At 38.1% G+C, this 119408-nt stretch overlaps 1 protein-coding gene across 6 annotated transcripts; it reads left to right on the top strand.

Moving 5' to 3' along the window:
• The first annotated feature begins 16550 nt into the window (after nucleotides 1-16550).
• Nucleotides 16551-107008, top strand: HACE1 (HECT domain and ankyrin repeat containing E3 ubiquitin protein ligase 1). 6 transcript variants are annotated; one of them, XM_054721821.1, is made up of 24 exons: nucleotides 16551-17054; nucleotides 19000-19054; nucleotides 20077-20166; nucleotides 20812-20916; nucleotides 28289-28364; nucleotides 36709-36840; nucleotides 48538-48620; nucleotides 53482-53578; nucleotides 54413-54514; nucleotides 55240-55346; nucleotides 60932-61082; nucleotides 66063-66397; nucleotides 67497-67565; nucleotides 67803-67890; nucleotides 73159-73270; nucleotides 73365-73462; nucleotides 73644-73731; nucleotides 79987-80136; nucleotides 80707-80903; nucleotides 89831-89962; nucleotides 95385-95483; nucleotides 95760-95830; nucleotides 105605-105732; nucleotides 106274-107008. In XM_054721821.1, exons 1-24 carry the CDS (start codon nucleotides 16979-16981, stop codon nucleotides 106429-106431), a joined length of 2799 nt encoding a protein of 932 aa, XP_054577796.1. In that variant the 5' UTR covers nucleotides 16551-16978; the 3' UTR covers nucleotides 106432-107008. The 6 variants fall into 6 exon arrangements, with proteins under 6 accessions (XP_054577796.1, XP_054577794.1, XP_054577797.1 ...); XM_054721819.1 differs by having other exon boundaries at nucleotides 60932-61178; XM_054721822.1 differs by having other exon boundaries at nucleotides 105619-105732; nucleotides 106274-106448.
• The last annotated feature ends 12400 nt before the right edge of the window (nucleotides 107009-119408 follow it).

Genomic DNA, 119408 nt, shown 5'->3' with positions numbered 1-119408 from the left:
GGAACTATGGGAAAGATTGAAAAACACAAAAGAAATTATTGGAGAGAGGAAGAAAAACTTCACATAGGAGTGATCTCTAAACCAGGTTTTGAAGATTATTTATGAATTATCCAGGTGACCAAAGAAAGACACTCTAGACAGTCATTTATTTATTAACCATTTAGTAAATATTTATTGGATATCTGTCATATGCCTAGTGCAGTACAGCATGAGCAAAGCCTAGAGATATGGATGATATTTTAGATATGTTATTGCTAAAGCAAAAACGAGTAGAAATTGGGGGAGCAGTATGAAAGCATGGTGTATAGCAGGGAAAGACAAATCTGAATTCGAATCCCATATCCACCACACATACTTTGTATGTAAACTTAAGCAAGCAACATAAACTCACTAAATATCATTTATCCCATCTGTACAATGCAAATAAGGCTGTTTCACAGATTATTGTGAAAGTTAAATGAGCTAAGAGATATGAAAGTTCCTGGCAGGAACAAGGGCTAACGGTTATTGTATCCATCAGCTTTTGTTGCACTGTAAAGAACCACAGAAATCCTTGTGGCCGACAACAATTAGCATTTATTTTCATGCTCATTGGTCTGCAGGTAAACAGTAGATGGGCTGATCTAGGCTGGGATTGCCTAGGGAACTCTGCTTCAGGCTATGGGTTGAGCCCACATAGCTCATTCTGAACTCAGGCTGCAAGGACAAAGGCTACCAGGGTATGTTCTTCTTCTTCTATTTTTTGTTAATCCTCATCTGAGAATACTTTTCCATTGATTTTTAGAGATAGTGGAAAGGAGGAAAAGAGACAGCGAGAGAAATATTGATGTGAGAGATGCATTGAATGGTTGCCTCCTGCACGTGCCACAACTGGGGCCATGGATGGAGCTTGCAACCAGGGTATGTGCCCTTGACCAGAATCAAACCCGGGACCCTTTCAGTCCGCAGGCCAATGCTCTGGTCAAAGCAACTACATGGTCAATTTGGAAATCAAAGGACTGTAAAGCATCCTGTGCCTCCTTGAGCAACGACGTGGGTGTGGACATACCATTCTCCAGAGGGGAATGAAATTGTGGGAGTAATTTATTGTGTTATATTTCTTTTATTGCAAAGGCCTTATATATCATCCTAAGAAGCTTAGACTTTATCCTGCAAATAATGGAAACACCTGATCAAATCTGTGGTTTTAGAAAGATGGTCCTCCTGATGCATGGAGGGTACACTTGAAAAGGAACAAGACTGAAAGCAGACATACCAGTTATAGTAATGTCTTGGTCTAGAGTGATGACAAAGGCCTAAACTTGAAATGTGCCTTGGTACGCATAGAAGTAGGAGACTATTAAATAAAGAGGAGAGAATAGTATGATAGGTTAAATTCTGAGTCTAAATCTTGAAGGATTTATTTTATTTTATTTGCTTCATATTTTTAAATTATTGAATAAATCAGAGCAGTTTTTTCTAAAGCCATGGAATTAGACTTGATAAACTGGAAGTAATCTTAAATTGCCTTGAACAGTCTCTGTCTGATGGATGTAGAAAATGAAGCTCAAGCAGAGGTGTGCTAGAGGTAGCATTATTGGCTTGTGTGAACCAATTGTTAAATTTTCAGGAATTTTGTGAGTCAGTTGATTTACACAGCCATCATTAAAAATTTGATTGTGTAAACTTATGATGAAATAAATTATGCTCAAAGTAGAAGTAATTACTTCTGCTTCCTGCCAAGATGAAGTAACAGGGACTGGATTTATTTTTCCATCTTAAGAAGAACTTTTAAACTCAGATAAAATATACTAAACAGCAGTTTTCTGGACACTGTGCATCTATATATATAAAACCTAAGCACCGGTCGACCAGTCAACCAGTTGCTATGATCGCACTGACCACCAGGGGCAGTCTTAATGCAGGAACTGCCCCCTGGTGGTCAGTGCGCTCCCACAGCGGGAGCACCGCTCAGCTGACCAGGATGAGCAGTGCCGGGATGAGTGGGAGTGGCTCCTCCACAGCCACCTGCCGCTTCATGCACTACTACATCCCTCGGGGGATGTTGGATGCTGGTTTCAGCCCGATCCCTGAGGGACCCCATCAGTGCACGAATCCGTGCACTGGGCCTCTAGTTTGGTAATAAAAGAGTGATCCCTGGGAGATGAGAAATAAATGAGGGGAACTCTACAGCTGACCCCAGCTTACTGCCTTGAGGAAGATTCTTGGCCTTTGAGCAGAGGGGGAGAATGTAGACAGAACTAAGGACTCCCTGAGATGTGGAGACAGTGCTGAGAGTCTAGAGTCTGGGTGGGAAGCATCTAGCCCGCAGGCCATGTAAGGCCTGAGAAATCATTTGGCCCTGCTAAGGCATTGGTGGTGAGTTAATTAAATGTTTGATCAAATATTGCAGACTACGTTTTAAGTTTATAATTTTATATGGCCCATGAATGATGTTATAAATATCCAAATTGCCCTTGGTAGAAAAAAAGGTTCCCTAGCTCTGGTCAGGACAGAGTACCAGAGAGGTGAGGGCTGTAGAGAAGAAGCATCTTGAAGCTCTGTATAGAGTCTCTCTGGAGTATTTTGCAGATGATGCTTAGCACGTGTATATAAGGAAATCACTTGAGACCAGCAAAAGAACTCTCTGAACGGATTAGAGGAAATAGTACTCTGTGCTCACACGTGATTTGAAATAGTGCCTGTTTCCACTATCTGGAAAAACTTACAACTTGGGTAAAATACTGAAAAGGGTCTTGGCTCAATGGTGGGGAAGAATTACCCTTGGACTAAATATTGCTCTGGTCCCTCCTTTAAAAAAATCTTAAAATTGAGATCTAAAAGGAACAAACTATTTTCAAGTAACTTTACTACATCTCAGAAAAGGCTCAAGAAATTTTATAGGAGTACAAAAATATGCAGCATTCAACTAAGTGAAATTCACAATATCTAATCCAAGATAACAGGAATGCAAAAAAGCAGGAAAATGGGAACTAAAAGAAGAAAAAAATCAATAAATTCAAACCAATTTAGAACAGATACAGAGATTATAATTAGCAGAAAAGGACAGTAAAAAATAGGTTAATTATATTACATGTGCTTAACATTTAAGTAGAAACATGGAAAATATTTTTAAAATCCACATAGAATTTCTAGAGATGAAAGCTATAATGTCTGAAATGAAAAAAAAAATACTGAAATGGAATAGCAGCTTATTAGACATTGCAGAAGAAAAGTTTGGTGAATTTGAATACACAGCAATAGAAATTATTCACAATGAAACCCAAAGAGTAAAAAGAATTAACAACAAAAAAAGAAAATGAAACAAAAAAATGGAAAGGTTGTTTCTCAGTAAACATTGAGAAACAACCCAAACATACATTAATAGGTGAGTGGCTAAACAAATTATGGTCTACTCATACAAGGGAATATACTCAGCAATACATAGGAATAAACTATTGATATATACAACAACATGGATGAATCTCAATATAAGGTTTTTAAAGAAGTGAGATAACAAAAGGATACATACTGTATGATTCTACTTATTCAAAGTTCTAGAAAATCCAAGTCTATCTATAGTGACCGAAAGCAGATCAGTAGTTGCCTGGGAGATAGAGTGAGGATGGGGACCAATGGGCAGGACGAGAGATTATAAACTTTCTGGAGTGATGGATTTGTTCACCTTTGTGATTTTGTTGATAGTTTCATGGGTGCATACAAATGTCAAAAATTAGCAAATTGTACACTTTAAATATGTATTGTTTATTATATATCAATTATACCTCAAATAGAAAAAAAATTCTGACCCACGGTGGTAATTAAATAAGGTTTATTATTAAGAACACACACCCACACAAAGATAAGAGATACTCAGAACTTATTTCCTAATTATTTTACTATATTATAATCTGTGTCCTTGAGGTTATTTACATCTATCACATCTGTCTGGTGGCAGTATTATATGACAGTGTGCTGTTTTGAATCTCTTCACAGTTCCACATTCACTGACTTCATGCTGGTAATTTGAAATAGGTCATGGTGGGAATATTTACATCACAGAAAGGGGCAAATACATACTGTAAATCATGGCCACTCTCCCTGAACCCCCCCCCCCTCCCAAGAGCCTTTATTAGCTCGTCGGAGAGACAGGCCTAAAACCAGGTGTTCTATTCCTAAATCCAGTGATCCTTTCACCAAATCCTGCCATCCAACTCACCAGTATAACTAGAAACTGCTCAGAGACACACTGGGGAGGGGGAGCTGAAGCAGAGAACAAACGGACCCTTTGCAAGCATGTCAAACTCATAAACGAGGTATGCGGCCCATCGGCTGCGAGTTTGACATGCTTGGGTCACTTCTTGACTTCCTTTCCATCTCCTTTTTACCTGCTGAAGGAACAGATCTGCTCTCCAAGAGCAGTGCTTGACAAAAACAACAACAACACACAAACAAACAAACAAACAACAAACAAAAAGAATGTATTATTTATGGTGGAATTTCAGCTATCACTAGAAATGACTTTTTTTGGGGGGGTTTGCTTCCCATCACCTCTCTCTTTATAGCTTATGAGTATGCTGACTGTATTTCTGCCCCAAATCAGGCATGTCATTTGAAGATCAGATTTATGCATTTCCATGGTTTATGAACATGATGGGAAGAATATTTGAAATCAGATTTTACCAGAAAATTCACATAAGCTGAATTTGTCAGTCTTCACTAATCTGGCTTCAGAGGGAGTCAAGTAAGTGACGGATCACATTTCAACATTTCTGTCTTCATCTACTATCACAGGACCCCCAATCTCCCTCTGAATTCCCAGGGCATGTTTTGTAAGGAAGCCCTTCTGTGCTCTGAACTTCTGGTCACCTGGTTAATGTGCTGCCTGAGAAGAGAAGCCCCTGAAGGTTGTGCCTGCCCTTGCTGCCTTATCTGACAGAATGATGAATCTATTGAGGCTGCCATTTCTCATTGCTTTCAGAGTTGCCAAATCTGGAGGTGCCGAAGCAGCTCTAAATTTTCTGAAGCTATTGTTGGAGAAGTCAAGTCATACTGTGCTGTGCGAAGACATGTAGAGAATGCCCCTCTTTCTCGCTTATATCAAGCTGTCTCCTTTGGCTTCCAGAGTTCCATTTAAAGTGTCCCTTGTAATTCATCTTGTAACTTCTCTTTATAGAGGGTTCCAGTGGGAATTAATGGAGTTCAGCCACACAGCATACTGTTTTCTCCATCTTTGGCTTCAGGTGAGTGGTTGGGGGAGTGTGAAGCTATGGGAGATGGCAGGGGAGAAAGGAAAAGGAGAATGTTAAAAGTCAGGCTTGAGTCCTAGCTGGTCTGGCTCAGTGGATAGAGTGTCAGCCTGGGGACTGAAGGGTCCCGGGTTTGATTCCAGTCAAGGGCACATGCCTGGGTTGTGGGCTCAATCCCCAGTAGGGGCCGTGCAGGAGGCAGCCCATCAATGATTCTCTCTCATCATTGATGTTTCTATCTCTCTCTCCCTCTCCTTTCCTCTCTGAAATCAATAAAAATATATTAAAAAAAAAAAAGTCAGGCTCAACATATCTAAATGCTGGTTTTGATTCAATAGGGGCCTACTACATCCAATCATATGAGTAACCTTCCGTTTTCCCTATGGTGTTAAAAATGGTGTTTGTTATTTAAATTCTCTGACCTCATTCTCATCACAGAAATGCAATGTCTCAGCAGAACATATAGAGATGGTGTTTAGATGCCTAAGGAAATTAAAAGGTGTTAAATCAGATCACATTGTCCAATACCTTAGCTTTCTTTCTTTTCTTTTTTAAATTTGACAAATGATCATTCTCATTCTATCACTGTTTTTGTGGGATAAACATTGAAGAGTATGTATTTGAAAGGCAGGAAGAAGTACAAAATAAATCACCCTTTCCTTTTTTTTTTTTTAAAAATAACTTTAGCCTTAACCACCATAGATACTTGCCTGTGAAAACAGTTTTATAAAAAGAGAAAAATGAGGCACTGAGGGTTAAATGTCTGAACTTCACAAAGTCCCTAAAGGCAGGAATGAACTAAGGATCTGTGTCCCTTGGCTCCTAGATCAGCAAACCCTCTGTGTTGTGTTGGATTCTTAACTTATCACTTCTTTTATATCCTCAAACTAGAGGCCTGGTGCATGAAATTCGTGCACGGGGGGGGGGGGGGTCCCCTCAGCCCACCCTGCACCCTCTCCAATCTGGGATCCCTTAGGGGATGCCCGACTGCTGCTTTAGGACCGATCCAAACAGGCCTAAACCAGCAGTCGGATATCCCTCTCACAACCCTGGACTGCTGGCTCCTAATTGCTCACCACCTGCCTGCCTGGTCCCCCCTAACTGCCCTCCCCACCAGCCTGATCACCCCTCACTGCCTCTGCATGCCAGCCTGATCACCCCTAACTGCCCCTCCCTTACTGGCCTGGTCACCCCTAGCTGCCCCCCCACTGCCAGCCAGTCGCCTCCAATTGGCCCCTCCCTACCGGCCTGGTCATTCCTAACTGCCCCCCACCAGCCTGATCACCCCTTACTGCCCCCCCTGCCGGCCTGGTTGCCCCCAACTGCCCCCACCCACTGGCCTAGTTGCCCCTCACAGTCCCCCCTGCTAGCCTAATCACTCCCAACTGCCCCCCCTGCCGGCTTGGTTGCCCCCAACTGCACCCCCTTGCCGACCTGGTCACCCCTAACCCCCCCCACTGGCCTGCTCACCTCTTACTGCCCCCCCCCCGCTGCCGGCCTCGTCACCCCCAACTGCCCCCCTCTGCCAGCCTGATCGCCCCACGCAGCCTGCTGTTCAGTTGTTTGGTCGTCCCTCACTAACTCCCCTGCTGGCCTGGTTGTAGGCAGCCATCTTGTGAGGGCGTGATGGTCAATTTACATATTACCTCTTTATTATATAGGATTATAAAGTGCAATCTGCTGCTAAGTGTTATGGAGAAATATCTTTGCGTTATACTTTGATATGCAGTGACTGAAGATTTTCACATTCAAAGCCTTTCTGTGACAGATATTAGGGAAATTAGGAAAGCCTTGCAGGATGGTAGAGAATCTTTTGACAAATCATAAACCTCTAGGAATGCAGTTTTGTTAGAGAGTGTTTTTATATCTCATAATTTTCCAGAGGCAGAAACCTGACAAATACATAGAAATTTAAAACTATAGAGGCTTAACACCATACTTTAAATTCTAAAGCTACAGAAACAATTGATTTTGTTCAGGCAGGGGGTTTGTAGGGCTCCGCTCTAATATTAGACAAATTAGTTCACTCATCTCCAGCTGACCTATTTGTTCATCCATCCAAGTCATTACCCTAATCTCTCTATAGCTCCTGTGTTTTGAGGTAATTAGCACATATGGCATCTATTTGTAGCAGGAAGTGTCACCTCCTTGACAATAAGCTTAATCTAACTACATATATTTATGAAAAACTTCCTCCCCTAAGAGGAGCAACTGATTGACTGAATGGAAATGGGTAAGGCATACCTTGCAGACAAGTGCAGAACCCTCTTCATGCCTGTGAGGACTGCAAATCTGTTAGCTCTTATCTGTCCACACCAGGATTACTGTTTAAAACTATTATCTCACTATTATTAGCATACATTCAGTGCCTGTAGATTTGAATAAACTTGAATTGAATTCAGATAAAAGGGCAGGGACCTTACTCTAGTTGCACTGTTGTATGGACCTGCTTGCCTGCTTCTGCACTTGAAAGTGCTGTTTCTAGACCTTAAGTCTGAATGCCTTCCCATGTCGATTTTATTGTATCCCAGTCCTTCCTTTTGTCCTCAATTTGACTTTTCTTTTCCCTGAGAGTGATTCCTAGGTATTTGTCTTTGGATTTGAAGACGTTTACCATGCCTCTGCTTAGGCTCTATGGATGCTAGGTTGACCTCTGCAGTTGGCCTCTGAACAGTGTCTGTGTGTGTGTTCTAGCCATTGGATACACAGTAACAGATGCCTTTCTTTCAGAGCAAACCAGCCACAGTACAGAATGTGAGGACCTGTGTGTCGCTGTCCAGGGTCCTGAATCGCTACTGTTCTGAAACACCCTGTGGTTACGCTCCACTTTGCTCTCCATACGAACTGATGGTCTTGGCCTCTGAGTTCACTGTGCCATGCATTGGACAAGAACACTATTTTAAGTTTCAAGCATGTCCAAGAGGATGATATGTGGGCGAAGTAAAATAGTGAACTGGGCTTGCATCGGCCACCTTAGTTTATTTTTGTTTGGCCAAAAGATGCTTAAAAAAATCCAACAAAGGCCATGGCTTGAAAGAAAAATTTTTAAGTGTGGATACAACCTTTATATATATTTTTTCAAATTATTTTTTTCTGATTCCCTCTATTTTATCCAACTCTTTAACTTTCCATCAATGCACACTGATAGTTTTATATACATAATTATCATTGTAGTTCTTTGCATAAGATTTTTTATATTTTTGAATTGTCACAGAGACAGAGAAAATCTTAGGGGATTTTGATTTTAAATAAGTTTGTTCCAGAGAGTTTTGGAACTCTGATAAATAATCCTGTAATTGATGGAAGATGATTTTAAAGGTTAAAGTTGTTGAGAATGATGAATGGATTAGAATCCAGATATTTATAAACTCTATCTTTAGATAAAGATGATTACAAAGAGGAAGAAGTTATATAAATAGAAAAAATAAAGTTTTCATTTCAGGTAAACAAGTTTGGCCATAGAATGAAACTTCGTTATGGATACTTGGGGGTTCCTTATATACGGGGGTTGACAAAGTAGGTTTACAGTAGTTTGTATGGAAAATAATGCAATATTTAACAAATAATAATACAAGAATAAACTGCTTTATTTACTCACAGCTGAAAACCTACTTTGCCAACTACTGTATAGTCCCTCTTTGTGTTTTTGTTTGGAAAACTTCATAACAAAAAGTTTTAAAAGTTATTTTAAATAGTTGGAAACAAAATAAAAGGCTTATGAATGAAATTACACGATTAAAATAATAAAATACCAGGTGCATATTAAAATTACTTCTAGGCTTTTTTATGTAAACATGCTTATAATATAAATGGGTCATAGTAACAGAGCTATAAAGGGCACAGGGAATTCTATCTAGCCTGACCAAATCCTCTCTACCAATTCACAAGTTTTGTTTCTTATTCTATTTTATTAAATAGCAACATTAATACTTAATTCAAGTTGGGATTTTATTTTTGCTAAACCCTTTAAAAAATGTAGAGACATGCAAAGTATAAATTGCTAGATGTGACCTTAACTTTTCTTCTTTCAATATAATGTCCCTCATCAGAGGTGACACCATTGTCATATTCTTAATGGGTATTATCCTTATAGACTTTAAAAAATGAATTAATATTGATGTGTAAATTTATAAGTATATAGTTTTATTATACATATATACATTATCATACTGTATATTTTTATGCCAAATGAATTTTAAACTAAACTGTATTTGAGAAATTGTAATAGTCATTAAATATAAATTACTCTTCCATTTAAAATACCTATTCATCTTAGGACTAAGTTTGTTGTCTCATTATTCTAGTGAAAAGCTTCTGAGCCTTCCTGGTGTAGAAAATAAAATAAAGGGTGAAATTTAAAAGATAAAAGAAAATATTTATGGCCACAGACCTGCAGCTCTAAAATACCTGGCAGTGGTGATTTAGAAATAATTCTCTAATTTTCCCAGATCTCTGGTATTGAGCGACAATTAGACTTCCAGTCATGGTGGATTCTGCTCTGGTCCTGTAATTACAGCCTCACATGCAGATTCTGACAACTTTGCTCTGGGTCATCTATGAACTCACAGCTGCCTGTAAGTTACTCTTTTATTTTTATTGAGCAGACAATTACTGCAATTATAGCATACTAAAGGCTCAATGCACGAAATTCGTGCAAGGGGCTCAGCCCTCGCAGCCCCAGCTTCATCCAGAAGGACATCTGGAAGGTCGTTTGGCTGTCTGGTCTAATTAGCATATTACACGTTTATTGTTATAGATAAGGGCTAGCAGGGATATAAACAATCATCTAATTTGCTTAACAAGGGTGATAGCACAAACCCACCCCATATTATAATGTTCAGTATCTTAAAACATTACCTGCTTCCTTAAAACCCAGATTTCCCCCCTTGAACTAGCTGTTTTCTTCCTGCCCCCCCCTCCAGTATTATTGAGATGTAATTGACACATAACATTGTTTAAATTTAAGGTATACAATGTGTTGATTTGATACATTTATAAATTGCAAAATGAATACCACTATAGTATTAGCTACTACCTCCATCCCATCACATAGTTCCCACTTAAAAATGGTTAGGGTGGTAAATTAAAAAAATTACCTTTACATATGTTATTTTTGTACATATGCAAGTATATCTACAGAATAAATTCTAAGTTAAATTGCTAGGTCAAACACATGTACATTTGAATTTTGATAGATACTGTCCAACTGTCCTCCAAGTGAGTAATACCAATCAACATTATCTTCAGCACTATAGGAAAGTTTCATTTAAACCTATTCCAATCAGTTTTTACACTTATCACTCCACTGAAATTGCACATATCAAGGATATTAAATGACCTCTGTACTGCCAAACCCAAAAGTCAATTTTCAATCTTCTTAGTTCCAACTCTCAGGAGCACTTTAACTACATTCTTCAGTTGGCTTCAGACCTACCAATTCTCACTGCTTCGCTAGGTCCTTCTATACTTTCCTATGTGTAAATGTTGATGTCATTCTCTAAGGGGTCTCATCCAGTTAATAGTTTTAATATTATCCAATGCTGATGAGATATGTAATGTAATGATATGAGAAATATGTCTAGTCCTGACCTCTTTTCTCAATGCCAGACTTAATAGATCCAACCTTCTACTTGGCATTTCCTCTTAGATGTCTAATAAGTATTTCAAACTTAAAAGACTCTTGATTCCTCCCTGCCCCAACCAGCTCCTCCTTCAGTGTCCTCCATATCCATAAATGGCAACTACAATCACCCAGTAAATCAGGACAAAATCCTTAGCTCTAAATCTCAGACTCTTGACTGCTCTCTTTCTTTCAAACCTCTCATCCTATCCACCAGCAAATTCTCTAAAACCACTATATCTCACCATCTTCACTGAAACAATCCTGGTTTAATCTTCTACCATCCCTCTACAGAACCATTGCTATAACCTCCTAACCGACCTCTTATCTTGCACTTTTGTACCTTCTTACAGTTTGCTCTCTACTTAGTAGCTAGGGAAGTACTTTTAAAAATATACATTGGATTACATCATTTTATTGGTTTTAATTCATTTGGTGGCTCATCAACCTATAGTCTACCTACCCCAATATTTCTTTGACCTTATGTCTTAGTACTTCCCCCAAGCTCACTTTATTCAAATTACACTGAGCTTTGGGCTATTCCTCAAACACTCCACGCTCTTTTCCACGTCATGACTTTTGTACTTGTGGTTCCTTCTCTTCCTTTTCCCCCAGCACTTTAAAATAACATGTTTATTTTAATATTCATATTTTAAGTGTTCTCTACTTGAACATAAACCCACGAGGATCAAGATATTGCCTATTTTGCTTACTGCTATATCCTCAATACCTAGAACAGCACCTGGAATGGAATAGTTACACAATAAATATGTGTTCAGTGAATTACAATGTGCGTGTATATCTTAATCTGTTTTCCGCCATGTGTTTTACCTCTTGCCCATCTCCACCACAGCTCTCACTTGTTATTTCTTATAGACGAGGACAGCACCTTATATTTCTCAGTACCTCTTTGAGCATGAAACAGGGCTCTGTACTTGTTCCATCTGTTGAACACACGATGAAAGTGGGATTTGGAGAAACAGAGAGGTGTCAGAAGGATGAAAGGCTATTTCTTTTAGACTTACACTCTGATGATAGCTTGCAAAATTTTATAAAGCTATAATCAACCCAATTGTAAAAAGGTGTTCGGAATAGAATAGCTGTGCAGCTGCCCTCAGCCCAAGTGCCAGTCTAGTGCCACTTTTCTGGGCATCGTTGTTAGCAATACATGGCCATGTGGGTCTCTCAGAGAGAATCAAACCTCTTTCCACCCTCAGTGCTCCTGGGAACAATTTGTTCCAGAAATGAGGTGATCAGGGCAATATAATCCTCTAACAGGAAGCTCTTTTAGGCATCAGTGGGGCTAAGCACAGGAGTGTACGGTAGATGGTCCCCTCCCACCCCCACTATGCCTCAGCAATCCAGTTTAGAATACCCACTTCCCCTTTTATCTGCTGTCTGCCGCCATTCCCACCAAACGTCTCTCAACAATGACCCAGGAAGTGTAACTGGATCTACTATGTTGAAATTTAGAAAGAGAGAACAAAAAGCCTAAATTCTGTATAGATTATTTAGGAGGATGAAAAGAAATCACTCCTCTCCAACTGAGTTAGTGCTCAGCTAAGAAAGTACCATTAAGCTTCAAAGGTTTTCTACATTCTACTTCTAAGTCTATATACTTGTATTCTCAGGTATCCATATTTTAAGTAATTGTAAATTTTTAAGAGATAGATCCAACCATCTTTATTGTTTTGTGGGTTTGTTTGTTTGCCCAGATTGCCATACCAAGTCAAGCCCTGCCTTTGTGAATGCTATGGGCATACTCAGTCATAGATTTAATTTGAAGAACCAGTGCCCAAAATGTTGAAATGTAGGGGTAAAACTGGAACTGTGGGATTAAGTAGGAAGCAGCTTGCAAGGGCACAGAAGTCAATGGTTAATTCGACAGAACTGAGGTTGAATAAGGACTTTGGAGCTGAGATATGTGTGCAGGTACAATAAAGCGATAAGGAAACAGCTCCTCCCTTGATAACATGAAAGCTCCAAGGCTCAGAGTCGGGAGACTGACCAAGTATTCCTGACCCTTCCCCAAATGGCCAATTTAGGTCAAGAGAAGGGTGAGGAGGCACAGTCTTCCATGGTGGCTATTGTAGAGGGTAGAGGGGAAAGCAACTTCTGTTAGTTCAGGTTACCTTTTCCCTAAAAACAACAAGTGCTAAGATCTTCAATTAATAGAGAATTCCTGGGAGTATGGCAGTGCTAAAATGGGGAAGGATTCAAACAAAAGAAGCCAAAAATTTAACAGAACAGTTTGGAAGAATAGACATAAAGTATGTGCCAAATAAGGGACTTTAGGAGTTGAATAAGTCCACATTCTCTGTATTGGCCAAATTACTTTGCATCTCTTGGCTCCTATATTTTGGGGAACTGTACCATAACACATTCACATGGCTCCTCAGAGAGCAGTCTATTTAAATAGTTTGACCCTGCACCCTGGACTAAGAATGGACCATCAAGATATGCTGTAAAATATGAGACCATGTTTCCCACCATGAAATACAGAATGGAATAAGTGAAATAATACTTGTTGATACTATAATTATCCCCATTTTGAAAATGATGAAAATAAAGGCTTCTAGGGGTTAAGGAAGTTTTTTCTTTTTAAATCTGCCTGCTTTTAAAAAAATATTTTTTTAATTGATTTCAGAGAGGAAAAAGAGAGAGAGAGAGAGAGAGAGAGAGAGAGAGAGAGCGCTCAATGATGAGAGAGAGTCATTAATTGGCCGCCTCCTGCACACCCCACACCTGGGATCAACTAGAATGTGCCCTAACCAGGAATCGAACCGAACCATGACCCTCTGGTTTATAGGTTGACCCTCAACCACTGAGCCACACCGGCCAGGCAAGGGAGTTTTTTCAAGGCACAAGGTTAGTAGGAGTGGACCCAGGAATTCTAATGCTGGTTTGTTTCCCTCTAAGACAAATCCTGGGAGCAGTAAGGGCTTAATAAATATAGGCAATTATTAAAATAAGACTGAAAAGGTTGTTTGAGGACAGACTGTGTCAAGCTTTAAATAACATGCTTAGGAGTTTAGACTTTAAAGTATGAAGAGTGCAGACAGCTGCATAGATTGTGAGGTGGGAAGTGAAATGTCTTAAGTTGTTTAGAACTTCAACAGAAACCATAGAGAGTTCTAATGGTGTCTTCCCCTCTTGGGGTCCATGAACAATCTTGTTGTATTGATAAATTCTTTATGTAACATAAGCTGGCTGAAGTCAGATTTCCATTGGTTGCAACTGAAAAAGTCTTGATTAATAAACCTCAGTTTGCAGACAGAGAAACTTGAAATCAGACAGTTTTAATGAATCCTAGTTTTCTGGTGTCAGTATCAGAACTAGAATGCCCATGTCTTCAATCCCTAGTCGTAAACCACTCTATCCTGGAAATTTGACCTTTTACTTTTTCACTACACTCATTGTCTTGAACAAAAGGTGAACAAATCAATTCACGGGCAGTTGAAGGTGATTTTATGTAAATCAAACCCACACTGTTTTGATGTGGGAAACCAGGACTCAGATGACAGATGCATTTATTAAATGTATTTAGCATAAGATCATCCCATACTCTGGTCTCAGCCTTGATAAGACTCTCCGAACTCTGTAATCTAATGATTGGGGTTAGAGACACAGTATGTGCACATCAGTAGAGAAAAACAACATAATATGTTGTCATCAGTAAGCCCACTGCACCAAAGTGGAGGAAAGACAGACTCAAATGTACACTATGCTAAATTTGAATGTCTCAGACCTAGCTTTATGAGCAATAGATGACTTAATTTAAAATAATTGTCTTCCTCCATGAAAATTTGCTTAAAAGTTTTAACAATTTTTGAACAAGCTTTTGTCCCTTAAAAGAACTTACTCCTCTCTACCATTACTTTTGGAGTCATTTTTAACTCTTACCCATCTAGAATCTAGATTCTACATCCTGTCAATCCATAGTACTCACATCTATCTTTTTTTCTTCACTCCCACCACAATAGCGTGTTTTGTTTCCACTCACCTGGATAGTGACCTCATCACTCATTCAGCTGTTGCCACTCTCTTGTTCCTATTCTGCTTGATTACGTTGCTCCTCTCTGCTTGTGGAACTGGCTTCAAGCTCCTAAGCAGGGATTCAATGCTAACTTAAATCTGTCTAACACATGTTAGTTAGCCTTAATTATACAATTATTCATAAGCCTCAGTTAAATCAGCTATCAATGCTCAAGTATCAACTGTTCTTATTTGCTATTAATCAGTTGTCCTGCTTGTTTCTATTCACCATGTGTTAACTTGACTCCTTTTTTCATGCATGAAATTTTCACTAATTCTAATCCCTCCCTACAATACATTGATGACACTCTCCTTCACATCGCCAGGGTTTTTGGCACAACTTGAAGGACTTTCCACACCTTTCTATGTATTGCTATCATATTGGTACATGTCTTAACTTTCTTTCCAAAAGTTGAACTCCTTGAGAGTAAAAAAGTCTTCTTTATTGTACTTCTACCTTGCACCTTGTACATAAATATTTATTTGCATTGAATTTGGGACTAAGTCAATGATGATGGAATGAACTCACCATCATCTTTTATCTAACCCAAGTTGAATGTTTAAAAAAGGCAGAATTTTACTGAAATGGGGGGAAAAAAAACCTCCATTAATCCATGTGGGCGAATATGAGCCTGGCTAACACCATTTACAATTAAATGATAAGGGGGTATTTTCTTTTCTTGGATATAACCAGTACCAGAATGTAAAAGAGAAACAAAGAATTTGGACTTTCACAGCATCTTCCTCAGAGAGGCAAAGTTTTTCCTACAATGAATGGGCACAGGTATGTTGATAATGTATGTTGGCTGGTCCAGAGGAAGAAAGTTAGTCTTACTTGCCCATCCAGGCTGTGTGGGAGCAGATGGTGGCTGGCACAGGTGTTCCTTGCCATGCCATCCTAAATCAGTTCCAATCTGCAGCCACCAGTCACTGGTTCCAGTGGTGCAACAGGCTCAGTGTAGACTTCCTAACCAGTTGGTTCAGATGAGACTTAACCAACCAGTCTGGCGACAAGGTGGAGAGGTCACAGCTTCCAAGGAATGCCAAATGCTATGGGACAGTCTGGGCCATGCCCAACCCATTGCAATCTGGTTTCAACAAGAAATGCTCCAACTTTTCTTGGCCTCCCAATACCACTCATAAAGTCAAGTTGCCCACTGCTGGACAGAAGCTAGCACCTCAGTCCCTGTTATCACCACCACTACCTAGGCTGTTGCTCTACATAAATTGCTTCCAGTGTCCTGTGCACACCAAGCCTAAAGTTTGTGGGCAGGGGCAGGAGTCCCCAATAGCCTCCAAGGTGGGCTTCACTCCCCATCCTGCTCATTGTTCGCCACAGGAGCAGAAGATGCTAGAAGAATGTTACAGAATGCTACTGTAGATTGTCATTTATAAATTCTGCAACATGATGTCTCAGAAATTGCTCTGCTCCAAGGTTTATGAAGCTGCAGTAATACTATATTCTGCTTTTGCATTTGTTTGACATTATTATTCTTTAGATTTGACATACGAAAATTGTATAATATTTCAACAGTTTATGTATCTGAAAAACAAAGGTACCAAAACCGAGATGATGGTTTCTATTTTAAACAGGAAAGTGATAGAATTGAAGGCCAAGGAAGCGGCTCGCGTACAACTTTGGAGAACCAGAGCAGTGGGCGCGGTGACACCCCGAAAGTCTCTCCAGGAAGTTGGGGCACGCCCAGGCATGGCATTGCTTTCCGCACACACCGCCCGGGTTTCTGCGGGGCCTGAGTGAGGAGTCAGCCGCGCACCCAGCGTGGCTCCGCCCGAGTCGCCCGGCTCGCCGGGCTCGGAACTACGGTTCCCAGAAGGCCGTGCGAGTCGAGGAGGGAAGGGCCGAGGCGGCCGGAAGAGCACTAGAGGCGACGGTGCTGGGTGTGTTCCCACGGTGGTCTGTCCGGCTACGCCCGCGATCCGGACGGAGAACGCGGCCCCGAGCAGTCCTCTCAGTCCCGGGCGCTGGCCGGGGCCAGCCGGCGCCTCCGCCCGCAGGACGGGTCGGGGCGGGATGTAGGGCGCCGGGCACGGAGGCCGCCGGAGCGGCTGGAGGAGCGCGGAGGGCGCCCCGAGGATGGAGAGAGCGATGGAGCAACTCAACCGCCTGACTCGCTCGCTCCGCCGAGCTCGCACCGTGGAGCTGCCAGACGGTGAGCGGGGCCGCGCGGCCGGGAGCTGGGGGCGCCCGGGGCGGGGGCGGATCCCTCGGGGGATGTCTGCCTGGAGAGGTCGTTGGGAAACTCACCGAAAGCTGACCAAATGCCCACGTTTACTTTCCTGAGCTGGGAGGGGCCGGACTGGGACCCCCCCGAGCACCCGGCGCCCGCCGCGCCCGCCGGGGCAGGTGGGGTTTGCGGGAAGTGCTGGGCTGTGCGGGTCCTACGGGTGGAAGAAGCAGAAGAGACAGGAGTCTCTCCCGGCGGAGGGCGGGACCCAGGCCCCAGAAACATTCCAGTTGTGGGGCATCTCACTGTCGCTGCTTGCCGGGGAGGGAGAGATGCTCCCCCGATAGTATTGTTTACTTTAGGCTGCTGAGGGCGGTTCAGCAGTCTTCACTTTTTGAAAGCGTAGAGCCCTATTGTATTTTGACAACAGATAAATAAGGTGGCACATGTCAAACTTGTACTCTTAAAATACTCTGTGTACTAGTAGACATATTTACACTTTTCTTTAATATGCCTTTCCGTTATCATTCTGTATCTATTCATCACACATAGGTGGGGGCTGGGAGCTTCTACAAAGAAACAAGGCGTGATCCCAGCAGTTTAGGAATTTTAGAGAGAGTGGAAGGGGGAGGGGGAGAGAGAGAGAGAGAGAGAGAGAGAGAGAGAGAGAGAAACATGGATGTGAGAGAGACACATCCCGCGTGCAGCCCGACCGGGGCAAGGGATCTAGCCCGTAAACCAGGTACGTGCCCTTGACCAGAATCGAACCCTGGACCCTTCATTCTGTGGACTGACGCTCTATCCACTGAGCAAAACTGGCTAGGATGGTCTTAACGTTTTAAGGGCTAAATGGGAGTTGTCAGAGTTACTTCTTTGTAAATAACTGGCTGAAACTTACATAAGTATAATATGGCATCAGTGATGTTTTCTTTTGGATCATGTTTGTGTGAATTTATTTCTATAAAAGATATAAATGAAGATGTGAATAATTAAAAGTAATAAGTAAAAATAAGATTTTAATAGTTTCATAAAAGCTTCTACTAAAATATTTCCTTTAGTTATAATATTGTCAAGAAGCAAGCATGTATGTTTAATGTTTTTAAAATTATTTAGCATATATAGCTTTAATATCTGTATATACTTACTAGAGGCCTGGTGCATGAAAATTCGTGCACAGGAGTAGGGGGGTTGGGGAGGACCCTCATCCTGGCCTGCACCCTCTCACAGTCCGGGATCCCTCGGGGGATGTCTGCCTGATTAGGCCCATTCCTGGGGCCTAAGCCAGCAGTTAGGCATCCCTCTTGCAGTCCATTATCCCTTGCTCCTTACTCCAGGCTCGCTGCTCCTTAGCACTGCCTGGGAGGGTGGGAGAGGCTCCTGCCACTGTGCTGCACTCACCCTGCTTCTGGCTGAGTGGCGCTCCCCCTGTGGGAGCACACTGATCACCAGGGGGCAGCTCCTGCATTGAGCATCTGTCCCTGGTGGTCAGTGCGTGTCATAGCGACCGGTCATTCTGCTGTCTGGTCGATTTGCATATTACCCTTTTATTATATAGGATAAGTTTCCCCAAAGTACATGTAAGTATGATAAAACATGAAGTCATAAACACCTCTTTGGAACTAAAAGAAATTTTAGTTGTTAAAGCTATAGAAATTGTTAGGGCTCTAATTTTTCCCTCAGATCTAGAAGCTGAGCAGTTTTGTGGTGATGTAGAGGGGAGTCATCAAGTAGAGAGAATAAGAAGTTATGCATTGCAAATTTTGCAATACCTGTGGTATTCTGCACTATCCTTAACGTTTTACCTCTTCTCCTCACTTTTTATGTGGAGTTAAGAAAATTTTAAGATAGTTTTAGGTATTACCCTTTGGATAAAGCCTGAGATAAATGAATTCTTTTCTGTTTTTGTTTTGTTTTGTTTTGTTTTACTTAGATAATGAAACTGCTGTTTATACATTAATGCCAATGGTTATGGCTGATCAACACAGGTGAGTTCCTATTTTACAAATTTATACTTTTTGAGAAGTACAAATTTATCTAAATGTGTATACACACATGCACACGTGCATACACACACACACACACACAGTTTGTTCATAGATGTTGTCCTGGGGCAAGTTATTTAACCTCTTATAATTTTCTGTCTGTGAATTAAGGAAAAAGATTTTCTGAGATCCTATGGTAAGAGATTTTCTAAATGAATAGTCAGATATTAAATCAGGTATTTGGTTGGTCATATAAGATACAGTTATCTGACTGTGGGATGAGGTGTTTACACTTGCAGCAGACAACTCTGCTATGGTTAGCCATTGGGTAATTTGGTGTAATGAGAAGAAAGTGAAGAGAAACTATATTTTGATATAATTAAAATATTTTTTTTTGTCTTTGATTTTTCTTATTTGGACAAAATTAATATAGATGGGCTCAGGTTTCTGCAAGGGGAGCAGCAAGCCCTACTCTCTTTGTTTCTCAATATTCTAGGGGAGCCCGGCTGGTGTCTCTCAGTGGTTCAGTGTTGACCTCTGAACCAGGAGGTCATGGTTAGATTTGGTCATGCCCTGTCCAGATTGTGGACTCCATCCCCAGTAGGAGGCATGCAGGAGGCAGCTGTTAGATGATTCTCATCATTGATGTTTCTATCTCTTTCTTCCTCTCCTTTCCTCTCTGAAATCAATAAAAACATATAGATATATATATTTTAAAATGAAGTACTGTTTCTTAAAAAAATTTATAAGAGGAGCTGAGGACTACTTGGATATCCTCAGAGCAGATTACACAGAGTGCTGAAGAAGAAACATTCAGCAATAGTTTATGTCAAAACAGTTGGTTTTTGGATGATACTTTGCTGGATGCCATGCTACACTTAGAAAACAGTGTCCATTTTTTGGTTTATTTGGGATAGTATATTATAATATATTGATAAGAGTAACTAAAGAGCTATTAACTCTAGATCTTTGTTTTTAAAAACTCTTTTAAAATGTACCAACTCTTTTGATATTCTTTTGTGTAGATCTGTTTCCGAACTACTATCAAATTCAAAGTTTGATGTTAATTATGCATTTGGACGTGTGAAAAGAAGCTTGCTTCACATTGCAGCTAAGTAAGATTAAAGCTATTTTGAATTGAACTCTGGTCTAGAGTAATGATCAGTAGTAGTAGGATTTGAATCAGTCTTGGCCCAGGGTAGTTATGGAGAGAAGTGAGAACAGACATCTGAATGGTTCTTTATAGGTTAAGGGCTACGCTTACATTCTTTACCTAAATATATTGTTAACCTCGGGATTTGACTCAAGTCTCACATCTACTGTCTTAGCTTGTTCTAGATCAGAGCAGAGTATGTTAGGCACTGGGTTGTCTTTTTTAGAAATATTTAGACTCTCATTCATTGAAATTTTTCTTTTACCCAACCAATATGAGATTTTATATGCTAACTATAGATGGTCATTGGCCTTAATCAGGGGTGGGCAAAAATAGGTATTCAATTGTGAGTACATGAAACAGAGTTTATTTTTATGCTATTATTTATTAGTTATAGTATTATTTTCCATAGGAACAACTATAAACCTACTTTTGCCCCATCCTATATTTTAAAGTAGAGGATATTTATTATTTCTGACAGAAGTTATCTTTTAGGTTAATATGAACCTCAAAAATAACGTGTTTAATAAATCTTTTTGTTCTTTAATTGCTATATCAACTTGGCTGTTTGTTGAATGTATCTGATCTATTTTTAATATTGTTTTAGTTGTGGATCTGTGGAATGCTTGGTTCTGCTGTTAAAGAAAGGAGCAAATCCTAACTATCAAGATATTTCAGGCTGTACACCACTTCATTTGGCAGCTAGAAATGGGTAAATATTTCATTTTCTTAAGTAGATTAAGTTATGTTGTTATTATTCAAGGCACTCTACATTGATTTGATTCCCCTCCCCCCCCCCTAGTATTGGTCTTGGGAAGAGGGTCTTGGTTCATTATATGCAATTGATAAATAATTATCATATTTAATAATTTATGAAATTGTTTACTGACATTTTTCTTCTTGAAAATATATTTGTTGAAGTTAATTTTTACTTGGTTTATAGTGACATTTTAATTTCTTAAAGGAAAAATTTTTGCCTTTTTTGTTTTGGTGTCCTTTTTCCTGCTAATCTTTTGTCACAATTTATTCTATGGTGTATTTTCCAAATTGCTTATTTAGTTAATTTTATTTATGGAATTAAATACAGAGTAACTATTATTATTAGTATTTTTATTCATTGACTTTAGAGCGAGGGAGGAAGGGAGCGAGAGACAGAGACAGAGAGAGAGAAACATCGATTTTTTGTCCCACTTATTTATGCATCTAATGGTTGTTTCTTGTGTGTACCCTGCCTATAGATCGAACCTGCATCTTTGGCGTATCCAGTTGATGTTCTAACCAACTGAGCTACCTGGCCAGGGCCAGAGTAAATATTATTATATCCAGTTTATGCATAGTAACTATTTGAGAATGAGCTGTACTAGATAGAATAAGCTTTCTTTTTTATTATATTTTTAAGGATGAAAGTTTTTTTTGTTTCTTCAAAAAATATTTATTTTAGAGAGAGAGGAAGGGAGAGGAAGAGAGAGAAAAACATTGATGTAAGAGCCGCACATCCACCGTTGCCTCCTGCACGGGACCAGTGAGTGCATGGGGCCACGCCCAACCAACTGAGCACACTGGTCAGGGCACGGAGTAAGCTTTCTTGATTACTCCTTTCTGTGCCAAAACTGCTTTTCATTTTAGTTACAACAAAATGTTTTCTCAATAAATAATGTGCTTGCTAGCCCTCTTTTAAAAATTTTAATAAAATCAGCATTTTTCCATTATGAAAGTATTATTTCCAAAATGTGAATATAATTTTTGCCTTTTCCTGGTAACTCTGGTCATCATTATGAACATCATTATGTTATTCTGTACTGTTTTTAAATCCTGCTATACTTTTTATGGGTTTCTCTTCTTTTCTGTAAAAAATTTTAGATGTCACATCTCTGTCTGCATCTACCACTATTTTTTACTTCTTAAAATTCTGTTGGACTGAGAAACCAGACAAAAATGATTAGAATTATGTTCAAAATTAAAATAAGTAGTTTTTGATTGTGAGTTTGAGGACCTTATAAACATTTTTCTAATGCTATCAAACTTTTTTATGAAAGTATATTTCCATGTGTCTCTTCTTTTGATTACTCTTAAAAATATTTTTGTTTTCTGTTTTGAACTGGGATTTTAGGTAGGGATATGGGGCTAAAATTGTCTACTGCATCAGTCTGAGACAAATTTTTGTATACAAGGATTAAAGTGAAACCCAAAGAACAAGAACTTCAGTGTTGTCTAGGTTGGACTGGAAAAGGCATATAGTCCTTTGACCCTATCTGGTCTTCCCCATTTCCTGATTTGGCATATGAACTAGTTTAGGTAACAGCTTATTGTTTTTGTAATACTTGGCCACATTAGGTATGTTGTAGGAGGTCACAACCAAAATCATAGAGTAAATTATTTATTTACTTGCTGAATTAATCTCAGGTTTAGATACCTTATCCCTAGTTCTGGTAGGATAATAACAAAGCTCTTTGAAAAAGTTACATATAGAAAAATATCTCAGTACTCTGTCTCAACAACTGTAAATGAAAGGACAGATTGGTGCACAGCAGGGCCAAAATTATCGTAGGAAGACTTAGTCATTTAGGAGACTGTTACTTCCCCCACCTCATCTTTGTTGAAGTATAATTGACAAATACAATAATAAAATATTTAAAGTATACACTGTAATGATTTGATATATCTATACATTGTGAAAGGATTCCTCCCATCTAGTTAATTAATACATTCATTCACCATTATCTCACAACTCATATATTTATCTTTCTTTCTTTTTTGCGGAGGGGTGAGAACATTTAAGTTGGAGACCATTACATTTTTAAAAAATATATGTTTTTATTGATTTCAGAGAGGAAGGGAGATGGAGAGAGAAAAACATCTAGATGAGAGAGAATCATTGATCAGCTGCCTCCTGCACGCCTCCTACTGGGTGGGGGGAGCAGCCTGAGGTCCCCTAGCCCAGCACCAGGATGGGAAGCGCACCTTGAGGTCCCCCGTCAAGCCCTGCTGGGTGGGGGGCGTGGCCTCAGGTCCCCTGGCCTGGTACTGGGGTGGGGGGTGCAGCCTGAGGTCCCCCGCCTGATGCAAGGGTGGGGGGCATGACCTGAGGTCCCCTGTCAAGCCCTGCCGGATGGTGGCCCCAGCCTGAGGTCCCCTGGCCTGGCGCTGGAGTGGGGGGAGCAGCCTGAGGTCCCCTAGCCCAGCACCAGGATGGGAAGTGCACCTTGAGGTCCCCTGTCAAGCCCTGCTGGGTGGGGGGCGTGGCCTCAGGTCCCCTGGCCTGGCACTGGGGTGGGGGGTGCAGCCTGAGGTCCCCCGCCTGATGCAAGGGCGGGGGGCACGACCTGAGGTCCCCTGTTAAGCCCTGCTGGGTGGGGGGGCACGACCTGAGGTCCCCTGTTAAGCCCTGCCAGGTGGGGGACGTCACCTGAGGTCCCCTGTCAAGCACCATGGGGGCGGGGAAAGGCGTAGCCTCAGGTCCCTGCTGATTGCTCGTTAAGGCTCCTTATGGGAACTTGGCCTCAGCTGTGGGTGCAGCCATCTTTGTGACGGAGTGATGGTCAATTAGCATATTCCCTCTTTATTAGATAGGATTGTTCAGCCAATAAAATTTGTAGCTGTTGACTTGTAAGATTAATAATAATCTATAAAGTTAATTGAGAATGCCTAGCTATGCTTAGTACTGAGTTGATTAAAGAAATATGATATAATCCATGGCATGAAGAAATTTATGATCTAATTGAGTAGTGATATATACACATGTATATTATATATACTAAATACTCTGTATGCCATATACTATATATGTGAAGACTGTACTCATATATTAATACTATCTATAATAATAAAAGGGTAATATGCTAATTAGACCAGATATCTTCCAGATGTCCTTTTGGACAAAGCCATGGTAGCGAGGGCTGAGGTAGAGGCGGTTAGGGGCGATCAGGCAGGCAGGGGAGGGCAGATAGGGGGCGATCAGGCCAGCAGGCAGAGGTGGTTAGGGCCGATCAGGCAGGCAGGCAGGCAGGTGAGCAGTTAGGAGCCAGTGGATCCGGATTGCGAGAGGGCTCCCAGATTGGAGAGGGTTCAGGCCGGGCTGAGGGAACCCCCCCCCCACCACCCGTGCATGAATTTCGTGCACCGGGCCTCTAGTATATACATAATATAGTATACATAATATAGTACACATACACTGTTATGTATTTTTATGCATATAATTATTTATTCAAGTAGATAATAAACTTTTATGCCATGGACTATATCATATCTCCTTAATCAAAGCATATATACACTGAGTAGCCAGATTATTATGATCTCGGAACACATAATATAATCTGGCCACTCAGTGTATATCCTATATAATAAAAGGCTAATATGCAAATTGTCCCCTTGACCAGGAGTTTGACCAGCAGGCAGGCCGGCCAACCTGCCCATGTCCCCTCCCTCTGGCCAGGCTGGCTGGACCCCACCCATGCACGAATTCATGCACCGGGCCTCTAATATATATATACTGAATGGCCAGATTATTATGCATTCAGAGATCATAATAATCTGGCCACTCAGTGTATATATAAAATGGATATTATATACACACATATATGTATATCACTTTATTTCCAAAGCATGAATTTTCATTTTATTATTTAATGAAGGGGACATTGAGATGAATACTGAATAGTGAGTGAATAGTAATGGATCAGTGTAAGATGAATCATTGTGAGCAAAATAAAATGGGTAGGCAGTTCAAAAGGGGCAAAGGACTTGAATAGGCATTTCTCCAAAGATACACAAATGGCCACTAAGCACATGAAAAGGTACTGTCACTAATCATTAGGGAAATGCAAAACAAAACTATAATGAGTTATCGTCACACTCAGTATGACTATCAAGAAAAACAACAAAACAAAACAGAAAGTAACAAGTCTTGATGAGGATGTGGAGAAATTGGAACTTTGTCCACTGTTGGTGGGAATGTAAAATGGTACAGGTGCTCTGAACATTTTGGTGGTTCCTCAAAAAATTAAAAATAGAAATACCATATAATCCAATATTCCCACTTCTGGATATATACCCAATAACATTGAAAGCAGGGTCTTGAAGAAATATTTCTATACCCATGTTCATAGCCGTTCATAATAGCTAAAACGAAAACAATCTAAATATGTATCCATTGACAGATGAACGGGTAAGCAAAATGTGGTATATACATATTTTGAAATACTATTCAGTCTTAAAAAGAAAGGAAATTCTGATATATGCTAAAACGTGGATAAATCTTGTGGACACTATGCTAAGTGAAATTAGGCCAGTCACAAAAAGACAAGCAACTGATTCCACTTTTATGAGGTACTTAAATAAGCCCAAATTTTAGAGACAGAAAGTAGCATGGTGGTTGCGAGGGGCTAAGGGGAGAGGAGATGGGGAGTTATTGTTTAATGGATTTCAGTTTTGCAAGATGAAAGAGTTCTCAAGATGGAGGATGGTGATGGTTGCACAATATGAATGTGCAACCCTTAATACCACTGAACTGTATACTTAAAAATTGTTAATTTGCTATGTTTTATGTTATGTGTGTTTTACTACAGTAAAAATTAAAGAAAATGAAGTAAGTAGTGGGATGCATATACATGTATTTTATTAATTTTGTGCTTATCTAATAAAAGAGTAATATGCAAATTGACCATCACTACAAGACACAAGATGGCTGCCCCCATGTGGACACAAGATGGCCGCCACAAGATGGTCTGCAGGAGAGGGCAGTTGTGGGTAGTTAGGGGTGACCAGGCCAGCAGAGAAGGGCAGTTGAGGCAGACCAGGCCAGAAAGGGAGGGCAGTTGGGGGGGATCAGGCCTGCAGGGGAGGACAGTTGGGGGGGGACCAGGCCTGCAGGGTAGGGCAGTTATGGGGAATCAGACCTGCAGAGGAGGGCAGTTAGGGGAGACCAGGCCAGCAGAGGAGGGAAGTTGGGGGGGACCAGGCCTGCAGGGCAGGACAGTTGGGGGGGACCAAGGCCTACAGTGGAGGGCAGCTGGGGGGGACCAGGCCAGCAGGGGAGGGCAGTTGGGGGGGACCAGGCCTACAGGGGAGGGCAGTTGTGGGGAACCAGACCTGCAGGGGAGGGCAGTTGCGGGGGGAGACCAGGCCTCCAGGGGAGGATAGTTGTGGGGGACCAGGCCTGCAGGGGAGGACTGTTGTGGGGGACCAGGACAGCAGGGGAGGGCTGTTGGGGGGAACCAGGCCTACAGTGGAGGGCAATTGAGGGGGACCAGGCCAGCAGGGGAGGGCAGTTGTGGGGGACCCATGCCTACAGTGGAGGGCAGTTGAGGGGGACCAGGCCAACAGGGGAGGGCAGTTGAGGGGGACCAGACCTACAGGGGAAGGCAGTTGAGGGGGACCAGGCCTACAGGGGAGGGCAGTTGTGGGGAACCAGACCTTCAGGGGAGGGAAGTTGAGGGGGAGACCAGGCCTGCAGGGGAGGACTGTTGTGGGGGACCAGGACAGCAGGGGAGGGCTGTTGGGGGGAACCAGGCCAACAGAGGAGGGTAGCTGGGGGAGACCAAGCCAGTAGGGGAGGGGAGTTGGGGGGGAGGGCCAGGCCTGCAGGGGAGGACAGTTTGGGTGGGGACCCAGGCCTTCAGGGGAGGGCAGTTGGGGGGGACCAGGCCTACAGGGGAGGACAGTGGCGGGGCAGGCTTGCAGGGGAGGGCAGTTAGGGGTGACCAGGCCAGCAGGGGAGGGCAGTTAAGGGTGACCAGCCCAGCAGGGAAGGGCAGTTGGTGGGGACCAGGCCTGCAGAGGAAGACAGGGGTGACCAGACTGGCAGGGGAGGTCAGTTAGGGGTGTCCAGGCCAGCAGGGGAGGGCACTTAGGGGCAATCGGGCCGGCCGGGGAGCACTTAGGCATCAGTCAGGCTGGCAGTGGAGTGGTTAGGGGGTGATCAGGCTGACAGGCAGAAGCGGTTAGGGGCAATCAGGGAGGCAGGCAAGTGAGCGGTTTGGAGCCACCAGTCCTGGATTGTGAGAGGGATGTCCAACCGCTTGTTTAGGCCCGATCCCCTAAACAGGCAGTTGGACATCCCTCAAGGGGTTCCCAGATTGGAGAGGGTGCAGGCTGGGCTGAGGGACAAACCCCCCACCCCCATGCACGAATTTCGTGCACCGGGCCTGTAGTGTTTTTATAATTCATCTTAGTATTCACTTTCACATAATTTACAATCATGAATGTAGGATACAAAATTGAGACATGCTTTTGCTATATTCATTCCTCTTCCATTAGACTTACGTTATACTAGAGGCCCGGTGCACGAAATTCGTGCACCTGGGGGGGGGTTGTCCCTCAGCCCTGCCTGCATCCTCTCCAATCTGGGACCCCTCGAGGGATGTCCGACTGCCGAGGTTTCTCGGCAGTCGGACATTCCTCTCACAATCTGGGACTGCTGGCTCCCAACCGTTCGCCTGCCTACCTGCCTGATTGCCCCTAACCGCTTCTGCCTGCCCGCCTGATCACCCCTAACCACTCCCCTGCCAGCCTGATCAATGCCTAACTGCTTCCCTGCCAGCCCAATTGCCCCCAACTGCCCTCCCCTGCCAGCCTGGTCGCCCCTAACTGCCCTCCCCTGCAGGCCTGGTCCCCCCCAACTGCCCTCCCCTACTGGCCCGGTCTCCTAACTGCCCTCCCCTGCTGGCCTGGTTGCCCCTAACTGCCCTCTCCTGCTGGCCTGATCTCCCACAACTGCCCTCCCCTGCCAGCCATCTTGTGTGAGGGCATGATGGTCAATTTGCATATTACCTCTTTATTATATAGGATTGCTAATGGAGATTACTATTTCAGACATTCAGTCAACACTAGAAATTTCTCAGCATTTTGAATGTACCAATGACATGAAAATCTTATTGGGCCTTTTCTCTATCCTGTTATCTTTGAGTCATAGAAATAATTTTGTATATTATTTCAAATGTTATAGTGCTATTTAAATATTAAAGATATGGATTGATACATAAATATTAACTACACTCAACTAGTGTTGAGTGTAGTTAATATTTTAGCATAATAGTTATTAGTTTGTATTTCTAGTATCAGTTATTTGTGATTTTCTTTCTTTTTAGGCAGAAGAAATGCATGAGTAAATTATTAGAATACAGTGCTGATGTCAACATTTGTAATAATGAAGGCCTTACAGCAGTAAGTGCTAAGAATTTCATGAGATTTTAAAAATGTTTTTTAGAAAAATAACATTGAAGGTGATAGTAATGCAAAGTGCAGTACAAGTGTTTTTGCAAGTTACTTCTTTGTGATAATTAAGAAGATGCAGAATGATTTGAGATATATTTCTCAGCTATATTTATTAAGAGAAGATATGGCCCACCATGTTTCTCCTTTTTTCTCCTGTTTGAGTTTATGCCTTTTCATTTGTTTTGAAGTCTTATTCCCCTAGCTTTTGTCATCGACTTTCAATGGACTTTCAATGGCTGCCTACTGGGGATTGAGCCTGAAACTTGGGCATGTGCTCTGACTAGGAATTCAACTATGACCTCCTGGTTCATAGGTTGATGCTCAACCATTGAGCCACACAGGCCAAGCGGTTGTTATACTTTGATCTACATAGATATTATAGAGAGATGGTATAGGATATTTGAAGAGATTATTGAAAAAAATTTTTAATCAAATTGTTACTTAATGAAACATTCATTTTTTAAGTAGAGATAAAATAGAATTTTGTGATTATTGAGAAATTGTTTTGAAGTCATGACAGAAAATGTTAAGTTTTACTTATTAAATTTTTACCTCCCTATTTGTGAGGTGATAGAGATATTAATTAACTGGAGGTGGGAATCCTTTTACAATGTATATGAAATCATCACACTGTATACTTTAAATTCTATGTAATAAAAGGCTAATATGCAAATTGACCAAATGGCAGAACGACTAGTTGCTATGATGTGAATGCACTGACCACCAGGGGGCAGACACTCAATGCAGGAGCTGGCCCCCTGGTGGTCAGTGCACTCCCACAGCCAACCTCCCACGGCTAGGCAACCTCCCACGGTCCCTCCCCCCATCCCTCTGGCCCTGTCTGGCAACCGGAAGCCAGCAGCCAGCTGCCGATTGGGACTGGGTGAGACAGCCCTGATAGGCCCTGATCACCAGCCAGGCCTAGGGACCCCACCTATGCACGAATTTTGTGCACCGGGCCTCTAGTATTTTATAATTTTATTTGTTAATTATATCTCAATAAGGCTGAAAATAATTTTACCTTTCTTGGAAGTATTTGTAGATTTTGAATCCTTTAATTTGTGAATAAAGAAGAATCTTAAGCATTTACTGACCATGCCAGTTTTCAAGACCTTTCTGATTAAATTTTTTTGCCAGGAGGTGGGATTTGGGTGGTAGGGCATACAAAAACAGCTTCCCTAAGATTTGAATTATTCTCTGAATGTGTTATTAAAGAATAAGCTAAATCATGATTATATGAAATCCACAATTCCTGTGATAATCCAGATATTGTTATATATTTACAATATAACACCATCTACTCTGTAAAGAAAAACTATTTTGAATATCTATAGGTTGCTTAATGATGTGCTAGATATCACAGAGGGTTATAAAACTATGGAACTGTCAGCAATCTATCCTTAGAGCACTGTCTAGTATACTAGTAGGCAAGATAAGATGTCCAATATTCGCATAATTTTTATCTGCTAATTTCTTCCATTCCTAAACTTTAAAGGAAGTGGAGTAGGACATTTTTAAACATCAAATTTCAATCTAAAAACTATTCATGTGCATATTTAAAGGGTCATTTGATTATACAAAACTGTTACAGAAAAAGCCTCTACTCTTTTTCTACCTGGGATCAACCTTGGTGTTCTTTTCTTTGGGCCTGATTGGTGTGGTGTGCCTCCTTTTCTTGGATATTATTCTGGCTGCCAAGCATGTTCCTGCCTTGTCCCAGACCACCATGGTGGAATTAATTCGATAGTTGGGTTCATTGACCTTACCGGCTGAAGGAAGCTGGGATGGTGGAAATGTGCTGCTACAGAATTGAATAGTTGTCACCAAACATGCCGGGGAGTAAAGCCAAGCACTGCTGAGATGAAGTAACCTTCATTAGGGAGCCAAGAGCCCCAGGATTGTTTTTACAAAAGGAGAGAATCGTTGACTGCATGCTTTCTAGGTTGGTCAACCTGACAAAAGACTCTTCATGTTTCTTCATTTGTTCTTTCAACAGGAATTTTTTGAATACTTATTATATGCTAGGTAGGCACTTTGCTGGTGTGGGGATAGAGTAGTGATTATCTCTGACCCAGACCTTGTCATCTCCAAACACAAAACTCAGCAGGTGTTGGTGACACATTGTAATGTCAACATAGGAGAAGGAGAGCTATGGAAGAAATGGAGGGGGATCCATCCTTACCTAGGAGCATGTGAGCTGAGGCCAAAGGAACAATTAGACATTGGAGTGTTAAAAGTGGTAGCTGTGGGGGTGGGAGTGGGGGTGGGCGTGGGAGAGGGAGAGGGGAAGAGAGTTCTAGCTCTGTGGGATAGATTGGTGAAGGCTTGGAAATGAAAGAGAGCATGCTACATTAGAGCAGTGAGCTTAACATGGTATTCAGATATCCCTGGGGTTTCATGAATACTTCCAAAGGCTTGTGGCATATGTGTAAGGATATCACTTTACAGATCTTCAATTTCTATGTGCTCTTTCTTAAGATGATCTGCTCAAGAGCATCCTCTGGTAGAGAGCCAGCCCTTTCCACTTTTACCTTTAAAATCCACCACTGTTTTTGAACAAAGTACATTTTATACTCACCCATCCTGAATATTGCCAAGACACATTGTCAAGGATGGGGTGAGGTTAGGAGTAAACAAAAAAAAAAACAACAACTCAAAATATTGGTGTCAGCAAAGGCTCTATCATTCATCACCCTTAGGCTTTTTCCTGTCTTATATGTATTGCTGTTAGGGGTGAAGTATTTAGACTTGAGTTGCTTTATTCTGAATTCAGCACAATTATAAAAATGTTGTAATAGGAGTGTTGGAATATTTGCTTGTTTTGTCAGCAATACCATCCCACAACTACTGTCAAAGAATTCATTGCCTCTAAGGTAAAGTTCAGTGAGAAGCAAAAGAACGTCAGTAGGAAATGCTGATGTCAGTGGTGACTCTTCACCCAGCTGGCAGGGTGACTTTTAATCTATTTTATTCATGCTTATATCTATCTATATTTACCTACATTAGGAAGTGGAGGAAATGGGCAGTGACTGCTAATGGGTACAGGTTTTCTTTTTGGGGAAATGAAAGTATTCTAAAATTGATGGAGGTGGTGATCACACAACTCTGAATATACTAAAAATCTAAAGGTTGTATACTTAAATAGGTGAATTGTATGGCATCATGCCTCAAGTAAATATACATATATTTTATGACACCCTTGCCCCCCCCCCAAATAAAACATTCTCTTGATCTTCCTCCCAACCTCCAAAATTCTCATTCCATAGTGAGCTCCTCTCAACTATTTTTAATGGATTTAAACATTTTGTTTTCCCTGTATCTGAATGACATGCTAATATTGCTGCCTTTTGATTTTTTTCAGTTTTAGGCATCACCTATTGATTTTCTGAACAATAAGATTATTGCTCTCTTTTTCAGCTTCTCTTCCCATATCCCTTCATGTACAATCACATTCCCTCAGACCTTTAGAATAGAGTCATAATTTTAGTTATGTCATTTTTCAATGTTATAGTTTTTGATTGTGTGAAAACTATTCATTGTTAGGTTAAGTTGTTTTCTATAATTACTTTTCTGTCTTATAAAACATTTTATTTTTCATGTAGTTAAGAATTGCATTTAAAAAATTGAGGTAATTGTAGATTCATATGCAGTTGTAAGATATAGAAAAACCCTGTATATTTTGCCCAGTTTCTCAATGATCACATTTTACAGAACCATAATATAATATAATATAATATCACTAGCTTTCCCGTTGCAGGAAAAATCCTGCAATAGGATTTCCTGCTGCACTCTACCCCGCCTCTGTTCCTCCCTTGTCGCCAGCCTCACCTTCTCCTCCAGCCCGCCCGCGTTTCCCTTCGCCCCCGGCCCCGCCTCTGTTCCTCCCTTGTCGCCAGCCTCACCTTCTCCTCCAGCCCGCCCGCGTTTCCCTTCGCCCCCGGCCCCGCCTCCGCTCCGCCCTTGTCGCCTGCATCACCTTCTCCTCCAGCCCACCCGCGTTTCCCTTCTCCCCCACCCCGCCTCTGCCCCGCCCTTGTCACCGCCTCACCTTCTCCTCCAGCCCACCCGAGTTTTCCTCCGCCCCCGGCCCCGCCTCCGCCCCGCCCTTGTCCCCCGCCCCGCCTTCTCCTCCAGCCCGCCTGCGTTTCCCTCCACCCCCGGCCCCGCCTCCGCCCCGCCCTTGTCCCCCGCCCCGCCTTCTCCAGCCCGCCCGCGTTTCCCTCCACCCCCGGCCCCGCCTCCGCCCCGCCCTTGTCCCCCGCCCCGCCTTCTCCAGCCCGCCCGCGTTTCCCTTCGCCCCTGGCCCCGCCTCCGCCCCGCCCTATTCCTCCCCCCCTGCCCCCCCCCCCCTCTTGCTTGCTTCTTCGAAGCTTTACTCCCTTCTGCAGCTCTTGGCTTCTTTGGACGCTGTCTTGATATGCAAATTAGCCGCCATCTTTGTTGGGGTAATTTGCATACTCGTCCTGATTGGTTGGTGGGCGTGGCTTGGCTGGTGGGCGTGGCTTAGGTGTAGCAAAGGTGCGGTCAATTTGCATATTTGTCTATTATTAGATTAGATGACCAAGGTATTGACATTGATACAGCCTCACTCATTTCCTGTTTTACTTGTTTACTTGTACCCAGTTTTACCTGTGTGTGTATGTATGTACATATATTAAGTTTTATACAGTTTTATTACCTGTGTAGATCCATGGGTTCACTACCGTAGTCAATATCCTGAACATTTCCAATTTCACATAGATGCCTTGTGTTGCTCTTCTTTTCTAATCACACCTTTTCCCCCCTTAACTCCCATGCCAGACCCCTGGCAATCACTAATCTATTTTTATTTTCTGAAATTTTGTTGTTTCAAGAATATATACATGGAATCATAATGTGTGGAACTTTTTGGGATTGGCTTTTGTATACTCATCATATTCCCTGCAGATTGATTCAGATTTTTTTGTGTATCAATAGTTTGTTCTTTTATATTACCGACTAGTATTCCTTGGTGTAGATATACCATTGTTTGTTTAATCACTCACCTCTTGAAAGACAACTGGGTTGTTTCCTGTTTGGAGCTATTGCAAATAAAGCTGCCATAAGCATAAACATTAGTGTAAAGGTTTTTTTGGTGAATATACATTTTCATTTCTCAGGAATAAATGCCCAGGAATGCAGTTGCTGGGTTGTATGGCATTTTCATGTTTATTTTTCAAATGCACTGCCTAACTTTTCTAGAGTGACTGTATCATTTTACCACCCCTCCAGGAATCTAGTTTTTCAGCATTCCCACTAGCATTTGATATTGTTAATGTTTTTTATTTTAGCAATTACGATGGGTACTAGAGGCCCAGTGCATGAATTCGTGCACCAGTGGGGTCCCTTGGCCTGGCCTGAAACTGGCTCTCCGACATCCCCCGAGGGGTCCCAGATTGCGAGGGGGCACAGGGCAGGTGGAGGGACCCCACTGATGCACGATCGGGGCAAGGGAGGAACGCGGGAGATTGGCCAGCCAGGAAGGGATTACGGGAGGGCTCCAGGGTGAGTCCAGCCTGCCTCGCCCAGTCCTGATCGGCCGGACCCCAGCAGCAAGCTAACCTACCGGTCAGAGCATCTGCCCCCTGGTGGTCAGTGCATGTCATAGCAAGCGGTTGAATGGCCTTAGCATATCATTAGCATATTACTCTTTGATTGGTTGAATGGACAACTGACACTTAGCATATTAGGCTTTTATTGTTTAGGATAGTTATACCAGGTGTACCGGTTATTAATGTGGATTTTTTTCAATAGATGGGAGTTCCACATATGTTGATATATATGTGATTTGATATGTATGCTATTTTGTTGTATTGACAGCAAGCTTCAAAACTTCATATGTCAAATTTGCTGAAGGTGTTAACTTCATAGATATTTTTACGCTTAAAAATGTCGAATTTCATGCCAAAAAAAGTATTTGCGGGAAGTTTTAATTCATTACTTTATTTTGAAGAAAAGTGCTGCTGAAAGTTATCGTATACTTTGGGAAGCTTATGGTGAACATGCTCCATCTCAAGATACTTGTGAATGCTGGTTTAAACGCTATAAAAGTGATGATTTCGATGTGAAAGACAAAGAACATCCAGGTCAACTGAAAAAGTTTGAACACCAACAATTACAAGCATTATTGGATGCAGATGCATGTCAAACTCAAAAACAACTTGCAGAAAGATTAAATGTTGCTCAGCAAACCATTTCCGATCATTTACAAGCAATGGGAAAGATTTTAAAGGAAGGAAAATGGGTGCCACATCAACTGAACGAAAGACAAATGGAAAACCGAAAAGTCACCAGTAAAATGTTGCTTCAATGGCACGAAAGAAAGGCTTTTTTTGCATCGAATTATGACTGGCAATGAAAAGTGGATTTATTTTGAGAATCCCAAATGCACAAAATCATGATTTGATCCAGGTCAAGCATCAACATCGACTGCAAGGCCAAATCGCTTTGGAAAGAAGACAATGCTCTGCGTTTGGTGGGATCAGGAAGGTGTGTTATATTATGAGCTTCTAAAACCAGGTGAAACCATTAATACTGATCGCTACCAACAACAAATAATCAATTTGAACCACGCTTTGATCGTGAAATGACCAGAATGTGCCAGAAGACACAGCAAAGTTATTTTGCTTCATGATGACGCACCATCACACACTTCAAAACTAGTTAAAGACACGTTAAAAGATCTTGCCTGGGAAGTATTAACCCACCCGCTGTATTCACCAGACCTTGCTCCTTCAGATTACCATTTGTTCCGATCGATGGCACACATACTTTCTGAGCAGCACTTCAAAACATACGAAGAAGTGGAAAATTGGGTCTCTGAATGGTTTGCCTCAAAACAAGAAAAGTTCTATTGGGACGGTACCCACAAATTACCTGAAAGATGGGGAAATGTGTAGCTAGCGATGGACATTACTTTGAATAAAGCACTTTTGATGTTTCTCTTGAAATTATCGTGTTTTCTCTGATTACAAAATCTGCATTAATTACCGGTACACCTGGTATCTCTTGTAGTTTTACTTTGCTTTTGCCTAATTGCTGATATTGTTGAACATCTTTTTATGTGCGTTTTTTTACCATTTGTTCATCCTCTTATATGAAAACAGAGGCCCAGTGCATGAAATTCGTGTACAGGGGGTTCCTCTCAGCCCAGCCTACACCCTCTCCAATCTGGTACCCCTCGGGGGATGTCCGACTGATCCTGGGGATCGGGCCTAAACTGGCAGTCGGATATCCCTCTCACAATCCGGGACCACTGGCTCCTAACTGCTCACCTGCCTGCTTGCATGATCACCCCTAACTGCCCCCCCCCTTGCTGGCCTGGTCACCCCCAACTGCCCCCCCTGCCAGCCTAGTTTCCCCCAACTGCCCCCCTCCCCACTGGCCTGGTCACCCCTTACTGCCCCTCCTGCCGACCTGGTCGCCCCCAACTGGCCCCCCCCCACCAGCCTCGTCACCCCACACTGCCCTCCTCTGCTGGCCTGATCGCCCCTCACTCCCCCCCACCCCCTCAGCCTGGTCGCCCCCAACTGCCTCCCCTGTGGGCCTGGTTTCCCCACGCAGCCTGCTGCTCGGTCGTTTGGTCGCCCCTCACTAACCTCCCTGCCGGCCTAGTCGCACAACGCAGCCTGTTCGGTTGTCCGTTTAGTTGCGAGGGTCGCTTAGGCTTTTATATATATATATAGATGGTAGTTCATGTCATTTGTCCATTTTCTAATTGGATTTTATAAAAATTTTATTGATTGCTTTTTAGAGCAAGAGAGAGCGAGAGAGGAAGAAACAACGCTTTGTTGTTCTACTTATTTATGCATTCATTGGTTGATTCTTGTATGTGCCCTCACCAGGGATAGAATACAAAACCTTGGAGTATGGAGTAGATGCTCTAACCAACTGAAGTAAAGACTATCATGCCCACTTTGTTAATTACTTTTTAATTTATGTTTGCTTCTGGGGAAGGAAAGTTATTCAGTACCTTTTCTATAGAGGAAAGCTATTCATAAGAGTGCAGGATCATCTAAGAAGGAGAGTATTTGGTGATCCTAAGTCTAAACTTAATTACTTTGAACCATAAAGTGCTTGATTTTGAAATACATGGTGGTATAACCTATATCTTGATGCATATTTTTCCCCTATAAAAATATAGGGAAATATATATAGGCTTAAATTTTAGTCTTTAGTGTGTATTATGCTCACAGTTGGGAAGTAATAGCATTTATCTGCTGTTTTTATATGAAACACTCTTGCATAAATGTTAAGTAACTAAATGACTGCACAGATACACTGGCTGGCTGTGAATGGGCGGACAGAACTACTCCATGACCTTGTACAGCACGTCAGTGACGTCGATGTTGAGGACGCAATGGGGCAGACAGCGCTGCATGTGGCCTGCCAGAATGGTCACAAGACGGTAAATTCAGCTGTGAGAACTTTAAGTTGCATGTGTTTATTTTTGAAAACTTTGAATCCATGAAAAGTTTCTCACTGTGCATAATTGCAAACATGAAGCATCATAGCAAAATCTTGTTACAACATTTTCTGCATCATACGGACTTCTGGTTAATACATTTTATGTGGAAAAAGGAATAGAAAATGGTGCTTTTGCATCTGTTTAAAATATTTGTAATTTGGATTTCAACTTCATTTTTGATTCATAGATTTTTAAATGGCGGAATATATTAAAAATTTAAATGTGGTATGTTCATATATAATTTTAGCAATTATGTTTGTTTTTTTAAAAAATATGTTTTATTGATTTCTTACAGAGAGGAAGGGAGAGGGATAGAGAGCTAGAAACATCGATGAGAGAGAAACATCGACCAGCTGCCTCCTGCACACCCCCTACCGGGGATGTGCCCGCAACCAATGTACATGCCCTTGACTGGAATCGAACCTGGGACCTTTCAGTCTGCAGGCCGACGCTCTATCCACTGAGCCAAACCGGTTTCGGCAGCAATTATGTTTTGTTCTCAGTTTTTTATCAACTAAGTTTTTCATATTTTTATTTTTTATTAGTAAGCTCAACTATTGGGATTAGATATAAAGAAAGTGAATACTGACAGTGTTTAAATCATTTAACTTGGGTTATCATATTTGTCTACTCTCTCAGAATATGATGCAAGCACTAGAATGACAGCTGTTTTTTTTCTTACTTTAGGTTTCTAAAATCATGTATTTCTTTTATAGCAATAGTTTTTTGTTAATCCTATGTGCAAACATTTGGCTTTTAAAATTGCTAATGAGTTTTCTCTCATTAGGAGACTTTGCTGCCTTATGTAAAGGTTGTTAGCTTATAGTTATGAATGAATTTCTGCTTTGCTATAATTTCCTGGTTACTTTCAGGTTGTCTCCCCCCCCTCCCATTTACTATTATTGATAATAGAATGTTGTTTATTTACTTGCTAACTGTAAAAATAACAACAAAGACCAACCCAATACAACAACTATAAAGATACAAAATTTTGTTTGTTTATATTTACTTTTTTGTATACTGTTTGAGTTTTATCTTTTTGTGGGAGAATTCTTAATGGAGTCATTGATTTCCTTCTCTGCAAACACTTTTTTCCTAACCTGGGTTCAGAATATAGGGTCCTACGTATTTAGATGCTTTATGTATGACTTCAGGTCACAGAATATTTCACTTCTTTAAGATTGTGAGGCCAAGGTTGACGTTGTCTTATGTTTAATAAGAGTTCGATAAAAGGAGGGATGTAGGATTTTTTTTTATTACATGGAATTTCTTCTGAACATCATTGTTCATTTTAAATTTTTTTGACTTTTATCATCTGAAAAGTAACCCAGTATTTTCAAGGAATATTTCTTTTCATTGTCTCAGAGTCCACACTATTAAATTTAAAAAATACTTTGTATGATAAAAAATGATCTGAAATATTCTACTCTTGAGTGGTCCAGGGTTTTTTTTTTTTTTTTTTTTTTTTTTTTTTTTTTGTGTGTGCGTGTGTGTGTGTGTGTGTGTGTGTGTTTTCTATAGTGGACTGTACTTTATTTTTTTAAATTTATCTTTTTAACAGGTAAGTGGAGTGTCATGTACTAAGATTGCAAACCCTACCTGTTGTCCAGGAACTTGTGTAGGAAAAAACTGGAATTCAGATTAGGAATGATCTACAAAATCTCATTTTAGCTGCCTTGAATAAGTGAAGAAGCAAGAATTACATAGAAAATCTTATTTCAAAATGTGCATTTCAGGCTGCATTAGAAATTTAGAATTGCCTTCTGAAGTTATTGAAAGGTAGGTAGTATAAGTATAATATATTCCATATGGTTTGCAACTTAAAGCAGGTGTGGTAAAGTAAGGGAGAATTCCTCATAGCCAAATGCCTTTGAAGAATTATATTCTCAGAAGATTTATAGGGAGTCTGACTTTACTGTGGTGATGAGTTTTACAGGGTGAGATTTTGCAGATATAGTAGAGGAGGAAGTGTACAAAAAACTATGTTGACTGGTGGTTGATTGTATTAGTGAGTGAGATTCCATTCTGTCATAGTTGATCAATTGTAGTTATCTGTAAGGATAATATATAGATAGTATTTAAAACTGTTTTTGGAATCATTGTATTCATCTTTAATCCTTCTTCAGTTAGGGCAAGAAGGAATCTTGAAAAATTAGCATACCTTCTGCCTCCAGGCTGAATTGTACTTCTAAAAATCTGTGTTGACAGTTATACTAATATTACCTGTGTCTCATAATTACTCATGTATTTCTGGTCCATGTTCACAGTTCCATGGATAAGCATATCCTTTTATCTAGAACTGAATATGATTTATTGGGTTATAAGATATGATAAGTTATTACTGGATAGGGATTATTGATTTTTTAAACTCTGTGTATCTTTCCATAAGTTGAATACTGAGTCTAAAATGCTTTGTCAGGTATCACAGTTGGGACTTTAGTGGCAAGTGAAAATGGCCTTTTCATTGTCTCAAAGTAGCCAGTTCTTACATAAAATCATTAACAAGTATTTAAAACTGGTGTCCATGTAGATACAGGTTTCAAGATTTCAGTTTATGTTTAAGCTTAAAAGCTTGCATATTGATTATGTATTTTTTATAAAATGAAATAGGAAACTTTAGAGGGGGAAAGAAACTATTTTAAAACATTTTTAAAAGCATATCATTTCTTTTCAAATTATAGAGACAGCTATGACAAAGAAATCCTCTGAAGTTTCAATCTAATCTCATTTTAGAGTAAATCTCAAACGGACATGATAAGATTTTGAGTAACTAGCTAAGAGCTCTAAAGCTTTGTAGAATTTGTAATTGGAAGACTATATTTTTGCTCTCAGGCCAAGAATTACAGATTTACATTACTTTTTTAAAGTTAAAAGACTTGGTATATTCATTTTTGTCATAACTAAGAAATTGAGTAATCTTTGCTATGATTTCAAATACATGCAACAATTTCATTAGCAGTAAAGGTCTCATCATCCTCTTGTTGGAAGGAAGTAGTTTGGGCAGTTGAAGAGTACCATCCGATCTTTTATTTGTCCTTGCAACATAATAGCACTATGATTTTAAACTACTTCTATTCCTATTTATAAGTGTTCAGGTCAAAGAAGTGATCATAATAATTCCTGAATAATGCAATTTTCTATAACTTGCTTTAGGTCAGTTGTTAATTAGCTGTATGATACTAATATTATGGTTTATTTTTCAATATTGATTTTGACATATCATTTCAGAGTTTGATTATTCAGCTGGCTTATTATATATAGTCTTTGGCAACTCTTTGTTCCCATGTCTTATGTAGCTCCTAAGGTATATTCTGTTTACTGATCACATAATTAAGAAAAGCGTTGTGAACACATTGGAAAATACTCAAGAGCACTAATAGTATTGGTACTATTACTGTCATTATTAATGTGGATGATGGGATTCTGCAAGCAAAGTATAGAGAGCACTATCTGGATCCTTAATTGATTTACTCTTGTGGAATAAGCTATTATATTTTTTGAGTTTTAATCTCATTTTTAGAAAGAGTAGTGAAGCCTCATATTATTCTACGTAGTGTATAATTGACTATTTTTTTTTGGGCCATAAGTTGAATGAATATTTTGGTAATGTTTTTCTTTGTTATTAATTAAATTTATTGATGTGTTGAATTGCCACAAATAGTTGCTTACTGATTTCTGGAATACTTTGGACTTAGAAACCCTAGAAAACTTTCAGATGGTTCATTCTCAATTTATATAAGTTAGAGTACACAGCAGGATTAGTTTAGGGATGAATTTCAGTTTATTTGTACAATAAATTTTACTTTTATCAGAATAAATTTCATATTTCTAAATTTATATAGCTGAATATGAAGCTTCACAAACATAAAATGGTAGCTGAACCCTTCTTAGAGTAGATTTAAGCTCTTTTGACAGAACTTCCTTAGGTCAGTTGTTAATTAGCTATATGATACTAATTATGGTATTATAGACTATCTTTGATACAACTGACTGCATTTTTTGCTGAAATTGTAGGCTTGTTAAGGAACAGTGCTCACCTATGTTCAGATAGCTCTCTTGCTATCTTAAGCCAGCTCCCAAGCTTTTCATCCAGAGATTATAGACCACGCTTAATTGAAAGCTTTGCAAAAACATTAATTGGATCTGCCTTGAGGCACAAAGGTAGACACTCCAACATTTATTTCTCTCTTCCTTTCTCCTTCCTTTCTTCCTTCCTTTCTTCCTTCTTTCTTTCTTTCTTTCTTTCTTTCTTTCTTTCTTTCTTTCTTTCTTTCTTTCTTTCTTCCTTCCTTCCTTCCTTCCTTCCTTCCTTCCCTCCTTCCTTCCTTCCTTCCTTCCTTCCTTCCTTCCTTCCTTCCTTCCTTCTTTTTTTTGTATTTCAGGTTTAGAGTAATTTTATTTATTTTAATGTTAGAATTCTACTTTATCACTTCTAGGCAATATGAGCAAATAATAAAAAGTTCTTTTTACTCTGTTTTTTTCTCACAGAACTGGATAATACTGATTTTTTTTTTTCTAGATGTTACATGAGTTCAAAGTTTCCATAGTTTTATGTGGACAGATTTCTAGAGAAGATTTATATAAACCAGCCACTGATTAGTGAGTTGGCCATTTTTCTTAGTGCTTAAGTTATTTGTGCATTGCTACTAATTTTTTTCTAATGTTCAGAATTTTTAAAATGTAATTAAATTTATTGGAGTGACATTAGTTAATAATCACAACTCTTTTTAATAGACGATAAAACAAAGATGCTTGCTTTTTTGTTATTTGGCTTTTTAGCAAATGATAGTACCATAATAGATTTTACTGTAGTTTTAATATTGAATATCTATTCCTTTTTACTTTGATTAGTGTTGTTTAGAGTGTTGACATTGATAAAGTAGAGCTGCCTTGGATTTCTTTGTAATTTATCAGTGTATTGGGCACAGGTGGTCTTTGTTAGTCACTGCCTTCAATTAAATGACTTTTCTGATTGATCCGAACATTAGCTTTGCAGATTAGTTTTCTGCTCAGGATATTGTTTTATCACTTGGAAGGTCATGAATTCTGTTGAAAATGTGTTGTTTCTGCTTAAGAATTTCTTGAGGGCCATATGAAAATCCCCTTTCAATGCTTTCCTTCAAGGTTCCTTCCCAGCACTTCCTTATTCTATGAGGAAGAAGACCACTCTATAGGAGATTCCCTAGGAATCTGAGAATAATTGTTGTTTTTTAAGGGGAGGAGGGAATTTTTAAAAGCATATTTTGGTGATCTAAATTAGTCACATAAAATGATTTCATTTCACTGTAGTACTTAAAATGTGTTGTGATAACTTGAAAAATATAGGTATTCAGCTACAATCACAAATATTTACGTTGGTATACTTTTACATGTTTACAGTTATTAAATTGTAAGCTGCTGAGCTTAATTTTTACAAGTGAATGAGAAGCCATACAATTTTGAAAACAGAACTTATGAACATTGTAAATCACAATTATTATTATTTTTTAATTAATGGCTTACATTCTGTTAAGCAGACACAGTGTAGTTTTTATAGAAATACTTGTGTATAAGGGTTTAGGAGTGAGAAATTTGCTAAAACGAATTCAAATCTGTCATTCGAATTCTGTTCATTTTTCTGGATAGGTTTTTATCACCATCTAGCATAGTACATATTTTGTTTATTTCTTTTGTTTCTTGGTCTTCCTTTTCCACTAGAACGTAAGCTTCATAAAGGCAGAGATTTTTGTCTCTTTTTATTCATTGCTGTAACTCCAGCATCTAGAATAGTACCTAGTACATAATAGACATTGAAATTTTTGTTGAAAGATGGAATAGACTAGTCCAATGCAGTACCATTTTCCCCTGCCTTTTTCTTTCCATTTCCGAGTGTCACTTTTTTCTTTTGTACCTTTAAGTGCAATGAATATTGATAGCGCTGATTCTTATAAAAGATCATGTTTGATTTGTTTGTATTACTGGAAATCTTTGCTTTTGAGAATCCCTAGGGATTTTAGTAGTTGAATCTATAATTTATTCTCTTTGATTATGTTTTTGCCTTATACTTCTATATAGTTTAAAATCTAAGTAGTATTGTTTCTTCAAATGCTTTTATGTATCTATTTTATTTAATAAATACTCAGTTTCACCCACCTGAGCTTTACTAGTTACAAAGTTATTTTATCCTTTGTGTACATAGACTGGGAATTTTTTTTTAAAACTGTAATTTAGGTTCTGGTCATGGGCATGGTTCAGTGGTTAGAACAGTGGCCCATGCACCGAAGTGTCTGAGGTTCAATTCCTGGTCTCAAGGGCACGTACCTGGATTGCAGCTTTGCCAATTGATGTGTCTCTCTCACATCAGTGTCTCTCTCTCTCTCTCTCCCCCCATCCCCATTTCCCTCTTTAAAAAACCAATGGAAAAAATATCCTTGTGTGAGGATTAACAAAAAAAGTGATTTAGGTTCTTTGTGACTTTCTTGCTCCTTGTCCCATTATGCCATTTAATTGATAATTGAATGCTGCATTAGACTTCTCCTATTTCAGAGCTTTTACAAAAATAAATCTATAAACTTTTTAATAACAAATATTGATGACTTTTCACTCATTTCAGTGCTGCAAGGTGATTTTTTTTTTATTCATTAAAGTTTCTTCTCTCTTTTTTTTTCTTTATTGATTAAGGTATTCCATATGTGTCCTTATCCCTCCATTGCCCCCTTTCCCCCACTCATGCACTCACCCCTCTGGTATCTGTGTCCATTGGTTAGGCTTAAATGCATGCATACAAGTCCTTTGGTTGATCTCTCGTTTCTCTTTTATTATATAGGAAGAACAAGAGTATGATAGGAACATGTGACAGTTCTATTGTAAATCATGCTTTCTTACTATGGCTTGCCCCAAGTTTGTCTCACCACTTTGTTGAAGAGAACAGTAGAGGAATGCAGTGGAATCTCGGATCTCAAACTTAATTGGTCTGGCAGGTTGTTTGAGAAGCGATTTGTTTGAAAACCGAATTATTTTTTTCCCATTAAAAATAATGTAAATGGAATTAATTCATTCCAGACCCCCAGATGATTCCCTCTTTTAACCTTAAATACAGTAGATACCCAATGTATTGTTTAATCTGTAAACAAACACTTCTTTTCTTAAATTTGTTGACACCCCCCCCCCCCCCTACTAGCCCCAAATGGATCACTTTCAGCACTCCTCCAGGGATGTCTTTCAGGAGGTCAGTCCACTGCATCTTCTCTTGCTGTCACTGCTAACTCCTCTTCGTTGATCCAAGTCAGCAACAGTTGTTTTTTTAAATTCTTTATTGTTTAAAGTATTACATGAGTCTCCTTCCCCCCCCCCCCATTGACCTCTCCCCCACCACCCTCTCCTCCAAGCACAAGCCCTCTCCCTCCCTACTGTCTGTGTCATTGGTTTTGCTCATATTCATGCATACAAGTCCTTTGGTTGATCTCTTACGCCCCCCTCCCCCCCCCCGCACCCCCTGCTTTCCCTCATCCCTCATAGGTTGTACAGTCTGTTTGATGCTTCTATGTCTCTGGTTCTATTTTTGTTCATCAGTTTGTGTTGTTTATTATATTCCACAAATGAGTGAGATCATGTGATATTTATCTTTCTCTGACTGGCTTATTTTGCTTAGCATAATGCTCTCCAGTTCCATCTATGCTGTTGCAAATGGTAAGAATTCCTTTTTTTTTTTTTTTTTACAGCAATGTAGTATTCCATTGTATAGATGTATGTACCACAGTTTTCTAATCTATTCATCTGCTGATGGGCACTTAGGCTGTTTCCAAGTATTAGCTATTGTAAATTGTGCTGCTATGAACATAACGCTACATATATCCTTTCTGATTGGTGTTTCTGTTTTCTTGGGATACATTCCTAGAAGTGGGATTACTGGTTTTTCTACTTCTTCAATTGCCAGTGATCATTTCTTTCACACCATTAGCAATATTAGCACTCTTGATGGCCTCTTTATGTTTTAAAGTTGTGCTAATCATCCATTTCACTAGCAACAAAAGCAAATAAAATAACACAAAAAAACAAAACCCCACAAAAACATTCACAGCATTATTTCCTGAGATGTTAGTGGTAAACTGACTCATACTAGTGCATTCTCTCCTTTGTAGCCTGAGAGAAGCTTTTCAACATCCAAGACATCCCCATCTCTCTCCCCTTGAACAACTTAGTTGAGAACCAAATTGTTTGAGATGGGAGCCACCCGAAAACCCAGGTTTGACTGTATGTTAGTCTAATGGCTAAATTGTTAAGCTCTATAATATAAATAAAAATAGAGAAATATTATAAAAAATATGGTTTTAGCATCATTTAAAAAGTAAACACAAATAGTTGGCTAGGCAGTTATTCAATAGGGAATTATTAGATGTAGCTTATGAAGATATGCCAAATTAGCCATAATATATTTAGTATCTGAATTCAGAAAAGTTAGAATTTCTGCCTTTTGGTAAATAGCATAATGTTTATGAACATGGACTTAGGTTTTAATTCCTGCTTCCCTATTTATTTGTGTGTTGGGTACATATTATTTGACCCCTTTGCGACTCAGTTTCCTGCTTGCAAAAGTGGAGAGAATATTGACTTCCTCACAGGATGTATTAAATGAAATGATAAATCCTTATTAGTAGTGTCCAGGCACATGTTAAGGTGATTAATATTATTATATCATTAATTAGTTTTAACAACTATATAATTTTTATGGATGCATATTTGTTTTATTAATAATTACTTTATTTCAGCTTCTCTCTGGATTGCTAGGTTTTAATTGCATATTACATATATTTGATATATTTGCTTTCATCTCTTCTGAACTTTTTGAGAGATAGTTTATTGTCTATAAATTCTATAACAGTAAACAGTATTACGGCTTTCCATCTCCCATTTTTGGGATTATACAGAGAACTTCTAGGTCAAAAATAAAAAAGGGATAAACCATGATCAAAAGGCTTAAATAGGCCTTATCTTATAAAATGACCCAAATGCTTATTTTTCTTCTCTTTGAAAGTGGTACTAGACCACTGTGCCCAGTTTAAAGAATTCTATAGCCGATAATAAAGTTTTATGTAATATTTACATTATATTAATAGATTATATAGATTTTAGAATTTTTCTTGGGATAGAAGTAAATTCAAAGAACAAGATGTGAATAGTATATTTTAAAATGTTTTAATCAAAACCTTTGTAATAATAATAGTCCATTAAATCATCAATCTTCTTTGTCACGTCATGATCACCAGGCAACAATATTCAACTCTTTCACCTTTTCTTATGATATCTATTTCCAAAGAACATGCTTCCTCTGCTTTCTCAATTCATGACTTTTAGATATCTTTGGGTCAGTTCTTGTTATGGTGCATGAAGTTTAGCTCATTTAAATCCTCTTCCCCAATTTCTAAAATTAATTATATCACAGATTTTGCTTAGACAGTATTAGTTGTATATATAGTTGGGTAAATATTGTTTACTGCTGAGTCAAGTAGTGAACTATAACAACATTTTCTATCTAGGGGACTATTTTTCTTAAAATTGACTTTGCTCAATTTTCTTTTTATTAATCAATAATTCTTCCTATATGCTTCTACAAAAATATGAGCTGAGAGGTACCTCAGTACTGTTTTCTACAAAGACAGATTCATTAGATAATATCAGTTTTATTCTTTTTCTCTAAACCTGGAAATTTCTTATTCTCTCCTGTGTTTGATCTCCAGTCCTCTGGATTCCATATCTTACTATATTTTAGTGTAGTCCCTTGTTTTGGAGGAAGATATGCTCCAGTAGCTTCTTGAGAAAGGTACATTGGAGGTAAATTTTTTTGAAATCTTACTAGTATATAGGTAAGCATATTTTGTGTGTGTGTGTGTGTGTGTGTTTTAATTTAAAACTGTGTATTTGAATGATAGTATGGCTAGCTATAGAATTCTACATTGGAAGTCATTTAACTTGCAATTTTCAAGGCATTTTATCTTTTAGATTCCGGTGTTGCTGTTCATGCCAGTCTGATTTCTAATTATCTCTGGAATCAAATTTCCTCAGTATTATGAAATTTCACTTTGATGTAATTTGTTGAAAGTCTTTTAATTTATTAGACTGGGTACTTGGTGAGCCTTCTTTGTGTGTTTCTTTTCATTGATTTTAGAGAGAGAGGAAGAGAGAGGGAGAGAGAAACATTGATGTGAGACAGACACATCGATTGATTGCCTCCTGCATGCACCCCAACTGGGCAGGGATGGAACCTACAACCCAGGTACATGTCCTTGACTGGGAATTGAACCTGAGACCTTTGGTGTGCAGGCTCTGACCACTGAGCACACCGGCCAGAGCTATAGTCTTATTATTTTGCTACCATTGCACTAGGTTTTAGAGCAGCACGAAAGATGAATATGTGTGTTCAACCCAGACGTAATGTTATACAGTCTAATTCCAAAAACTTTTAAGTTTTTATGCATTTTCTTTTTGCAGGAGAAATTCAAATGAGGATCATAGGAATATAACTAGACTCTGTTTTTTAAGGTTTTCAGGCGAGCCTTGCCTAATCCCTAATCATAAGATATGTATTCTTAAGATTTTATATTGGCTTACTTTTTGTTAATATTAGTTAGATCAGTGGTTGGCAAACTCATTAGTCAACAGAGCCAAATATCAACAGTACAACGATTGAAATTTCTTTTGAGAGCCGAAAACCGACTTTGCGCATGGGTCACGAAGTTTCAATCGCACTGTACGTGTGCGCCTGCACGTGGTATTTTGTGGAAGAGCCACACTCAAGGGCCAAAGACCCACATGTGGCTCGCGAGTCGTGGTTTGCCGACCACTGAGTTAGAGGATTGCACAAGAAAAGCTTAGAGGACAGAGTACATTTGAATAATGATCAGAAAAACTGAGTTAGTATTGGCTGCTGTTAACAACAAAAGGACTCTTAGCTTTTTAACATTTTGTACTTTAACAATTATGCTCTTTGACTTTGAGAGATTTATAACTCTGGTACCTATTTTATAAAATATGTTTTTATTGATTTTTAGAGAGAGGAAGAAAGAGGAGAGAGAGAGAGAGAGAAACATCGATGAGAACGAAACATATATTGGCTGCCTCTTGCATGCCTCTACTGGGGATCAAGCCCACAACCCAGGCATGTGCCGTGACCAGAAATCGAACTGGTCTTGGTGCGTTGGTCAGTGCTCAACCTCTGAGCCACAGCAGCTGGGCTGGTACCTATGTTTTTTGTTTTTTTTAGAGGCAAAAAAAATCTGTTTTTTAAATTCAAATATTTAGAGCAGCACTATTCAATTTACTAGCCATATATGGCTGTTTAAAATAAAATTAAAATTTAGTTCCTCAGTTGTATTAGCCAAATTTAAAGTCCTTGGTAGCTACATGTGTCAGTTGTTTAGAGCTTTCCCAGGTTAGTACAGTTTATATTACATTGACAATTCCACATATATTGTAAAGTGCCTGAGAGACACAGAGAGCTTACCAAAAATTGAATTTGTTCAGCCATCATAATTATGTTCCTACTCAGTCTTTAAAGCTTCAAATTGTGGCAAGAACTTCTCTTATATGGATTAAAATTGTGATAATTGTGTCTTTGTTTGACTTTTCTGGTCTACTTTTAATTTTTTTTTTTCTCCCCAGACAGTGCAATGCTTGCTAGACAGTGGTGCTGATATTAACAGGCCAAATGTATCAGGAGCCACTCCATTGTACTTTGCTTGCAGGTATGAGATTTTATATTTCCAGATACTGTCATTAAAGAATGTCGTGTATCTACTATATTTCCAAACAAAAACATTTCTGTATATTTTCTAAGGCTCTCTTGTTTTTTCGTTAATACTGTGCTGGCTTTAAAGATGAAGTATACTAGGTTTACCGGTTAATAATGGTGGATTTTGTAATCAGAGAAAACACGATAATTTCAAGAGAAACATCAAAGGTGCTTTATTCAAAGTAATGTCCATCACTAGCTACACATTTCCCCCATCTTTCAGGTAATTTGTGGATACCGTCCCAATAGAACTTTTCTTGTTTTGAGGCAAACCATTCAGAGACCCAATTTTCCACTTCTTCGTATGTTTTGAAGTGCTGCTCAGAAAGTATGTGTGCCATCGATTGGAACAAGTGGTAATCTGAAGGAGCAAGGTCTGGTGAATACAGCGGGTGGGTTAATACTTCCCAGGCAAGATCTTTTAACGTGTCTTTAACTAGTTTTGAAGTGTGTGATGGTGCGTCATCATGAAGCAAAATTACTTTGCTGTGTCTTCTGGCACATTCTGGTCATTTCATGATCAAAGCGTGGTTCAAATTGATGATTTGTTGTTGGTAGTGATTAGTATTAATGGTTTCACCTGGTTTTAGAAGCTCATAATACACCACACCTTCCTGATCCTACCAAACGCAGAGCATTGTCTTCTTTCCAAAGCGATTTGGCCTTGCAATCGATGTTGATGCTTAACCTGGATCAAACCATGATTTTTTGCATTTGGGATTCTCAGAATAAATCCACTTTTCATTGCCAGTCACAATTCGATGCAAAAAAGCTTTTCTTTCGTGCCATTGAAGCAACCTTTTACTGGTGACCTTTCGGTTTTCCATTTGTCTTTCGTTCAGTTGATGTGGCACCCATTTTCCTTCCTTTAAAATCTTTCCCATTGCTTGTAAATGATCGGAAATGGTTTGCTGAGCAATGTTTAATCTTTCTGCAAGTTGTTTTTGAGTTTGACATGCATTTTCACCCAATAATGCTTGTAATTGTTGGTGTTCAAACTTTTTCAGTTGACCTGGACGTTCTTCGTCTTTCACATCGAAATCATCACTTTTAAAGTCTTTAAACCAGCGTTCACAAGTATCTTGAGATGGAGCATGTTCACCATAAGCTTCCCAAAGTATACGATAACTTTTTCTTCAAAATAAAGTAATGAATTAAAACTTCCCGCAAATGCTCTTTTTTTTGGCACAAAATTCGACATCTTTAAGCGTAAAAGTATCTATGATGTTAACACCTTCAGCAAATTTGACATATGAAGTTTTGAAGCTTGCTGTCAATACAACAAAATAGCATACATATCAAATCACATATATATCAACATATGTGTAACTCCCATCTATTGAAAAAAATCCACTTTAACTGGTACACCTCGTATAGCATTATGGTTGTTACTTAACCACATGAGGAAAAGTATTTTCTGTTATATTGCCAGTGTTTTTATATGGTGTAAGTGGAGCTTTTGATATCTTTGATTATTCAATTTTATATTACTTATTAACTAATAAAAAAAGACATATTCCACTAATTTTCCTAGTTGTCTTTATTAAGGTCAATTCCAATGGGATAAGCTATTAAAGTATGTCTTGGTCCAGAGCCCTGTATTTGCTTTCTCTGGATTTGTAAATTAAAAAAAAAAAAATTTGAATCATTATTGTTAGATATTAAATTCTGCACTAAGTTATTTTTGTACTATGTCTTGGTTCATTTTCTTAAAGCACTTATTTTGTTCATTGATTCATTTATATAATTAGCAAACATTTAGTTAGCACTCGCTATTTGCCATCCATTATTATAGCATTAGTGATACAGTAATAAATATACCTCAGTCCTTACGGAGGTAGCATTATAATAATTATTCACATACATCTCTCCCCCCCCCCCCCCCCCCCGCGCGCGCGCTCACACACACACACACACACACACACACACACACACAATGTTATATAAATGTAGTTAGCAGTTAGGAACAGTTTACGATACACTAGTGATTCTTCCCTTTGGTTTAGATTATATTAATTATAATATTTATTTAGGCTCTTAAATTCAAATATAGAGTTCTCCAAAAATCTCTTATTTTCTTTATCCTTTTTTCTGTTTTATAACATTTTATTGGAGATTTGTTTTAGACTGAAAGACCTGCTTTTCTTCTTGTTTAGCTTCTCTTTAGGATTTCTGATGTTACTTTGATCAGACTGATTCAAATCATCATTGAACAACTTTGAATTACAATACAAGGACTTTGGATCTCTAGACTTTAGATCTTATCTGAATTTAGTTATTTTCTAAAATTATACTTAAGAAAACCAGTTCCTTCCATAGTATCTTGAGTTTATGAATAATATCATTGTTTGATTCCCTGAAATCATATTCTATCTTGAGGGGTTGTTTCTAGATAAGACCTTTCTTTGAAGTTTCAGATTTGAAATGTCCACCTGTCTGATTTACACCATCACTTGGAAGTTTCATAGAATCTCAGATGTCACCATGTCCAAAATACAGGTTCCTGATTTTCCTTTTCAGACCTCCTCCAGTTTTTCTAATCTCAGTCATCGGAACCCATATCGTTTCCGTTTAAACCAGAAAGTAGGTCATTGTTTTTTATGTCTTTCTTTCTCTGACCCTCCACTTAGTCAGTTCTATAAACTCCACCTTCAGAATATATTCTGATCTCTTTATTCTCTCCAACTCACTAAAACCACTTTGGTTAGAGATGTTACCTCTTATCTAGGGTACTGCAGTAGTCTCATAAGTGGTTTTCCTGATTCCTTTTTTCTTTTCCATCTGTTCTTTCCTCAGTTGCCAAAGTGATCTTTAAAAAATGAATCAGTCTGGTCAGTTTGTGTTTAAACCCTATATTTAAACCTTTTCAGTGCCTCTTTGTTATATTTCAAATAAAATCCAGTCTGCATGCACCCGTGAGACCTGCGTGGTCTGACCCCTGCTTGGCTCACTGTATTTCAGTTGCATTGGTTCTCTGAGTTCCCCAGACACAGCTGACTCTTTCCAGCAGGCTGTTCTATATGCTGCCGTTTGTTTTGCCTGAAAAGGTCTTCCCTAGGCTTCTTAGATGGCTGACTCCTTCTTCATGTCACTGCTTAACTGTTACTTTGTAGAAAGGCAATTCTCACCAATCCAAGGAAGCCTCTCCCCAAATTTTCTATCATATATATGGTGTATTTGCTCGTTTACAGTGTGTCTCCCCTACTAGACCGAAAGCTCAGTGAAAGCAAGAATTTTGCTTATTTTATTCACCACTTTGAAGTCAATGTGTAGTACAGTGCTTTCTGCTGAAATGCTTAGTAAATGTTTGGAATGAATCACTATAATTACATGTTTGAAAAGTATCTTATATAGAACAATGCCATGTATAATAGTAAAAGATGAGTATACTTGAGGCCCAGTGCCCGTGCCGTCCCTCAGCCTAGCCTGCGGGGATTGGGCTGAAACCTACTCTCCAACATCCCATGAGGGGGTTTCGGATTGCAAGAGGGCGGTTCTCGAGTGACGCACCCCGTAGCACCCCAGAATCAGGCTTCCTCCTTTTTGGTTCCAGGGTGTGTCACTTGAGAACCAAGTCACTGCAGCTCAGCAGCTCCTACATTGAGTGTCTACCCCCTGGTGGTCATTGTGTGTCATAGCTACTGGATGGTCGCTTAGCCTTTTATATATATAGATAGATTAGTATTGTACAGAACTGGGATATTCATATAGTTAGTCTAAGCATAGGGATATGGTTAAAGAATTTTATAGAAGTACTTTTTGCTAGTATTATATTCTCATCAAGTTTTATTTATATATTTTTATTCATTGATTTGAGAGAGAGAGAGAGATTTGTTGTTCCACTTATTTATGTATAGGTTGCTGACCGGAGAATGAACCTGCAATCTTGGTGTATCAGGATGATGTTCTATCCAATTGAGCTACCCTGTCAGGCCCCATCATTAAGTTGTTTTTTTTAAATTCTTACCAAGGATGTGTTTTTATTGATATTTTAAAGAGAGACGAAGGTGGGGGGAGGAGAGAGAGAGAGAAACATCAATGTGAGAGAGAAATATCAATTGGTTGCCTCCCATATGTGCCCCAACCAGAGATTGTGCCCTAGGTATGTGCCCTTACCAGGAATCGAACCCACGACCTTTTGGTGTATGGGATGATGCTCCAACCAACTGAGCCACCAGGCGAGGGCATCACTAAGTTTTTTTTTGTTGTTGTTAATCCTCACCCGAGGATATTTTTTCCATTGATTTTTAGAGATGGGGGAGAGACAGAAAAACATTGATGTGAGAGAAACACATGGATTGGTTGTCTCCTGCATGTGCCCTGGCGCAGGGGATCAAGCCTGCAACCAAGCCTTGACCTGAATAGAACTGGAGACCCTTCAGTCTGCAGGCCAATGTTCTAACCACTGAGTAAAGCGGCTAGGGTGGCATCACTAAGTTTTTACCTAGCAAACATTGGATCTCTGAACAAAGATTGTTAAGCAAATCTGGTTAGAGTTGAGAAGGAAGTGACTGGAAGAAAGAAACCAAAGCACAGTCTTCAGTAGCAGTTATTTATCCCAAAATATTATGATTTATTGTAGGTAAGGTGTCTCAAGTTCAATACTCATATTTAATAGGTCATTTTCTTACCTACATAGTGAAAGTATGACTTAACATTGAGGAATGTTTTCCTGATTGTTGAGGATTTAGTTCAGATCTTCCTCTCAATTCTTAAAAATTCTTAATCCTCGATTCATATTAACTGTCCATAATTCGTAGAAAAAGACTAAATTAAAACAATTATATTTTTAACTTGGTTCTCTTTCTGTACAGTCATGGTCAGAGAGACACAGCACAGATTCTTCTATTACGAGGAGCCAAATATCTGCCAGATAAAAATGGAGTAACCCCTCTGGATTTATGTGTACAAGTATGTTGTTAATATATATCCTTAGCCCCTTACTTTATAATAGAAAGAGACTGATAAAATAATGTTTTTTCCTCAAATGAGAGGGTGGGTACAAAGATTTTTATTCTGTAGAGAATATGCTCTTTAAAAGGAACAGTGATATAAGAAAATATATATTGGTCTTTATCTCAATTTATGACACACGAGCTTCTAAGACCCTTGGGTTTTCCAGAATGTAAGAATGTCTTTTTGTATATTAATGAGAGGACTGGTGGCTGAAAGCTCCTAGATAGCTTCAGGGTGTGGGCTGGTTGCTAGAGGAGCCAACCACGGGATTAGAGGGCAGCTTCTTCTTCTGTTCCTGGGGAGGGGAGAGGAGCTGGAGCTTGAAATCAGTCACTGATGATCAGTAATTTAATCAGTTATGCCTATATAATGGAACTTTCCTAAACACCATAAATAGTGGGGTTCTCAGAGAGTTTCTGGGTTGGTGACTGTGTTAAAGTGCTGGGAGGATGACATGCCCAGAGAGGGCATGGAAGCTCTGTGCTCCTTCTCACATACCTTGCCCTATGAATCTCTTCTATTTGGCTACTCCTGAGTTGTATCCTATATAATAGACAGGTAATAGTAAAGTGTTTCCCTGGATTCTGTGAGCTCTTCTAGCAAATTATCAAACTCAAAGAGGAGTTGAGGAACTTCTGACTTACAGCTGTTTAGTCAGAGTGTGGGTGGTCTGGACTTGTGATGGACTGCCTTCTAAAGTGTGAACCAAGCTCTTTATCTGTGCTGTCTATACGTTTTCCTTTAGGAACTTTGTTTTTAAACCCAGATAATTTCAAATATATTTTTTAGGGTGGATATGGAGAGACCTGTGAAGTATTAATTCAGTATCACCCTAGGCTTTTCCAGACAATTATTCAAATGACACAGAATGAAGATCTCCGAGAAAACATGGTAATGCAATTGTGCTAGTAGCCTGTAAATGAACAAGCTTTATGCATGTTTAACATATATGGCAATTTACAAATGTGTTTCTTAATCATATTATTATAAATATTTATAATAATGTTAATATTATTTATAAACAATGTATATTACAAATATATGAATAATGTAAATATGTATCATATTATAATAACTTATAATATGAATATTTTAATATTTGTAATAATTTGTTATCTGTATTATAGGATAAGTATGAATTATATAATAATTAATAAACTTTGTGCTAATATTTGGCCCTATGAATCTTCTTTCCTCTGGGTCTTTGGTTTCTTCTAAAGATAATTAGAATATTCCCCATAGCTAGAGGGAAAGAATCTAAGGAATATCATGTTATGATTGGTAATCACTAGTTTATTGAGATCTGTATTTAGAATAGCTCTATTCTTTGAAAAATTGCAGCATTTATATTTCTCTTAAATTTTAGAATTAAATTTCTATAAATAAACTTGGTGATTTCTGTTCTATTTCTATTTTTTTATTGCTTTCTTGGTGATTGTGAGCAAAGATTTTAGGTCATCTTATCTCTATATTAGCTTTTGAATTTATGCAAGACAAAATAACTGTAAAGGACTTGATTTCAGCTAATTGGCTTGGGGATACTTATTAAACTAATAGGTACTTAATTTCTTGATAAAGTTTATATAATCACATTTTTTTATTTGTAAACAATTTAGTTACGGCAAGTTCTAGAACATTTGTCTCAGCAAAGTGAAAGCCAGTACCTAAAGATTTTAACCAGCCTTGCTGAGGTTGCCACAACAAATGGTCATAAACTGCTTAGGTAAGTGTTTCAAAATATAAACAGATCAATAGTTAACAATATCTGTCAGCTTTATCTCCTTTTTGGCATTTCTGGGAATAGTTTATTTTGGTGGATGCCTTTTATCAGTGGTAAGATGTTCTAAAAATTTGCTGACACATCCTTGTGTGTTTTGTTTTAAAGGACCAGGGCAATCAACTTTTACTAAGGAGACTTTAGTTTCCATAAAGAGGTAACACTAGGGACTTAAGTGGATTTGGACATATGTGTCTAGAATTTTACAACATGATTGCTTAGAACAATCATGTAAGTAAAATGTACAGTAAGAAGAATCAAGAAAGTAATTGAGGAATCTTGATAACTAATATATAAAATTGGCTATCCACTAGTGTTCAACCTCTCAGTGTACCCTAATGATTCCTTATAAAATTTTCTCCTTGAACTCTCCCCCTTTCCAATTCTTTATTCCTTCCAAAGATTATGTGGTTCTCAGTCCATGGAGTTAATGCCTTTATAATATTTCCATTTATATATATTACATTTTCCTGCAACTACACTTGTTTGTATGTGGTTAGCTACTCCAATTAGGAATAAACAGCCATTTAGAAATGGTTAATGTGTTATTTTGTAGCTTATAAATTTAGTCCACTTCTAATTTGGATGATTTCCACTTTGTAATAGTCTTTTCACTTCTATTCTTAATACATTAATAGTCTTAATAGGTCATGGTCTTCCCTTACCTTGGTTAGTTGCAACCGGACTTCTTCCTCCCAGTTACATTTTGCTTCTATAAATCAGCTACATTGTCAAATCCATTATGTTAGCCCTTTTCTTATGTCTTTCTTCACACTTTCCATATACTGCAGACCAGAATCACATTCTCTACTATTTACTCAAAAGGATCTTTGCTAGGTCACCTTCTTGTGTTCTTTCAGCCATTAAGTGTTTCTTCAGTAGTTTCACTCTGTATACCAGTTGATAATTTTTAAAATCTATTTTTACCTCTGAGACTACTTTAGACTCTGTAAGAGTCATTGAATTCCAGCTTGACATAATGCTCTCTTTTTATTTAGTCATTTCCATTAATCTACTTATTGGATAAGGACTTTCTAAGATTCAGACATACTAAGTAAAAACATTTACACCAGACTCAGGTGTAAATCCAGACATCATCATTTACTGTGATCTCAGCAAGTAACTTTTCATAGTTTCCCCATCATCCACCCATCTGTTTAATACTTAATTTTTTTCAAAATATGTTTTTATTGATTTTAGAGAGAGGAAGGGAGAGGGAGAGAGAGAAACATCAATGAAAGAAACATCAATCAGCTGCCTCCTGCACACCCCCCTACTGGGGATGAAGCCCAAAACCTAGGCATGTGCTCTGACCAGGAATTGAACCAGCAACCTCTGGTGCATAGGACGATGCCCAACCAACTGAGCCACGTTGGCCAGGGCCATCTAATACTTATTTTTGAGTACCTATTATCTCTCCACCAGACCATCTGCTAGGTGCTTGTGAAAAATACAGACAAGATCTCTCCCTATGTTTAATTTATAGTCCAATCAGGATTTTATTTCCTTTTTGAAAAATTATAGTAAATGTCTTAATGAATTGTTGTAAGAATCCTATATAATAAAGAGGTAATATGCAAATTGACCATCACTCCAACACACAAGATGGCCACCCCCACGTGGTCAAAGATGGCCGTCCATGTGGACACAAGATGGCCACCACAAGATGGCAATCAGGGGAGGACAGTTGTGGGTGATCAGGCCAGCAGAGGAGGGCAGTTGGGAGGGACCAGGCCTGCAAGGGAGGGCAGTTGGGGGTAACCAGGCTTGCAGGGGAGGGCAGTTGGGAGTGACTAGGCCAGCAGGGGAGAGCAGATAGGGGCGGCCAGGTCAGCAGGGGAAGACAGTTGGGGGGAACTAGGCCTGCAGGGGAGGGCAGTTGGAGGCGACCAGGCCTGTAGGGGAGGACAATTAGGGGCGACCAGGTTGACAAGGGAGGGAAGTTAGGGGTGACCGGGCCAGCAGGGGAGGGCAGTTCGGGGTGACTAGACCTGCAGGGGGGGACAGTTAGAGCGACCAGGCTGGCAGAGGAGGGCAGTTAGGTGTGACCAGGCCGGCAGGGGAGGGCAGTTAGGGGCAATCGAGCCAGCAGGAGAGCATTTGGGTGTCGATCAGGCTGGCAGGGGAGTGGTTAGGGGGTGATCAGGCTGACAGGTAGAAGCGGTTAGGGGCAGTCAGGCAGGCAGGCAGGCGAGCGGTTGGGAGCCAGCAGTCCTGGATTGTGAGAGGGATGTTGGACTCCCTGTGGGATCGGGCCAGAAGGGGCAGTCGGACATCCCTCGAAGGGTCCCAGATTGGATAGGGTGCAGGCTGGGCTGAGGGACCCCCCCCCCTTGTGCACGAATTTCGTGCACTGGGCCTCTAGTGAAATAATAAGGTGCTTTGAAGTGCCAGGCACATGTAGAGGAGATGACAGTGATAATAGTTGTGATGATATAAATGGAAAATGCTAGAGGTAATGATGATTATTTTAAATACCCTCATAATACCTTTAACCTGTTTTCCTACATTAGAAAATTTACTTGTTTTTTCTACCTAAATCTTTGTCCCATTTTCAGCTCTTCTTCAGTAATCAGAAAGCATTTATGTTTTTATGTATGTATGTATGCATGTTTTTATTTTAAGTTCATCTTTTATACTTATTAAGTAGGTACTAAGCTAAGGAACATTCACATGCATTGTTTTATTTAAACCTCATAATAACCTTGTAATTTAGATATTATTACTAGTATCTCTGTGTTACCTATAAGAAAATTGTGAAGTTCAATGATATGCCAGGCTAATACATAGAAGATCCAGGATCATACCCTTGCTTATAAAAAGCAGCTCCTAGATTTCAATCTAGCTCTTAAAATCAACAAGGAGGTTAATGGAACAGGGGAAGCAGGGTAGGAAAAAGGGATCTACTGGTATTGCCAGTACAAGTTTTAAAGCTACTTTGCTAAACTTTACTGTCTGTACTTACAATGCTACTTTTCAAATGCTTTATAGAATATGTTATGGACTTTTGTTGGGTTTAGTAGTGAGTATTGATTGTTAGTATTATTAGAATTGCTACTGTTTTGAGAACACTAGTCTTCCTTCTGTGTTTCTCCTTTACTCTCCTATCACTACCACACTCATGACACTTATTACCTACACCAAGCAGTTCTGCAACACCAGCTGGGTGTCCTACAATGTATTTATTATTATTTGTAAATATGTGTTTATTGATTTTTAGAGAGCGAAGAAGGGAGAGGGATGGAGAGATAGAAACATCGATGAGAAACATCATCTATTGGCTGCCTCCTGTATGCTTTCTACTGCATGTGCCCTGACTGGGAATCAAACTGGTGACCTCTAGGTTCCTGGGTCAATGCCCAACCACTAAGCCACACTAACTGGGCTGGGTGTCCTACAATTTAAATCAATTTTGACACTATCTACCTGGAGATAGCATCAGTTCCCACAGGTTAAGGGCTCAGTCCCACAGGGCTCCCCTCCCCCACTTCAGATGTTAATCCCAAATAGTAGGTCCCCAGGTTACCCATAACTTCTGTTTGACTTGACTGCAAAGCAGGGGTTCTGATGACCTTTTCCCCCTTGGATTGGATTATTTCCTAGAACAGCTTACAAATTTAAGAAAACACATTTGCCAATTTATTAAAGGATATGAGAAAGGATATAGATGAATAGCTAGTTAAAGAGATACTTTGGGCAAGGTCTGGGAGAGTCCTGAGCACAGGAGCTTCTGTCCCCATGGAGTTGGCTTACATCATCCTTCTGGTACATGGATATGATCACCAACCCAGATGCTTCCCAAACCCCGTATGTTTTGGCTTTTTATGGAGGCTTTGTCACATAGGCATGTGAAACATTAACACCACTTCCAGCCCCTCTCCTCTCTCTGGAGAATGGGTCTGGGGTAAGGGAAGACTGAAAATTCCAAGCTTCTAATCATGGCTTGGTATTTCTCATGACCAGCTTCCATTCTATCCTGGAGCCCACCAAGAGTCACATCAGTAGAACAACAGACAGTGCTCTCAGCCAGGAAATTCCAAGAGATTTAGGGTTTCTGTGTTAGGAATTGACATCAAAGACCAACTGTTAGAACAAAAGATGCTGCTAGTGCTCTAACCACTTAGGAAATTATAAGGGCTTTAGGAGCTCCCCAGGAACTGGGGGCAGTGACCAGTAGATACATTTACTATTATCTTACAGCTACCAAGGTAGATTCTTAAGAGAATCTTAAATACAAATTATTTCCCCCTTCCAATTTATGTTTAATAATATTTAAAATTAAAATTAAATTACAATTGACATTTAATATTATGTTTAATGGTATTTTTGCAGTTTGCCTTTCATTTTTATTAATTTGTGAATCATTTTGTGTTTTTTAAACCCAAGGTAATGTAGTTTTGGCCATTTACTTTAATAGAAATTTTAAGAAAATAAATATATATTAATTAGTGATAATTGAGCTGTTATTTAGTGCACTTTTGAAAAATGAATAGCCTTTTGTCTAACTGACTCTAGGAGTATTTGATAAAGATAATAAATAGCCGAAACCGGTTTGGCTCAGTGGATAGAGTGTCGGCCTGCGGACTGAAAGGTCCCAGGTTCGATTCCGGTCAAGGGCATGTATCTTGGTTGCGGGCACATCCCCAGTAGGGGGTGTGCAAGAGGCAGCTGATCGGTGTTTCTCTCTCATCGATGTTTCTAACTCTCTATCCCTCTCCCTTCCTCTCTGTAAAAAATCAATAAAATATATTAAAAAAAAAAGATGATAAATACTTACTGAGGGCCTTTTCACATATATTTTGTTTCATTCAATGAGTTATCTTCCTTTATTTTTGTGATTGAGGTAAAGATAGTTAACAATGTGTAAATGAACAGAGAAATCACAACCTTTGCTAAGTAGGACACTGAATGGAGGTGTACTCTCATAAAAACCAAAGGTGGTAGATGGGGCTTTAAATTAGGAAATTAATTTTGAAACTTTTATATTGAGACTTGGTGGCTTGAAAAGAAGTTATTTTATAATCAACTGAGAAGGGTATGGTGAAGTTTGGGTTTTATAATCTTTTTGTATCATACAAAAGAGATATTTCACTGGCTGGAAAATGAAAAATAACATTTTTTTAGACCAAGCAATTAGCTTGGAAGAAGTTTAAACTAGGTAAAGTAATATAAAATTATTGGGCTATATTAATAGTTGATGATTTTAAGATTCCATTGTAAGAAAATACTTCTTATCTTAAGATAACTCTAGATCAGATACTTAAAACAAATATTTATATATTTTATGCTTTGATCATTGGTTATATTCTGATGACTTAAAAATTAATAATTTGTTCATATGCAATCAAAGTAATATATATTTGGTAACTTCCTATTAAAACATTCTGTTCTCTGTTAAGATAGGAAAGGAATTTTACTTGTTAGATTATGAAACAGATGGCCAATTCATGAAAATGTTTTAAAATAGCTATTTTAAAATGTAATTTATTTTATTCTATCTAATTTGTTCATATTTTAATTTTAATTTTTAGCCTGTCTAGTAATTATGATGCTCAAATGAAGAGCCTTTTAAGGATTGTGAGGATATTTTGTCATGTCTTTCGAATTGGTCCTTCCTCTCCCAGTAATGGAATCGATATGGGCTACAACGGGAATAAAACACCAAGAAGCCAGGTGTTCAAGGTCAGAAAAGTATATGACATTGTTATGAAGATAGACGTAAAAGAGATGAATTTGACAAAGCATGCATTCATTAATCAGAAACCTCATACACAGGACGTAAGTTTGGTTCATACCTGTATCACTTTTTAAGTTAGGACACACCTTCCTCCTTTCATCTCTGTTTAATCAACAGCAAGTCTCAATTGGTGAGCTTTTATATTTTTCTTACAAGTAAACTTTTAATTCCTTTAGTGTTTTATTCTAAGGGTAAAGATGTTTAATGTTAAACATGACCAAATCTAATTTTAATCAGACTACAGGGTTTTAAGGTGGCATATGCAGCCATTATGTTTTTAAAAAATGTTACTTATTCAGAAGGAAAGAAACTGTTGAATTTTTATTTAGATTTTATTATTATGTGTGTATATGTTTTCAGAGTAATTTTACTTTCAGTTACTGGGTACCAACAGTTAATTCCTGGGATAATTCAAGGAAGAATCATTGAGATGTATTTTGTTAAACATTTTGTGTTGCTTCAGTTGCTCCTGTTATATAAGCACATTTATGGATGGAATCCTTGGAAGAATGATTCCATATAAAACCCAAGGCAGTGTTGCTACTCGTGTTAAATGATAATTTTATGAAGTAAACAAAAGGAACATGGCTGCAATTGCTATTATTAATGCTTTTTTATGGCATTATATTTTCAGGTAACTCAGATTTTGGACAAATGTGTAATTTAATAACTTTCCATATTATTTTTTTAAAGGTATTTTATCTTATGAAATTTTCATAGTATAAAATTTGCTTTTGGGTTCATAAAGACATATTTTCTTAAACAGTCTATTGAGTGTAAATATAGGTTCTCTATCCAAAAACTGATAGAACCGCTTTTATGTGCCACTTTCTCCAAAACGAGTTATGATTGACAGCTTTACTGTCTGTAAAAATATGAAGTTATATTGAGCTATGCTAAATGATCCTTACATGGAAAATTTTGGCAGACACAAATAAATGGTTTGTAAGCATTTTGACACGAGTAGATTCCTTAATACTTAGAATAGGTCTGATAGCCTTTAGGAAGGTATGTATAAGTATCTCTGCATCTGTTTGTCTGCTTCAGGAGCTAGAGAGATCTCTCTCTCTCTTCCTTGCCTTTCTCTTTTTTTAAATTAGTATTGGAAAGAGATCTCACTTTTTTTCTCTTCTTTTTTCTTTCCCTATTGTGCCACCTCCTGGAAGAAGGAAGTTATGCATCTTATTGTAATTCAGATTTTGGCTTTTCACATACCACCACTTCCTCGAACATTAGGAGTGATAATTTATTGTCTGTGTAAAATTCTAATCTATATTATTGATTCCTTGTTTTTCCAGTGCTGCTTTAAGTGAGTTTTACTGCTGAAACATTCACTTTACATGAAGTTATTCTTAACATGCTCATGCTGTTAGTTACTGAATCTACCACTGATTTTATTTTCTACTCATTCTTGCTACTCATTTATAATTATGAATAGAAAAATCAAGTCATGTATAGATATGGTCACCATTATATTCACTATTGTCTGATTTTTTTGGTTAAAATTTGAATTTGCCATCTATTTGCTGATATCAGAAAATAAGTATGTGCTGAGTAGCCTCTCTGTAGGCATTAAATGCTTGTTAGTTTTTTACCTACCTAGTCAGTACATATGTAACTGAGTAGAAAACGGTATCACTGTTTTTCTTTAGTTTTTTTTTTTTTTTTCATGGAATCCAGACTCTGTATTTTTATTGTATATATCAATTTTATATATATATATATATACATATATATGTATATGTATATATATATATGTATATATGTATATCTTTTACTTTATTTGTTAGTATTTTTATTTCTTTTTAAGTCATTATTTTCTGCATTATTGACAACTACTTTTGCCTCTGATCACTTATCTTCTCTTAAATTTTGACCTGCCACTTTGTTAAAACATTTTTATTGTAAAAATTAGCTCTCCACTTTAAGAATAAAAATAGAAGTTACATTGTCATTTATGTATATAAGGTCTTCTCTTCAAGATGGGATGATTCAAATTGTAAAAATTTTTAAACATTTGCTGAGTTGCTGTAATGTTAAATTGGAAATATCATTTTAATTTTTACTACATTTTTCTAAAGTAGCAATTGATCCCCACTTTCTATTTCATTAATTAGGTAGTATATCCCTCTATTAAAATTAACTAACAGGTTTTCCTTTAAAATGAATAAGTTTATAGGCCATGTGTTTTTAGTAGGTGAAATTATTTAACATCCTGTTATTAGTTTTCTCATTTATCTTAGAAGTCCTTTAAATTTGTCTGAACACTTAGCTAGTTTTTTAGTGTTAAGAGATTTTTATCTAGTGCCATGGAACTCTCGGGGCATCTGTAGGAGGAGGGAGTTCTGGTTTAGAAGAAGGATGAGCATGGGCCAGACAGTTTAGGCTTTCTGAATCTTGATATGCTATTGTGAATAGTAAGCTGCGACTATTAGCAGTTTCATAGAAGTATAATTGGGAAAAATTGGAATCCAAGAAAGATTGAGAAACTTTTAACTTTAAAATCTTACCTTTTGAGTTGTGGCATTTGACATTATCAAGATGAGAATTGTCAGACTTACAAGAATTCAAGATACTATTAATGGACTTAGTAAAGTTAGTAATGTTTTCCTGTCAGATTTGTATCTTACTTTGGCATGTGGATCTTGAAAAATTTCTAATTTTTCTGCAAGTTGGGATTACATATACAAATGTTTTAAAAATTATATATGATTGTCATTGTTACTATAGGGAGAATGTAATTCTGTGGTGAAGATCACTCAATAATTTGAAATGAAGCAATATTTCCATAGTGCCAAGAAGCTGCCTCATATTTCCCATAGTCATTAACTCATTTTTCAGTAGCAGTTGATCTGTACAGTGCTTTGTATTTTGTCTAATGTTTTTATCATTATTTATGAGTAGAGAAAGCATCATAGATATGGTTTACAATGATTTATTTTTAATTTTTAAAATGTATTATAATCTTTTTTGTCTGTGGCTGATACCACAGTTAGAAATTAAAGATATTTTCACAGTATTCTTTTGTGGTTGAGGAATGGATTTTCTGCACAAATCTTTAAGGGATAACTCCCTAAGTAAAACTACCTCAAGGTTGGGATTTTGTTTTAGTGCATGTGAATGAAAAATGAAAAGCTGGTAAAGAGAGAAAAGAAAGGCCTAAGATGACTTAACTACTTCTCTTTTTTCCCCTCATTCTCTTTTAATTCTATGCTGTGTTCCTTTATTGGAAACTTCTTTTTTTTTGTATTCTGGATTATTCAAATTTTGCTTTGCATTTTGAACATGCCAGTATTTGAAAATAGGATTGTGATAGGTTCAGGCTCAGTGCTCTCGTCTGCTTGAGCAGCAGGAATCATTTCCTGCCTTAGGCTCATCTCCATCCAATGGTTGATTTTCTAGGTTTCAGCCATTCTCATTTAGAGGCCTATTATTCCTTTTTCCTTTTGTTTCAAACAGTTTTATATCATCACCAACTGTTCTTTCTGTTTTGGAAGTTCATTTTCTGATGTAAAGCTAAATAGTTTTGTTGACATAAGTTCTTTTCATCTTTTATAGCAGGTTTAATGTTTTGCTCATGAACTGAAACTATTGACTCAGACTTGAATCAGGATTAGAATTAAAGACATTTTCAGTGAAGCCCTGGCCAGGTGGCTCAATTGGTTGGAGAATCATCCTGTACACCAAAAGGTTGTGGGTTTGATTCCTGGTCAGGTCACATGCCCAGATTGCAGGTTTGACCCCAGGTCAGGGTGAGTGTAGGAAACAACCCATCGTTGTTTCTCTCTATTCCTCTCTTCTTCTCTCCCTCTCAAATCAAGAAACATATCTTCCAGTGAGGATTAGAAAAAAAAGAAAAGACATTTCAGTGAAGGTATTATGTCGTTGTTTGTGGCAGCCAGTTCCTTTGCCTCTCCTTTAAGCAGCTCAGGGACACTGAATCTTCCAGCTGCAGTCTGTGCCTAATCATGGAAAAGCCCTCTTGTGGGGAAGAGGGGCGCTAATGTCAGCCTCAGAAAGGGTATAATTAGTTTCTCCTTTTCTTACCTTTTGCTTACCTGTTTACCAAGTGCATACTAATTAAATGCTTGCTGAATGAGTGAATTAGGTTTTTGTTGATGGTAGTGGGTGTTTATTTTATTTTGTTTTCTGCTTTTTGGTTTTACATTTAAAGTGGAGACTTAAGGGTGATTTAATTGTTTGTAAATTTAATAAGTCAAATATTCTCAAAAAGAGAATGTTATGGAAACCTGGAGGAAGGCTAAAGATGTAGCAGAGGGATTTGTTAGGTAATAATTGGAAATAATTTTCTGGCAGAACAGGTTATTTAAACATATTCTAAGGTTCCAAATATGGTTGCATAATCTCTTCCCATCGTGGTTTTTAAAAGTAATATTATTTCTTTTAGTTGAAGTATTGTAGTAAGGGTGTGTCTTTTCAAAATACATGATTTGGATTGATTATAGAATTCTGTGATCATATAAGAATAAAAAAATTAAATTATGGTACACATTTTGCAATGTATACATGTATCAAATCATCACATTGTATACCTTAATGTTATACAATATTTATGCCAATTATATCTCTATAAAGGAATTAAAATAAGAACCCACTGGAATATGTATGTATGCTTTTAAAACGAAATAAAAAATTTTAAAAGAAGATTGCTTATATATATTTTTGTTAGGTTTTAGTTTTCCCTTTTTATTCCAAGGAATGCATAAATGCAAATTAAGTTTTCATTGTAAATGGAGAAATTGTCATTTATATGACATTCATAACTTTTTGTTACTTACCTATAGGGATTGCTGTCACATTAGGGAAAATAGTAGTATCTAGAGTAAATTTTCTCTTTTATAATATTTGTTTGGCTGGAGTTTCAGAATGATACTTTAAAAAAAAACCTTTTCTTTTTCTCGTAGCCTCTTGAATTGCTTTGGCACTCATTAGATGAATGGCTAGTTTTAATAGCTACAGAACTGATGAAAAACAAAAAGGACTCAACGGATATCACTTCTATTTTACTAAAACAAAAAGGCCAAGATCAAGATGGTACTTCCATTCCTCCATTTGAACCTCCAGGACCTGGGAGCTATGAAAATCTATCCACTGGCACCAGGGAATCTAAACCAGATGCTCTAGGAGGGAAACAGGAAGCCGGTGCAGACTGTCAGGATGTTATTTCTATGACAGCTAACCGGCTAAGTGCTGTCATTCAAGCTTTTTACATGTGCTGTTCTTGTCAGATGCCTCCAGGGTAAGAGGGTTTCTGCTTTGTTTTTTGTGCAGGTCTCAGCCTATCAATAACCAATCTGGTGGCTGGACCAGCCCTTGTGGTTCTTATTATGATTGCAAGGCGCCCTTCAGCAATAACCATCAGGAAACTTTGAAAAAAAAAAAAAAAGGTTTATTACTTACAAGGTCTGGAAATTACATGGCACACCTGGGGCCACACAGCGAGGTCACAGGGAGAGAGCGCGAGCCAGAGCGTGGCCCACTAGAGAGCTAGCGCACAAGCAGTATGGGTATGGGCCTGGTGTTCTGCTTTTTGGGGGGTCGAAGGTGGGGGTTTTCTGGTGCTCAGTCTTTATTGGTGAATTTAAAACATAAGAGTGGGAATTTAAAGTGTGGGAAGAGAAAGAAAACAAGTGGCCTAAATGGTCAGTTATCCAAGTCAACCAAGATCTCTAAAACAAAGGAGCCTCAATGGGGGGAGGTGGCCTGGCTCTTATCTAGTTGGGTGGCTGGCAATGTGTTTATTGAAGATAGCCATCTTTGAAGTGTATGCCTCTTTGAAGCGGAAGCCTTGGCAACCAAAACTTAAGTCAGGCGCCTGCATTACAAAACGGGAAGCCCAACTGTCAAGGCTTACATGGCATGCTTATTGCTTCTCTTGATAGATGAAGCAATGCTATGATTTTTTATTTTATTTTTTGTAATTTCAGTAAAAAACAGCTGGTAATTGGTTGATTTTAAGTTCTATTCTGATCTAGTTTTATGGATATTCATACCGATCTAGAATTATTTGGTAGGCATTTTGTAAGTTATTAGCATGAGGAATGCTGAATGCCACTTTGTATAGGATCACTTTATTATGTATTTGAAATGTATAGACCAGAGATGCTTATTAACATTTCAAGGTTTTAAAAAAGTCACTTGTTTATATGCTAATGAAAATTTTATATTTTTTTTCATTTTATAGATTGGGTAGACATGCCTCAATTTTTTAAATTTGTTAAGACGATCCAAACCCAATTTTTGTCTAGAAGTCAGTCCAGTTCAATACATAGTTTTCAAATTTGCCATATCATCAGCTTTTGTCTGTGTGTTCTGACTTGTTTTTTTACTCCCCACAGAATGACTTCACCTCGTTTCATCGAATTTGTCTGCAAACACGATGAAGTCTTAAAATGCTTTGTTAACAGGTAAGGCTTCCTTGGATTCATGGACTGCCTTTGTAGCCTTTTTTTTCTTTACTTATGTTTTCATCTCAACAGAAAAAATGTTACTTCTGTTAAACTATTAAAATAATGTTCAGTGACAAGTGAAAGTATTGCCGGTGTGTTACTCATCTGTTTCAGTATCCATATATCTAAATCTGCATTTCACTTAATGCTAGTCATCGTTTCTGTTCATTTAAACAAAATGTATTTTTCTTTCAGAAATCCCAAAATTATATTTGACCACTTTCACTTCCTCCTTGAATGTCCTGAGTTGATGTCAAGATTTATGCATATCATAAAAGCCCAGGTATAAATTTCTCTTAATCTTGTTTTTAGTCTGTTTAGTGAAAATTGACTTTCTAAATGTGAGTACTGTTTAGTGAAGTAATTATTATAGGTGAGACCTCCTACTATTAAGGAGTAAAATTACCTTATTCTTTAATATCTGAAATTATGTTAGTATGTTTGTTTAGTATGAGGAGTAATTTTTCTTCCTCAAGAAACATGTATTGAGGTCCTACGTGCAGTGGCTATTCAAAGACAACAGAACACGTTTCCACATTTCCTGAAATGAGCTTCATGGAACACTAGCCCTATAAAGCTCATGGTCCTTGAGAAAAAGGTTTTGGGAAATATGCCCTGTTGGAGATTTATAAAGTTTATCAGCATCACGTTAAAGGCTTTGAGAAGCCCTCCACTTCAAAGAGTGATCTAACTTTGTTAATTCTCCAAATTTATTTGTCCAGAGAGCCTTTCCCCTGCCAGGGTTCATTCCGCATAGCTCCTGACTCATGTATTGTGTTAGAAAAAGCTTGTTTTCCTACTTAACACCTGTGTGACTTAGGGCACAGTTCCAACTTCTTTGAGTTTTGGTTCTTCTTCTGTAAAATAGAGATAAACCTCATAAAACTATTAAGAGTATTACATAGTGACTGGCATATATGTTCAATTAATGATAGTTGTTTTGGAGGTAGAAGACATGTATCCTTTCTCCTAGAGCCGTGGTTGGCAAACTGCGGCTCGCGAGTGTCGCTCTTCCACAAAATACCACAGCCTGGGCGAGTCTATTTTGAAGACGTGGCGTTAGAAGAAGTTTAAGTTTAAAAAATTGGGCTCTCAAAAGAAATTTCAATCGTTGTACTGTTGATATTTGGCTCTGTTGACTAATGAGTTTGCTGACCACTGTCCTCGAGGATCTTAATTTAGTCTAGCAGAGGAGATAATAAATGTACCTATAAGATAGTAATTACAGTACTACTTGGTTCTTCAGGCATTTAAGGGATGAAGCACTTGCTTCTGACTGCTATAATCCAGGGGAAGTTCAAAGAGGAGATGGTTTTTAAACTAGACCTTGAAAAAATTTGAAGAGAATAAATGGGGAAGATGAACATTCTAGTTAAGATATGGACATGTAGGTGGTTGAAGCAGAAATTTTGTGTAGGTGAGGAATGAGATATAATTCTGGAAAGGCAGATTTAGGTCATCCTTTGTTTAACCTTGACTGCTATATTAAAGAATCTTTGTTTGCTATTGTGGCAGGAGCCAGTGATAGCTTTGCCTTAGGAGAATGACATGACCCTGGCAAAATTTTAGGAAATACTTTGTCAGAAATGTAGGATAGACTGCAGGCTGTGGTTTGGTTAGTAGTCATAGGATAAGTACTACAGGTGTGTTTAAATGTCTTTAGGGACATGGATTCTTTCAGAAGTTAAATAAAGCTAAGAACTAAATCTTACAAGATTATGCAAATGTCTATCGGTATCCTTTGACATCTGTTTAATAATGGTAATGTAAAAGAGAAGGTAGTAATAATAACTTACATTTATTGAATGCTAACTTCAGGCCAGGTACCATACATTATTTTACATGGGTTATTTTATTTTTATAATAATCATGTGAGATGGGTACTCTTAACTAAGCTAAAGAGGTTAAGTACGTTAAGTTATTCAGCACTAAGTGGAAGAACCAGAATTTAAAAATCTGTCTGGTTCTTAAGTTCATTTTCTTAACCTAATTGTGTGACTCCATTCTAGAGCAAATGAGATTATGGGTGAAAGAAACTTAGTTTTTGAAAGATGTAGTTTGCTATTTTTTAATATTGTCTTTGCTTTTCACGTCCTTTATCCCTTCCTTTTCTGAACAATTCAGTCAAAAAGCATCTGCATCAGCTATCTACCTTATCCACCTCTTGGACCCACAGAATACTAGTATTTTGTTTCCTGACCAGAGTGAGGAAGGTGCCCTCAAACATTGTGGTGTTCCCCTTATGGTGTTTGGAGCTTGGGTGTGGTAAGGAGGGTGTCTGTGTAGAAGAGGGCCTCAGCATGGAGTATGCGAGTTGCATTGGCATATGGAGAATGTCCAGTGTGGAGGGTGGTGACAGCGGCTCAGAGTAGTTTGACAAAGCCCAAGTGGGGTGCAGGGCATGCATGCAGTGAACAAACAGTTCATGTAAGCTACATACAGGTTGTTCAAATAAGTAAGTATATTGAATATATTGAGAGCTTTGTTTCTCATTGTTGGAGAAAGGAGTTACAAAACGGAGGAAAATAGAGTAAACCATGTGCCTTTGGAGTGGAATTGGAAATGGCAGTGTGAGCTGATAATTTTTAATGTAGATAGATATAGCTAACCTAGCATCCAGTTCTTGGTCTCTAAATACTGTTCTTAATGAATCAGGACTCATTAGAGAAATGGCTAATCCCAGGGCTGGGTCAGTGAAAGTACAGATGAGCCTGGAACATCTTATGTGCAAGAAAAATTTTTAAAGAATTATAATGACTCAGAATTAAAAATGGCTCAGAACCAGCTTGAATGTACTCCACTGGCCAAATCTGGAACAATTTGGCCATCAAATAAATAATGATGGCAAAATATAAATACAACCAACTCATGAGTCTGTATTGAAAAAATTAATGAATACATGGCAAGTTTGATGATGTGAGGGATATTTTTACTGTCTCAAAGTATGTCCCTATAGAATACTTACAAATTACAAAGATTTACAAAAGGCCTTTACCACCTTGGCTGGATGGCTCAGTTGGTTGGAGTGTCATCCTGTACACCAAAAGGTTGTGGATTCAATTCCCGGTCAAGACACATACGTAGGTTGCGGGTTCGATTCCTAGTTGGAGTGAATATGGGAGTCAGCCAATCGATGTCTCCTCTGTCTTTGTCTCTCTCTCTGTATCTATATCCCTAAAATTAATAAACATATCCTCAGATGAGGATTAAAATAAAAATAAACAAACAAAAAAACTTTACAGTGGGCACATTTGGCAGTGACCAAAGCAGAACTATCAGTGTGCCAGCTGACTTGGCGCACAGAGAAGAACATGGCATCACTTCTTTAATATTCCTGCCAAAGATGCACACCCTGAATTTAATCATGAGAAAACATCAGACATACTAACAGAATAAGTGACCTGCAATCTTTAAAAGTATTGAGGTCATTAAAATTAAGAAAACAATGAAAAACTCTACCAGAATGAGACAGGACAACTAAATAAAATTCTTGAGGTATTGCGCTATAAAGGACATTATTAGGAAAAGGACAAAACTTGAATTAGGTCTAAGGATTAGATACACTGTAGTAATGTGTCCATTAATTTTCTGATTTTGACAGTTTTCTGGTATGTAGAAGAATTCTCTTATTGGTAGGAAATGCACACTGAAGTTTCTAAACTTGACTGGACATCATGTTGGCATCTTACTCTCACATCAGGAAAAAGAAATACTTTGTATTCTACTATACTTAGAAATTTTCTGTAACTTGGAGGCTGTTCCAAAAAACAGTTAAAAACAGAAACGATCTCTGCTAAGGGATTGACTTCTTGTTCTGTTAGGTGGTTTTCAGGTGGCTTGTAGTTAAAGGGAGAAACATTTTGTATTGCTGTACAAATGCTAATAAGAGGAACCTCTGTAATCAGTCCTGTTTTGTGAATTATTTTATGGAAATGCAGGTACTGAGAAAGTTTACATACAAAAATCTGCCCTTTGACTTGTTGGTGTGTGTATATGTATGTGGATGCTTTGATCTTACATATATCTTATTAGCTTTTAAAGGTAGAATTTTGTATTTTTTTATGTTCCATTTGAATTACTTTAAAAATTGTCATTTGCTTTTATTTTTTGGTTCACATTTTATAGATAAAAGGTATAGTTTAATATTTAATATCTTATAATGGCAAGGACATTTTAACATAATTTTAAATCTTATTAACAATAATTTTAACATTGTTATGAGTGATAATAAGAACAACACCTCTCAATGAGCATTTTGGGTGTTAAGTATTTCTACAAGTTAATCTCTGGATGCTGCATTTTTTCTTCTGTGAAATAAGGACAGTAAGAGTCCCTTTTCCTCATAGTGTTGTGAGGATTACATGTCAAAATGCATCTAAAGTGCTTAAAACTTATAGGTACTTTAATAAATGTTAGCTAATTTATGATTATAATTATTATTATGCCTTATATATGTATTATTTCCCCTATTTTACAGGTGGGAAAACTAAAGTTCTGAGAGGATTCTTAATTTCTTTACATTCTTAATGCACTCTAGTTTATTGTACTTCACTATTTAGAACTTATTATATATGTATTGTTCTAATGCTAGTTTCATCTCTTTAACTATATTAAAAAATTTATGCAAAGAATTTGAGATTTTTATAGCTCTTATGTTACCTGCAGTGTTGGCATATGCTGGCTACTCAGCAATACTTTCTGAGTAATCATATAAAAAATTACAAATAACATGCAGTTGCATATCTGGCAAATGAACAAAAGGTAGCGACTTTCTTTACTGTTTAAGAGGTCGTATTCTTTAATTTTTAGGGTTGAGGAAGGGAAAGAAGAAGGAATGAAAGGGGTTACAAATTCTTTTTTGGTTGCTGCATGTATTCAGAGGTTAGAAATAAGGATAAAGTTAGATGTAAAAGATTATTTTCATGAAAAATTAAATGGAACATGTGACATAATTTTTCTGTAGGTGAAAATTCATTTTTTATAAGCCTTTTTGGGTTTAAAAGAAAATGAGAGTAAATATATTTAATTACATATATGACATTAAGTTCTTAGATATAACCTAATTTGTCAACTCTTTGCTGTTGAAAATGCAAGACATTTTATTTTTGTTTATTTTTAAATATATTTTTATTGATTTCAGAGAGGAAGGGAGAGGGAGAGAGAGATAGAAACATCAATGAGAGAGAATCATCCATCGGCTGCCTCCTGCACACCCCCTACTGGGTATTGAGCCTACAACCTTGAGCATGTGTCCTGACTGGGAATCGAACCCTGATCTCCTGGTTCATAGGTCCATGCTCAACCACGGAGCCACACCAGCTGGGCAAAAATGCAAGGAATTTTAATAAATACACTTTTAGATAGTCAAAGTATTTCAGCCATGCTCTGTTTTTTTGTAAATAGTTGTTGAAATGTCAGGACATTATCTAGAACTACTTGGTATAAATAAAGGTGTAAGGATGATTACTTGTAGAAAGGGTATTTAGCATGTTAAGTAAATTTAATAGGTGACTGAAACACTAACGTATTTTACTGTTATTTGTTGGGGCAGCCATTTAAAGATCGCTGTGAATGGTTCTATGAACATCTGCACTCAGGACAAGCAGATTCAGACATGGTGCATAGGCCAGTGAGTGAGAATGACATCCTGCTGGTTCACAGAGGTATGCTTACAAAAGAAATGCTGTGCATGTGAGGCCCCAAACACTAGCTATTGTAAACTTTAATATGTACAGTTAACCAGTGCTGCATATTTAGATTCCATTTTTAGGAGTAGCTGTGAAGTTGTGTCAAAAGCAAATTGTGCAAAGCTAAAGCAAGGAATTGCTGTACGGTTCCATGGAGAAGAAGGCATGGTGGGTATAAACATAAGTGGTGAAGATCAATGTATATAAAAGATTAAAGTACACTTGAATAAAATTTAATATTTAATTGGTAATTGAAGAAATTTAATATGCTTTTAATTTTATTGTTTATAAAAAACTTCCCCATCTTATATATTTCTGTTGATACTTAATTTTATTTTCTTGAACTCAGGGTCAAGGTGTTGTGCGTGAATGGTTTGATATTCTGTCTAATGAGATAGTCAATCCTGATTATGCATTGTTTACCCAGTCAGCTGATGGTAAGTTGTACATCCTCCATGACTTTTTCTGTGACTTGTCACATTTCAAACTACTTCAGTGTATTTTATTCTTTTATTCCCATAGTAGCCCTATAATATAGGTGGGGTATTCCCATTTCATAGAAAAGAAAACCAAAATTCAGAGTTTTTTGTCTATGTTAGCACAGTTAATGAATGGAAACTGACTCAGTCTAGCAGTCTTTCCTCTAAACAGTTGATTCTCCAATACTTGTCTCAAGTACTAGTGCTGGCCCCAAGAAACTTCATTAGCTCTTTGTAAACTAAAACTAAATTTATTCACTTTAAGGATTGTCCTTTAGTCTGCTTTTCTTGAGTTAAAATTTCCTTTAGTGAAATAGTTATAGTAGATGGATGTGAAAATAATACAAGTCCTTATTTGAAAAAATTAAAATTTGCTAACCCTATTTAATTTTCCAAGTCTCAAAATTTATTGGTTATAACAAACATAGTCTAGAAATCATGATATCAAATCTTAACTTACAATTTACTTATGCACAGTAACTTAATTTTCAGTCTTTTTTAAATGTCAAGACCTGACAACCAAGACGTTCTTATTTAACCATTTAACACAGATAAAAAAAACTGTTTGTTGAAATGGTACTTGTGACTTAACAGAACTGAATTTGACATTGTAGGCTAAATGGAAATGATTAGTGTACCGCCTCAGGTGTGTGAGGAATAATTAAGAGTTTTGTAACTTAATAGAGACATATCTAAGTGAAGGTAGGATTTCAGTTTTTAGATGCTATGTACAGTTGCTTTTTTCCCCTGAAAACTTTTTCTTTCCCAGTGCTTAATTTTTTTTTTATAAGGGTAGAGTGCATTATTAATTATAGTTCCTGATTGCATCCAACCAAATGAGCAGCGCATCTTCTTTGAATAAAAAGGGTGACTCTAAGAGAGGCAAGTGGAGGAGGGCTGCAGTGATGCTAGGCACTATAAGATATCCACCTATGTGATGGGCTCCTCAGATATACTTGGTGTATTTGAAATTATTTAGAAACTAGAAGCCTGGTGCACGAAATTTGTGCATGTGTAGGGTCTCTAGGCCTGGCCAGTGATCAGGGCTGATCTGTGGGATGACCAGCAGGGTGGTCGGGGTCCCCCCCACTCACACCCACCTTGGCCGGCCTGGTGCAGCCCACTCGCTGGCTCCCCCCCCCCCCCACTGCCACCGCTGCCGGTCGCCTCCCTCTGCGGGGCAACCGGCAGAGCAATTGGTGGGCCCCCACTTGTACCAGCCTTGGCGTTGAGCATCTGCCCCCTGGTGGTCAGTGCGCGTCATAGCGACCAGTTGTTCCGTCTGTCATTCTGCCGTTTGGTTGATTTGCATATTAGGCTTTTATTATATAGGATATGGGACTGCCTGCTTTAACTCTGTTTCCTTTGATTGTTTGTTACGAGATGAATTTGTTGAATTTTACAACATTAATGTGGCATTAAATTACATTATTTAGGCCTAATCTTTGATGTAAGATTTAACATTAAAACATTGTATTTTATTTTTATTTTTTAAAATATATTTTTATTGATTTCAGAGAGGAAGGGAGAAAGAGAGAGATAGAAACATCAATGATGAGAGAGAATCATTGATTGGCTGCCTCCTGCCCCACACTGGGGATTGAGCCCATAATCCTGGCATGTGCCCCAACTGGGGATTGAACCTTGACCTCCTGGTTCATAGGTTGACGCTCAACCATTGAGCCACACTGGCTGGGCTAAAACATTGTATTTTAGATGCATTTCTTTTCTTTATAGCCCTTTATTCTGAGTCTGTTGTAGTTCCATACCTGAAAAACAGATTTGGTGTGAAATCATTAGTCGAGGTACTTCCTCATACTATAAGTTTATAGTAGGGCATCTGTTGAAACACATAGACTATAAAAATTGTGATTTGTCCTTTTTGTAAACCATATGAGTATTCTTTTCAGGTTCATAGTATGAACAGATTAAAATCTAGATGAAATTGTTCTTATGTATAGTTGACCTTGGGAATTACATTTAAGAATTAAAATTTCCTAAATGTGGGAAATGTTTGAATAGACCTAATGTCTATAATAATGTCTTTAAAACTTGCTTTCTAATTAAATTAAGATACTTACATTAGACAAGTAATATGCTATAGTGGTCAAGAGTTTGGCCTTTGGTGTTTATTCTACTTCGGGAATCAAAGAATAAATTGTACAATACAGTTTTTCTGAAGTGATGAAAATAGAAAAAAGTATCACAGTTACTTTTATTTTGAACTTAAAACATATAATAGAATTTATATTCTGTTTTAACTAGTTTCAAAGTTAAAAACTATTATTTGTTTCCTAAATATTTTTCCCCATTTTTTTCTTTTGATTTTTCTTCTATTCTTTTTAATAACCCAGACTTCCCAGAAAGTACTTAGAGAAGGAATTGTACAGACAAAGGTGGGGAAAGTTCAGTCCATCAAAAATCTTTGCTGGTTCATCAATAACCCTAAGCATTCACTATTTTAATAGGTAAAAAACATTTGTGATAATTCTCAGAATATTGTGTTTTTTGAAATTATGGCTATGTTTATCCTTAAAGTCTTTCTTCATCCCACAGAACTTTGCCTTGACTTTTTTAAACAAACATCTTTATTGTTCAGATTATTACAGATGGTTCCTCTTTTCCCCCCCCCATAGCTCCCCTCCACCCAGTTACACCCTACTCCAGGCCTCCCCCCCACACTGACCACGTCCATAGGTGTAAGCTCTTTGTCCAATCTCTTCCCGCACTCCCCACAAACCCTTCCCCTCAAGAATTGTCAGTCTGCTCCCTTTCCATGCCCCTGATTCTATTACATTCACCAGTCGGTTCTGTTCATTAGATTTTTTATTCATTTGATTTTTAGGTTCACTTATTGATAGATATGTATTTGTTGTCACTTTGCTGTTCATAATGTTTTATCTTTACCTTTTTCTTCTTCTTCCTCTTCTTAAAGAACACCCTTCAGCATTTCATATAATACTGGTTTGGTGGTGATGAACTCCTTTAGCTTTTCTTGTCTGTGAAGCTCTTTATCTGATCTTCAATTCTAAATGATAGCTTTGCTGGGTAGAGTAATCTTGGTTGTAGGTTCTTGCTGTTCATCACTTTGAATATTTCTTGCCACTCCCTTCTGACCTGCATAGTTTCTGTTGAGAAATCAGCTGACAGTCGTATGGGTATTCTCTTGTAGGTAACTAACTGTTTTTCTCTTCCTGCTTTTAAGATTCTCTCTTTGTCTTTTGCCCTTGGCATTTTAATTATGATGTGTCTTGGTGTGGTCCTCTTTGGATTCCTCTTGTTTGGGGTTCTCTGTGCTTCCTGGACTCTTTCACCAGGTAGGGGAAGTTTTCTGTTGTCATTATTTCTTCAAGTAGGTTTTCAATATCTTGCTCTCTCTCTTCTTCTGGCACCCCCACAATTCGGATGTTGGTACGCTTGAAGTTGTCCCAGAGGCTTCTATGCTATCTTCATATTTTTGGATTCTTTTTTTCTTTTTTCTTTTCCAGTTGGGTGTTTTTTGCTTCTTCGTATTTCAAATCTTTGACTTGATTCTTGGGATCCTGTAGTCTGCTGTTGAATCTCTGTATATTATTCTGTATTTCAGTCAGTGTATGCTTAATTTCTGATTGATCCTTTTTCATATCCTTGAGGGTCTCACTGAATTTCTCGGAGGTTTCTAGAAGATTCTTGAGTAACCTTATAACCGTGATTTTAAACTTTATATCCAGTATTTTGCTTTCATCCATTTCTTTCATTTGTGACTTGTTTCTTTGTCTCTGCATTTTGGCTGATTCCCTGTGTTTGTTTCTATGGACTGGGTAGTGCTAAGTCTCCTTGAGTTGATAGAGTGGTCTTGTGTGGTTGGTGTCCTATAGGGCCCAGTGGCTCAGCCTCCCCAATCACCTGAGGTGGACACTCTTGGTGCACCCCTTTGTGGGCTCTTTGCATAGTCTTGTTGTAGTTAACCTTTGATTGCTGTTGGTGTCACTGGGAGGAATTGACCTCAAGGCCAATTGGCTGTGAGGACCAGCTGTGTCTACAATGGAAGAGCTGCTGTGCAGGAGACACCCTCATGGGGCAGGACTTGCTTCAGTGGGGCTTTGGTGCTCATTGAGTCTGCCCCTTGAGTGTGTTTCTTATGGATGTGAAGAGTTGTAATCCGGTATGGTCTCACTCTGACCACTGGGTACACTGGCTCTTGGAACTCCAAGGAGGTGCAAGGTCAGCCACTGTCTGGGGCCACCACCTCTGCAGATTCCTCCTCTTTGTATGGGGTTTGGAAGTGCCCAGACAAGGCTCAGCTGTGAAGCAAGGCTGCTGCTGCCAGGCCTTGGGCCTTCTTTTGGAAGCTCTGGGGCTCTCTGACCCAGTTGTAGTTTGACAGGTTTTAGATGGAGAAAGGACAGGCCATTCATATGCAAAAGCCAATGCTCTCAGCTTGGGTGGGGTTGTAAATTGGGTGGGGCGGGGTTTCTGGGAATCACCAGGGTGGAGCAAACAGCAATGGCTGCCAGTCAGCCCTGCACTGGAGAGGTCCCCGGGTCTCTGTGTCCCGCGCCCCTGTGCAGGAACAATGATCACTGTGAGCACCTTTGAGAGAAAGCCTCCCTCTCGTTCCTGTCCCGATGCCAGACAGTCCAGTTTCTCCCCATATGTTTCTGGGTTCCCCAGAGTCTCACCTGGAACTGCAGTTCAGAGCAAGTGGGAGCTTTTATCTCCCTCCCATTCAAAGAGCAGCACATCCAGGTGCCAGCACTTTCCGAGCCTCCGCACCTCTTACAGTCTCAATGCGCTTTCTTCACCTCTCTAGTTGTGGAACTTCCACTCAGCCAGCTTTCCCGTGGTTCTGGGTGGTAGTTGTTCTGCCTTTTAGTTGTAATTTTGATGATGTGTTTGTGAGAGGCAGCGAGTATAGGTGTTTATCTATGCCGCCATCTTTGCCTTGACTTTTAATACCCAGTGAGTCTTACATTATGATTCTCTAAAGGTACTTAACAGTGAATGATTAGCTCTTTTAAATCATTCAGCCATAAGCTTCCAAATTTGTACCTTATATCTCAGTAAATTGGTCACAGCAATTTATTAGTCCAATGCCAACTCTGATAAATCAAAGATCAACAAAACACAAAGGGAATTATTGCCAAAGTACATATACTAAATGACCAAACTTTTCACTCTCTAGTACTTTTTCATTGTTCCTTTATTTTCCTTTGATGCAGTTTCATTATTTTTATCAATTATTCTTTATTTTAGGTAGCATAAGCTCAATAAATATTTATTGAATGATAAGAGAATTTGTAATCCAAGTTAGTGATTATCACAGAAAAACAGGGGGAAGGGTTACTTAAAATTGAGGTCTTGGTATTAGGTTTTTCCATTGCACTAGATATTTTTGAGGCGTTTTTTATCGTGACAAAATTTACCATTTTAATAATTTTGAAGTGTTACAATTCAGTGGCACTATGTGCACTCATAGTGTGGTGTATCTGTCACCACTGTCTTATTTCCAAATCTTTTTCATGTAAGTGGAGTCATATACTCCATTGCTCTAGATTTTGACAGTAATGGGTAACTATTGCCCTTGCCATTTTTTCTTTTATACCTCAGAGGTACTTATTTAACATTATTTGCCATGAGGATTAATTGGTTGACGTGGGGACTTTTGGTGATTTCCTGAGAATTGTTAAAAGGCATCAAGTTCACTGATTAGTAGTTCTATTACTTAAGAATAGTTGTACATGTAAAGTTTTTAGTTATTTTCTTATAGTGCTGTGTTCCTTAAGGAGCAAAAAGTAGTAAATATCTACTGCACTGGGCCTGAATGAGACAATGTCTGCCTTAATTCACAGCCTAGTAGTTATTTATCCACACTGTCCAGGGAAGTGTGTGTGTGTGTGTGTGTGTGTGTGTGTGATCTTTTAATATATTATTTCCAGGATCTCTCAGACACATCTTCCAATTAAAATACTTAAAAGTGAAGTTTAAAAGTATTCTCCAATTTTCTCTCTATACAAAGATGTACTGTGATATACTAGTACATGTGTGACTTAATGTCTTTTGTACTTCTAGTTTCACTGCCTGTTATATGTTCCACAAAGAACATTCTGTGGAAATTAATACATAACTTTAGCTTTGCTGAAGTTTTATATGAACAGATGTATCTGTATTAAAATGATGTCTCTTCTGCATATAGATTCTTTAAAACAAACTATTTTGTATTTATTTTAATAGGAACAACTTTTCAGCCTAATAGCAACTCCTATGTAAATCCTGATCACCTGAACTATTTCCGTTTTGCTGGACAGATCTTGGGATTAGCTTTGAACCATAGGCAGCTGGTCAACATTTACTTCACAAGATCATTCTATAAGCACATTCTTGGTATGGCTCTAATTTATTTATTTATTTATTTTATTGTCTAAAGTTTTACATTTGTCTTCTTTTTCGCCAATTGACCCCCCCTAATTTATTTATTTAAAGTGTTTTTCCTATAGTCTTTAAGTAAATGTAATTTAATAAGTGATGGCATTTTGAATGAGAACATTTTTATTTTGATTAGAGACTATTTGTGTTTGTAAGGCATTTAAATGAGGGCCTGAGGGAAAGGAAAAAAAACACCTACAATTTTTTTTTCTTCATTTTAGTGTATGTATATTTATGCTAAGAATGTATTTTGATACGAATATACTTAAGAGAATTGGCACTTTTTGAAGTTTATAATGATTTCCTGAATAGTGCTTTTAAAGAAAGATTACATTGTAAAAATGTGGAAGAAACTAAGCTTAAATTAAGCCTCAAATTCAAGAATTAGCGTCCATTTAAATCATGCTGTGAATTTGATTATATTTTGCAGTTTTACATAGTATCTGTAGAGGGCAGTATTTTACCATTAAACAGATAAGGAAAGGCAGAAACATGTAGAATACAACTGCTGTATGTTTATATTTTTAGGTATTCCTGTAAATTACCAAGATGTGGCATCTATTGATCCAGAATATGCCAAGAATTTGCAGTGGATTTTAGATAATGATATTAGTGATCTGGGTCTAGAACTGACTTTTTCTGTTGAGACTGATGTATTTGGAGCCATGGAAGAGGTGCCTTTGAAACCTGGGGGTGGAAGTATTCTGGTGACACAAAATAACAAAGTAAGTATTTGAATTTTTACCTTAGCCACTGTTTGTAACTTGGTCCTGATATTCTAAAGTCTCCTGGCTAATTATTGTAAAGTCTCCTGGTACTAGCTAAAAAAAATTTTACTGTTAGAATTAATAACATTTTATAAAAGAAAAATATTTTAATTAACCAAACTTATGGTTAAAGAAGACTAAAATCTTTTTCCTTTCCTGTAGTTGAGTTATAATTCTAAGAAAGCTTTAGAATCACCTAGCTATAAAAATAATATTTATCAAACCATTTTGCAGACTAGCAATTTAATAAAATATTGAGGTTTTTTTTTAAACCAAAAGACTTGACCATGTTTTAGCTAAACTCTGAGCCTCAGTTTTCCATTCTGTAAAATCGGGATAATACTACCTCCCATAGAGAATTATTACTAACATTTTGTAAACCTAAAAGCACATTACAAAAGTTAGTTGTTATTGGATAGTTTTCTATAAAAAATAGGCTTAAAAGTTTCAGATATACACAGGAAATTGGAGACTTATATTATGCTATATAATTTTCCTTTTTGAAACTTAGATACTGTTCATATAAAAAAAAACCATGGCCCTAACTGGTTTGGCTCAGTGGATAGAGCGTCGGCCTATGGACTCAAGGGTCCCAGGTTCGATTCCGGTCAAGGGCATGTACCTTGGTTGCGGCACACACCCAGTAGGGAGTGTGCAGGAGGCAGCTGATCGATGTTTCTCTCTAACTCTCTATCCCTCTCCCTTCCTCTCTGTAAAAAATCAATAAAACATATTAAAAAAACAAAACAAAAAAACCCCCACGAAACCATGAAGTTTAATTTTGGAAAATAAAATCAGGAGCTGAGTTTTTCATATCTGTACTTAAATTTTTTAATTTACCCTCTCATTTTACACATGAGGATACTGAAGCCTAAAGCTGGGGCCAAAACCCAGGTCTCCTGTCTCCTAGTTTGAAGTCTGATGTTCTTCATACTATTTGCAAAATTAATCATGTTGAGGAGGGGCTTACTTGACTTTTAATATAATGAGTCATATGAAGCTCTAGAAACTTAAAATAATAAAGTGCTTAAATTAGTTTTTAAAATCTATATGAACTTGCTAGTGAATGAAAATATATTTTTAAAAATTCTTCTAATTATTAGATTGTCCACCTTGTAGTCAGTTTGTTGCTTTATTTTGTAATGGAGACATGCTCTCAATTACGGGTGATGAAGTCATAGAATCTTTATAATAATCAAGTGATTGCTTTTCATGAGAGAACCTCAAACATGATTCCTACCTATGAATACCGTATCTGATGATGAGTGTATTTGTCTCTCCTCTCAGATATATTTTATATGACAAAGTAGAGAGACCCACTAACAATTGCATGATAGATAGCTATATTTACACTTTTTTCTCCTAACAGCTTCCCTCCCACTATGACTGATTTTTGTGTAGATTTTTAGATTCATATTTTATTAATTCTTTTACATTTGTATATTTTATGGAAATCTAGAAAGAAGGGAGACATTGGAAAAATAATAGCAAATGAGACTATACTCACACTGAAGGTATACCCGTCATCTTGATTCTACTCTGAGGTTGGAATACTATTGTAATATTAAAGAGCTTGAAACTTTTGTTTCTGAGTTTAGTACATTTTTATTTAACTATATTAACTAATTGGTTGATTACAGGCTAAACTTTTTCAATAATTAGTTTGGTAATAGAAGTAAAAGCAGGATCTCAATCATTAATATGTAAATTCTTAGCTTTCAATTTTGGAATATAAACATTTCTCACAATAAATTGAGCCTCTGCTTTCTAATATTACCAATAAGAGTCAAGTATAATTTTATATCTAATTGTTGATGCTTAAACACTTAATGCTTATTCAATAAACAACCTGATTAATTTTTAAATATTAAAAATCTTTAGAAACATACCTATAGCTTAACTTGACCACTCACTTTAAAATTGTTAAAGTATTCAATTTACAAATAAAATTTTCAAACCATGTTCTTTACAGGTATAATTCTTTAACATACATTTCCATCATGAACCTTTGTGTCACTTTAGGGTCAGCCTTTTATGCACTTACCTTTATAGGTATGAAGTTATAGTCACGTTCATCTTCAAAATTTATAATCATATTGAAGCTAAATTACTTGCCAAGCTTGTTAGTAAGAGAAAGTCTATGTAAGCTCATCTCCACATGGGGGAGTCATTTATTCCTAAGTTTTATTGAAAAGCTTTGGTAACTAGATGAAATTACCTTTTTTTGAAAAGCAGTAAGTTAAAAAAATACAATTAAGGTAAGGCAGAAGAATATATCCCAGTTCCACATTGGAACTATAATGCTCTTTGAAATTTATTTTGTATCTGTTTTGTTTTAAAATCTAGATGGGAAAAACAAAGAACCTTGTTTTCACATTTGAAAGTGGCTGAATATTTACATTTAAATAGTATTTTCATTTTAGTTTTGCTTTTACTTTTACTTTCACTTTTAAATTCTTGATGAAAAGGTGAAATCCTAGAACCATGAAATCTGGAATTAAAAGCAACATTTTTGGCCCAAACCTTAAGTTCTAGCTGTTAGAACTGAATATGACCAGTAAGGGTCAAGTATAATTTTATATCTAATTGATGATGCTTAAACAGTTAGTACTTATTCAATAAATAGCCTGATTAATTTTTAAATATTAAAAATCTTTAGAAACATACCTATAGCTTTAAATTGATCTAGCTGTTAGAACTGAAGAGTAAGATACTTGGGTTTTAAATGTTAAAAAGACTTTTACAATACTAATCCTCAAGTTCATTCTGGCTGGAAGGGGAAAACATGGGGGTGGAATGGGACAGGCTATCAGGGAATGGAGGAGGTGCCACGGGAGTTGGATTACAGAGGAGAACCATTCAGTGGTCAGAATGGGAGTAAAGAAGGGGAGAAGGAAGTGTTCTAGGCTTACAGGAAGACACAGAGTTGACCAAGCATGTGTTTGGGGAACCACAGATAGATGAGAGTTGTGCATCTTAGCTTAGATTGCAAAGTAAGTGAGTGGAAAAAGATTAGCTGAGGGAGGTAGAAAGGGCCAAATTCTGAAAGACTTTAATTCACAATCAGAAATTTGAACATTATTCCAAAGGCTGTGGGATGATTGAAGATGCTATAGTGGGGAGTCACATGATCGAATAAACTCAGCTTGGAGTGTGAGGAATGGATTGAATGGGACAATACAGATCAGCTAATAGGTTGTTGTGGCATTGGTCTGTGGAGCATGCCTGGGGGATTTTATGCCAGTGCCAGTGAGGATGTAGAAAATGAGATAGCTTTCAAGGATATAGAATTTATGGAACTGAGTAATTGTTTGGGAAGGTGAAAAAGAGAACAACTCAAAGAGGACTACTACTTTTGTGGATTGGCCCACAGAATGACTGTTGGTGTTGCTACCCTCCTCTTCATCAATCTCATTACCATCAGTGTTGTTTTCTAGTGATAATAGGTACTGCTTATTGAGTACTTGGTATATATTTCATGTATTTAAGATGTGTTCGCCGTGCATTTCTATTTACTGTAACAGCCTTTTGAGATAGTTATTTCTATTTATTGAATGTGGAAACAGCTTTAATATTAAAAGCATCTGACATTTATCAGGTGCTTATAACGTGCTAGGCACTGTTCAAAGTACTTCATGTGTATTAACTTAAATAGTCCTGTGAAATGTAGATATCCTTTTCTACAGGTCAGGAGACTGAAGGGTAAAGGACTTAAGTAGCTTTCCTCCAGATCATGTGGTTAATAAGTGTTGGAGCTAGGATTTGAACCCATGCAGTCTATAAATTTCAAGCCTGAACTTGTAACTATGACACTATTGTTAATGTAAGAAACATTCAAACCTGTGAAGAATTTTTGTGAGTTTATTTGAGCCAAACTGTCGACAGATGCCAGGAAGCAGAATCTCAACGGATTGAGATAATGCTCTGGAGAATGGCAGTTTTGCACCTTGTTTTATACATTACAATCAAAAGAGGAGATGTAAGTGGGTTACGTGAAATCTGTTGGTGATAGATTAGGGAGGTGGGAGAAAGCAAAGCAGAAGGATGTTAGATAAAAAGTAAAATGATAGACACATACTTCTTTTATTTAGGTGGGTGCAGGATAGTTAACACTTGACAATTAACTCAATAACAATGAGGGGATTTGTAGTCTCCAGAGCAATGTCTGTGCTTTGAGGGGTTTGGAAAAAGGAAAATTACTTTGACGTTCCAATGATGTTATCCTAGATGCAAAAAGACAATAGACAGGCTCAGTTAAGGTAAAGATTGGCCTTTGTCAGGGAAGATACCAGCCTAGGACATGACTACCCACCATAAACTGCTTTTTAATTAAAAATTTTTAAATTTCAGACCATCCTTTGTGGTTACTTTAAGTCTCTTGAGTTTGTAAGGCTGCCACACAGGTCTTCCTGAGCTAGTCAGGTTAGCATGTGGCCTCTTTTCATCCACACTGTATATTTCTTTAGACGTTAAATAACTGTCTAAGGGCTCAAAATTACTAAGTGGTGAGCCCTCAATTTAAGTCAAGTTCCGTATGATTGTGTAACTGCTAGGCCTCTCCCTTACTAAGTCACTGAATATGAACAAAGTTGCAAATACAAATTTAGTATGTTTTCCTCCACTTATTTTCATACTAGAGGCCCTTTGCATGAAGAGATTCGTGCAATAGGCCTTCCATCCCTTGGCTTCCAGCACTGGTTTTCCTCCAGCACCTGTTACCCAGGCTTTCTCTCCAGCTAGAGTCTGCGGCCTTTGCTGCAAACTCTGGCCAGAGTCTGCCTTCTTCGTCTTTGCTGCAGACTCCAACTGGAGTGTGCCGCCTTCGTCTTTGCTGCAGACTCCGGCTGGAGTCTGCCATCTTAGCTGCAGATTCAGGAGGGAGTCTGTAGTCTTCGTCTTCACTGTGGCCAGAGTGCTGCTCCTATAGATCCCTTTGCCCCCCGCCCTCCCTCTCATTGCAGGCATCCTGCCCCACCAGGCCACTCTGCACCTGGAGCAGCTGGGCAGCCGCCTTCTTTCTCCTAATTTGCATATTCCCTCCTGATTGGCTGGTGGGCATAGCAGAGTGATAGTTAATTTGCATGTTTCTCTTTTATTAGTGTAGATGGTATTTTATTGCCACTTTCACTTGATTTATTTCACATACATTTGATGCACACATAAAATACAGGTGTGTGTATATAGGTTATTGACTTAAAGTGATTCCTTATTTTCATCTTCAGAAAAGTATACTATGAGAAATCATTTTACTATTCAAAACTTTTAAAACAGTTCAAGTCTGAAGTTCTCCATATTAAATGTTTGTGTGTATTATTTGATTGGATTTTAAATTATCTTTAGTATTTTCCTGTTTATAAGAAGAACATACTTTCCCTTGCGTTTTAGTTAGTATATTCTAAAATTTTACCAACTCTATGAAATGGTAACCTGAGGCATCACTATTTTCAATGACTAAACTTTTTTCAAGGAAACTGAAGTAATAGGATTTTTACTAGACTATCAATCTTTATAACTAATATGTGACCTTAAAAATAAGAATATACTGGTAAAGAAACAATTATTGAAAAATATTACAGTGTCTCTCTTTTTCTTTTACCTACTTATTCTTACCTGGTATTCTTTTGAGTTCTAGGTGGAGAAGTTTTCAGTGAGAACTCTTACATACCAGAGCAATACTAATCAATTGGAGAAGCCCAGAAAGGAAGCTTTTATTACCAAGGGATTTATATTCAAACAGTTATTTGAATTATGAGAATAATAATGACATTGAAACTGTTAATTGCAAAAAAAATACTATTTCAGATAGTTTTACAAATATGGCCAAGTTTATTGGTCTACTTAGAAGGAACATCTTGGTTTCACTATTAAAAATTTTTATATAAATATGGTTTATTTAAATATTTTTCTAGAAATAGTAGAAAAGATTTTCAAGAAGAAAAATAGCTTAAAAAATATTTCAAGTTTCAACATCACTAACACCCCTCATAAGAAGAGATAATTTAGGTCCAAAGCCTGAAAAGAAGTTAGATTTTAAAAAACATTTCTGAAGGGTGATATTCATTCCACACATTCAGAAGACTAGATTATTAAAACAAAATGTTTCTGTAACTAGACCTATAACTTAACTGGAACTTAAGGTCAGATGTTGCATTTCCTTAATCTTAGTGGTATTTTTCCCTTTGCAGTTACTTTTTTCTTAGCTATGTTGTATCAGTTATCAGGCTCAGAGGTTAAGCTAGAAAAAAGTTGCTAGGGCTTTTTGTTGTTCTTATCTCCATGCTGAGGCTTTCTAAGTTGAAAACTTTCTATATGTTAACATAACTATTTTAGTACAAGCACTAACTCAGATTCTTGTATATAGTTAATTCTTTGAGTTACATCTATGGCATCTAGTATTATTTTATGCCCTCAAAGAATTAGCAAAAAAAAAACTCACATGGGAGCAAATATGCCATCTGTTGGGGATAAAAGTTTACTCAACCCTCCAAGTTATATCATCTTTTTTAATACCTTAGAAAAAATGAGATATCAGGGTTGGTATATATTTAATGTTTGATCATGCAACTCTTTTTTTTAATATTTTAAAAATATTTTTATTGATATCAGAGAGGAAGGGAGAGGGAGAGAGAGAAACATGAATGATGAGAGAAAATCATTGATCGGCTGCCTCCTGCACACTCCCTACTGGGGATCGAGTCCACAACCAGGGCATGTGCCCTGACCGGGAATTGAACTGTGACCTCCTGGTTCATAGGTTGACGCTCAACCACTGAGTCATGCCAGCCGGGCTGATCATGCAGCTCTTTATGCCAGTATTTTGTAGACTGATTATCATCTGTGTGTCCACTGTTTCTTTAAGGCATATAGATATTCATATGTAGTGGGAATGCAGCCAGTGTGTTTCTGTAGCACAGTATGAACAGTCAAAATGTTAGTGCATAATAATAGTGGATGTTCATAGTAATAATTGTATCATCAAGAAAATGTTAATGGTGTTACTCTATTTGAAGATGTGCTGTTTAAGGAGGCAGAACAACTATTTTAGAAGCAGTTGGATTTAGATTATTTTCTGTTTTCTGTGGATTTTAACTGTTAAACACAATTATATCTTTCAACTACCTGGAAAACTTAATTTACTACACCCAGGAGGATTTGTGATGGCTAGGATTTCGTTATTTTACGGAGAAATAATTTAGACCAAGATTCATTTTTTAGACCAAGTTCACATTTTTTATTTATTTTTATTTTTTAATCCTCACCCAAGAATGTGTTTTTATTTATTTATTTTTTTTAGAGAGAAAGATAGGGAGAGAGAGAAACATTGATCAGTTGCCTTCCATATGTGCCTGACTGGATGGATGCTCCAGCCAACTGACCCACCTGGCCAGGGTTTTTTTATTTGTTTGTTTGTTTGTTTTCACATTTAAATTAACTTATATGGAGACTGGTATCTGAAGGAACTGATTTTCACATATTGATATTTAATAACTATGAATCAGAGTTACAGAAATAAATGTGGAAAATATTATTAGATTAAATAGAAGGTAACATGTGAGCAAAGATTAGTATACTTCTGAAAACTAATTTCTAAAAATAAAATGTATGGGAAAATAATAAGAATTAATTGATGAATAAGAGATGTGTACTATTCTGATAAATATGGACCAAAATGGCAAGTTAAAATAAGTTAAGTATACTTTAGCAATTCACAAATCTTTTACTTTCAAGCTTCATAATTTAGTAAGGTCTTGAGCAATAACTATTGATTAGTAGTTTAAGATTGTGGAAACAAAACCTCTTGGATAAAAGCTATTCTTGTTAAGGGAAGATGGGATCTCATATAGCATCTTAAACATATAATTAATGAATGGATGGAGCAAAAAAAATTGTAGTGTCCAGTAAGCAGTTTTAGAGCATTCATAAATATTGAGATAATCATGTGCTGATGCTGAATTCACTGCTGGTTATCACTTAGAAGTGTGTTATTATATATTATTTCTTGATTGGACCCTGAAATTTAGTTCTATGTTTCTATTTGATTGTTTGATACATGTTTCTGTCTTCCTCTAGTACCTGTCTGTATGTAACTTGTGGTAACTGATTAATTCCTATATAGTGGAGAAAGCCTTTGGGAGGTAAGGGAGTGGGATGGGGGTAAGAATGGATTAAGTGGCAGCTTTGGCAGCTTTCCCTGTGCTAGATAGTAGAAACCAGGTGGGGTTTGGAGAGAGCTGTGAGGAATTCACCGACACTTGTGTAGATCTGAGATATACAGAGAATTCATAGCCAGTATATACTAGTAACTTGCTAGCTCAGTGCCTGTGATTTTTTGGGGGGCTGGGGAACAGAGCATCATGTTAGTGGGCCCCCCCACCGCCAAATAAATAAATAAATAAAGGGTTGGTCCCAAAAAAAAGTTTTTATCCCCTTTGTGTTTAGAGTATTTGTTCCTGGGAGGTGAGGATTATATACAATATATTGCTTTTAACTCACAAAGCGACATTGTATTCCATTGTGTAAATGTGCCATAGCTTTTTTATCCACTTATCTACTAATGGGCACTTGGGCTACTTCTAGATTTTAGCTATTGTAAATAATGCTGCTATGAACATAGGGGTGCATATATTCTTTTTGCTTGGTGTTCAGGGATTCTTAGGATATATTCCCAGAAGTGGGACCACTGATCTTGATAGCACTTGCTGTTACAGACAGGGTGTGAGGAAACAGTTTAGTGAATGGTAGAGTGCTGGTTTACTGAGGTGTATGAATATTGGTGCCAGCTTAATTCTAAATCTTTACCTCTTAAATGAGAAGTCATTATCTCAACATTATCTTAAGTATGTGGATTAAAAAAAAGTCATCATGAAAACTATTTTTTTTAATAGGAGGAGTATGTCCAGCTTGTTACAGAACTTCGAATGACAAGAGCCATTCAACCTCAGATCAATGCTTTTCTCCAAGGCTTTCATATGTTCATTCCACCTTCCCTCATACAGCTGTTTGATGAATTTGAGTTGGTAAGGAAGAACATCAGCTCCTTTATCATAACACAACAATACAAAACTCCAGTCGATGTAACTCAAAATAATTTTGGAGTACTGAGGTGCATGGAATAATGTATAAGACATATGGTTTAATGTTCGTGTTTAGAGATTTGTTACATTTGTAATTGTGCTTCTCTTAAGCTTAATAACCATATTATCACTTCCTTAATGTGAAGTGGAATGCAGTGGTGATAAAAATGGAATATTGTTTCCAAAGTACTGTACATGTAAGAAGCTGAGGGCCAGTCCTCCCAAAAGCAAAATTCCCATTATTTCTGACTTTTTATTTACCATCTGTGGTAAAAAAAGAATACCAATACAAACTTCTCATACTTCCAAAAAGAAGACTTGATTAAGGTTTTTCTTTTTATATTTGGGTTTTCTTTTCAGCTTCTTATTTCATCATGTATACAATTTTATAATTTTCCATTTCAAAACTCTGTGAATGCCACTCTCTTTGCCAGGCCCATTCTCTAATGAATGTTTTGTTATACTTAACTAGAGCCCCGGTGCACGAAATGTGCATGGAGTGGGCGGGTGTTCCTCAGCTCAGCCTGCATGCTCTCCAATCTGGGACCCCTCAAGGGATGTCCCAGTGGGATCGGGCATAAACGGGCAGTCGGACATCCCTCTCACAATCCAGGACTGCTGGCTCCTAACCGCTTGCCTGCCTGATTGCCCCTAAACGCTTCTGCCTGCCAGCCTGATCACCCCCTAACTACTCCCCTGCCAGCCTGATCGCCCCTACCTGCCATCCCCTGCTGGCCTGGTCACCCTTAACTGCCCTCCCCTGCAGGCCTGGTCTCCCCTAACTGCCCTCCCCTGCAGGCCTGGTCACCCTTAACTGCCCTCCCCTGCAGACCTTGTCCCCCGCCAACTGCCCTCCCCTGCCAGCCCGGTCACCCCTAACTGCCCTCCCCTGCAAGCCTGCTTGCCCCCAACTGCCCTCCCCTGCAGGCCTGGTCCCCCCACAACTGCCCTCCCCTGCTGGCCATCTTGTGGCGGCCATCTTGGTCCACATGGGGGCAGCCATCTTTGAGCACATGGAGGTGACCATCTTGTGTGTTGGAGAGATGGTCAATTTGCATATTACTCTTTTATTAGATAGGATTTGTCTGCCTTTTACTGTGATACAATGGGATTTCTGATGTTATATGATTTATATCTGCATTTTCCCTTATTTCCTTTTTCTCTTTTGTTTTTGGTAATAAATAGTTTCCAAACTCTCTAAGTTTCTAACTCCTTAATAAAACACAGTATTGTAAATAGAGTATCATTTTTTAAAAGTGTAATTTGGAAAATTAAATTTTAGATCAATGGAAAGTATCCTTTGATTTTATTCTGTTTCATAAAATTAGTTTTACCCTCTGCCCTTCATTTTAATATATGAATAAGTGTAATGGTGTATACCTTTAATTTTACATATATACCAGTATTCTCAATTTTTTTTCACTCATAGTGAATCTTAGTAAAGTATTTGCTAATTAATTTTGAAGTCCCTTGTGATTTAGTTTCATTAAATACCAGTTTTGAGGCCCAGGGCAGGTAGCTCAGTTGTTAGAGCATTGTCCTGATAACGCCAAGGTTGGATCCCCAACAAATCGATTTCTCAAATCAATAATAATATAAAAAAATACCAGTTTTGAGTTTTTTGGTTCTGTTTTTAGGTTTAGGATTAATGGTTTTGTTTAGCATAAACTTGTCTAGGTTTAGCATAACCATAAAAGTTACTTTTAGCATTTAAAAATGGAGGAGTACTTATGAACTGTTAAACAGAGAATTACATTATTTATTGGACCTGTGGTGTAAAAAACCAATAGCAACAACATAAACCATTGACAAAAACTTTGCCTCATAATTTACTAATACTGATAAGTTCTGTGAAACTTATTGAATTACAGTATACATAGATAAAAGTACAGGCATTATAAATGTATAGCTTGATGCATTTTCATAAGCTGACTATACCCATGAAAACAGCACCCAGATTAAGAAATTGACAAATCCTAGTGCCCCAGATGCCCCTTTCTTGTCCCCTTTCACTCACTATCCCCAGTCATGGGCAACCACTCTCCTAACTTACAGTATCATAGGTTAGGTTGCCTGTTTTTTAATTTAATATAAGTGGAATAATCACCTGGAATATATCTGACTTCTTTGGCTTGGCTTTTTGTTTGTGAGAGTAATACTGTCGTTGCATGCAGTGTGATTTGTTCATTTTCATTGCTGTATGGTAGGTATTTCATTGTGTCAGTATACTGTTTTATCTTTTCTCCTCTTAAACATTTGGTAGGTACTTTTTAGTTTTTAGATTATTTGAAATAGTGTTGCTACATACATTCTAGTACATGTCTTTAGGAGAAATACATTCATTCTCTGTGTTATATAGCTTGGAGTAGAATTGTTGGCATATATGGTGGGCATTTATTTCATTAGAATAGATATTAGCAAATAGTTTTCCAAAGTGGTGTGTCAAGTTACTCTCTCACCACCAGGTCTGGGAGTTCTGGGTGTTCCCATTCTTCACAGGCATTTGATAATTTCCTTTTGTATTTTTACCATTTGGGTGGATCGGTAGTGGTATTTCATCATGAATTTAATTTGCATTTCCCTAATGATCAGTGAAGTTGAGTGTGTTTGATACGTTTATTAGCTATTTGTGTACTCTGGTTTTGAATTGTTTGTTGAAGTAATTTGTCCGCTTTTCTATTGTGTTTTCTGTTTTCTTTGTTACTGATTCGTAGGATTCTTTATATATTCTTTATAGGAGTCTTTGTTAGATATATGTATTCCACTCTGGAATCTTAGTTAATAAAGTTTTTAGTTTTAGCACAGTTCAGTTTATCTTCTTTATCTTTTTTTTAAATGAATGGAGCTTTTTGTGTCCTTTTAAGAAATTGTTTCTTATTCCAAGGTCATGAAGGTATTTTTCTATGTTTTCTTCTAAAAACTCTATTCCTTTGTCTTTGACATTTAGGTCTGCTACTGATAAATTTTCAATTGTGCTTCTTATATTAGAAGTTAGGTTAGGATTCCTGGTGTGTTTTAGACTCTGGCTTTAAAATTAAGTTGAGCTGATTTAGATGGTAAGATTATTTGGGAAGAGCAGTGTTAAATAGGATAATAAAGACCTTTCATCCTCTTCATAAAAAGTTATAACATATGATTTTCATGAAATAGTTCAAAATCTTAAGATAATAAAGCCTCAGTCATTTTTATTCATAATTATTGGCAATGAGAGCATATTAATATTATTAAAAGCTTACTTTAGCTTAGAAGGCAAGAAGATTAAGCTCATATTTAAGACCTGTGTAAAATTCATTCTCCCTCCCTTTGACAGGTCTCTATCAAGGTCCTGCCACAAAACTGAATTTCCCCAGATGGTTCAAATAAAGGAGCTTTAACAAAGGGACTATTATAGAGGTGCAGGCAGTGTTAAGAATAAATAAGATTTGGTGAGACGTCCAGAGACTAGCAGCAGTGGAAGTCTTTATCACCTCTGGAATTGAAGAGACAGTTGGGGGAGTTATTGTAAGAAGCCCTGTGATGAGGAGAAATGGCTACTGGAAAGAGGTGCTAAAGCAGGGAGGGAGTGGAAAGTGCTCTCACCTCCAGGCTTCTGCCTGTTCTGTGGCAGAACCCAACCCGAAGCCAACAGATAAGGGAGCCAATGTGCCAGGATCAGCCTCCTAGGGCACAGAACAGTGCAAAGAAAAGTGGAGACTCTATTTGTGAGTGGTAAATGGACACTAATAGAACGCCTTTATTCAGTCAATGTATTTTATAATACCATCGCAAGGAGAACGAAAACACTAGCAGTTCTCAAACAAGAGGTCTTAGGACCTCCTGACAACAAAAGCCTTTTTGTTTATGTGAGTTATATTAATTGATGTTTATTGTATTTGAAGTTAAAGCCGAAGTGTAAAATAATTTATTAATTCATATTAAAATAATTTATTGCCTATTAACAAAAAAAATTTAAAATTGAAAACTGTATTTTCCAGAATGAAACAAAAATAATGGGAAGAGTGGCATTATTTTACCTTTTTGCAAGTTTAATGTCTGGCTTAATAGAAGAAAATGGGTACTTTTATCTGCATCTGCACATTATCTGCTGTGATATATTGTTTGGTTGAACTATATGGAGAAAATCTAGCCTTAGATAAGTTGGAAAAGAGAGAACCTTGCAGACACCTATTCAGATCTCAGAAACAACCAAGAGCTCTCAGACACCACCTAATACTAACTTTCATTAACCCTCAAAGTACATTCTGTGCTAGTCTGGTATATATTACGAGTAGTTGCTGTAGGAAATGTGATTTTGAACCACATTGCATTGATGTCTGTGTAATAACCATCCTGCTATTCCAGCTTGTCCGTGGTTTACTTAAGTGTAGGCTGGTTATTGCCTCACCTGACTCTGTAAACAAACCCAACTGTGATTCAGAGGTGTGGACAAGCTCTTTTTCATGTTTTCTTTTCTCTTGGAAAACATAATGGTAAATACTTTTGCCATTCTTTATTTCAGGCGTCCTCAAACTACGGCCCGCGGGCCACATGCGGGTGTTTTTGCCATTTTGTTTTTTTACTTCAAAAGAAGATATGTGCAGTGTGCATAGGAGTTTGTTCATAGTTTTTTTTAAACTATAGTCCGGCCCTCCAACGGTCTGAGGGACAGTGAACTGGCCCCCTGTTTAAAAAGTTTGAGGACCCCTGCTTTATTTCATTTTTTAGTTATTTGATTGCTATTTTGTTTATTTGATAATCTTTCTAGGAAAAAGGCTACCAAAGTCATTAGGAAATTGCATTTTTTTTTTCTCTCACCTTAGGGAAAGTTGATTAAAGATCTGAATTATTCCAGAATAGTTCTTCAAAGGCCTGAGTCTTTTTTTTTAAATACAACTATTTTTATTTTATTACTTTCTTTTTCCTAATGATTAGGATTTTCTTATGATGTTTTCCTTTGCTTAACCCAGGATTTATTCAGGTGTTTGTTGTTACTTTCATATTGAGAGAATGGTCTTTTAATATAATTTAACAAATTCATAAAATAAAAATAACCATAAAGATAATGTTCATAAAAGTACTTCACATATAAGCTGTTGCTGCATAAGTGCTTATCTATAAACATAAAGTATTGTCTCCTTATGTTTTAATTAAATTGTATCAATGTGGAGACATCTGCACAGTTCACAGTGTTTGAGATCATCAGTATCAAGTGTTCTCTCCCATGCAGTACTTGTTGTTGATGACATGCAGACACTGTCACAAAAATAAATCGGTTTTACATGGAATTAGTTTCTAATTAAGGCAAATTTACTCTTCAAATGTAATAGGTTTTTGTTTTTTTTCCCCCCAAAGAAGAATAATGAAATATTTTCCTTCTTCCCCAAAGGAGCTACTGCTTTCTGGCATGCCAGAAATTGATGTGAGTGATTGGATAAAAAATACAGAATACACAAGTGGCTATGAAAGACAAGATCCAGTTATTCAGGTAAAATTTCTCTAGAGCTTAGAATGAAGTTAAGTTTTACCATTTAATTTTGTAAGCTTTTCAGCACTATTGGATGAAAACCTACATTAATTAATGAAGTAAAGTTTTCCCCTAAATTTTTCTTATGGGAATTGCATATGAAAGCTTGGTATGAAATAATTTTTGATAAATGAGTCTCTTAGAATAAAATGTGCTTTATGAATGCTGCATACTTCTTGGTATTAAGTCTACGATTGCTCTGAAATTGAGCTAAGTTTTTGTTCTCATTGTTGTCAGTGGTTCTGGGAAGTTGTGGAAGATATTACTCCAGAGGAGAGAGTTCTTCTCCTGCAGTTTGTTACTGGCAGGTAGGAAGTGTTTTTATGATAATGTGAAAGTAATTTAATGTATTCCATTTCTAATGGCTTAGAGATAAACAACCAACATGAATTATTACTCTGAATTGTCAGTTTCTTACCTCCCTTTCCACTTTCATGATATTAAACAAAGATTTATTTAAGCATTTAAAATAAAGCATATAAAGTAGTGCTTAATAAATGTTTAAAATTCTGCAGATTGGTCAATAGTAGTAGCCAGATTTTTAATATTTGTGTGTGCTGGGCAACACACACACACACACACGTGCGGGTGTGCACCATAACACATATAATACCCATACACAGTGGTTTTTCTCCAATTCTTATCAAACTTTACTTTGAATTTTAAGATCCATGTCATAAAAATAATTGTTATACCACGCTTCTTTGAAAAGTCTTCTTTTGCAACCAAGAAATATCATAGATTAGAAATCTTTTTAAAGTTATATTTCTGAAAGATGTAAAAAAAAAAGGTTCGATTTTCATTTTTTATAACATAGAATTTTATCTGTTTCCTTCTATTTATGAAAATATAGTTCAGTTGTTCTATTACAAATGTGCATAGTTCTCCTAGGAAAGTTGGCACACAGAAAATTAGAAGAATAAGAAAAATCACCCTCTGCCAGCAATATCTACTATAAACAATTTGATGTGTTTACTTTTTTCCCCCTCTGCTTTATTATTTATTTCTTTTTTAAGTGACTGAGAATCTAGTCCACAGACTTTTGTTGTATGGGATGATGCCCCAAACATCTGCGCTACTCAGCCAGGGCTTTTTTCTGCTTTTTTAAAAACATAATTGTGAGTGTGTACCTAAATAAAATATAGGTATGTAGTTTAGGGTTCACTGTTGTCTTATTTTTTAAAAATATGTTTTTATTGATTTCAGAGAGAGGAAGGGAGAGGGGGAGAGAGACAGAAACATCAATGATGAGAGAGAATCCTGGATTGGCCACCTCCCACATGCCCCCTACTGGAGATCAAGCCCACAACCCCTCAGGCATTTGTCCTGACCGGAATTGAACCATGACCTCCTGGTTCATGGGTCAGTGCTCAACCATTGAGCCACACTGGGCAGGCACACTATTGTCTTATTTTTAAACTAGCATATAAGCATTATAAAAGCTCAGAAAATGGAGAATATAGCTAGAACAAAATGAAAATTCTATTAAGTAATTCCACTACATAGATAATGTTATTAACATTTTACTTTATTTTCTTAGTCTTTTAACTATATAATTAGAAAAATAGTTGGAGTCCCACCATACATCTAATTTTAAAGGATAAATTAAAACAAATATTCAGACTGTAGACTAAAGCTATGAAAGAAAACTTTGTTAAGTTTTTGGGGTTTTGCTTTTTTGGTGGCTTCTTCATGCCAAGAAATACCCTGTGATTTGCATAACTTAATGAAAATAATTTAATAAAAATTACATTTTCTGTGTAGGAAGGTTAGGCAATTCAAATTTTAAAAAATCACTCTAATCTCAATCACTGGAGATAATCACTGTTAACATTATCGTTATTCTTCCAGAATGTTTCTCACATATATAAATTTTTGCTTTTTAAAGACATTGTCCCTGTTTTATAACTTGAATTTTGCAATTTATCACTAAAAATTATTCCATTTATAGATCTAATTTTTAAATGGCTGCTTAACTCTTCAATTTATGGACCTCCTTTAATTGATATTGTCCTTTATTGCTAAATTCCCTCGTTTATGAATAAGGCTGCAGAAATAAGGAATTTTTGTGCTACATACTTGGTGGGCCAATAGCCTACATTATTTATATAGGATAAATTCTTAGAAGGGAAATTTTTGGATAGAAAGTATAATCATTTTTACAACCTTGATACATATTGCTCATTTATCCTTCGAAGATAACAGTTTTCAGATCAGCAGGAAATGAGAGAGGGCCTGTTCCTTTTATTCTATCAAAATTGTAAAATCTTAGGTTTTTTTAAAGCTTACTTTTCAAAATTGAGGTATATGAAGACATTAGCTTAATTATCCTAATAAGGAAATACTGTTATAATTTGTATAAGAATAAGTGCCAAGGCTCGTTTTCTCCTCTTGTCCTGATACAGTGGTATACTTGTTTTTCAAATTCTGCCTCTATAGGAAATTGAGAACAGCTTAGTTTTTTTTATCCCTTTTCATTTTTGGTTGCCTTTGTTAATTTTTTAGGCAAAGGTTAATATGCATAGATTAACTAAAGTTGAATTTTATTTCAGTTGACAGACATATTCATGTCTTCTTCAGATATTCCTTTGCCCTAAGTAGGAATTGCTCATGCATTAGCATTTTATTAGTAAGCCCCTGGCATACTTTTAATATTCACTTAGACCTCTAAGGTAAGCTCAGGCATTTCATCAGGAAAACATTTATGCTAAAAAATACATAACATTTACTAGTTTTAAATGTGTTTTTATTGATTTTTAGAGAGAGAGGAAAGGAGAGGGTTAAAGAGATAGAAACATCATCCATTGGCTGCCTCCTACATGCCCCCTACTGGGTTATGAGCCTGCAACCTGGGTATGTGCCCTGACTGGAATCCAACCAGTGACCTCTTGGTTCAGGGGTTGATGCTCAACCACTGAGCAACACTGTCGGGCTACCATTTTTAAGTGTACACTTCTGTGACATTAAGTACATTTACATTGTGCAACCATCACCACCATCCATCTCCCAAACTTTTATCTTCCTCAGTTGAAACTGCACCCAACAACACTAACTGTCCATTCCTACTCTCCTAGCCCCTGACAACCACCATTCTTCTGTCTTTGTGGATTTGACTCTTCTAGGTACCTCATCTAAGTGGAGCCATACATTGTTTGTCTTTTTGTTACTGGCTTATTTCACTTACTAGAATGTCCTCAAGGTTCAACTGTATTATAGCAAATGTCAGAATTTCTTTCCTTTTTTAAGGCTAAATAATATTTCATTGTGTATATATACCACATTTTGCTTATTTTTTCACCCATGGATGGTCACTTGGGTTGCATCCACATTTTGGCTCTTGTGAGTGATGCTGCTGTGAACATGGATGTTCAAATATCTCATTGATTCTCTGCTTTCAGTTCTTTTGGATATATACTGTAATTCTATGTTTCATTTTTCTAGAACCGCCAGGCTGTTTTCCACAGTGGCTGTACCATTTTATATTCCCACCAACAATGCATAAGGGTTTTAATTTCTGCATGTCCTTTCCAATATTTGGTCTTTTCCTTTTTCTTTTTTTTTTTCTTTTTTTTGAGGTAGGGGTTGGTGGTTTTTGTTTTATTAATAGTCATCCTAATATGTATGAAGAAGATACATCATTGTGGTTTTGATTTCATTTCCCTAATGACAAATGATTTGATTAAGCATCTTTTTCATTTGCATATAGTCCATTTATGTATCTTCTTTGGAGAAATGTCTATTCAAGTCCTTTCCCTATTTTTAATTGTTTTTTGTCGCTATTGTTGAGTTGCAGTTTTGTATATTTTTTGGATGTCAATTCCTTATGACTTAAGATTTGAAAATATTTCACCCATTTTGTGTTACCTTTTTACTCTATTCCTGGTATCCTTTGGCATATAAGTTTTTAACTTTGATGAAGTCCAATTTATCTACTTGTCTTTTGTTGCCTGTGCTTTTGGTGTCACATCCAAGCAGTCATTAGCAAATCCAGTGTCATGACGCTTTTCCCCTATATTTACTTATAAGTACGTTGTAGTTTTAGCTCTGAAGTTTAGGTCTTTGATTCATTTTGAGTTAACTTTTGTAAGTGGTGTTAAGTAAGGGTCCAACTTCATTTTTTACTGTGGTATATCCAGTTTTCTGAGCACAGTTTATTTATTTATTTTTAAATTCTTTATTGTTCAGATTATTACAGATGTCCCTATTTTTCCCCCCATAGCTCCCCTGCACCCAGTTCCCACCCCACCCCACCCCAGGCCCTTGGTCAAATATTAATTGAGTATAATGGCTTGGGTCAATTTCTGGGTTCTCTATTCTGTTCCATTGGTCTATATGTCTGTTCTTGTGCCAGTACCAGGCTGTTTTGAGAACCATGGCTTGGTAAAATTGCTTGATGTCTGGTATTGTGATCCCTCCAACTTTGTTCTTTTTCAGGATAGCTGTGATTATTCGGGGTCTTTTTTTATTCCAGATGAATTTTTGTAGAGTTTGTTCTAGATCTTTGAAATATGCCATTGGTATTTTAATAGGTATTGCATTGAATCTATAGATTGCTTTGGGTAGTATGGACATTTTAATGATGTTGACTCTACCAATCCATGAACATGGTATGTTCTTCCATTTGTTTATTTCTTCCTCTATCTCTTTTTTCAATGTCCTGTAGTTTTCCGAGTACAGATCTTTTATGTCCTTAGTTAAGTTTATTCCTAGGTATCTTAATTTTTTTGGTGCAGTGGTAAATGGGATTGATTTTTTTCATTTCTCTTTCTGTGAGTTCATTATTGGTGTATAAAAAGGTCATAGATTTCTGGGTGTTAATTTTATATCCTGCTACATTGCCAGATTCATTTATTAGGTCTAGTAGTTTTTTGATGGAGTCTTTGGGGTTTTCTATGTATAGTATCATGTCATCTGTGAATAAGGACTGTTTTACTTTTTCTTTTCCAGTTTGGATGCCTTTTATTTCTTTTTCTTGTCTGATCACTATGGCTAGTACTTTTAGTACTATGTCGAACAGGAGTGGTGAAAGTGGGCATCCTTGTCTTGTTCCTGTTCTTAGGGGAAATGAGTTTAGTTTTCGCCCATTGAGTATGATGTTGGCTGTAGGTTTATCATATAGGGCTTTTATTATGTTAAGGTATGATCCCTCCATTCCCACTTTGCTGAGAGTTTTTATCAAGAAAGGGTGTTGGATTTTGTCGAATGCTTTTTCTGCATCCATTGATATGATTATGTGATTTTTGTCTCTCGGTTTGTTTATGTGATGTATCACATTTATTGATTTATGGATATTGTACCATCCTTGCATCCCCGGAATAAATCCCTCTTGGTAATGGTGTATGATCTTCCTAATGTATTGCTGAATCCAGTTTGCTAGAATTTTGTTGAGGATTTTAGCATCTATGTTCATTAAGGATATTGGCCTGTAGTTCTCTTTTTTTGTGGTGTCTTTATCTGGTTTTGGGATTAGGGTAATGCTGGCTTCATAGAAGGAGCTTGGAAGTGTGCCTTCCTCTTGAATTTTTTGGAATAGTCTGAGGAGGATAGGTTTTAGTTCTTTTTTGAATGCTTGGTAGAACTCCCCTATAAGGCCGTCTGGACCAGGGCTTTTGTTTGCTGGAAGATTTTTTATTGCTGTTTCAATTTCTTTGGTAGTTATCGGCCTATTCAGGTTTTTTGATTCTTCATGATTGAGTTTTGGGAGCTTGTATTTTTCTAAGAATATGTCCATTTCATCTAGGTTATCCATTTTTTTGGAATAGAGTTGTTCATAGTATTTTTTCATAATCGTTTGTATTTCTGTGGGACCGGTTGTTACTTCACCTCTTTCATTTCTGATGTTGTTTATTTGGGTCCTCTCTCTTTGCATTTTGGTGAGTCTGGCTAGAGGTTTATCAATCTTGTTTATTCTTTCAAAGAACCAGGTCTTGGTTTTGTTGATCTTTTGTATTGTTTTTTGGGGTCTCTATGTCATTTATCTCCGCTCTGATGTTTATTATTTCCTTCCTTCTGCTTACACTGGGCTTTTCTTGTTGCTCTCTTTCCAACTCTTTGAGTTGTTGGGTTAGATAATTTATTACCATTGTTTCTTGTTTTTTGAGGTAGGCCTGTAGAGCTATGAACTTCCCTCTCAAGACTGTTTTTACTGTGTCCCATAGATTTTGGACTGTTGTATTTTCATTGTCGTTTGTTGCCATGATGTTGTTTTTTTGTTTGTTTGTTTTTTTATCTTCTTTGATCTCTCTGGTAACCCAGTAATTGTTGAATGGATTCTTTTTTCTTTTTGCTCTTCTGGTTAGGTGTTTGTTTTTTTTTTGCTTCTTCGTATTTCAAATCTTTGACTTGATTCTTGGGATGCTCTAGCGTACTGTTGAATATCTGTATATTATTCTTTATTTCAATCATTGTATGCTTCATTTCTAACTGGTCCTTTTCCATTTTTTGGCATTCTCACTAAGATCCTTGAAGATCTCACTAAGTTCCTTGGAGGTTTCTAGAAGATTCTTGAGTAACCTTATAACTGTGGTTTTGAACTCTATATCCAGTAGTTTGCTTTCTTCCATTTCTTTCATTTGTGACTTGTTTCTTTGTTTCCACATTTTGGCTGCTTCCCTGTGTTTGTTTCTATGTATTGGGTAGTTGCTAAGTCTCCTTGAGTTGATAGAGTGGCTTTGTGTAGTAGGTGTCCTATAGGGCCTAGTGGCTCAGTCTCTCCAGTCACCTGAGGTGAACACTCTTGGTGCACCCTTTTGTGGGCTGTGTGCACAGTCTTGTTGTAGTTGAGCCTTGATTGCTGTTGGTGTCACTGGGAGGAATTGACCTCAAGGCCAATTGGCTGCGAGGACCAGCTGTGTCTACAATGGAAGAGCTGCTGTGCACGAGACACCCTCATGGGGCAGGACTTGCTTCAGTGGGGCTTTGGTGTTCACTGAGTCTGCCCCTTGAGTGTGTCTCTTATGGATGTGAAGAGTTGTAATATGGTATGGTCTCATACTGACCACTGGGTAACTGGCTCTTGGATCTCCAAGGAGGTGCAAAGTCAGCTACTGCTTGGGCCACCCAGCAGGAGCTACAGAGAGATCTGCAGATTTATCTTCTTTGTATCGGGTTTGGAAGTCCCCAGACAAGGCCCAGCTGTGAAGTAAAGCAGGCTGCTGCTGGTGCCGGCCTTTGGCCTTCTTTTGATAAGTTTGGGGCTTCCTGACCCAGCTGCAGCTTGTTTGACAGGTTTTAGGCTGAGAAAGGACAGGCCATTCATATGAAAAGCTGCTGCCCACAACTTGGATGGGGTTGTAAATTGGGTGGGGCGGGATCTCAGGGAATCTCCAGGGCAGAGCAAATAGCAATGGCTGCCAGTCAGCCCTGCCCTGGGGAGGTCCCAGCACAGGAACAATGACCATTGCGAGCATCTCCATCTGAAAAAGCCGTCCTTGCATTCCTGCCCCGATGCCAGATAGTCCAGTTTCCTCCTGTATGTGTCTGGGTCCCCCAGAGTCTCGCCTGGCACTAGAGTTCAGAGCAAGCAGGAGCTTGTATCTCCCTCCCGATTAAAAAATCGGCACACCCGGGTGCCAGCCCATTCCGTACCTCCACACGTCCTACCAGTCTCAGTGCACTTTCTTCTTTACCTCTCTACCTCTAGTTGTAGTACTTCCACTCAGCCAGCTTTCCCACAGTTCTGGATGATAGTTGTGTATTTTAGTTGTAATTTTGATGTGGTTGTGGGAGGCAGCAAGTACAGGCATTTACCTATGCCACTATCTTGGTTCTTTTTCAGCACAGTTTATTGAAAAGACTGACTTTTTCCCACTGAATGTTCTTAGCACACTTGTTGAAAATCATTTGGCCATATATGTGAAGGTTTATTTTGGGGTTCTCTACTCTATTTCATTGGTTTATATTGTCCATCTTTATGCCAGTTCCACACTGTTTTGATTATTGTAGCTTTGTAGTTTAAGTTTTGAAATCAGGAAGTGTGAGCCCTCTGACTTTGTTCTTTTTCAAGATGTTTTGGTTATTCAAATTTCAACAGTTTTTTTTAACCGAACTGAATTATGGTTTGTACTATGAATCATGTTAGAAAACATTTTTAATATTAGTCTACTGTCTTTGAATATGCATTGACACCTATATGTTAAATGCTTACCATTATTCTAATTTATCCAAAAAGCACTAGAACATCTCATTTTAAAAACAACAAAGTTTATTCCAGGATCAGTTTGTTTAATCATGATATGTGTGTGTGTGTGTGTGTGTGTGTGTGTATACACACACACACGTTAGTATACACACACACACACACACACACACACACATATATATATGCTAACTTGAAATACTAATTTTCTTTCAAATGTAAACAATAGAATTTGAGAAGTTGTAATTACATCCTCTACAGCCATGTACCCAAGATTAAATTTTCTGGTGGTGTTTATACTAGTACATATTGTATTAGCCTTCCTGTGGTTTGACTATGTTAGGTGACATTAAAAAACAACAACAACATCTGATATTGTGAATCTCTGGAAAGAGAAATGTGAAGAATTTTATAGTATTTCCACTGTGAAAAACAAAACAAAATCCTTTTGACCCTAGATTCTTTTCAAACGGGAAATTATTTGGATTATATGTAAGATCCTCTGTTGCTTTAACCTTTTGCACTCGGATGTCGAGATGAAAATTACTCTTTGAATGTATCAATAATTTGAAATATTAAAAAATCCAAATAAATAAGTTTGTATGAAAAGAAACTCCAGTTTTTTATTCTACTGCCGCGCTTTGTAAAATCTGGGGTATTTAAAAAATTAAATCCCGAGTAGAATAAAGGAATCGAGAAAAAAGCAAGTGAGTGCAAAGGGTTAATCAAGCAAACATTTATTTATTCAGCAGATACTTAGTGAATGTCTACTAGATGCCAATCATTTTGCTAACCCCAGGGATACAAACACAAATACAAATATAACACACTTGGGCCCTCAAATCAGTCCCAGTTTAGTAGAGACACACATTAAATAAAATAATTGTACATGCAGTATTATAACTGGACAACCAAGGGGTCCAGGCTGCCTGTCATTACTTCAGCCAATTAAGCAGAGACAGGGTTGAATCACATAGGAATGTTCATTTCAATAATGCTGGCAGTATGGCAGAGCAGCAGGTCATCCACAGAAATCTGCCCTGTACCCCACCATAAGCCAACTGCTTATATTGGGTAGAAGGATAAGATTACGTGGGGAAGTAGGAATGACAGGTATAGGGAAGTGGGCATGGGATAATCATTACAGGTTACAAGTCACGTGGGCGGGGGGGGGGGGACTTACGGGGTGCTCCGGGACCAGATGACAGGTAATAGGGGCCGAGGGTTGTAAAGAGCAAGTGTCTCTAGGACTAGGTGCCATGAGACTGTAAATCTTTCCCTAATGATAGGCAGTTCTCACTAGGACCGTGGTCGGCAAACTGCAGCTTGCGAGCCACATGTGGCTCTTTGGCCCCTTGAGTGTGGCTCTTCCACAAAATACCACGGCCTGAGCGAGTCTATTTTGAAGAAGTGGCATTAGAAGAAGTTTAAGTTTAAAAAATTTGGCTCTCAAAAGAAAATTCAATCGTTGTACTGTTGATATTTGGCTCTGTTGACTAATGAGTTTGCCGTCCACTGCACTAGGAGGACAGACTGCATTCCAATGTTCGCTCCCATGTCCCAAGGTGTACAACTCTCAGCCAGGTTAGAATGTGCTTTCTCTAATCAGAACAGGACCGTCATGGTTAACAGAGCATGATTAATGTTTGTTATAATTGTAGCTGATCCCCAATATGTTCTATTTCTGCCCCTAACAGTATGCTAAATGAATAGTAGCGCTATGTGCTGTGGCTAATTGAAAGCATAGTACAGCTTATAGAAATGTGGAGGGTGTCTCCATGGAAGCTGGATAACTGGCCACATGGTGACTTTTAGTAATAAGTTGGAGTGCTACAGATGCAAAAGGATTATTTTGTCAGTGACCTAGAGTTGTATACATTCTCACTCTAACTTAGGAAATATATCTAAAACAGATTTTTTTTTTTAATGATTGCAACATATTAAGATATGAACTGTTAGTTCCAGGGTCCCACATGGTGGATTTGCTAATATCATGGGTGGAAGTGGACTGCAAAACTTTACAATCGCTGCTGTGCCATATACTCCAAATCTTCTACCAACTTCAAGCACATGGTATGTTACATTTTTTTATTTAAATGCATTTTGAAGTTTTGATTAATTTTGAGTGATCAAAAGTCTAATTACTGCGTTGCTACAAGAGTAGAAGGAATCTCAACAGTGATCTCTGTCAGCATTTTGGAATCACTGACAAATAAATAGTTACATAGTTCCTTGCTTTCCCCTTTTTTGGTAAGGAATATGTTTGAGGAAACTATCTATAATTTAATTGAATATTGTTCAACCAGCATTAAAGTTAAATTGTCATAGTGTCACTAAATTACACCATCATTTCAAATTAAATTGTTCTTGCTTATTTTTGGCTGAAAGGAACTTATTTTCTTCCACTACATTTGCAGGCTAAAGAAAACTGCAATGCAGCAGGGGCTTTTTTGCTTTTGTTTTTATTTTTTAAATACTACTTCAGGGTTTTCCAATTTGAATACAAATTTGAGAGGGTGGGTTTATGTTAATTTTCATAGTTTTCATTGCTAGACAAAACAATCAGAAATTTTACAGTTTTTCTATTTAATGGTGGTATATTTTACTTTTAAAGCATCAACATGCTCAAGTTACCTGAATACCCAAGTAAAGAAATACTCAAGGACAGACTGCTTGTGGCACTGCACTGTGGCAGCTATGGCTACACAATGGCATAGTGGAGTCTGGAAAGCTCATCTGACTGCTGATGCACAGTCCGAGTGGCAGAAGTAATTTAGGAAATGTCAACAGAAAAGCAGCCTCAAGGCAGCTCACAGGCAGGGCTGTTTAAAATTCATCAAGGATCAGGTTTCCTCTCCTGCCCCTTTTCCCTTTTATGTTTTCTCAGTTTGTGATACACTTAGAAAATAGAAAATCACAGTAGCCTTCATTTTAAAGAATGCTAATTGAAAGTAGTAGAAACTGTCCTTATATTTCTTTAATCTTATTCAAGATTGTGTTAAGGCAAAATCTTGTTCTACATTCCACCTCTGCTATGTAACTGTCTCGGTTAAAGGATGTTTTCTCTTTACTTTTCTGTATATTAAAATATAGTAGGACCTCCAAACTGGTTTGTCCTATTGCATGTAAAGTGCCATTTATATTTTGAAAAACTATTGTATAGAATGGATTAATTGAAATTGTGTATAAAACCACAAATATGTATTTTCCCATATTGAATCTATATTGCAATGATGTTTTCTAGCTTTTTAATATTTTACTATGTAATGTAAAGTTTAGACTGATGTGACTCACAAACAGCTGATGAAATGATATCTAATTTATATATTAAAGCTTATACTATATTGTATGAATTATTTGCATTTTTCACTGGTCAATTTCCATATATATTGTGGTCTCATAGTTTCTCTTGTGCCTTAATTTATATTTTAGGTAAGCCTAAAATATATTTTATCATTTTTTATTTTATTTTATCAGTGAGTTCTGATGACACACTTAAGTAATCTGATGTGCAGATTACAATTTAAATATGTAAGTTTTTCTTAAATTTGCTTTTTATGATTAAAACTAGAGGCCCAGTGCATGATTGAATCATGCATGTGTAGGGTCCCCTACATGCTTTCGCTTTTCGCGGTGGAGCTGGGTGCCTGTCCGCTGGTGCACCAGGCCTTTCAGAAGCCTCCGGCTCAGCAGAGGCTTCTGAAAGGCCTGGTGCTGGAGCGGACAGGCACCCAGCTCCCCCACTTTTGATGGTCTGAGGCCGCTGAGGGGGGCTGCCACGGACACCTGGCTACCCTGCCATTGAGAGGCGCAGCTGGGTGTCCGCGGCAGGCCCCCTCAGCGGCCACGGATCTGGCCGTTGAGAGGCACAGGGGGTGGGAGTCCCGCCCCCTGTGCCTCTCAACAGCAGGGTAGCCCCCCTCAGTGGCAGCGGATCCGTGCCTCTCAATGGCCGGATAGGCCACCCCGAGTCCCGCCCCCCAGCCTCCCGCCGCCCAATCGTGGGCATAGCGGAGTGATGCTAATTTACATGTTACTCTATTATTAGATAGGATGTTGAGTTCCAGTGAATATGCCTAATGTAGAATGTTAGTTTTTCAATTTTAGGGTGATCTAATCAGTTTTTATTTTGAAAAGACACACTTGAGTAGTTACAGCACTTTTAGGGGGAAGTAGGAACATGCACATAGAAGTGCTAATGAAGGAATTTATAATGCTTAGGACCTTGCATCTGGAAACCAAAAGTAGACTATCCAATAGCATATCCATGGAATGGATATGAGCAGCTGGTATATTTGTTACTGACAAATATTGACAATGTATATGTCAATACAGACAAATATTTATTGTGTATATATGTATTATAGACATATACATTGAAAGCTTTGCTAATTTATAAAGTTTCTCTAATATGTGTTTTTTTGTCCTTTTTTGTTATTGTGGTTTTTTTATATTAAAAAATCTTAACAGATGACATTAAAAATTAGGAATTATTTAAAATTTATTAGCTCTAAAATTAAGAGTCATATGCTTTATTTATAATAAATGAAGCTAATAATTTTTAAATTTTGGTTTTCAAAATTTAATTGTAAAAATGGTCATTGACTTCTGTCTTTTCAAATAAGTAACTGAGTTTAGTATTACATTGCTAATTTTTCATGTTTACAAACATTAATTTCCATTTATTGTTTTGTGCTACAAACATTATTTGTTTTCTTTTTTATTGAATTTATTGGGATGACACTGGTTAACAAAATTACACAGGTTTCAGGTGCACAATTCTACAACACACCATCTGTATACTGTATTGTGTGTTCACCACCCCAAGTCAAGTCTCCATCCATCACCATTTATACCCCTCTATATCCTCCTCCACCTCCCCTCCCCCGCAGTCACCATACTGTTGTCCCTATCAATGAGTTTTTTCTTTTTTTGCTCAATTCCTCCACTATCCCCCAGCCAACAACCCCCTTCCGGACTGATGTCAGCCTGATCTCTATCCATGAGTCTGTCTCTAAATTTCTGTTTATAATTATGCAATCCATTGGCTTTGTTGGGTTGGTCCTTTTGCAAGTATTTATGTATAAGAGATAATAAAACATTAAAAATGTCATGGTATTTTATCCATGAATATGAATATTTTTATGTAAACCTAGAAAATTTAGGGTTTATTCTTTCACATTGTCTTTATTTTTAAACTATAAGAATGTAGTTAACATGAAAATATTTTACATGGATTAAAAATATTATTTAAACTGGAGGCAGCAAGTCTTTTAAATTTAATCCACAATTTCTTCTGTGAGTAGATGGATATGTTGAGTGGATGGTCTCATAGAAAAATGATTAGAAATTTCTTTCCCTTTGGGTAAAAGAAGATTACATAATAGGAAAATGACTTCTTAAGTCTTAGAATATGTGGTAGTTCCATATAAGGAGGAAAACAGAATTCTAAAGTAAAACAAATGTTAGTCAAGGGAGCATATTATAGGTAACATTAATGAAAACTTACAGATGAAAGTTTAGTCAGTCAAATAGTCTGAGTGGATAGTGACCATGTAGTTAATAAAATCCATCTTCTAATTCATCAGAAAAACAAAATATAATATAATCTAAGGAAATCCAGCTTTAAAACAGTATGTTGAATACAGCCTATTCCATGTGGGTGTGAAAGTTTTAAAGTGTAGGTTACAAGTTGGAGGGCCAACCGATGATTCCCAGTTTGAGGAAGTAATGGAGATGACTTAACCACCAGTTGACCTTAGAACTGAACCTGGGCAATCCTCACCCCCTCCCCTGTCCTTGGAATGTATGTTCTACCCACCATTCCCACAGTGGAGCCATTTTCAAGGACATAGCCTTGAGAGAGCAATGTGTTAAGACCATCTGTAAAGTATATGTGACTGAGCCCAGTTAATGCCTCTATTTAAACTTAGAATTTGACAGGTGGGTGCAAGAATCTACGTGTCTTGGCCTGGCCAGGTAGCTCAGTTGGTTAGAATGTCGTCCCAATACACCAAGGTTGTGGGTTTGATCCCCGGTCAGGGCACATGTAAGAAGCAACCATGAATGGGTAAATAAGTGGAACAACAAATTGATTCTCTCAAAATAATAAAATAATAATAAAGATCTACTCATCTTGCAGCTGTCCAAGACAAGCCTCAGAACTAGTAGGTGCTTGTTAAAACTGCCACCTACCAATCGAGTGATCTGCCTCTTTTTTCTCTTTTCTTGCCCTCTGTTTGTATGGGCTGGTTTCAGATTTTACTGGGGAAGCTTCCAAAGTTGTGTACCAGCATTCCCACTCACATGTGTTTTATTAGTCATGCCAATTCTAAAATTTTAATGAGTTATCAACATTTTAAAAGACCTGGAGAGTTCATGCAGAAGTCCAGGGTTTGGCTTTTGAGAAATCAGACAAATCTAACAGCATTGAGCACAGACTCCTGGAAGGCATTGCTAGGAGACTGGGCTTGAGTGGAAGCTGCTTCTTTCAGTGACTAAATTTGCTCTCCAGTTTTCTGTTTTCTCACCCCAGCCTGCTTCACTAACATGTTACTCTTCTGGCCATTGACAGCATTGGAGTTTGCTGTTAAATACCTATGTGGACCAGCCCTAGTGGTTTGGCTCAGTGGATAGAGTGTCGCCCTGCGGATTGAAGGGTTCCAGGTTCGATTCCGGTCAAGGGCACATTCCCAAGTTGTGGGCTCAATCCTCAGTGGGGGCGTGCAGGAGTCAGCTGATCAATGATTCTCTCTCTCTCATCACTGATGTTTCTATCTTTCTCTCCCTCTCCTTTACTCTCTGAATTCAATAAAAATATATTTTAAAAAATCTATGTTGACCAGAAATGTTCCCCTGGAGTGTTAATTGGTACAAATACTTTGGAAGGCAATTTGGTAATATCATATTTTTAAAATGTACACACACTCTTTGGCTCAACAATTCCACTTCTAAGAATTTATTTTACAACATACTTGTTCATGTACATAAAGATATTGGTACAAGAATATCACTGAAGCCTTGTTGGTCAGAGAAAACTAGAAATAATTTAAATGTCTATCAGGAAGGGGTTGCCTATAAATTGTTACATCCATGCAATAGAATATTAATTAGTATTTATAAAGAATGACATGGAGCTATACATACTGACATGTCAATATTTCTAAAGTATGTTAAGTGAAATAAGGTGTACAGAAGAGTGGTTAGTGTGTAAATACAAAATATATAAGGTTATACTCAAGAAAAAATGGGGGCAAGAGACTGTTGCTAAATCTGGGAAAGCATAAAGTGGGATAACCATTTTTCACTAAATAACCATTTTTTTCCCTGTTTGTCTAAATCACAAGCCTGTGTTATTTTGTATATCATATATATAAACACCCAGTGTCTTTAATCAAGGGAAACAAGTATCAGTAATAGCTATTATTGAATCTATAAAATGGTGATAAGCAATATTTTCATAATCGCAGAACTTATTTTAGGGTGGTTAATTTAAAATCAGGTCCTTAATCAATCTCTTTTGCAAACAGTGAAAAAAAGGAATGCTCCCTTGCCCACGAAGCTCTATTTCCACATTGCGTGATAATTAGCACTGTTTATGGCTCCTAAAATTCTATGAATTAGAGATTTATTTGAATTAGCACCTTCTCTCTAATCCCCCCCCCCCAAATAACAAAAGTACTTTTTAATATACAAAAATCTGGTACTCATGGATTTGTGTACTAACTAGAAAAAAGCAATAAGTCATAATTCTACTCCCTAGCCATTGTCTTTCCTTCTAGTCTTTCTCAATGCACTTTTTTCCCATAGTTGAGTTCATAAAGAACATAGCATTTAGTATTTCCCTTATTTATTCAACATTATCTTTTAAACATTTCCCATCATTATAGCTTATTTGTAAACTAGAGGCCTGGTGCATGAAATTCATGCACTGGAGGGGGTGTCCCTCAGCCCAGCCTGCACCTTCTCCAATCTGGGACCCCTCGGGGGATGTCCGACTGCCAGTTTAGGCCCAATCCCTGTGGGCAGTCAGACATCCCTCTCACAATCCGGGACTGCTGGCTCCCAACTGCTCACCTGCCTGCCTGTCTGATTGCCCCTAACCACTCCCCTGCCAACCCGATCAACGCCTAACTGCTCCCCTGCCGGCCCGGTCACCCCCAACTGCCCTCCCCTGCCGGCCCGATCGCCCACAACTGCCCTCCCCTGCCGGCCATCTTGTGGCAGCCATCTTGTGACCACATGGGGGTGGCCATCTTGTGTGAGGGTGTGACGGTCAATTTGCATATCACCTCTATTATATAGGATGTTTTTTAAACAGTGGCATAGTCTATTCTGTTGTATGTATGCATTATAATTTACTAAACCATGTTTCTAAAATTAACACATTTCTAATATGTTTGCATTTATAAATAATGAGTGGTCTCTTAACACTAGTGATAGTCTGGGAGTGGTAATGTTTTCTGGGTTATTTGTCAAATTGTTCATCAGTTGCTCCATGGTTGTGGAATTACTGTTGGAGGAAGACTCAAGGAAGGGCTGTTGGAACACAGAACCCTTGTTGGTAGGTGGGACCGGGTAGGCTTGTTCCAGCAGCACAATTAGGGATGTGTGCCCTATCAGAGTGTAAAAAAGAGTTAGAAAGTGTGGTAGAAGGGTGTTTAGATAATTGCTTACTTTCAGTCTTTATCCCAAGAACAGGGGAGAAAATTAACCTTTTATATGACATAGCCTCATTCTCAGAACCCAGAGCTCAAGTATTTGTTATTACATTACTAGAGGCCCAGTGCATGAATTCATGCACAGGGGTTGGAGAAACTGCAGGAAGTTGGCCGGCAGGCCCCAATCTAGTTATGTAGATGTGCTGAGGTAGCGGCAAGCAAAGACCACAGACAGCGCGCCCAGAACGGCCTGAACACCAGCTACGCTCTGAGGTGGAAATACAGCTCTACTTTGCTGCCTGCGCTCGGGCTGCCTCACTCTCCCTGGGGTGGAGTTGCTGACAGACAGACAGGTTGCCTGTCCTACCTCAGCTGCACATTTTCTCGGGGTTCTGCCCCCAAGCATGATAGGTAGCTGACTTCAGCCAATTGTGACACACCACCATAGGAGCGCTAGCCAATCAGCTGTTGGGAGCCTGGAAAGGTGCGGGCCGAGCTAGAAGTGGCTGAGGGGGGGGCAGAAGGGCAAGTGGCATGATGCGGTGGCAGAGGTAAGATGATGGTGGTGCTTACTTTATGTCTTCGCAGTTAGACTGCTGCCTTGCCCCTTCTGCCCCCTCCGAGCTGCTACTCTGTCTCGATCAGCGTCAGGGTCGCTCTCCTACAGGCTTCCCAGATCCAGATTCTCTGGTGCCTGGAGCCTTAGCTGGGGGGTGGGACCTGCCTGGGGGAGGTACCGTGGGAGGTTGGCTGTAGGAGCATACTGACCACCAGGGGTCAGCTCCTGCGTTGAGCGTCTGCCCTCTGGTGGTCAGTGCATGTCATAGTGACTGGTTGTTCTGGTCATTCAGTCATAATGGTTGCTTAGGCTTTTATATGTATAGATATAGTTTAGCTACATTAAGGGTCACTTATGCTCTTATCAGTTAAACTAGAAACCCCTAGATTCCATTTATAGTTTCCCAAAAGTGGATTTATAAGCTTTGATATAACAGCTGTCTCTGAATGGGTAGGTATCTAGCTAATATTACAATTTTGCTTACTTTTACCACAATTTAGGCGTATCAATACAAATCAGTCATGATTTTTTTTTTCATGTGAAACATGCTTCTCTGTTCTTGTGCACTTCCACAGTTATTAGTCAACAAAATTTTATTTTTAAGGTTAACAATAGTAACAGAAATCCCAATTTTACATTTTGATTGAAGCTATTTTAATGTGGAAAAATTTCTGTTAAAATGTCCTTTGTGAAATTCTTAGGCCCTAGTTTATGATTACCTGCTTATTGCTCCAATGCAATTTGGCATAAATTTGTTTAATTTATTATAATCAGTCCTTTCATCTCACAGGTCAGAAAATTGGAGTCCAGTGAGGTGGTATATGGCTTAAGGTTTCAGGGTTCCTTAACTAAACTAGAATTTAGAACACAGATTGTCTGATTCTTAGTCCACGAGGGTTTTCTTTACTCCATGCTGTCTCTTTATGACATAACTGCATTATAAAAAGACTCTTTTAGGAAAACACCTGCAGCCTATTAACAGTCATGTATGATAAGCCTTTTGGGAAACTATAACTTAATAAGCTAATAGTTAAGAGTGATTAATAGGACTATATTTCTTCTTTCCCACTGTGCAACAATAAGCTAGGGTGGGTATTTTACTATCTCAAAATGAAAAAGAACAGATGTATTGTCAGATCATAGATCATGGACAATCATTAACTTTTATTATCTTTATAAAATGTTAAATTTTAAGCATACTTGGTGCTTGCTTGGAAATATGTTGTGCATCTAATGTTGCAAAACCATTAAAACCATAAGCAATATAATGACTAGTGCCGTATACTTGTGTGTGAATGGAGTCTCATTGAATGCAATGGAGGGGAAGTATTCCTGTGTGGTGTTGAATATACATTTAGTGGAGAAAACTTCAAATCAAGTCAACAAATTCCCTTAAATGCCTTGTATGTATTCAACACTGGTTTAGAGATTGTGACCCACACGCTACCCTCAAAGGAAATAAAATTCAGTTGGGCAGATGGAAGGCATATTTGAAACAGCTTTTAAAATTGTGCAGCATAGCATATGATTAAATATAAAAGCCAGCTTCAGAAATGTATTAGTGTGGGGAAAAGAGGGTTTTAATAGAAACAGTGTTCAAAACTGCTTCCAATATTTGACCTAATTGAATCATTAAATTGCCCTCTGTATTTCAAGACTAATAAATTGATCAACCTGTTGATTGAACAAATAACTGGAAAGGTTAAAAATTATAAGCTTACTGTTAAATAAGGCTCATGTGTGTTAGTCATTGAGTTTTCAAATTTTTAATGAGTGAATTATTAGCTTGCTTAATTCTAGGTTCTGGTCATTCCTTGAGAATTCTGATCTGGGGATTTCTATTTGGAGACTGTTCATATTCCAACCATATTTGAGGGAGGCTCTCCATTTCTCTCAGAAGAGTGGCAATATCTGGTTGTTTTTGAAAAGCTTATAGTAGGAGTGGGTAGGAGTGCTTAAGGTGGTGTCTGTACAGTGTTCTCATATGGTATATCTATGAATAGAGAACAAAAGCAAAATGGATTTTCTTATTCCAATTCCAAAATTCTATATGCAATGGCCTGCTTGACATCTTCACTTGGATGGTTATTAACAATCTCAACCCTTAAATGTGTCCAGAGAGGCTATCTTGTTTCCTCATCGTCCCTCTGCCATCTGTCACCCTATCCCAATTTTCTGTGTCAGTAAATGGAGACCACCACCCACCTTCATGTTCTAAGATCCAAACCAATAAGTCATTCTTTATTCTTCTCTTTCTCTCATGTTCTACATCCAGGCCATCTCCAACTCTTGATGAGTTTATCTGTCGCATATATCTTAGTCACCTTTTGTTGCTCTGACCAACCCGCCATCCTTAGACTGCAGATGGTTTAACACAAAAGAAGGCAGTAGAGCATCATGGTTGGAATACAGACTTAGAGTTAGACTGCATAGATTTGAATTCCAGTGTTTCTACTATTAGCTGTTGTCAGGAGTAGAAAGTGAAATAAGGAAAGAGAGAAAGCCAATACAAGGGTGTCCTATGAATTGATCCACTGTGGGCAACTGGGACTCAAGTCCACCAGGAACTTTAGAAGAGCTGGCATCTCACAATTGTCCACCAAAAGAGTGAAAGACGAGAGCATTTATCCTTCACACCATCGATCAAAGCTTCCCCAGGAATGGCAACTTCCCTGTACTTCAGGATATGCATGCTTGAGTGCCTAGTTAGTTTCTGAAGACATCATGACTGACATCAGAGAATCCCAGGTCCAGAGAGCAAGAAATAAGAGATACAACTGAAGAAAACACTACCAGATTATACTGGTCACTCTCAATTGTGTAATTGCACTATCCGATGTATTTTAGGGCCTGATTCTTATGACTGTAGTTTCTACTGGCCCTACACTCTACACTCAAGCACAAATAGTGATTTGTTTGTGTGTTTTGTGATATTTTGCTCTGAGCTTTTATCCTTTGGTAGTTTATCTGTGGGTATTCTTTAAGAATTGATTTTAAGGCTTTAACCCCTTTGGGGTGGGGTTGCTTCTGATTCTGCCAGGCATCTAAGTGTACTACCAATCCAGAATCATTTACCATACTCTTAACCTAAAGTTTGTTACCACTCTAGTACTGTAAATTTATACCAGAAACCCAAATGAAGGCCTGTTTTTTGGTTTTGAATTCTTAGGAGAGATTTTTCCCCCCTCATCTACTAGCACTAGGGATTGAGAAAATAGTTTTTTCTTATTATTTCTAATGTACAAAGTGAGCTTGTGAGTCATGAGGTCTCCAATTAGACTTTCACCTGGTGACCCTGTGAAAATCAAAGATCTAGGTAATCAGAATCAGTGACTATCAGAGTAAAAATTGACTTCAGGGTTCAGCTTGTCTCTCTGGGTAATTAAAGAAATTTTTAAAAATTGATTTCAGAGAGAAGATAGGAGAGAGAGGGAGGGGGAGAGGGAAGGAGAAGGAGGGAGGGAGAGAGAGAAAGAGAGAGAAACATTGATCAGTTGCCTTCCATTTCCACTTGCGACCTGATGGGGTATTGAACCTGCAACCTGGGTATGTGTCCTGACCGGAAATCAAACCTGCCACCATTTGGTGCATAAGACTATGCTGCGACCAACTGAGTCACACCGGCCAGGGCTGTCTGGGTAATTTTTATGTAATTTTAGGTACATCCATTTTCCTTCCTGACTTTGCAGCTTATTAACATGTTTAAAGAAGTCCCCCCCTCCCCCACCACCCTCTTAATTTTATACAGCAATTTTGGGTATTTTCAATGGGAAGGTCAGTCAGACTATCTACACTATAATACTGCCTGAAATGGAAATAATCATTACTGCTTTTAAGTCAGAAAAACTAGTAAAATTTCTAACAATTCTGGAAGTCTCCAAATTTATCATTATTGCTACACAATAATCAGAGCATGGATCCATCCACGGAAGGGTGTGGGTTGATTTCCAGTCAAGGGAACACACCTGGGTTGCAGTTCATTCCCAGGCTCTCTCAAACCGTGCGGTGGCCCAGTAGATATGTCTCTCTTACATCGATGTTTCTCTCACTCTTCCACTCCCTCCCTTCCACTCTCTCTAAAAAGCAATGGAAAAAATATCCTCAGGTTAGGATTAACAACAACAACAACAACAGATAGGAGGTGATTAAAAACAACAACGAACTTTTACATTTGGAGGAATCAAGCACATTGTTGATAAATGCTTGTGAGGACAGTGGGTTATGTAACATGAAGCCCAGTTGATGTAACATCATTAAACATGAATTGACATCACCACACACAACAGTGTGCTTCCCCCACCAGACCAAATGCAGTGATCATGCACGAGAGGCTGGAGTGTGTGGGTCGGCACAGGAGTCAGCTGAATGTACTTATTCCTCTAAGTACTTGTGACACACTGTGTCAAGGTTCAGTGGCTGAGTTTCATATAGGGCAGTGTGATTCATTGGGATTATTAGGATCCTCCTGGAGTGACTTCCCTGAGTTGATTGCCTTTGACAGATCAGTTTGCTTAGATTAAAAAGCAATTGCTGCTGTCTAGTCAAATTTAAACACTTTGGCTAGAAGAAGCTGAACTCTAACTCTGTCCAGTCTATAGAAACACCTTGATGTGAAAATTACATCGAATGTAGTGAAGGGAAAACTGAGTTAGCTATACTCCGGGGTATGGTTTTGTAATAACGTGAAGGAGCGTAGATGCCAAACAAAAGTGACTGCAGGCACATGTGAGGGAGGGAAGAATACATCTGTGCCCAGTGCACTGCTAGGTCACTAACAATGTTTGAAGTCCCACTTAGTTCCATATTCATACAACACTAGCCACCATTGGAACTGGAGTACATAGGATTTGTCTTCTGAGCTGGACAATGGCAAGTGTTTTGGAATGTAGGTATCCCTTCCCCATTTCAGAATGGGCCCAGGAATTTAATAGAAGAAACAATAGCATCGAGGGTACTGAAGTATAAGTATGCTAAAGTTTAAATAATCTTTAAAAAAAAAGGGGGGGGGGGAGGGAATCTCTGACTTAAGTGAAATTTAAGCCTCATGCCTGAAATTACATTCCCAGCCTGCATGAGCTGTAGATAAAATCGAGGTTGAGGTGACATTAAGCTGACATGCAACCTATCTCTGTTGGGTCACCAAATAGAGTATTGAAACTTGTTTGAGTAAGAGGAAAGTCTCATACATACCCTCCCTTTCATTACAGCTTCCTTTTATATTTAGGCTCCTAGGTCTCTTTGAACCTGGAAGTTGACTGGGTTGTTTAAAGTGGAGGAGATGAGAAGCCTGCCTTCATGGGCTCCTCTCTTCTTCCTTAGGAATAGAAGCCTTACATGGACATAAGCTACAGAAGGCACTGGTTATGCCATTTTAATTTTAATGAATTTATAGTGAATGTCCTCTCAGAAAGCATTGTTACCATGTCCATCTAGTGTATTTGTTAAGTTGTACAATCACCATGATGATCTAAGTTTAGACCATTTTCATCACCCAAATGAAACCCAGATATGTATTAGTAGTCTGTCCAGCAGAACACTGAGCAATCAATGCCAGGGGAAGATTCCAAATACATGGAGGACAGCAAAGATCATCACAATGCCAGCCGTCAGGAATAGAGGTCTGAACACTTCTGCCCACTGCATCTTCACATCAGTCACCAAGGAAAACACAGCACAGTCAAGCACTGGATGGAGCAATGCTTTTTCACTAACATAGAGAACTAACAGAGCAAGGTCAGCTCTGATAGTCACTCATGGCTGGTGGGTGCCCCAGGCAACTGAGAGGGCAATTGGCCTGCACACATCCCTCTGGTGACCTGGACCCCTCCTCCCCTGTGGCCTCTGAAATACCGAAAGCTGGGGGTGCACCAGAAAGCCACTTACATGCACTTAAGCAGAACAAAGGAGTACTCGTTAAGTCTGAAACAGGAAAAGATACGCCCAGAGAAGGCGATAAGCCAGCACCGGCTGTGTGGGCTCTTTCTCTGGAAAGGATGTGTTCCAGGAGGTTGAGAGACTGGACATGAGCCTGCCTTTCCCAAACTAAATTCTTATTTTTTTGTCCGTTTGTAGAGATAAAAACCTTTTAAATTGGAAAACTGCTATACACATGGGCAAGGGAGGGAGGGGCTCCCCCTCTTGGTGAGGAATTGCTGAGGATTGGGTGTGGGTGTGGGTGTGGGGGGTAGCAGGGAGGTGGGGGGGGGGGATAAGGGAAGTGGACCTGGTAGGCCGACAGGGAGGCGGAGATGTACTTGGCCAGGTACCCAAGTCGGGAAGCAGGGCCTGTTCTCCTAATGCTGCAGCACCACGTGGCTGGCCGAGGGGAAGAAGCCCAACCAGAACAGGTCCTTGGTGACTACTGCGAGCTCAGTGACGATGACGGCCGCCACCCAACGCTTTTGCTGGGCCTCGGGGAGACCGCATGGCGCATAGGAAGACCAGCCTGGGCAGCACCGCGCTGGGAAGGCAGCCAAGGCGGTGACCGTGTGGTTGAGGACAATGATGACGAAGAAGCAGAACAGGCCTAG

The sequence above is a fragment of the Eptesicus fuscus genome, chromosome 10 (assembly GCF_027574615.1).
Source record: "Eptesicus fuscus isolate TK198812 chromosome 10, DD_ASM_mEF_20220401, whole genome shotgun sequence".
Classification (NCBI taxonomy): domain Eukaryota; kingdom Metazoa; phylum Chordata; class Mammalia; order Chiroptera; family Vespertilionidae; genus Eptesicus; species Eptesicus fuscus.
The sequence above is the reverse complement of the archived record's forward strand: the minus strand, read 5'-3'. Positions and strand labels throughout refer to the sequence as shown.

Coding starts and splice junctions, on each gene's coding strand:
- HACE1 (XM_054721819.1), top strand. CDS start 16,979: ATGGAGAGAGCGATGGAGCAACTCAACCGCCTGACTCGCTCGCTCCGC. Junction 53,579..54,412: donor CTCTGGATTTATGTGTACAA/GTATGTTGTTAA, acceptor TATATTTTTTAG/GGTGGATATGGAGAGACCTG. Junction 67,891..73,158: donor TGCATATCATAAAAGCCCAG/GTATAAATTTCT, acceptor TTGTTGGGGCAG/CCATTTAAAGATCGCTGTGA.